Source organism: Callospermophilus lateralis, unplaced genomic scaffold (assembly GCF_048772815.1).
Source record: "Callospermophilus lateralis isolate mCalLat2 unplaced genomic scaffold, mCalLat2.hap1 Scaffold_341, whole genome shotgun sequence".
Taxonomy (NCBI): Eukaryota; Metazoa; Chordata; class Mammalia; order Rodentia; family Sciuridae; genus Callospermophilus; species Callospermophilus lateralis.
The window spans coordinates 592,216-736,394 of record NW_027513930.1 but is presented as its reverse complement, the minus strand read 5'-3'; the positions used below and the strand labels follow the sequence as shown (position 1 = coordinate 736,394).

Sequence of the window (144,179 nt, the reverse complement as noted above, 5' to 3'; positions counted from 1 at the left end):
TGTAGCCTGTGCCATCTAGATTTGTTTAACTACACTCTGTGACATTTACATAATGACAAGTCACCTCTATATACATTTCTCAGAGCATATCCTTGTCATTAAGTGATGCATGATTATATGCACATGAGGGGAGAGAGGTTTGCATTCTTACTTACTCTATAATCTTCTGCTTGTGTGCTGCTTTAAACTATTAAAGTTTACCTTCAGAGTAAGATCAAATCAATTAAATATTAAAAAATCTACCTAATAAATATTAATCTTTACAATAAAAGACCTAATGATAAGAAATTTATATTATTATTGTTTTTGTGACTTTGGATTTGGCTGCACATTTCAGAGGGCTATAAGATCCCAGGTGACTCTCATCAAGGAAAATCACCTATGAGAACACTGAAATCATAGTAGAAATACAATAAATAACTTGCTAAGTCATTTCCATTTGATTGGAAGTTTTCATTTAATGTAAGTGATAGTTAAATTTCATCATACTCATTCTATCAATACCTCTTAATTATTGCAAAGGTAAACTATGATTCCCAAGGTCTTTGTTTTTGTCACTCTTCTTATTTGATCCCTAATGATATAGTTGTATATTGTTCTTTCTTGTGTTTCCTGAATTCAAACTCATTTCTCCAAAGTTTCTGTAGATGATGAATATCAAATTTGTACCATTGATATGGTAAGTCCTTTATTTCTCAATAAAATAAAAGCATCAATGATATGGTAGAGAAATTCCAGAGAGCCAAAAGAAAAATTAAAACTAAAAGATAAAGAAAAATTTATACCCTATAGTAAAATTAGCTAAATTTTCACTGCATAAACATTTTTTTTACAATTTAGCAGAATAACATTCTATTCAACACTTCCAACATTTTTCAGAAGTCAATTCTTTCATTGTCTGTGGAAAAGAAAAAGATGAATTCTGGCAAGAAGCTCTTACATGCAGCCAGAATCTCATCTTCTAACCTTTAGAGTCTTATCAGGGTTCTTATACCATATGTACAATTTTATATGACTGATTATAGGTGCACTTATTCCTAGGCATTTTTTGTTTCTTTTGTTGCATTCTGAATAAAATTTTCATGATTACATAGTAACATTGTAAATGATGTAGAATTTGAGAAGTATCTTCCAAGACTTAAAAATTTAAATTAATTTTCTATAAAAGAGTGACACTAATGTATATTATAAACTATATTGCAATAATATAGACCAAAAAATCATAACATGAACAAAATCTGAATTCATATTTATGTTCATTTTGGTATTGCTAAGAGCAACAGAAAGGACTATCTAAATTCAATCATGTGAAAAATAACATTAGACGTGAATGGATGAGACTCACCAATTTAAACTTAGAAATTGGGACTGATGGCACAATTCATGTGTGCATAATGTGCTGGGTACTGGGTTACAACCTTAGCAACACCAAAAAAGATGATGTTAAGGAGAAAATTATGCTGAAAATAAAGAAGAATTTTAAAATTATGGATCATTCTTCCACCTATAAATACACTTAACAAAAAACTAATGTGATAAGTGTCTTCTTTTAAAGTAAAAAAATGAGTAGACTGACTAAGAAACATTGCACAATTTAGAAAATATCTACCTTTAATCAGTACAAAATGCTAGATTACACTGGGCATTAGATCTATGTTGAGCAAAGTACCACATTTGGGACCAAATTTCCAAAGGCCAGAATAACCCTCAGTAAAGAAAAATGTGGGAGAAGTGCTCCACATGTATCTAAGGCACAGAAAATGTCTGATTTTCTAGGTATGATGAATATATTCCCAACAGTTTCATGAGCTGGGATAAATGAAAAGAAGTAGCCAAATTTCAAAGGTGCCAGTTCATCTGAAGACATTATCAGCATATTTTCTCAACAGTTCTTGCTGGCAGTGTTGTATTGTGGGTGTAGTAGTGTAAAATAAAGTGAATCACCAATACCCTGATTGAGATTTTAGACCGTCCAGAGCCCTGTCCCAACTCTGCTGACCACAGTAATAACTCCACAACTACCGAATGCTTCTAAAATAAATTTGTTTGTGCATTGAGTTTTTCAACTTTAACAATTTTTTTTCAAGTTATTATGTTCTGAAGTTTCCAATTTTAGATGCAAAGGTAACTGAGCATGTGCAAATATCTGTAAATTGCAAACAAATAAATTTGCATTCTTTTTCTAGGATTTTATGGACTATAGTTTCTAACAGTCATTCACAATAGAAGTCAGAAAATAAAATCCTTATTTATTCCCAAGATATCATTACACAACACTCTTACACTGGCTACTTTGCATAAACTTGTCTCAGGGATTTAATGCATAAATCAAGTAAATTTCCTGCAGCCTGTACAGTGATTTTGGAATGGCTATTATAATAATCAAGTAGTCATACATCTAGTGGTAATATTAGGGTTACTAATTACAACAAACTGTGTTTTGCTTCAAAAATGATGATGGAATTCAAAAGTAATGTGTTATAAAAGAAATCTCATGAAAAAGCAAGTAAAGCAACATGGAAATATACATGGGTCCTGATACAGGGAGTGAATGAAAGTAAATCATATGCATATCAATTTGTGAATTGTGGATAAAAAGATACATCCTATGATGTACCATTTCTGAAGAAAGAGGAATATAACAATTTTGAATGAAAATTTACTTCAAAATACACATCATGTTCCATATCAATATACTTTCATAGATGTTAAACTGAGTCACTTACTATAGAAATATTAGGGTTAGTACTCAATATTCTCTGAAGTTCATTTTGAGTATTCAGAAATGAATATCTATGTCAAGAAAATGAATATTTCTGAGAAATATATTGTGAAAAATTGATTATTAATCCACACAGATGGACATGAAAGAATCAAGGTAGTATATGACACATATATTTCATGTTTGCAAATCCAAACTACATATATATATATATTAATACATTAAAATATAATAGTATGTATGCCAATTGAAATTCATAATGGGATATATATCCTTCACATATGTACCCAAAATATTTATTTTCCTCTACATTGTTTCATGTATAATCTTGATGAAGTATAAAGCACACCACAGCTTGAATTGTCAGTTACCTCAGTGTATTGGGGGGCAGTGAGCTCTTCATGAAATTCGTATTTTTCAAAGTGAGAGTACTCTCAAAAATATACCTGTGATAGCAGTAGGATTATATATATGTATATAGAAATATACATTGTGACCCAGGCGACAGAGACAGGGAGTCAGGAAGTTACATATTTGTTAATTTTGAAAATTCATGGAGAAATAAAATGAGAAAAATATGTGACAGGTTTTATAATATGTATCTCTGATGAAGAAAAAGGCAAATCCAAGTACACACTATGCCTCCTATCAAACGATTCTACTTCTATTTTTTAGGATTATTTTTATCAATGTTAGGATAAGGAGTCAGAGTCTAGTAGGTTATGGGTTAGTGTCAGAGATTCAATATTTCAAATGGCAAAACAGAAAATGAGTCTAATATATATGCGAACATGTGGCACATAAAAATCTTCCACTGTCATCCACCACAATGCCTTGACATTACTATCACCCCAAATAAGACACAATGAGAGGAGAAGAGGAAAAAAAATCTGTGAATACATATCTGGAATTGGAAATTCTGAGGAGCTCACAAACTTGGGTGTGGCAGAAGAGATCCCACAAGTAGAGGACAGGATAAACATTCCCCAAACATGGGAGCTTTGATGGCTTAATGACTTCTTGACTATCTGCCTCTGACATTTGTGCACTAAAAATATAGCTTTGTGCTTTAGCTTCCTTTGTAGTGAGACCATCAAAGCTTGGTCTGAGTCTATGTGACAGGAGGACATGGGTTCATATTTTCCAATATGAACAGGAGGAAGCAGAGCAGAATCCTCTCTTTGTAGGTAACTGTGGTTGTTGGGGTATGAATGTCTCCCTGGGTGGATTGTGAAGCCTTTGGCTCACCCTCCAGTTTTAATGGCATTTCTTGCAGCTTCCCTGGAAATTTGGTGTTTGTTTTTGAAATACAAAGAGGTCAACCAGGACACAGTGCTGGAGGGAGCTCTGTCACGTGGGGTGAGTCAGGGTCTGAAGGAAAACACACAAACTGGGCTGCTATCCCATATATCTTTCCCACTTGAGTATAGCAACTTGATTCTGAGCATCACACCAAATCCTCTCCCCACAACAACATGCCTTTATATTTTAGGGTCTGCTGGCTGAACCTTGTCAGTCACATGTCATTTGGAAGCCATTGACAAAACCACAGGGGCCCACCACAGATGTGGGATCACACACCTGGACTCCATTGCTCCACGCATAGTTCCCTGCTGGCTCCTACTCACTGGCATCTCTGTTCTTCACCCTGATCATGAATTCCACTCAGTCAAAAATGGCACTCGCTGGTTCAGTCATGATGAGCAGCAGGACATCTAAACGTTCTCCAGGGATTTCTGCTCATGGGATTCTCAAAAACTTCATGGTATTGGCCTAGCCATATTTGAAGAATAAAGAAGTTGGCTATGTGGGTTTTGATTCATTCAGGAGCCATTAAGTGTTGAGGAATCTGCTTTCAGTAAAAGCTCTGGAGATTGCACACAGGCAAGACTTTTCAAGGAGTGGCAAAAGGTCACAGGAATCCAGGCCCATTGGGGTCTAAAATACGAGGTTCATGTGAGTTTTGGCTGTCAACTATAGCTGAAAAGGCTTTAACAGCAAAATCATGTGAAATCCTGGCTGAGATTTTTAGTGCTGTAGAGAAAGCCACCCTTGGCCTTGATAGACCCAACCTGATCTTTTATTAAAATTGGGAGTCATCTTGCCACAAAGCCATGAAAAGATAATTTCAGCTTTACTATAAATTACTGCAAATTCTGAACCGCTTGGAATGCCTGCCCGTGCCTTGAACTCACCCATGCTTGGCTCTCTGACCAGATAGCAGCCCTCTCTGAAACTTAGTGACACCTCATAAATATTGTCCTTCCCTGGCCAGAAAACGACCCTCTCTGAGGCTCTAATGGTTCTCATAAATTCTGATGTTGGGTCCAGCAAAAAATGTAAACTACCATTAGTGTGATGCTTGTCAGAGTTCTGTTATCTCTAACCCCCCTTTGTGTAACTTTCTGGGCTATAAAGCTAGGCTGTAGGAAAGGTGGGGCTGCTGTCTTGTTCCTGCCATTTTGGGAGGGAGAAGCAGCCCACCCGGTCGAAATAATAAGCTTGCTTTAATTTGATTTTAATTGGAGTCGGTGGTCTTTTCTTGCATCCTGGTCTAACAGCCTAGATCTCAGTTTCCAAAGGCTCCTCTAATGCCTGGCCTTGTAAAATCCCAACTCAATTCATGGCAATAGTTTTCTGAGATTTATTCCAGAACTCAGTCTCTAATGGCATCACACCAGAGTTCAAGCTGAAGTGGACCCAGTCATCTTTTCCAACCAAAACACAAAAGACCACAATTCTAACAAAAACACTCCCACATGGCCCTCATCTTCTTCCATACAGACACTCATCATAACATTCTGGCTGGGGGTTTGCATAGGGGGAGCAGTCTAAGATGGTGTGCAAAGTAAGCTCTCATGCCCATCATATGCCAAATGTCTTGGTGGCCTGGACACCCTTCCTGAGAAATAGGAGAGATAAAATGGGCTTGTAGTTAATACTGCTCTGCTTCTCAAATTAGAGGCCTTCTGCCTGCCAAGGGTAGATTCTTTATGTGTACTGGACTCATGAACAAACCCAAACACCTGTGTGCTAGTTACTGGATGGCTTGAAACAATTCATTTGACCCAGAGGATCCCTGTTCTTACTTCATATGGGTCAGGAGCCTGACCAGATGAAGGCAAGACACTTCATCCAATATTACACTTCTTTTTAACCCTTTTAGATTAGGATGGACACATAGGATTTTTCTTGAGTTTCCTGAGGTGCTGAGAATGTAATTCACAGCCACACACAGGGCCAAGAGTCTGATTCAGACACAGCTTTTACAAAGCACTTTACCTCAAAGACACAGATTAGGCCTCTTCATTTCCATTTGAAAGTGTTTTCTTGAGGATTCCCAAAGGAGTGCCCCAAGGCAAACACCTCCCTGACATTCAGGGGAACAGAACAATAGGGAAGAAAGAAGCCTGGAGAAAAACTTGGCTTTAATTGAACACTGTGGCACTGACAGCTCCTAATCATGCAACTTGGGTTGCCATCTATTCAAGCAGGGATTCTCCAGAGAGATCCTTTCCAGTCATGCTAATTTTTGAGTTTACTGAGATGCTTGGCATTCCCTTCAGCAATCCAGTCCATGGGCATGTCACACAGCTTGAAGGTGGTACACATCTTGGACACAAAACCACGAACCCCTTCAGAGAGTGGCCAAAATTCAGGAAGAATACAGGAACTTAGGATCTTGGTAGGTGTTGCCCATCTGCATGGCAAGCAGAAATCCATTCATAAATTGGCCATGAGAAGTCCTGCAAAGATTCCCACTAGACAGGACACATTCACGGCTGCATTCTTCTCTCTACTCTCTGTAAACACAAACCCAGTGGGATCCACTGACATAGAAAGACTCACTAGTCAACAGTCCATTTCAAAACAACCACAACAACAACAGAAAAACTTTTTTCCTTCATGTTCTCAGAACATGAGACAAAATGACAAATTGAAACACACACCCACTAAGACACACAAACTGCCCCTGTATTTGGTCTGCATCTATCCACTCTGTTCTCTGAGTGGTGGGTAAAAATATGTTCCCCAGCTGTGGCCTGCCCTGTCTTAGCTCTGGTCTCCTTGGCCATCTCTGTGTAGTTGTCAGGAGCCTGCAATGAGCCAACACTTCTTTCTCAGGAAAGGTCCCTGTTCAGACCATTTAAGGCATTTGGCTCTCCACACGTCACTAGGTGCCAAGAAACAATGACTCTGGCCTTGGTACAGACAAACAAGTGAGCCCACTGAGACTGGAACTGCCTCTGGGTGCCTTGTTTCCTGGATCCCAAGTTCAGAGAGTTCCATCACCAAGGAAGTGAGGTGAGGTCACTTCCTTCAGGGAAGTGAATGAAGTCACTGCCTTGGCAACTACTTTGTCCTAATAATTTTTTCCAAGGGTCCCATGAGATGGAGGCTGCCCCACCTTCCTGTGACATTTTCACAAGACATAAAGGTCTATATACCCTAGGAGCCTGGGATCAGCAATCCACACAGTCCTGATTGTGTTCATCTTCCCTGCATTGAGAAGAGAGAGGCTGATTCAGCAACATCCCTTCATCCTGACTGGGTTTTTGGCCATGGAAGATGACTTTAGACCTCACAGGTCCTACCTAGCTGCCTACATTTGCTCCAGGGATCATTTCTGCATCTACCTTTGAGCTTCTCAGCAGCTGTAGGATTCCCTACAGACCTGAATGGCAAGATCAACTCAGGACCTGCTGTTATGTGAAAATTGATTGAGGGAACAGAGTATGGTTAAGGGTCATATCATGTTCGATTTGGGTTAGGAGTCATTCTGCTGGATGAATACGGGTATTGGGCAACTGGGATATTTATAAGAATGTAAGGTGAAATGTAAGTATGAAAATAGAAAACTAGGCAAGATCTGAAGCACACAAGGGTATTGTTCCCTTGATTTGGATACATAGTTTTGAATTATGTTCTGCAGAGATGAATCCTCTAAATCCATATACAATGGCATGAGATCTTGTACCTGGCACTACTGAATGTAAAAGAGAACTTCCAGTGAAATAGAGAGAGTAGGCAGGATTCCAGACTAGGGTAAGGAAAAAGAGTGAGTTTAGGATTTGGACAAAAGGCCCTTTTTGCAATCCAATGAATTTCTATTAAAGTGTAAATGGGAATGTCAGCACACAAGAAGAGTCAGTCACAACAAGGCACTTGGGGAAAAGATATCAATAGGGATGTTAGGAGATCGGGCAAGGTATAAAATGAGTGATAGGATCAGGGATATTTTCAACAGGGGGATGGTTGAATACACTATTCTAGGAAGAAACAAGTGTATACTCACCATAGAATTGAAATTTCAAAACAATAGGCAATGCAGACTCAGATGATTTTAGTAATCTATGCTGTCATTAAAATTAGGCTTTGGTAGAATCATAAGATAAGTGTGAGTTTTGCATTTTGTGTACTGAAGATGATGTGATGAAAAGAATACATGAAGCAGGTGACATGCGTATTTCTTCCACCATTTCAGGGAGCATGTTTTGAAACCCTATCATTTAGAGTTTGGGGATAAAAATAGGTGTATCCTGGGTCTACGTATATAGAGATGATGCATGAATAGACCGTATGGTGAATAAAAAGTAAAATAGTTTACTATTTTAAATTATGGATTGAAATGAGATTTTTCAAAAATACATGAAATCTGGTATTCACATACAAACATTCAATCCAAGTAGTCATACATCTAGTGGTAATATCAGGATTACTAATTACAACAAACTGTGTTTGAGTTTTGCTTCGATAATGATATTAGGATAGTACGTGGCACATCACAAATACTCACAAGTGTTAGCTATTTCTTATTTACATACCAATTCCATGTGGAAGAACATTTCTTCTGATCTTTGCTCTAGATCTGAGAGCAGATGATCTAGCTGGAATAGCACAGTTTACACTGGATTGTGTGTAGTGATTTCTTTCTTATCCTTGTTAGTCTTCAGATTTTATGAATTTACTTGACTTGTTCTTATATTACACTATGAAATTGGATATGTTAATTATTCACTTAGAAATCTTCCTTTTAATGCATTGGCTCAATTTACAACTATCATGGTTTTATCTTTGATGCAAAAACATGCACCCTTTTTCATCTAACCTGGGAGCTATATATGGAATGGTATTATTTTAGTATTTGATCTTCTTTTATGTTTATTATTTCTTCACTCATTGATATAGATTCTCTAGCCATTTGTTTACTAGAGCATGATAACCTCTAGAACTGGAAATTCAGTCATTCATTCAATAAAATATTTCTTCAACAAAGATCTGTTTATTTCTTGTGCATACTACAAAAGGAACAGTTCCCACACCTTTCAGGATGCTTATTGTGTAGTCAGCAAGACAGAGCCAAAAACACATGATTATGATTAGAGATGTGCACCAATGTCATAGGTTGGCAAAAAGAAGGGCTGAGGGAGTTCAATAAATCTAGCCAGATTTAAGACTCACTGAGTATGTAGGAGTTGACCATGCAGCGAGAGAGCACATCATAGACCATTCTGAAACACCTTAAATAGGCACCTTTCTATGTAATCTATGATCTTAATTACAGCCAGCTTCCTTCATCATGGAGCACAATGTTTGACATTCTACCTCCAAAGGCTGAAGGGAGTGATGGCTGCAGGCAGAACCAGAACTGGACCTTTCAAGTAATAAAGCAAGGAGTGTGGGAGATGTATGCATGCTCTATAGGGCAGCCACGTGGGGACAAAAGAACGGAGACCAAAGTGGACCTAACCGTGACACCATGGAGGTGGACCCCTGGGTAGTGAAAAGAAAAATGCATAGAGGAACAAAGACTCTTAAAGTGAATATCCAGGGGTTCTCATACCTATCGTATAACTGGAACTGTGATTAATTCCATGAAATGTGAATGTTCATCCTGTACTTTGTCAGTGTTTGTTTTTTCTATGAATAGTTAGAAGCTTCACCCTTGAACTTTCTGTCCATGCTAAACTATCATTTCTACCTAATGAGCAGATGACATATAATTAGTATATCCCTTTGAAGAAGAGAAATGCATTTACAGTGAAAACATTTTGAACCAAAATTTGAGCTAAGGTTAAGGGTGTGCACTGCTGTATGTGGTGATGTTTTGAATTGGGACCTCTTAAAAAAGAGATGTTAAAAATTTCATAAACTCAGATGTAACCAGGAAAACTGTATCTTTTTTTTCCATTGAAAATGATTTGGAACCTAATCTTTATTTTCTATGTGTAATTTTCCAAGCTTTTTTTTTTTGAGGACAGTACAATGACCATGAATTTCTTTTATAGACATGTTCTTCCCTGACACACTAATAACCTGACTTCTGTGGCACCTTTAAATGTAGCAGTACTTATTTTACCTACTTAAAAAAATTCAACATGAATGCAGTCACAGATTCTGCTAATTATTGAGCTTTTCAAACCTGTTTTCACCATCTTAAATTGAGTCCTTAAGATGTATACAGTAGACCACTGACATTCACAGGCTTATATTTCATGCTTTGGACAATTAGCAGTGACTACCAATGTCTATGACAGATACTCATATGTCAGATACTCTTAAGACTACATTTGAATTGCCTGCTGGGAGTTGAAGCTCAAGAATAAGTCACCTGACTAGTGATCGCAGCTTTGGAGCTCACAAATACCTACACTCATTAACAGAGGTACTCAGTCACATTGCTGAGAAATTGTCACAGTGACTGTATTCTGACACAACTCAGGTACACTGATGATGTAATACAGCGACTCTCGCACCTGAGGGCACATCAGAAATAAGGAAGGGTTTCTAGAATCTCAGATCGCTGACCCCACCCCCATACTTCTGAGAAGGAAACTTGCTTTTCTAGTAAGTCCAAGGTGCTGAGGATGTCCTTGGTCTGGGGACCACACTTTGAGAACCACTCATCTAAAGGATGACCCATCTCATCATTAGCAAGTGATCAAACTCAATCGGAAATTCCAACTAAAATTCAAAATCGTTAATACAAAGTAAGATTTCCAAGGCAAACAACAGAACGTTGCCAATGAGACTTATACGGGATCAAATGTAATTCCTTGAAACAGCTTGAATCAGAATTGGTATTTTGCTGATAAGCTTATCTATGCTGGTTGTTGCTATTTAAAAACACTTCTGCATATTATTAAACAGTGGTTGCACCATGTGAGTTCATTCCCTTTGCACCAATCAGTCCACCAAGAAATTCAACAATCAGATATTAATAAATGTCCAATGCAAGGAGACTTTACAGAACCTTTTTTGATTGGTGCTTTCCCTTGGTTGTCAACAGCAAACCACAGTAGGAACCAAATCTCTCCTCTGCCCAAGACACATTGGTCCTCCTCAGCCCCACCCCACCATATCAGGAGGCAGCTGGGCATATGGCCAGAGAGCATAAGGATCCATTTTGCTTAAAAAAAGGAGTGGGCAAGCTTGTTTATGCACCTTTCAATAATGGCATCTTTCTACTATGCTGTAAATCTAGATGCTGTGAATCCTTGAGGCTCGCAAATCACCCAGCCCAAATGACTTGGGTCAAAGAATCTGCAACAGAAACTCAACCTTTGCAGGAGTGCCCCCAGGTTATTCTCTCTTAGTGCAAGCCAGCAGAAATGATGAAGAGGTAAGGATGCAAGGATTTGCAAAGCAGCCTTGAAGTGTTAAAAGACTCAGCTAGATGAAGATGTCAGTGATGGTTTGTAAGTTGTCTCACATGTAAACAGACGACATCATGATGAACGCACAAGTATCCATCATCACCATATGTTTTTCTATAGTCATTAGCTCTCAAGATGTTTGAAGGCAGCACCAATACAGATAGCCAGGGGGAATATCTTAGATCTTTGACAGATTTTTTTCTCATGTCCCTGTTGGCTAAGTTCTTCATGTGTGAATTCCTCTACCTGAGATTTAATCACTTTTCCTCCTTAGGACCTTAGTGAAACAATTGGTGTACCTTATAAGAAGCTCCCTCCATTGGAAGCGAGTGATCTAAAAGTCCCTATACCCTCACCTTTCCTTGGCCTCTCATGTATTCAACTCATTAAGCACATATACTATACTAGGCATAGGGCTAGGTTCCAGGGCTATGAATGAACACAGTGTCATTCTGGCTATCACAACACAGATGTTCTGAGGGGAAATCCAGGTTCTCAGGAAAGGGTTTAAGAGTGGGTCAGGAATAACACAGGGAGGAGAAAAGTCTGAGAGACAGCCTTCAATTTGGAGCAGTGCATTGCAGAGAGAGGAGGCTGTGTGGCTGGAGCCAAGTGGGCAGGAAGAGGACAGGACCCTGAGCAGCACTGGTGACCTTATTGAAGATTCAGGACAAAAAAAAAGAGATCCAAGGAGTTACAAGTTAGGTGGGGTAGGGACAGGTTCAGTTTTCAAAAAGCTTTCTTTGGTTGGAGAGTGAAGAATGGATTAGAGAGACCTGGCATGGAAATGAGGAACCATTTCCAGATTTCAGGCCAGACATACGGAGACTCTTACTCAAACAATGAGAGTAAATGAGGAAATATGGGGGGAGGAATTGCCAGGCATCCAGAAGGCAATGATTTCAAGATAACCTGGTGGTGACATGAGCACAGGATATTGACATGGAGGGATCTATCAGGGGTATGGAAGGGAGCATCATGTACTCCAAGAGCAGGGAAGGGACAGTCAAGAAGTTGTTTTCAGTTGGAGATGCCCATGGACCAGCCAAGAGCGGGTCTCAGAAGTACGCAGCCTCTCTCTCTCTACATCTGAGGTTCAGAAAAGTTGACTGAACTTCAAACCATGGTAGTCATTGATGTCTGCAGAGGAAAGAGCAGAGCAGCTAGACTTTCAAGTCAAAGGCCTGGGGACAGGACCAAAGAGATAGGAATCCCTGAGGAAAGACTTTTCTGTCCAGCCCTGAAACTTCCTTTTAAAAAATGATTTTCTGGTTCTCATCTATGAGTACCAACACAATAAGCTTAGTTTTATGGTTGTCTTGGGCTATACCTTGAAACCAAGAGAAATAAACAGAATGGATTTCCATTTAGCTCTGACCAGATGACTGAGAGCAGGCTAGATAAGGAGGGTAAACTCAACAGGATCAATAATCAAAACAAACACTAGCTCAATTTTGCTTTGGAGAATATATTTTTTTTTACTCAAATTGCTAAGCATCCCAGTGAATAATTTTTTAGCATATCTGTATAAAAATGGCTCTGATTGTAGCAACAATCAGCATTACAGCAATGTCATAACCTAATCAGTTTGCTCCAAGGATCACATTGGCAGAGCTATAAATTCAATCTATGGAAACAGCAACCTCATGGTAATTCAAAGCCCATAAGCAAAATTCTCAGACTATCAACCCAACACCAGAAATAATCCATTTCATGCTAAGAAATCATTCTACATCTGTATATATATACATACCATCTATATATATATATATATATATATATATATATATATATATATATATATATATATATACTGTATATGTACACAGACCTCATTTTCCCTTGTATGTCCTAGTCTGCGAAGGATCCTACTTTGTCTCAGGGTGAGGACAATCTCATAGCAAAATCATGTTAGGAACAGAGTATGTTAATGTAAATTGCTGAACTGACCACAGCTAAAGAACATATTTCTCCACTATGGAAAATAATTTTCCTTATACCTTAACCTCTGATTGGAAGAACTCATTTTGCTTGGACACACACACACACACACACACACACACACACACACTAGAGATATACTATTCACCACCTATGATAATAAATTATTTGCAGTGCAATATAATTTAATTCTTAATAATTTTCAGAGTCAGTCATTATATATATATATATATATATATATATATATATATATATATATATATGTATATATATATATATGTGTGTGTGTGTGTGTGTGTGTGTGTGTGTATAAAGAAACTCATAAATATAACATATATACATATTATGTAATTATAACAAATATACATTTAGTAGCTAAGTTTTATTAAATATAGAATACATAGTTGCATATTTAAATTGTCAAGTGAAGGTTAATCCAGCTGCTGAGAATCATTTCAGATACCTGAAGCATATGAGGTATGAACCCCAACCAGAGTCCCTCATAATAAAACTGTGGATATTTTTCAGAATCATTGTTATCTTCACAAAAATTTCACAATCTCATAAGATTTCACAGAATTCATGACAATTGTTTAGCCCTGAAGGAACTGAAGATTTGAATTAAGATCCAAAATCAAAATCTGAAAGCCACCTCCAAAAATGCTTTAGTGCCTGGCCTTTGGTATGTGGAACTTAGGTAGCTTGGTCTCCCAATATAGAATCATTTTCCCAGACTGACGGCAACTACTGAGAAATACATCAACGTGTTCAGCAGCAGCCGCAGCAGCTACTTGCAGTAAAATACTTGTCTTTAAAAATGATCTGTTCTCCCAGATCTTCACTTCATTTTCCAACTGTAAATTATTCAGGAAAAGCATCACCCATGCAATTCTAATAAATCCCCACAGACTATTTCTCACTGTATTTATATGAGAATGTAAAAATCACCACCTTCTCTCTCTTTTGAGTACAAATAAAATATAGTAATGCTGCTGAAAACTTGTATTAAAGCACTGGAGCTATGTTTCCAAGAATAATCAAGAAATATTCAAATACAGTCTCTTTGTACATCCGCAAAGCTGATTAACAGCCTAGCTTCCATTTGCAAGCCAATAGGAACGTCTAGTCTATCCACACACATGACAGACCTCAGAGTGTGAGTCTAACCTGTTCCCAGGTAGAAATCCTGCCACTCACTGTGTGCATATTATTTTAATGCACAGCTCTTCCTTGATAACTGCTGGGTCATAAAAGGAGAATTATACTGGAAATTTCATATGAAGTTATGTCATGCTATGAAGGGGGCTTGGATAAGGTTTCCCATCTATCCAGGGGTGAAGGGTGTAACTTAGTGAGAAACCTGGATATTAACACCTCCTGTATCAGGATCCAAGAGCCTTGGCTATGAATGAAAATTTCACTGAGTCTAAAATGTTGTTCGCAGAAGATGCTGGGAGAAAAACACATGCAGACATGCTAACATGGTTGGAATCTTTTATTTTTATGTTTTGATTAGTGAATTATACTTGAAATAATAGTGGGGTTCATTTTGATGTACGGATACATGCACAGAATATCATGTTACAGTTTGGAGATAAGGTGTCCCCGCAAAGCTCACCTGTGAGACAGTGCAAGAAGGTTCAGAGGAGAAATGACTGGGTTGGAAGAGTCTTAACCCAATCAGTGATTTAATCCCCTGATAGGGATTAACTGAGTGGTAACTGAAGTGGTAGGTGTGGCTGGAGGAGGTGGGCATTGGGGTGTGGCTTTGGGTATATTTTGTATCTGGAGGGTAGACTCTTCCTCTTTCTGTCTCCTGATCACCATGTGAGATGCTTCCCTCTGCCACTCTCTCCTGCCATGATGTCCTGACTCACCTGGAGCCCCAAGGAATGGAGCCGGCCTTCTATGGACTGAGATCTCTGAAACTGTGAGCACCCCAGTACACTTTTCCTCCTTTAAAATTGTGCTGGTCAGATCTTCTAGTCACAGCAGCAAAGAAGCCGACTAAAATGTATCATTGGCTCCACTCCTGTCCCCAGAATTTTTCCTTGCCCTCCCCCTCCCTCCCCCTAGTCCCCTTTCTTTACTCAACTGGTCCTCCTATATATTAATTGCTCTTTTTTTTCATTGCTTTTATAGATAGATATAAAGGTGGAATTCACTCTGGAATGTCACATGTATACATATAGTCACATGTATACATATAGAATTTGGTCACTTTAATTCCATTGTCCCTCCCTTTTCCAGTCCCTCCTCCTCGCTCTCTCTTCTCTCTCTCTCTCTCTCTCTCTCTCTCTCTCTCTCTCTCTCTCTCTCTCTCTCTTATTTCTCTCTACCTTCTGCATAAGAGGAAATTCATTCAAACTTTGGTTTTCTAAGTCTGGCTTATTTCACTTAGTATTATGTTGTCCAGTTCCATTCATTTATCAAAAAATGTCATAATTTTAGTCTTCTTTATGGCTTAGTAATACTCCACCAGATTTATATATATATATATATATCTCACATTTATATATATATATATATATATATATATATATATATATATATATATATATATCACATTTTCTTTATCCATTCATCTATTGAAGGTCATCTACATTGGTTCCATAGATTAGCTATTATGAATGGTGCTGCTATGAACATTGATGTGGTTGTGTCTCTATAGCATGCTGATTTTAAATTTTAAATTCTAAATTTAATGTTTAAATCAAACATTAAGGTCCTTTCAACTTGGCTGGAGATTAATGAACTGATTGGCAGCACCTCCTACATGACTCTTAACACGGCCTGGCCTAGCTCTCCCTCTCCCCTTCAGAAGTAGTTCAGGCCTAAAGTCCTCAAGTGCAAGTGGGCATGGTAGGGATCCAGGTGAGGACCAGGGGCACAGGAGGGACCATCAGTGAGTCTGGGTTAGCATGGAGGGTGGCCTGCTAGCAATCTCAGAGTTAAGCACACTGTGGAAGACTCACATTGGAGCCCACCAGGGTGTGCAGGTCATTCATGTGGAGGACAGTCCATCTGAGGGTACCTGAGCTTAAGCAGGGTACATGCAGGACTGTGTGACTACTTCACTCTACTGTCTTCTTCTTCTTTTTTTATTGAGTTTTTACTGTAAATTAATTTATAAATAAAGTGGTGTTAAATAAGCAAAGTGTTAGTGGGTTGAAGGCTTTTTAAAACTCAGAAAAGAAATAAGGGAAACAGTGGAGTAATGAACCAGAAGAATGACTCTAAAGAAACAGTGACAGTATGTACAAAAATGTTCTTTTGGGGACAAACTCATTGTCATCAGTAGATGCAATACTGGGGATCAAACCCTGGCCTTGTGTGTGCTAGGCAAGTACTCCACCACTGAGCTACATCTTCACCCCTGCTTTTATTACCTTGTATATCTGATATTTATTACTAAATTAACCAATAAAAGGTTACAAATTTAGCAGTGAAACATTGAGGGTGTCTCCTCATGGAATATTGGCCAAATAGATTAGTTTCTTTTTGCTGGATCTCTGTACTTATTTTTATTTATTTATTTATTTATTTATTTATTTAGTCATACATGACAGTAGAATGAATTTTGACATATGATACATACATGGAATGTACATACATCGATCATATTGTCTATTCTATTCTGCTGGCCTTCCTATCCTCTCTACTTCTCCCTTCCTCTCCCATCCTTTCTCTCTATCCAATCTAATGTTATACACTTTTTTTCTTTTTCTCATCACAACATCATATATGTATTCTGTATAACAATGAGGTTCCCCTTCCATCTTCTGTGCAGCTCCCCTTCTCCCTCTTTTTCCCTCCCACCTCTCTTCTCTATTTAGTGGTAGTCTTCTGTTTTCTGTTTTCTGACAAATGAGTCCTTAGATTTCTCTCACACCTGGTAGACACTCAGTTTTAAAAGCCCAAGTTTAAGGCCTAACATACCCACCTGGAGATTGGCTCTTCATCACCCTATACAAGGTGAATGCACAAGATAAATCAGACTAACTTACAATGATGGGGGTAGTGGATCCTCCTTAAAACACAGAGGAGTAAATTACCCCCATTTAGTGGAGCTAGGTCAGGAAAAGGAGGAATGGGTGCTACAGCCAACAGGAACCCAGCTATATGGTAAGCTGTGACAAATACATGTTTTGGTCTACAATTACATAGCAACTCAATATACAGACATCATAAGACCAATTCCAAACAAACATACAAAGCTTAAAGACGTTACTTATTGCAACCTTGGGCAAGTATATAGCAAGATTACATATCTTTGTCTAATTTCAAGTCCCAAAACCTAAATAAAATAAAAATAGTCCCCTGAGGATAGTAGCCTCTCTGATAATGGTTCTACTCTCAAACTTATTTATAAGTGCCATCTTAGGAAGCCAAGCATTTTCTTAGGGAGTGGGCTACTACTTTCCTCCTAATGATGAAAATTCATGCATTTTATATGTCAGGTGACTTACATTGTTCTGTCATTTTTTTCTGGATTTAGTTTGGGATGTCTTAATTACTCAGGTGGCCACTGAGCTTTGGCTACCTGTTTCCCATTTCACTGGTAAAAGTTACCTTCAGAAGTCCTCTGAGGCTTCAGATGAGGAAGAATTGTCTGAGGGAGATTTGCTACTGGTCCTAGCAGCAGTCTTCAACATAGGGCTACTTAAATCTTCATTTCTCACTGTGGAAGTTTCTAGACTGACCATGTAGTAGGAATTCATGTTAGAAACCTGTTCATATGTCACCTTGTGGTAACATATTTTAAGGGAAGTATTTTCCTTCTTTGGGCAGTACCAAATTTGGAGGAATTTCCATGTTTTCCCTGGGTCATACTTATTTTGAATTCACCCTTACATGGATAGTACAATATGTTGGAGTCCCAATAATGAGAGGATCTTTGATTTGACTTTCCCAATTTGACTCAGTTTTAGAATTCCCCCTGCCCCGCCCCAATACTTAGCCTCTATATGGAGAAATGTCAAAAAATTATAGTTGGGACAACTGTGATTTGCATATGCCCTCAGGCAAAAGCTGGCTTCCTGTTCAGTCTATTCTGTTTCTTGCGATGACTCTACTATTGGCCTCAGCTTGGTGTTTTCTTGGTGGCCTACATATGCATTTCTTTACTTCTGTTTATTTTTTATTCTTTTCAACAGAAGGGTTGGTTCTAGCTTATCTTCCACATTGCTCAAAACTGAACGCAGAAGGATCCGTTTTACCCTATTTGTTTGTTGAGTTAAAATCTAAAGTTGATAGCAGGCATTGCTAAAATTAATTTAAGGGAAAAGGATTACAGATGATGTGGATCATCCTAAAATTTACCCTTGAAGAAGAAATTTAGGCTTACAGGCGCCTCCCCTTCTTCATGTATATTTCCTATTTATTGAATGAAGATCAATGCTTTTGTTTTCATATTTTTAGGAACTAATGATTTATTGACAGGTCCAGATGGAGACATATATTTCCTGCTAGCTTAGAGACTAAAAGACTCTGAAACTGACAGTTTCTGAGATGTTGCAGTCTCTCTGGATTACAGTTGCAACCCATTTGTGACATGAAGAAAGAAAGTTCTGTGTTTCTTATCACTACTTAATTATGCACAGGAGCAGGCCACGGATGTGACAATGAAGTCACACAGAAGGCAGTTTCGGGGCTGGAATCTCATTTGTAACCATCTCTTGAGTGTACTGATTTTAAATCAGTGCCTCGTTCCACAACAGATCCTCTCCTACTTGTAATTCAGGTGTCACTCGGTCTCAGCAAGACCTGAACCAAAGTTGGTAATGCTTATTATGTTAAAAATTACGGATGCCACTTGGAAAAATTAAACTGTTAATTTAAATATGCCTTATTTAATGTGGTGCTCCAGATTATCACAGATACTTGACAGGTGTAAGAGGGATTGAGTCACTTGTTTTAGAAAATCAGTGAGTGGAAAACAGCTTCCGTTGTAGTCTTTTATGTAATTACCTTGCAACTCACTGAAAAAAAATACATTGGCAGGTAACGTGAGTGACTCCACAGTGTATTTTGACTTTTCCTTGCTTTGTATGAAATATAGTTTCTAAATAATTACATAATCAAATGTTCTTTCAGCCCTGATAAAAGTAAGAAACAAATTTTCTCTTATTTGGTTAAGTCCTGATAAGACCAGAAGGGATTGACATGTGGCAAATGCACAAATGTTTGATGCTGAATTTCACAGAAATACTGAACCTCATTTTAGAGGGTCTAGTGATTGGTTTAAGATGAAACTCACATTAAATAATTACATAAAATTATTTTTAGAGTAATGGCAATGTCCAACACAGTACTGATCATATAACAACACTAAAATTCAATCACCTATGTGGTGAATAAATCAATAAATCACTGGATGAATATACTGTATAATGGATTGATAATTTTCAAATATCTTAAGAAATATCTAATAGCATATAATCCTTAATTCTAATGAGTCATCAAGCATGCTGGTTCCAGTGAAAGCCTTTAGACTGGTGCAATCCATGTGCACAAGACTTAAATGTATTTTTCTCTCCTGGGTAAGGAATTTTGCTTACATGAGATCCTTAAAGTGTCTGAGATGAATGCAGATTAAATATCACTCATCTTCAGCAAGAGTGGATTTATTATTTTGGATCAAGGTATTTCTCTGGACGTGATGGTATTACTAACCAGAACAATAAGAGAAAAGATATTCTGACAGTATCAAGTATGAGTATCTCAAAGCAAAAGAAGTACTAATATACTCAAATGCTGTACTTTATAATATAACAAAACCTCACAAAACTCCCCAAGTACTAAACAGACTTTCTTCTGCCTCCCTTACCAGCTGTTTTTCCTAGTTCCTAGATTTCTCCTCAGAGTTGTACCTCCTATATAGAAGGTGGTCAAATTATGTTGTGTGAATGAGCTAAAATTCAAAGGAACATTGCCTTTTTTTTAAAGTCCAGAAAACATTAAAAAAGTAAAAAAGTAAAATTCGAGAGGTAGACTTCTTGGTTATGGTTCAACAACTTAGTCATCTATCATGATAAACACTTAATAACCTTAGAGAAGAATATATAAATTCAATATCTTCTAAAAATGTCAAGTTATATACATTTTATACTGGAGTTATTGTGTATACTCAGAATTTGGATATATTCTTAAAGACTACATCCAGCAATCTCTGAAGCTATTTTTTAACTGAACTTTTAACAATTTTTTTAACTCTTCCTGGGGTATGGTGAAAAATATGAAGAACCTTGGCGAAACTGCTCTGTATTTGTAACATCAGTGATGTTCCATTTAGGTTAGAAATCAGAACTTGAATAATACCCTTGTTTGCTGTTTTGCATGTTTTCATCCATACAAAGTAAAGCTGAGAGTCACATGCTGTATTTCCTTCATCCATCAAAAATGAAGCATGTGCTCTGATCAGCGTGTTGACGAGCATATGTATAGCAATGGAGTTTTCCCTCAAGCAGGGGACCACAGAGAGATCAGGTCTATGATGTATGTTGCCTTCTCAAAGGTTTAAATACAAATTATTGGACAATTGTAAAAATCAAAATTAAGGGTTAACAATGAAAAATTTTTTGTTAAGTTCCTAATCAAGACGTAGGCATAGTCTGTACTAATTTTGTTTTTATTTCTGTTTTTTGGTACCAAGGATGGGACCCATGGGTGCTTAACCACTGAGCAACATCCTCAGCCCTCTATTGTTGTTATTATTTTTGAGACAGAGTTTTGCTAAATTGCTTAGGCCCTCACTAAGTTCCCGAGGCTGTATTCAAACTCACAATGCTTCTACCTCAGCCTCCTGAGCCACTGGGATTACAGGAGTGTGTCACCATACCCAGCTGTTGAGAGAACATTAATAACCAATGATGCTAATGCTTCTCATTAAAGACATATCGCAATAAAAACTACACCTTGGGGAAATGGTTATCCTGGTAAAACGTTACTGAGAATATACTGTTATAACCATTTTGGAGTGCTATGTAGCAATTCCTATCAAAATAAAGATGTTGGGGCTGGGGATGTGGCTCAGTTGTAAAGCACTTGCCTAGCATGTGTGAGGCCTTGAGTTTGATCCCCAGCACTGCCAAAAAATAAATAAATAAAAATAAAGATGTCTGCCTTTTGACCTTGCAATCTCATTATTCTGGAACATTTGCCTATAGATATGCACAGAAATTAACTAGGACACTTACAAAAGTAATGCTTCTCATAGGGAGGGGAACAAGACAAATTATTAGAGTTATTTGATGTTTAGGATTACAGAGAAGTGATGGTTTTTAAATTTCCTGTGAATTTAAAAAAACTTATATAGCATCTAGGATGGTGTCCAGTAAGATTAGTGTAATTCTTCAAAGGCTCAGAAACTGTTACAGCACCTTATCCACACAACATCAATAAATACATCTGATCAAGCCATTCTAGCTCAAATGTAAGCTCTCAACCTATAAAGAATCACCACACTGTAATGGCGGAGAGCAGACATTGGTGTTCAATGTCAAATATCTGATTACTTATCTAGGATCTAATAGCTCAACCTAATCTCCCCCACCCCCTTTAAAAAAAAAAAGCAGGTATAACAGCACCAAACTCAGATGGATATTTTATGCAATTGTTCTAACATCAGGGATGAGGTGAATGGCCATCCTCATCTGTACATCCCTGCAAAGTAGTGTACTCCAAGTATTATTATTATTATTATTATTATTATTATTATTATTATTATTTTGTCTGGAATAAATTATTGTCTTCATTTTGTCGGGTAGCAACAATGCCCAAGGTAACATTGCCTGTGATAGTCTTATGTTTCACATTATAAAGTAGAATTATTTTATAATATTTTAATACTAATGCTGAAAATTCCTAATTGAAGTATGGAACTAAATACTAGTCATATTGCAGCAGATAGTAATAGCGCTACCAAAGGACAGAGTTGTTAGTAACTACCTATCTATTTTTTTAAAAAAATATACCCACATACACTAGAACATATCACATGCCTACTGTGGTGTAATTCCAGAACTATAATAGGTTATTTAATTAAAAGCTAAAATTTCTTCCTTTCTCCTCAACTAAAAACATGTATTGTACTGGGTGTATTTCTGAGGTATATGCAACCATTGACTAATGGGATTTACATTTTAAAAAAGAAAATGCATAACTTGCTTTGCAAATTGACTTTTATATTCAAACATTTTGGTTTCCATGAAATATAGATGTCAACTAGTCTACATTTTTGTGACTGTATAATCTCAGAAGTGACAGAGGCCCTGTTTTTACTTAGATCAGGAACTGTCCAATTTTTTTTCTTTCTGTGAGGGACAAAAAAATAAATACTTTCAACTTTAAAGCCCTCTGTTGGAACTATTTAGTTCTGCCATTGAAGCACAAATGTAAACAAATGGCCATGGATGTGTGCCAATAAAACTTTATCTACAAAAAGTAAATGGTGGGCCACATTGTGTGAGGGCCACAGTTTTCTGAGTTTTGCTTTATATTACATTTTATCGTCCAAAACTAGAGCTATAGCTTTCAAAGCCACATAGTATTTAAATAAATTTTACAATGTTGTGCAAACTCATGCAAATGGGAGATTTTATGCATGACCTTTAATTTTTAAAGGCACACAATTGTCAAATGGTGAGTTAACCCACTGTTGTAGGGCAAATGAAAGGCATCTTGGATATAACTGATCCCCATAGGCTGAGGTCTATTAGAGAGTATTATTTTATAAAAAGAGAAATGCTACATTAGTTACTCTTCATTAAGTGAAAAAACAAAAGCTGCTTAGGAAATATTAAAAGCACGTGGAGATTGAGTGAAAAGAGAAATAGATGAGCTATGGCAACAAAAAGAACCATTTCAGTGCGTTTTATTGATCATTAACCTTTTGCTTTGGGAGGCATTTGAAAACAACACAGAAGTATGTTATTGGGTTTGGCATGAAATCTCTAATGATGCTTGAGAATACATGCTCCAAATGCCAAAGGTCGCTTGTGGAATCACATATTGGCAGATATAATGTTTTTGACATAGTGTTATATAGAAGTGAAAGGGCAGTAAGCTATTACTTCTACATGTAATGCTGACTTGTGAAACTTTTTTGGTATTTAGTCAAATTAAAACTGAATGTGGTTCAATAGTATGCTGCCCTTCTCTTTGCCAGACACCATCAGATAAAACTTTTGATAAAATATCAATGTCGCAGACAGAAATCTTACCAAGCAAGCTTTCTAAAATGTTAAGATTAGTTTAAATCACTACATTAATGACTGTTCAATACTTTGCCAAAATAAACTGGTATGGATGGTTAGTCGAAAATTGGGGACCTACACACAGGGAATTTCAGAAACCAGCACCTCTGGGTTTTACTCATTCTGTGACTGCAAATGTCTAACCTATCTCTATGGAGTGGGATCTTCAAGCCAGGCACAGTGGCCCACACCTGTAATCTCAGCAGCTCAGGCTGAGGCAGGAGGATCTCCAGTTCAAAGCCAGCCTTACCGTTTAGTGAAGCACTAAGCAACTCAGTGAGACCTTGTCTCTAAATAACGTGCAAACTAAGGTTGGGGATTGTGGCTCAGTAGTCTAGTGCCCCTGAGTTCAATCCCCAGTAACTCCCCTGCCAAAAAAAAAAAAGATTAGGATAAATTTATTGAGCCTTTTTTTCCCCCCAAAACAACAACAAAAAAAAAGTCTGCTAATAAATTAGAAGAACTTGAAAAATCTACAAAATTCAATAGGATCATGCACCTTTTATATATAACCAGAAAGCACTGGTATGCTGAAAAATACTACCAGTCTTAGAAACACTATACAGTTAAAAACTCATCTGGGTTTCCTAAGGTGCTATGATTTTGAAAATAATTTGATACTGCCTTTTTAAGATAAACTCAATTTAAAAAAAATTTAAAATTTAATTTTATCTGAAGAGAATATGCTAATCACTTGTGGTACAAATAATAAGACCAAGGACCCAAGGAAAGAAAAAATTGGGTTATTCTATAGGGAATTTTTTGGAATGATCTAAAATGTGTTGTCCTTTGAGTTTTACTTTGGATGATTAAGCAAAAACAAGAGGAAAACAATTTTAACAGTCACTCTTTATTTCTATCTTCTCATTTCTTCCATCAAATTCTTCAATATAACACTAAACTGAACCCCCATTCTGGAAAGTGACTTCATTCCTGTCCATCACAGTTCCTTCACTTGAGCCCTGCCCAGAACAGGTTCCCCCTGGAACTATCACAAGAAACCCCTGGCAGGTCTCCCCAACTCAATCCATGTGCCGACAGGCAGCCAGGAAAATGTTTTTAAAAAGCCAATTAAGTCAGGCACAGTGGCACACACCTATAATCCCAGCAGCTTGGGAGGTTGTGACTGGAGGATTTCGAGTTCAAAGCTAGCATCAGCAAATTTAGCAAGGCCCTAAGCAACACAGCAAGACCCTGTCTCTACATAAAAACATTTTTTAAAAAGGCTGGGGGTGTATCTCAATGGTTAAATGCCCTGGGTTCAATCCCTGGTGCCAAAAAAAAAATTCTGCATAAAATGTTATATTGCTTCCTATTTTATTGGGCCATAAAACCCAACTTCCTTCTCACAGTCTTTAAGGCCCTAGACACTCTCTGGATTCTCATCTATTTAATCTGGTCTATTTTCCCCATCCAATCTTTATTCTTGCCTCAAAGCCTTTGTGTTGATAAGCCAGCTTCTGTTTAGAGACTCTCTCTCTCTCTCTCTCTCTCTCTCTCTCTCTCTCTCTCTTTTTGGTACTAGGGATTGAACCCAGGAGTGCTTAAATACTAAGCCACATCTCCACCTCTCTTTTATATTTTATTTAGAGACCAAGTCTTGCTAAGTTACTTAGGGCCTACTAAGTTGCTGAAGCTGGCATTGAACTTGCAATCCTCCTACCTCAGCCTCTCAAGTTGCTAGGTATAAGTCCTTCTTTCCTCCTATTGCCCACAAATCCATTTGTTTCCTTCCCTGTCTGGTGTTTTCAATTCATCTTTGGCTCACTGGCCTCCTGCCTCCTATTCCTCACAGAACAGAAGCTCTGTGAGGACATAGCTATAGTTTCCCTGGCTAAGGGCTACATTCCAGCCCCAGCATGAAGAGCCATATAATGGACACAGGAGGCACACTCAAGAGGAATAAGACCATAACATAAATTGCACACACACAAACACTAGATGTTGCATTACGTCCCATGTCCCCATTAAACATTTCTTTTAAATATACTATTTTTAGTGGGAGAGTACATATTGATGGACAAGGTAAGGAAAATATGGCAATCATCCAAGAGGAAAGGAAAAAAAAACAACTATTATTTATGTTGAGAAAGTCTAGGCGAGTTGAAGAACAGAATGATTTTGTTTACACAACTGATTTCCTGTCCCCAAATTCAATAGGAGCCTGATCTGAAGCACCCTGCAGCACAAGGTCAAGTCACTGTGAATCACGACTGTTTATTGAACTCCTGTGTATGCACACTGCACTTGGCTTGTGACCTCAGTCCTGCCGTTCATTCTCATAACAACCTTATTGAGTGGCTGTGATGGTTATAGTCTCATTTTTACATATTAGGGAATCTAGTGTCTTTTATCCCAATAGGCATCAGACACAAGAACACTTCAGCAAATCATCTGGGCTGATGAGAGAAGGCATGGCACATTTCACCCCCACTGTGCCTGATCACTTGTGATTCTGAGTTCAGCATGTGTCTTTCACTGGAGGAAAATAGAAACTCTGCAGTGTTTGGTTAATTAAGAGAATAGACATTTCATGTCTTTTCCCATGATTCATGCATGGATGTCAGTTAGAAGGGAATAGGAATAAGGAGATTACCTCTGATTGAAAGATGGAAGAAAATGATCCGGAACTCCCATTCTCGGATTCATTTTAATAATGCTTTTATTTATTGATTGCCTACCAATTATCAAGCTGCATATAATATGCCAAAAACACAAAGCCCAAAGCAAACAAATGAATTCCCTGCCCTAGAGACACTGGCTGTTATGTGAGTAGACAAGTAAACCAATTATAAACAAGCTCTCGTAACTCCTGTAAGTGACGGTATTTATGGAACTCTTTTCAAGATTCAGACACATACCCAATTTCTAAGAAAATAAAGTAGTTTGAAATAAGCCAGCGTCAGATGCTTTTATAAGCCAGTAGCAAAATGTTAAAGGCACATTTCATTGAAAAAATAAACACTACCCATCTTTGGATATGGATACGTAACAGAAAAGATTTTTTTTTAACTTGGAAATAGGAAAATACATAATACTGTGAAGGAAGAAAATATATCTTATTAAGGGTTCATTATGTAAACCTCTCACGCTTCCCCAATTCATATCATATTCTTATTTATTTTAGACACGAAGCTTTCATATTAATGCCTTTTTTGTCATCTCAAACCTCACCCATGATTGTCTAGAATCAATTTCTAAGTACCACTGACAGATTGTTCTGAAGTTTGCATTCCCAAAACGTTTACCCTTTTCTAGAAAACTATCTAAACTATCTATGATTTTCAATAATTTTTAAGGATGAAATTAGATTCTAGACTAGACAGCTATCCAATGCCCAGTGTATCTACAGAATATATTTGACAGTCATTTGTCTTGCAAGTTAAGTGATATTTTTATACTGACAATTTTTTTTTAAATCACAGCTTTATAGTTACATAATAGTAGTTGGGTTCATCCCAACAAAATCATGCCTGCCTGGAATTTGAATTCAGTTCATGGTTCTCCCTCCTGTCCTCTTCCCCTCCCCTGTTTTCTTTACTCTGTTAACTTCCTTTTCCTCCACTTATTTATATTTGGTTGGCACATTTTACTTATAAACGTGAAGTTTACTTACATATGCACAGAAAATGGTTGTTTAAGAATTCATTCCATGTTGCCTCCCCTTTCCCATTCCTCCACTCTGACTTTCTGCCTCCTACTAGATTACTGATCTTCCCTGTATCTTAATGCTATCCTGTCCTTCCCCCTCCTTTCCTTCATTTTACTCCAGCTTCCCTATATGAGAGAAAACATTCGACCTTTGAGTTTCTGAGTTTGGTTATTTCACCTAGCCAGGTAGTCTCCATTTCCATCCATTTACAAGCAAATGCCACAAATTCATTCTTTATGGTAAATGAGAACTCCATTGTGTATCTCGATCACATTTGCTTAATCCATTCATCTATTGAACATCAACTGGGTTGATTCCATAATTTAGCTATTGTGAGGTGGCTGTATGGCTCTAGTATACTGATTTTAGGGTTTCGTTTCTTTTTAAATACCAACGAATGGGTATCTGTCATATGGTAGTTCCACCCCGATTTTTTGAGGAATTTCCCTACTTCTTTCCTAGTGGTTATACTAGTTTACAGTCTCACCAACAATGTACAATTGTACATTTTCCCCCACATTCTCCCAAGAATGTGCTATTGTTTGCATTCTTGATCATTGCCATTCTGAATGGAGGTGAAATCTTAGTGTAGTTTGATTTGCATTCCCCTGAGGGCTAGAGATGTTGACTTTTTTTTTTCATAAATTTTATTGGCCATTTGTGTTTAATCTTTGAGAAATTTGTATTTAGTTCATTTGCCTATTTATTGACTGGGTTACTTATGTATTTTTTGGTGTTCAGTTTTTTGAGTTCTTTGTATATTCTGGATATTAGTCCCCTGTCAGAGAAGTAGCCGACCCAGATTTTCTCCTGTTCAGCAGGCTCTGTTCACACTCTCAGTCATTCTGTTGAAAGACCCCAGCCCAGCAACCTTAGGCTTAGTTACAAAATTATTAGGGCACGTCACAAACCTGCAGACAATGTGTTTTTCAGATAATCAGTTAAGTGTGACCGATTGAAAAGGGAAAAACAGGATGGTTGGGAAAGAGCGGAAAAACAGATTCCAGGGCATGCCTGAATAAACAGGGGCTAATAAGCAGGAACAGAAAAATCAGAGTGCTCATATGTAACTGTCATGTGGTGTAATTCCAGGAACATAAAATGAAAAATAACTTTACCCTTTAGGTAACCTGTATTCTGGGTTCAAAATAACCAATAAGAAACCTGTTGCTTACCGCGCTCGTGAAACCTGCCCTATTACCCTATAAAAGACCTGTACCCCAAAGCCCGGTGTGCCAGCTCACCAGAGCTCTGGCTGAGGTTTCCCTGAGCACCCACAGGCGTCTGTGTCTGAATAAACCTCATGCATTTGCAGCCAGTGCCTCGTGCGTCTTTCCTGGACAGGGAATCGGTGGGTCTTTCACTGTGCAGAAGGTTTTTAGTTTGATGGCATCCCACTTACTGATTCTTGGTTTTATTTCTTGTGCTCTGGGGGTCTTGTTAAGAAAGTGGTGCCTGCATCTATATGTTGGAGTGTTAACCCTATATTTTCTTCCAGCAGTTGCAAGGTTTTGGGTCTAATTCCTCAACTTTGTTCCATTTTGAGTTGTGTGCAGGGTAAGAGATAGGGATCTAGTCTCATTTTTTTCTACATATAGCTATTCAATTTTTTTCTCAACACCAGTTGATGAATAGGAGGTCTTTTCTCCCACATAGATTTTTGGCACCTTTGTCAAGTATCAGATGGGTGTAGGTTTTGTGTTCTATTCTGTTAAATTGGTCTTCATGTCTGTTTTGGTGACCATACCATGCTGCTTTTTTAATTTTTAATTTGATTGATTGATTCATTCATTCATTCAACCACAGGTCTGTAATATAATTTCAGACCAGGTACTGCTTCTCTGTACTTGTTAGGATTCCTTTGGCTATTCTGGGTCACTTCTGCATGGACTTAAGGATTTTTTATTTTTTATTTTTCCTAGTTTTGTGAAGAATGTCACTTATTTGGAGGGACTGCATGGAATCTGCCTAGTGCTTTTGCTGATGAGGCCTTTTCAAGATGTAAATTCTACCTCCCAAGCCCCAGGGCGTCTTCCCACCTGCGAAGGGCTCAGATTTCTGGGAAGGGCTTGGATTTTCGGGCTGAGGAGGGCTCCCGCGGGCCACCCCGGGGGACCCCCTGGGACCCCTGGGGCCTGCTTTCCTGAGCCCCATCCCCAGAGGCCCCGGGCCCGCCTCAGCCTTGCTACAGGGAGGTGTCGGAGGCGCTGGCCTCTGGTCCCCTGCCCTCTCGCTGCCCGCCCTGGCTCCTCTGCTGGCTCCGGGCCCCTCGCCGGCCCCTGGGCCTCTCTGCTTATTTTTATTTATTTATTATTATTATTTTTAATGTTTTGGTCGTAAAAGGGCCCGATACCTTTACTTATTTATTTTTCTCGGGGCTGAGGTGGACGTGCCGGCGAGCGTTCACTGAGCCCTCACCACGAGCCATGCCCCGGCCCCTCCGTCGGTGTTTTTTTTTGTTTGTTTGTTTTACCATTTAGGACGTTTCTGTCAGGTTCCTTGGCTACTCACCTGGCTGAGGTGCAGTTTTCTCCTCAGCCAGCGGCGGCCGCTGAGGAGCCCTAGCCGGCTTCCTCCCGCTGCTCCAGCATCTTTCTCCCTCGGTGGGGGGTGGGGTGGGGGCTGCGCGCGCATGCGTGCGCTCGTGCGCTGGGGGATTGAAGCCCAGGCTGGGTGCAAGCTGAGTGCAACCTCGCAGCCTGGGCTACCTCCCAGCCCAGCCCTCAGATTATTTTTAATGATCACACAAACCCAGGCAGGAGCATCTCAGCTCCATTTTATATGCCAGGAAAAGAAACGTAAAGTGATTAAATTTATGTGGAAGCATGAAAAACAAAAAACAAAAAACAAAAAAAAAATGTGAAATAGCCAAAGCTGTTTTGAGCACAAAGAAGGAAACAGGAGGTATCATAATACCTGACTTCAAAACATAGTCTAAATATGTAGTGATCCAAACAGCGGGGGACGGGCACAAACGACACAAAGACGGGAAGCAATGGAATAGCGCAGAAGTCAACCACACATCCGCAGAGGGCTGACTTGTGTCAAAGCTGCTGAATAGAAGCATTGGACAAAGATCTTCACGGGAAAGACGGAGTAGCATGCTTGAAGAGCTGGATATGTTTAGCCTGATTTGAACACTACCTAATATATTCACCTGTTACCATTACATACTACCTCATCAATACATTCAATTCATATATATGGCTTTATCTGTTAAAAATATATTTACCAAAAACAGGGTTTTAAAATTACCCACACTTTTGTTGTTAGGGAGCACCAGTCTCTTGGTAGGTTTTAAAAACAAATTATCTTACCTGTGCATTCAAGTCCAAAACACTCTAAAATATTTGTATCACGGGAAAGAAATAAGGAAGAAAGAAATTCGGCAACTTACTCTAAGTGCTCCAGGCAGTTGAGTGACAGTTCCAGAACTTACTTGCTGGCTGGCTGATTCCAAAGCCCAGAATCATTTCTCAGACTCTCTTCTATCATAACTTCAAGAGGGCACTTTATATATAACATACCAAGAGGAGACTGCAGACCTCAAAGCTCTGCATAACTTCCTTCCTACCAACCCTGTTGCTCAGATCTGGAAAATCTTTGCCTGGCAAGTTCCTGTCTGCGGTGTGTCCCAGGCAGCTTCATGGGAGCATGGTAAGTTCCAGTGTCTATGCTTACCCAGGAGACTCCACCACCTTGAGCAACACCTGTAGCCTGTTACCTGCTTTTAAAGAGCACGGGGGTTGCAAACAGGATTCCTTCTGTGGTACCTAATGAATCTCATGGGTGGACATAGGGGGCTGTGCATTAAAAAAATTCTCTTTGACTTCTGCAAAAGGTAAATGTCAGTTGAAAATGAGTGACATATTTTCAGTCACTAGTACATCGGAAAGTAGACTTACCACTCATTCTCCCCTTATCCTTCACTTCAGAAGGTTCAAATCTTGACTCATGCCCATTATTCTCTCCTTGTTGAGATTTACTTTATTACAGTGAATTGAATCTTTCAAAGTATGGAATGAGGCAATTATATTTTTGCACGCCAACCCCATTCTTTATGCGTTTTGTAGCATTTTCCCTTACAGAAGAGGAGAATTGCAAGGAGAGGCTGGCTTTCTTTTGCACAAAAAGGGCCTAGTCAGAGGTGCACAGAGGCAGCTGTTGAATTGCTGAAGGGGGAGGCTAAAGACATTGGCCTTTTCAGCTTCTATGCCTGGGGGGAGCTTCTCTGTCTCTTGTGGGGGTGGTCCCAGCAGTTTGAGGGAGCCTGTCCCAGGTAAGAACACAAGAATAGCAAGCTCTTCTGAAAAGGGGCCTCTGTGAGGTGCTCTACAATGGCTTCAGGCGACTAGATCCTTTTCCTCAATCTCATTCCTCTGTGCCAAGACTGTTAATGCTCCCAGGTCATCAGGCTTTCAGGACTAATGTACAGGACTTCTCTGTGGACTAGACCAGCCCTTCCAGGTTGAGTGGCGCTTGTTTAGCTCAGTTATATGTTGGCTCTATTTACTTAAAAGCAGAGGCACTCTTAAAGCACAAGTAAAGCTTTTAGTTTCCTATTCATCATTTTTCTGGGTCAGTCACATTGCTAATCTTGTCGGTGGCCACATCGTGAGCTATGGCCATCTGGGAGCTGCCTTGAGGGATGAAGGACAACAGCTGGAGAGGCTGAGTTCTGGGCATGCTCCCACCCCTGTGTTAGAAGCTATGGAAACACCACCTCAGTCTTCCCAAACACCAGTACCTTCTTCACTTTTATTACTGAAGGTAGCTCCCCGAGAGGAGCTCCATCATTAGTTCCTAATGATGGAATGGAAGGTGCTTTAAGGGAGATACTGCAATGGTTGGTCTTTAAAGACTCATCCAGAACTTAAGCCTTAATAATAATGACAATGATGTTATTAACTTACTAGAGTATGTTCTTGATTACCCATGAGACAATGATGAATCAGCTTAGGTGAGAGTCCTACAAGACAGGTCTGTCCATTAGTGCCATTTCAGAGATGAAGATTCTTTCCTTGTAGGGATTCACCTGCTTGCTTATGGTCACACACTAATGGAAGGACATGATTAGGATTCTAACTAGACATCTAGAAACAATTGTTATTAACCACTGGGATCGACTGTCTTCACAAATCTGTTAACTTCCTCAGTACAGATGGTCTGTTTGCCACTGTTTCCAATATGGTATATAATAAGTCTTCTTCTCCAATTGATCAACATTTATAATCTCCAGGGTCAGGAAGGGAGACAAGAAAAAAGTGAATAAAATAGGAGAGGGTAAGAAGAAATGGTGAGAAATTTACTGGTTTCATTCCACAAGTAGGTACTGAGCCCATGAAGATGAACTTTGTACAAGGAGAGTACTGTACCTCAGACAGAGACCCTAGTGAGTGCATCTTGGTGTCATCCTCCAATGTCGCCTTGGGTGGAAAGTCCTTTTTGCCTGGATACTTTGGAAATGCCAATGCAGCGATGACATCGCAATGGGGTTTCCATGAGATGCACTCCTTATTAGCTGGCATCTGTCACATTCTATTGTATGATGCCAAAGTACATCTGCTAATTTGCCATCCTTATCATTTCCCTGTTTTTCTTTTGAAATTTCCAAGGTAATACCCAATTATACAGTATCTAGTTCTTTTCCTTTCCCACTTACTAATGATCAAGGCTCTAAGATAATTTCAACAGGCAGAGAGTGGGAGTAAAGAATGAACACTGACGAATAAGAGAAGCATTCTTCTCTTACAAGTTTAATTCTCTTATCAGTGCATTAATTCTGTGCAAGTTCACAAGGTAATTACTTCCTCCATGTAAGCAAGACATGTTAAATTAGGGCACTGGGTTTACATTTGAACAGCAGAAAAACCTAACAGTTTAAATGAGCGATGTTCCAATCTGTTTACATATTTTCTTTCGAAAGAATGGTACAATTTACTAATTGCTAATTTTGTAATTGCTGTTGTGAGTTGATTTACCTCCAATATTTGCTGAAATGTATCCAAATTACAATGAATAATAACAGGGCAATTTTCAGTTTTTAAAAGGGTAAAATACTTTAGAAAAAAAGAACCCAATTAGGATTCATTTTAATAAAAATGCTGGCATTATAAGAGTACAAAATGGCAGGGGGGATTTAAAATTTAAAAAAAAAATTGATACAGTCCTCTCATTTTAACATTTTCTTTATGTTTGTTATACTGTTTGGTTTTCATTGGAAATGGAGAAATTTTTGAAAAACAGCAGAAGCCATCTCCAAAATGTTTTTTAAATGTATAATGAAAACTAAGGATACCCAAGTTTCCTAATTTGAACTGTGATCCATAATAGAAGATAAAGTACACCACAAATTCATCCTGAAGATTCTTACTCAGAGTCTATAGCTTATGGATTTGATTTCAAGAGGGACTAACAGCCTACCCATGTTAAGAGCTTATGGGTTGCACCAAATCTTCCCTGAACCCCATTTTACTATGACCTTCACTTAATCTTCCTCAGCCTGTTTCTTACTCTGTACAATGGGCTATGAGAACCTCCCCAGTGAGATCAGAGGCAGATAACTTAGCACAGGTAAAGGCTTAGCTCTGTGTCTGGCACACACAGTACATTTATGTTACTTAACATTGTCAACCTTGCATCTTAACAAAAAAAAATAATCTGATCCCAGAATCGCTTTACTCCATCCTCTAGAAATTCTTGGAATCACAGCTCTCTTCACGGTGAACAGACATTGAAGGAGAGCTCAAAAGAGAAACCAAGTTCTGCCATCCTTGTTGCTCATTTTCTATTGGTGGGAAGAATGAAGCTGAGCTCTAATGCACAGACTTGCTCATCTCATTCCATTTCCTACCTCCCAGCTCCAGTAAGAGGAATCTTTGAATTCATTGGCTAAAGATCTCATGACCACGTGAGTGTAACATTACCATGGTCCCCATTCTGCATGTAGGGAAAGTGAAGCTCAGAGAAGCAAGGAAACTTGAATAAGGTTGCACAATCAGGACTGGTGAAGTTGTTACCACAATCCAGGAAGCATGACTCAGGCTGAACTTGATTCTGCATGTCCATTAGCCCTGGACAGGACTGCTAGAGATACCCTGTCTGCATATTTTCTAATTATTTCCCCTTCAACAGGTAGACAAATGTACCCATTGCAACTCCCCTTAAATTTAAACACACATACACACACACACACACACACATACCCCTACAGTTTCCTCACTGGATTTTACACAAATTCAATCCTCAAGAAAGAAAATGATTGAATTAGAATTTTAGTTATCATTCTCCTTATATTAACAATAACATTTAGAATGCTTACTAATTAAAAACTAAAATCTTTTTTATAGCACTAATATCAATGTTATAGTACTATAACATTGATACCAAAGAGACAGTCTGTGAACAGTGTCATGAATTGATAACAATTTGAGGAAAAAACTGGTTCATTAAAGAAAAAAAAAGAAATTAGATATCTTAACTATATAAAGTAAATTTTATTCTTTCTTTCTCTTCACCTTACAGCTGAAATAGCTTTAATGTAGAGATCACTGTTACAAATAGCTCATTTTACTGAATCAGTAGGGTATAAAATAATTAAATGATGTCCTGTTAAAAGATGAAAAGTTAATGCTGGTTGAAAATACAAGAAAGGATAGCATCAGTGCAGCTATTACAGTTTGTTATGGTTTAGATACAAGATGTCCCCCGCAAAACTCATATGTGAGACAATTCAAGAATGTTCAGAGGTGAAATGATGAGATTATGAGAGCTGTAACCTTGTCAGTGCATCAATCCACTTGAATGGATTAATTGCGTGGTGACTGTAGATAGGTAGAATACAGCTGGAGGAGATGGGTCATGGGGCATGCCCTTAGGGTTTATGTTTTATCCCTTTTGAATAGAGCTTCCTGCTTGTTCTGAGCTGCTTGCCTCTTCCACTGTCTTCTGCCATGATGTTCTGCCTCACTTCAGTCAACACCTATGGAGTCCACCGACCTTGGACTAAATCTCTGAAACCTTGAGCCAAAATAAACTTTTCCTTCTCTAAGTTGTTCTTACCAGATCTTTAGGTCACAGCAACAAAATGCTTTTCCAGGTAGTTATTCTTCTTTTACCACAATGAATAATGCAGGAGCACTTGAAGGTTATAAATTTTATTAGAATAATAGAAAATAATACATACAGATAACCATAGGATACACACACAGGAATTTAAAGTCAATTTCATCCTTTTCAATATGAAACAATGTCCAAATCTCATGGAGATATACTGCTAGAAATAACATGGAACAAGAGTCATCATCTTGAAAATGAAAAGTATAGGAGCATATTATAGGAATTACTAGATAATAAAAAGGTACAACTCCATTACATGTAGAATAAAATACAAGTATTGGAGAATGTTTCCCCACTTTTTGACTGGAAATAACAAAGGTCATATGAAATCTACTTGTCATTCAAATTTTTTTCTAGATATATACAGTATATACAGACACTACAGAGAAAGTCATACTTTTCTCCTTTGTATATAATGAGTTTATCTTAAATGTAATCTAAATATAAAATTGTATTAGAATTTTGCTAATTCGTTATCTTTCTTGAGAGATGAACTGTTTGTTGGTTTCAAATTCTGATATCTCTGGAAAGACGAACAAGTTACAGCAAAATGTGAAATTGGTAGGAAAGAGGTAAAAAAACTGATTTTGAATGACTAACACTCATCTGCTGATTTTCATATATTCTTTACATATTGCTATGAAGCCGTGTCTCCAACGATGCTTTGAAAACCACATATTGAAAGACTGAGTCATACACATCAAAGCCAGCAACATCGCTGTGGTTCTATTACCAATTTAACTCAGGAACTAAAATGCCTGTCTGACTCACTGCAATAGGCAGTGAGATTTCATTAAAAAAAAAAAAATCTCCGCCATCCAAAAGAGAGAGGGTCCTTTAATGGAATCAGACATTGGAAAGGAAGAATTGTGTGGATTTTGTTTAACATTTGGGTTGACATTCAGGGTGCTACTTATTTTCTCAACTGCATTTTAATAAAGCCTGTAAGTTTATTCTCAGGTGTGAAGAAAACAATTCCTGTTCTAGTTTTGTTTTAAATTTTGAGAAAGGATAAAATGTGCTTATTTCCATTTTCTATCATTGAAGGAAAAAGCATACTGGAATGCAAGTTTAGAAAATGACTTTCAAATGCTCAGGGAAATTCATGCCAGTATTTCGCAAAGGGACATGGCATTTGGGGTGACAAAGCCCTTTCGTGGGTCCTTCTTTATCTTTTAACCATTAATTCATGGGGCAGAGGCAGATCAGATGGTTATTATTACCTCCACATTTTGTAGATGAATAATTGAGAGGTACAGAGAGCAGAGTGATTTCTAGAGTCTCACAGCCATTTAGTAGTGAGTACACTGAACCAGGTCACCCTCCTCTGCTCCAGAGCAGCATTTTCCAAAAACACTCCTGAATCACAAACACCACCCGCTTCCAGCAGGGAAAGTGTTTAAATGTATTTTTCAACCCGTGGGGTTTAAATCATTTAAATCTTTAAAATGATACTTATTAACTCTTCAAACAATGCTTTCATAACTGGAAAAGAGTTTTTGGAATAAATGAAGAGTTTTCCAATGCAAATAAGAAACTCTGTGTGTGTGTGTGTGTGTGTGTGTGTGTGTGTGTGTGTGTGTGTATGTGTGTGTATATCGGGGCAGAGGTTTTTCTCCATAGGCAGTGATTAAACTCATAGCTTAAGAACATTTGTATCAAAAGTTTGCAGTATGTAACATGTAAATTCCTTTGGTTTATCAAGTAAATATTAAGGCATTTCAGATTCCTCTAAAAGGATTTGCTGTTGTTTTATTATACTCTTATTTTACCTATAATGAAGTAGAAAGTTAAAAACACAAAGTTGGAAAAAAAAAACATGCATAATCACTGTGTTTCATGAAAGCACTTATTATGTTAACCAATGAACTTTCCAGTAAATAATAAAAAAGAATAAATATCACCATAGGGCATTTACAAGGAAAAATAGTACCATAGGTATATAACTTGACACGGGGTGAACATTTGAGATGGCTGATGTGGATCCTCTTGCATCCATATCTGTCAAAGATGATAAACAGCTCATTAAGAAGGACTATACCTCTGATAAGTAGATGCTGATCCATAGTGGGGGGGGGCATGGGGAAAATGGTCGAACTGTGATTGGGCCAAGGGGAGGGAGGGGAGGGATGGTGCATGGGGGCAGGAAAGATGGCAGAATGAGATGGACATCATTACCCTAGGTACATGTATTACTGCACATATGGTGAGATGCTACATCCTGTACAACTGGAGAAATGAAAAGTTGTGCTGCGATTGTATACAATGGATCAAATTGCATTCTGCTGTCATATAGACCTCATTAGAATAAATAAAAAAAAATAAAGGAGGACTGTATTAACAGGTAGTCAGAGTGGTAGAGAATGCATGCATATGTCTCCCGAAAATCACACATTGACATCCTAGCTCCAGTGTTGTGACATTAGGAAATGAGCTTTTGACAACTGACACAGAACTAGCTGCATCTTAATATAAGAGTTCCCAGTCTCCAGAACTGTGAAAAGTTAAATTTCTGTAGTTATAAGACACCCTGTCCAGGGTGTATTCTTACAGCATCCTGAAGGACTAAGACGCAGACAAAAGTGATGGGTTTCCTGTCAAAATCAAATCATGGCATGAACCTAACCTGGGACTACAAGTCCTTATTTTATCGGTCAGTGTAACACATAGGTGTTACCAAGGGTATCCATAAAAATACCGACGTGTTTAGGATTTCTTAAATGAATCTAAGCTTTGTTTATCTAGTATTATTTAACTTTAATTGAAATTGAAAAAAATCCAAGTCAGTCATTTTGCCATTAATGATACCTGGTCACAAACAATTTCAGATAACTTGATGGTTTAATGAAAGAAAACGTCATTGGATGAATGTCTGGAAAATCTACTTGTTTCTATTTTATGCAGATGAATTATCATACTTAATACAAGACATCATCTTTTAAAATGCAATCGATGAAAGCTCCATTTTCAGAGACGGCCTTGTGCAGGCACTGGTCTGTGCAAGCTCAGCAAGTCCACAGACATCAGACGAAAAGGCTGCTCTTGACTCAGCAGCCTGAAAATGCCACGGTGGCGTCTGTCCCCGCAAAAGCACAGAAGCTGCTTCTTTGAACAGTGCCCCTCTGTCCACGCTGTTATGCTAACTCTGACACCCTGCACAATGCAAGAAGCAAGGAGCATTCCCTACTGTAAAGCCTCAGCAGATAACAGTTAGCAACCTGATCCTGTTTGGGTCTCCTGAAGCACACACAGATGTACAAATCTCTGCAGTCTGAAATAGTTGTTTACATACTTATTTACAGACAGGTAGCTCCCATTTTCTTATTACTTTTAGTTCAAGTGTGGCAGGTTATGATTTCATAGAAAGAGAGAATTCCTGCAAGGGTTGGTCTCTCCCATTTTCTTCAGTCATTTTCTTTTTCAAGATTAAAGAAACTTGCTTCAGTCTTGGTCACCTGCTACTATATAGACTAAACCACAGTCGATAAATGAAAACAGGGAACAAAGTTATTTACATCACTGAGGATTGTAGAATAGACTATGAAGACAGAGTAGGCTCCGCGTTACTTAAATTGAGGCCTGAAAACTCCAGACACAGGATTTCAAAGTGAAGATACAAGTTCTCTTCCATGGTCACTGATAAAAATATGTATGCTGGGGTTTGTTCCTCTTCACTCTAAAAGTCTACTTTCTTTATTTTTTAAAAAATATTTTTAGTAGTCAATGAACATTTATTCATTCATTCTTTCTATCTATCTATCTATCTATCTATCTATCTATCTATCATCTATCTATCTATCTATCTATCTACAGTGCTGAGAATGGAACCCGGTGCCTCAACACATGTCAGGCAAGTTCTTTTCCACTGAACCACAACCCCAGCCCCCTAAAAGTGTACTTTCAATGGTGAAATAGCTTTCATTAGGATTTTAAGAGGAAAGAGCATGAAATTCCTCTGAAACTTGGAACACATTTCTTTAAAAATGTCATCTTTTTTTGTGTGCCAAGTGTAAAAGTTTCATGACTTTGCCAATGCTGATTTTCCTACTGAAAGAATTGATAAGATCCATATATAGTTTTTAGGAGGCATACAACTGGAATATCAGAGGTCTTAAAAACAGGGCATGGGTTCAGGCTTGCCCATGAGAACTGCTTTGGGAATTCTATTCTAGGCAATCTATAGGTGCAATAAATAAGGGAAATAATTCAAATGAATGGAGTTTTAAACTACTTTTCCATGTCTTTTCTTTCTGTGCTCATATTTTTCACTGTTCTGCACCACTGTAGAGGTTTTCTTCCTGGTTTTACTTGCTCATGTTGCAAAATCACCTTGTGTTCACATGAAGGGCATGCTGGGAGGAAAGGGTGGGTGGAGGGAGGGGCAGTGGCTGATGGACTCCTGGTGGCTAACAACACTGACGCAGGTCAAGGGGAAGCTGAGTCCAACCAACTTACTGGTTATTATTGGAATCCTGATCTGCTCACTGCTGGTGCCATCCCCTCCATCTGTGGTAGCCTTGACTTCAATAATGTAGTCCTCTTGAAAGGGCAGCACAAGTTCAGCTGAAGTTTTGTTTGTGTTCAGCACTTGCACGCTATTTTGACTGCTAGTCCTATAGAATACCTAAAACGCACGAACAAATACACTTCATTCTTACATTACCTTCTTTTACTTTCTTCACATACTCTCGTTGCTCTGAAATTATTTTGTCATTCTGTCCACATCAGAATACAAAAACACATTCCCAGCTCCATGCATAGGTCCTGGATTATGGATTAGCAGACACTAGGATCATTATGCTCTCAAAATCAAGGAGGTGGGGAAGAGCAGCTTTCTCCCCTGGAGGAGCTTGTTAGAAATATAGAAAGCTGATTAACACAATGCACAAACATCGTGTCCACAATTCCCATGTGAGCAGCATTATTTCATGTAAATCTGTATTTAACAATTCAGAGAGTTTGGTAGTATACCCTTTTATGAAAAACTTGATGTTTATGTCAAAATTGGATTACTGAAATAATATCATCAAAATTTTTAAAGATTTGCAAAGTATAAGTGAAAAATGGAAAATACAGTGTTGCAAATGATTCAACTTACTTTATAGCCTGTTACTTCTGATTCATTCTCCATTGCTTTTACTTGTTCCAAATTAAGTAACACTTTAGTGTCTGTAGCATTCCAAACCACATTCCCAGGAGGCTGACTGGGAGCTTGCAATGCAAAAAGGAGAAATTAAAACTGATTTGAGCATGGAGTACTGTTTTACATGAGCAGATACATGCTGAGCACCGAGGCGACTGCAGGGACTCTCTGGTAAGGCATGGTATGTAGATGGAATCAGGAAAAAGAAAAATTAACAGAATAGAAAAACTTCCTTTAAAAGGGGCATTTCAATTAAACTGTGAGAAATTGCATGTTATCATATTCAACACATAATTTATTTTACTTTAATTTTGGGGGGCCAGGGGTTAAACCCAGGGGCGCTTCACCAATGAGCCATATCCCCATCTCTTGATTTTATGTTTTATCTTGAGACAAAGTCTCATTTAGTTGCTTAGAACCTCTCTAAGTTGCTCAGACTTTGAACTTGCAATCCCCCTGCTGCAGCCTCCAAAGCTGCTGGGACTACAGGCTTGTGCCACCACACTTGGCTCAACACATACTTTAAGGATTTAATGCACTTCAAGTCTCCCAGAAGACAAACTGACAATACAGAGACACAAGTTCCTTTATCCACCACTAGAGGGATGCTTGAGGGTGAACCAGGAAAGGCAGGCATTTGGACTTGTTTTGACACACAGAGAGGCTGAGAGAAATTGCCAAAGGAGCAGATTAAAGTCACATGAAATGAAGTGTGGATGATTTTCAAGCCAGTGTTGTAAGATGAGATGGGCAAAATGAGAGGCAATCAAAAATAAGAATTACTTAGATTTATTCTCGTGAAGTAATAGATACACATGTGAAAAATTGCCACAGAGAATCCATATTTTAAAGTCTTTTTTCTGAGTTCAAATCAATTTTTGAGAAAAATAAGGCAAAACACTAAAAATTTAATGAGAATTCCATTAGAGGATTAATGAAACTCTCATAGGTTTATAAACATGGACCCACAGCTTAGCAACCTGGAGAGGAAACTGGTTCTGGGGGACTCGGGTGGACGTGGTCAGAAGCACTCCCTAATATGGATGGATGGGACATTAGGGATTCAGTTCCTTGTCAATTGCAAAACAGCAAACATATTACTCATTTTTCAACAGCATCACAACTTCCCAAAACATGCTGAAATATCTTATTCTTGTGGATTTAAGCACAGAATGTGATTTGGTTAACTGAATTTGTAATGGGAAAGTGATATAAACAATTACCTCTCCAGAGGAATTTCTGAACATCATTGACTCACGCCAGGATGGAAATACAGCTGGACTTACAGATGGAAAAAGCTCTCATGTGCAGTTATGTGGCTAATAACACGATTCAAGACTGTGATCCTGGTGGGTTCTTTGGTTGATTGTGTCCTCTTTAACACTGTTCTGTTGCCTTTAAATTTTTGTGATGTGATACTAACAGATCAGCTCAGATTGTCTACACTGCAATGCTGTGATAAGACATCTGTAAGAATGTATATGGGCAATTGCTTAGGACTGAAATACTAGAGATTTGGTTGCCCAGTCCAGATGCTATGAACCCACACTCGTTAGAACACTTTCCCAGCGCCTGTGATTCCCTGTGGCTGACAGCGCCATAAAAGGACAGCTTGATTTGATGGAGCTCAGAAAACATCCTTCATTCAGCATGGTTTGGCCTACCAAAATATGGGTGCTTACAAGTTATAGAAAGTTTGAGTAATTTTGAGTTGATACACTGACCCCCAACAGCAGGCTGGCAGAACATAGGACTGAAAATTGGGATTTGTCTTGTGTGAGTCCCAAAATAGATGACTTGAATGAGTTCAGCCTGAAATGAATACTCTTTGAAATGACAAAAAGAAAAAAAATCTGAAAAATGAAAGAGGAAAAACAGAGGGTTTCAAAGCTCTTTTCAAATCATATCAGTGTTTCCTGAGCACCAGAGAGACATGTTCCATTTTGATCATTTTGCTATTTTTGAAAAACGCACTTGTTTAAAAGCATAAACATTTATTTCAGCCACATTCTAAACATTAACATTCACATAATAATGAGCTGGATGTGCTAATTACATTGTTTGATAGTATTTAAAGTAAATTAAACTAATTTTTCACTTAGAATTTTACAATCACATGAATAATCATCTGCCTTATTATGACAGGGAAGAATGACACTATGTGGGAGATTCTGGGCCAGATGAACTTTCTTCCATTTTCAAGGTTCTATTGTTGCTAGTAACAAATGCATAGTAAATGTCCATAATGTGTGAGAAATTCCAGAATATTCTTTTTAAAGGTTCCCTGCATTGTCACAGTGCCTATTTGAAAAACTCAGAGTTAATAAACAAAGATGCATACTCGTCACTCATGTTCATTTACAACAATGAAAAGATTAACACAATAATTTTCACAATCTATCAGCACATGAATGGATAAACAAAAGGGGGCTATATGCATATGCCTTTAAAAAGAATGAAGATCTAGGCATGGTGGCCCATGCCCGTAATCCCAGTGGTTTTAGAGGCTGAGAAAGGAGGACAGAAGATACAAAGTCAATCTCAGCAACTCAACAAGGCTATAAGCAACCTATTGAGAACCAGTCTCAAAAAACAAACAAACAAACAAAAAGTAGGAAGGGTTGGGGATGTTGCTCAGTGGTTAAATGCCCCAGGGTTCAATCCCTGGTACCAAAAAAACAAAAATAAAACAAAAGGAATGACATCATGACATGTTCTATTACATGGATGAACCTGGAAGACATTATGCTAGAGATAAGCCAATCATACAAAGAAATACTGTGTGATTCTGTTTATATGTGATAACATGGAATAGTAAAATTCAGAGATGGAAAGTAGGATGGCAGTTGCCTGGAGCTGGGGAGGGGAATGGGACCTGGTCTCATGGATGGAGAGCTTCAGTTCTGTGCAGTGGAGAAGGTCTTGACCATCTCACATAGCTGCATCAGTGCCCTTAACCTTATTTTAACCCTATTGCAAATGTGCATTAAAAAATGGCCAAGATGGTAAATTCCAACTTATGAATATAATTCAGTACAATTAAAAATTTTAACACAATCCTAAGATAGTTAACTAGGAAGGGGTGTTATGTGGATTCAAAACAGCTCTGTTTAATTCTGGACCCTGATGACCTTATACTTTTCTACCTGGCATTAGGTGGGGCTGTGAGGCTCCTGCTGCCCCCTCTGGGGAGAGGACGCACCACTCTGCTCCTTGGCATCATGGGGACTTCAGGCTTCATTACTGGATATGCTTTCACCAGTGAAATAAGAGCAAATAAGAAACAGGTGGTTTCAATGAGGGAGTTTTAAGAAAAAATGGAAGGGCGTGGCTGGCCTTTCTTCTTTCTGTTTTTTTTTTTTTTTTTTTTTAGTGCTGGGAACTGAACTGGCCTTTCTTCTTTCTGCCATGAGACCAGCACATCAGTGAGAGTGGCTGTTCCTAAAGTCTGGGCCATGGAGTAAAGATGGAACAGATCAGGTCTGAATCTCACTCATGATCAACATTTGGTGACTAGTAGGAAAGAGACACTCTTTTAGTTGTAAGCCATTGAGGAGTGGGGACCTGTGGAACTGCACTGAACTGGCCCTATGTGACTGATACGGCCAGTAGGCTATAGAGCTTTGAAGGCGCACTGTGAACTTCAAAGGCACAGAGCAGGTGTGAAGTGGGAATGGGCAGGGGATCTCGACAGCGCATCTCTCCTAGGACTTCTCATTTTACTGTTCTGTGCAGAAACACAACCCAGAATAGGCTGACTCAATTTCAAATGTTTTGGGGCCTAACTTGATGTGTGGTCTGCATTTTGAATATTTTTGGAAATTATTTATCAACAATCATATCCTATAGATTTTTTCCTCTGTCAGTTCAATTTCTATTATTGCAGTATGCTAAGACAGAAAACGTGGCAACAAATGAATTTATTTTGTATAAAGGCAGAATCTCCTAAGATTTGTAGAATAACACTGAGTGGCAGGCTATAAGATTATGTGGATACTTTTAAATGTTACATAACAAAATAGTTTTATCTTGGAGGGTTTTTCTTAGGCCCTCTGGGTTGACTGTCACTCCTCAATATCAGCCCTATCAATTTACTTATTCTGTAAACTCAGCATGCAAAAAGTGGCCACTATGATATTTCTAAGACCGAATAAAGTGAGGAATATAAGACATTCCTACAATAGGAAAATGACTAAATAATTTGTGGGGTGTTATCACAAAAGAATAAGATATAGTACTATGATACAGAGGTAACTAAATACACAGCATAACCTTCAAGAGATGTTTTATGTAAGAGAAATAATCCATGGAACACAAGTCTGGGAGGAAAAGACAAATTATTTTAATAATCTTATTTCTGCACCACAGGATAGTATTGTGGGTGATTTTATTTTCTCCCCCTCCCCACCGCAAATTTTCTATAGTAAATATGTTTTCCTCCATATAATAAAAAATAGAGGTTGTTCATCTGAAGAACATTGTTGTGTGGAGTTTTCAGGGATAATGTCTCCATACTGGTGACTGTACCTGGCATTTCCTTTAAAAATATGGGATTTCAAGAACATATGCTTGCAGAGATTAATTATACAAAACTCAGTATGTTTCTCAGCTCCTTCTCTTGGACACCTGATGGTAATAAGATGACTTTCATGAAAGGGAATGCTGTCAGCAGTAGCTGAAAAATACACTCGGCACGGACTTCCCTTGAGATGATCATCAACATTAGTAAGCAAGCTGCCCAAAAATGTGGCACTGGGCAGAAATCAAGTAATCAAAAGCTACTTTCTGTCCAACAGGGAGAAAGATTCATTTCAGAATCACTTAAAGTATTATAAATGGACTTAAATCTTTGGATCACAGGAAATGGACACCATGTTTTGAATCAGAAACATCTACTTTATGACTCATCCAAAACTCATAAACTAAGATGCCCACTCTCCCCAGAGTGTTCGGATGATAGAAAACAGTTCCTAACATTCTGGTAGGAATATTGCTACCCTGAAGAGGGAACTAAACTAAACCGATTCCACCAGGAAGAGAAACAGACCTGGAGAGAGTCACTGTTGAACAGATACTCATTGGGCAGCAGCTCTGATTACTTGGGAGAACTCAGGAGTTAAATAATGATCAAACCTGACAATGTCTATGCCTCAAAGAGATGAGACTCCAGCAAGGAGTGGGGGCAGCAATCAGATGACCACATGCAAGATGTGGTATGCACGTGGCTCTAAGTGGTGCCCCAGAACATAGCAGGATAAGGGGATATCAGGAGACGCAGGGCTGCTAATTAAATATGGACTCAGGGGGAACTGAGGACATACTGCAGGGAGGGCCTAAGAGAGGTAGGAGTGTCTCCTGGCCATCTGGACAGCAAAGGTCAAGGCCCCACAGGAAAAGTGAAATGGCAAGTCAGCTCAGGAGAAAATGAGCAGGAACAGGAAGTGGGGATAGATTGTAGAAGACCTTTTTGGGTATTTTAAGGATTTATATAAAGAGTGGCAATCTTTGTAATGTTTTGAATAACCAATAAAAAAAAATAAATGAGTGGATGGAAAGGGACTGGAGAGGTCTGAGCAACAGTGTGACACCTTTAGGATCACTCTGACCCAGGGCAGAACATCTCTGGTAGATTCTCAGCAAATTTAAAGTCAGATACTGCATCCATTGTAGGGTATGAGAGAAAGAGCGTTAATGACGACTGGGATCCGCTGGCCCAAGGGACTGAAATAATGGGAGTTGCTTTTGCTGAAATTGTAGAAGATACAGGTTTGTAATGGCTGGGAGTGCAATCGAGAGCTCAATTTAAGAAATGTTTAATTTGAGTTCTTATTAGATAATTCTTGAGGATGTCGAGGGCCTGGATCCATCCACATTGACAACCACAGTTACCTCTTGAATTTTCGGTTATGCAAAGCAAAATATTGGTCCTACAGATTCTTTCTTGTGAATTCTGGATGTAAAACTCTGACAAAGTCTCCTTTTAGAAAGTAATGACATTTCTCCATTTTGAAGCCATCTGCCACTATTCCTCATCAGCCTCACTGACGATGATGTTGTCAAGAGCTCACTCTCTGGGTTGCATGTGACAGAAACACAACTTAGATTACTTCAAGAGGCTAATCAATGTTAACTTAAAAATGCTTTTAAAAAGCCCAAGTATTTGGATATCAAAAAAATTAAGTGTTTAATGGAAGCTACAGTAGTATCCTTGAGAATCCTTGTGTTATTTTACGTTAATCAGAAATATCACCTATGCTCTGTGCTGATATAAGCCTTGCATATAGAATTCCAGGATTCTGAGTAGGTGATAATCGCGCTTTGGAAGCAAGGTGGTAAAAGGCTGCAGTGTGTGTTCCGAATTTGCAATGTGCTGACAAGAAGAAGCTCATCCGATTAATGGTAGTACTTCCAGGTTGACCTAGGTTTTGAGGATTCATCCACTCAGCCAGCCTTTCCACAGATAATGAGTGCTAGGTTTGGACTGGTGAGTGAGTTTGGAAGGACTCTTTCCCTTCAAGGGTGACATATCAAAGGGGGAGAAAGAGAGCACGTAAAAAACAAATGCCATCTTAGTTCTTTATGAACCAGGGATACAGATCATTTTCTTCCTAGTAATATTCACAAGCGCATTACTATAATTCTTAAACAGGATTCAGAGCTGGACCCTGTCAAAGGTTAGGTTGATTAGTAGGAATAGTTTTAAAAGAGTCAGTTTTACTTCTACTTTGGCACATGTTTGAACAATTGTTAACATAAAATTTAAAAATTAAATGTACCATTTAATATGCCCAGGGGTTTTAATGATCTTTTATGGATTTCCCACACATTGTAGCAAACTTTTCCTTAATAACATCTGCAGGTCACCATGTAGAGTGTAGGCAAATTGAAGCACCAGGAGGGCATAATTTTGAAGAGATTTTATTCAGTTGTTGAAATTCCTATCAGAGGACTGATCTATCAGCACAGAAACCCTGTCTATCTGTGATTACCTTACCCAGCTCCTAAGCACAGAGCAAACTCAAAATAGATACTAGCACCACATGAGTCATGAATATTTTAATTATATGGTTAGAGGAGTGCTTAAGAGCATTTCTGGGTCTGTATGGCTGTCCTGCCACGTTCTCTGCTTTTTCTGTAAAGTCATCTAGCTCTATGTGCCACAGCCCTTTCATCTCTAGAGTGAGGATCCTCACCACTTCCAGGCCATGCAGTCGCTGTGAAAATTAAGAATCAATACAGGAAAAGTACTTGGAACTGTGACTGGAAATTGCTCACTAAGTATTAGTCATTCATAGTATAATTATCATTATCACTGTTATGGACAAATTTGTACTTTAAATTGGTTATTTATATGGTATATCTAAATTATAAAAGGTTTTTTCCTTCTTCTTGCAATTTTACTTCATTCATTGTATGTTATTGTTACATTCTCACTAACTTATAATCGGCCTCTTCCTTTGTGAACTGTCTTCCCAATTCACTGTTTTTCACCAATTCCATCATGACATTAAACCATCTTGTGCGACCATATTTCCCAATGAGTAATCACATCGATTATCAAGTCTGAAGAAAGAGCTCAACAAAGCTGTCTGCATACATCTTCACAATCAGAATTTCAATATATAAATAATGGTGTATTTATATGTTTTACTAATTCAGAACTGTTACTGGGAAAGACAAACATATTTAGTAAAAAGTTGTAAATACAGAACGTTTTCAGTGTACGTATTTCCAAGCCAATGTTCTCCTTTTTTCTAAGAGCAGCCACATGATATGCATGATATTGGTTAGTCTTCCCTCATGATCAGGCAAGGATAATGTTCAACTGCCATAGGAGCTGCTGCTTGTGAAGGTACTAAAATGTTTTGTTGCTAAACTTTTGCTCTGTGATATTTATTATGCTGGTAAGCTACCAGCCATGCTCTTTCCCGCCTTATACATAATGCAAAGATAAATGTGCAAACTTCCCTGATAAAATTGATGCTTATCAATTAACATCTAAAGCAGTAGGATTATGTTTATATATATTTTAAACTATCAATAACAATGCTGGCCCATTATATCCAACTTCATGTAATTAAAGTTGTTAGACATTTTAGCCAGTAAATGTATGCTTTCAAATAAATTTGGAAATAACATATGAATGCAGGAGTGGACTAATGAAATTGGTGACAAAACATAATCACTGCCTCACTCCTTTGTAAAATCAGTTAAGCAGATAAATTTACTAGAGTAAATTTTGAAAATTAAATTAAGGAAACGGTTTTCTGCAAGCAGAAATATTAATGTGCTAAAATCCCCTAATTTCTTCCCTCCCCTTTCTTATCACCTGTAGAATGAAAATAAGAAGGAACTGAACATGGATGGCTTGGCTCATGAATGCTCTCAGTCATTTTTGGCTATAAAAGAATAAACAGCACAACTCAGATGGGTGTGCTGTGATAGAGCAGCAATGAGACACCACGATCAGCTGGGCATCATGAGAACATTTCAACTGAAATTTCCGTGGGACACTCCAAAATGTAAACTGATGATTTCTCATAGGCTACTTAAATCATAACTGCTCCTTACTGCAGGTGAGTTTTACCTGTGAACACACAGTCAACAGAAACTCAGCTTTGAAGGTGACACAGCTATCTCTGCTTCAGTTTTCAAAGTATCAATATCTACGTGTGCACCAGAATCTCCTGAGCATTACCTGTTAAAGTATATTGCCATCTTTTGAATAATGTGAGAAAGAAAATTAAAGAGCGAAAAAAATACCACTTCCAAGTCGTTGCTATTAAACTTATTTCTGCTTATCAATAACACCCAAGATTTGGGGGAACTAAAATTTAATGGAAATGAACCCATTGAAATGCATCCCATTTAAAAAGAACAGTGCACCATAAGATTTTTCAAAAGGTGCTTATTCATTTTCATATGGAGCCTCCATTTAAATATTTAGGGCTATCATGAAGACTAGACTATGTGGGGCTTGAGTAAGGGTTTGGACCAGGTTTATATCACTCAGTGGGATTAATGACCTGACTAGTCCACTGAAAATGTTGAAGGATGCCATGATTTTTAATACAGACTATTTTCCTAGATATTCAAAAGGTGGGAAAATACATACGGGTTTTCTTGGTGGTCGCGTTAACTGTGGCACTGAAGGGGCCGGTGCCTGCACTGTTGTATGCCCGGACAGCCGCGTAATAGGCAAGGTTGCTCTTCAGTCCCCGGAGCCTGGCTGAGGTCTCGTTTCCGGCCACTCTCACCTTGCTTGAGGACTCCTGCTCTTCCCCACTGACGCAGTACCGCACCTGGTGAGGAAGATGCACCAGATGAGAAGGCTGGACCCAGCACCACCTTCCTCATTCTGTGGTTTTCATTAAAATGAGGACTGCGATTTACTTTCTTCTTTATTTGACAAATACTTCCAGAGGATCTACTGTGTGCCAGGTGCTGCATTAGGCTCTGTGGCACAGCAGTGTACACACAGGAAAGGAACCCTAGGAGGAGAATGAGGACAAACATGTACACAGACAGAGCAGATAAATTTAGAGTGTTGAGCATGATCAGACTACGATATCACAGTGGGAGAAGGAAGGGGAAATCTGCCTGCCTTCTCAACTCTTAACCAACTGAGCCCAAGGTCAAGGCCAGAACACTGGCAGAAAGGCATGAACTCTATGGACAGCTGAGGTTCCTTCCTGGAAGAAAGTGAACTGTCAGAGGAAAACATTATTAGATTGAATGTCCTGCAGTGCCAGCCACTGTCAGGTGACTAACAGTGCACACAGAGCTGCACCAGAGGGAGTAAAAGCAGTTAAAAGGGCTTATTTTCAATAGGAATGGGCATTAAAATATTTTTCATATATTTCATTATCCTGGGCCACGCAAAGTGACCTTAGACATACCAGGACATATAAAGAACTCAAAATACTTAACACCAACCAACCAACCAATCAATAAATGGGCTAAGGACCTGAATAGACACTTCTCAGAAGAAGATATACATTCAATCAACAAATATAGGAAAAAATGTTCAACATGTCTTGTAATTAGAGAAATGCAAATCAAAACTACTCTAAGATTTCATCTTACTCCAGTCAGAATGGCAGCTATTAAGAATACAGAAAACAATAGTGTTGGCAAGGATGTGGGGGAAAAAACACACTCATACATTGCTGGTGGGACTACAAGTTGGTGCAACCCATCTGGAAAGCAGTATGGAGATTCCTTAGAAAATGTGGAATGAAACCACCATTTGACCCAACTATCCCACTCCTTGGTTTATACCCAAAGGACTTAAAAACAGCATACTATAGGGACACAGCCATATCAATGTTTATAGCAGCACAATTCATAATAGCTAAATTGTGAAACCAAACCAGATTCCCTTCAATATATGAATGAATAAAGAAACTGTGGTATATATATCCAATGGAATATTACACAACATTAACAGAGAATAAAATTGTGGCATTTGCAGGTAACTGGATGGAGTTGGAGAATATCATGCTAAGTGAGGTAAGCCAATCCCCAAAAGCTAAGGGTAAATGTTCTAATAAGTGGATTCTGATCCATAACAGGGAGGGAGAGGCATGGGAAAAATGGAGGAACTTTGGTCCTGCAAAGGGGAGAGAGAGTAGGGATGGTGCATGGGGGCAGGAAAGATGGTGGAATGAGATGGACATCATTACCCTAGGTACATGTACGACTGCACATATGATGTGATGCTACATGGTGTACAACCAGAGAAATGAAAAGTTGTGCTGCAATTGTGAACAATGAATCAAAATGCCTTTTGCTGTCATTTATACCTGATTAAAATAAATTAATTAATTAAGAGAAAGATATACAAACATATGGTGAAAAAATATGAATATAAGAGAATATTTGCTGAAGGGAGGAAAAAGGTAGAGAATAAAATAAAAATACATTCTTAAGTACTTACAATTCACATTATAAAGTATTTTACTATAAAATTTTGTGTGCTTTCTTTTTTTGAACATACAGATTGTCTATAAGTAAACAAAGTAAATACAAAAATTTATGCAAATAAATGATTTAGGAAAGTTTACATATTCTTTGTGTAGATAAGACCTGGTATTACTATCTGCTGATCTAAAGCAGGGGCCACATAGTAAACACAACAGCAGATCTACTAGGTTCTCACAAGGGCTTAAGCATATTTTTTACTTTTATAAATATAGACAATCTCTGTTCGCTCATTCTTTCTTCTTCTCCTTCTCCTCCTCCTCCTCCTCCTCCCCCTCCTCCTCCTCCTCCTCCTCCTCCTCCTTCTTCTTCTTCTTCTTCTTCTTCTTCTTCTTCTTCTTCTTTTTGGTGTTGGGAATTGAACTCAGGGACACTCAACCAGTGAGCCACATCCCAAGCCCTATTTTGTATTTTATTTAGAGACCGGGTCTCACTAAGTTGCCACGTGCCTTGTGGTCCCTAAGTCTGGCTCTGAACTGGCGATCCTCCTGCCTCAGCCTCCCGAGCTGCTGGGACTACAGGTGTGCCCACCACACCCAGCTCTACTCTCTTCATTGCAGTATATGGCCACCTTGTTCTGGCCTTTATGTTTTACTGTTGAAGGCAAAATATAAAAATAGGAAATAATTATTATAACTTATACAACTAAAAAGCAATTTGAGCTCAATGAAACTGGCAATAATTGCTTCTGAGTGCACAGAATGTTGGAAACGGTAAAGGCTTGTGACCACAAGAAACAAAAACAAAAACTTAAAGACTAAGTACATAGCTCAGTGGCCAAAAAGGAAAAAAAGAAGAAAGAAAAAGGAAAGGAAAGAAGGCTTACGGGACTGGGAAGCTGGACATAGGACAGAGCAGATTTTTAATAATGGAGCTACTCAGCTTTGCCTGATTGGAGGAGGATAGACTTTCTATTTAATTAATTAATTAATTAATTTTAAAAAAGCAGAGTTCTAATTTTCATGTAAAATGTCCTAAATTTAGGGTTGACTCAAAACCAATACTGTGTTGATAAAACAAAATGTGCTTATGGGCCACAGCTGATTACAAGTGTCAATCCTCTGTACAAAACACACTACAACTTATTCTCTCTTAAAACACCACTGGGTGAGTGTTAAGGCCCTAAATGATAAGTGAAAGCAAATTATATATTGTGCTAGATCAAATTCTCCCTATGTATGTGCACATGGAAGGATATGTACCCTTATATTCACACAAAATGCTGATCTATGGATGCCTTTATGTGAATTTCTCTCAGAGAAGGGTTATTAGTTTTAATAAGAATCTCAAAGGGAGGATGTGAGCCCAAACAAGTAGCATTGAAAAGGATACATGGTTTCTTTTCTAATGCCATAGCCAAATAGCCTGTTAATGGATACTAAAAGCTTTTATATATGGTAGACTCACCAAGAGAAAACACTGTGTGTTGTTAGGTCTAGATGAGCCGTAAATGATAAGAAGATTTCCCTGCTCCTAAGAGCATTGTCTAGTTATTAACTAAGAATGATACAGATCAATAATTATAATAAAATGTACCAGACACAAAACCTGAAGCTTGGGATACAGCATAGACGGGGGTAGCATATAAATATGACTGTAAGACGGCAGCAGGGAGGATTCAGGTGGTAAAATCAGGACCGCCCAAGCTTCCCTCCCCTGTCAAGTTCCAGTGTCAGGGTTGTTCCTTTTCTGACATATCAAACTGGTTGAACACAAGTTGCCTAAGAAAATGTTCTTAGGAGGCTGATTTAAAGAAGACATAAAAATAATTTATAATTGGTAATGTGGAATCTCTTTTTGTAAATCCGTTTATAGAAAGTACTTGAAAGTTCTTGATAGCGGCCTGTTTTAAAGTACTTTAACCAATCTCCACGCATCAGAAGGAGAGCTTTATTTTTAGATCTTAGTTGCTGAGAGGTATTAGAAACATTTAGACACAGAGAAAAATTGTGACAAAGTTGAACATGATACTAGTTAGTGAAGACTGATTATATAATCTTTTTAAACAGCTTTCCTTAAAGAGCTGAATAAATATTCATGTAACTAAAACATAAGGAAACAGAGACGTGCCACTAATATTGCCAATTTTCTGAAAGAATTCCATTATGTTCCAAGAAATTTTGTTCAAAAATGCTTCTATAGTGCTAGATCATTTTTTTAATAAGGTGGAATAGTTAAGAAAGAAATAAGAAAGACAAATATCCCATTTTCCTCTCAGTTGTGTTCTGGATTTAAATAATAAAAGTACTCCAACTGAGAGAAGAGAATATTTCTATGCTAGTTTGGATTTTTATGGGCACAATCACAATACAGGAATGGGAAAGGAAAGATGTCTATGTTGGAGGAACAAACTTTGAAAATGTAATTGTGCAGAAAAGGGTGAATATAAAGTTGACAGAATATGAAGGTGGCATCTACAAAGGATGATCAGAGAGACACACATTACCAAGACACACCCTGTTAATAAAACACAAGACACACCCTGTTAATAAAAAAGCCAGTGTAGATACGACTAGAGGCAGGGCAGCTAAATACACTGATGAGTAATGGATTATAAAATAACTATACCTAAAATGTCCAAGTCTGTTTGACAAGAGATTGAATCTATTATGTAAGAATAGGAGATAAAGAAAAGAGATCAGCCCAATTTGAAAAACAATAAGTAGGACTTGTAGACCTGCAAAAATGCAATGATTAAAAAATTAAGGAAATCAGTAATAAGAGTAAAGCTATAGACTGATAGTGGAAGGGTGAATTAATGAGCCCAGGACATAGCCTGAACAAAGAAATGAAAATTACCAAAGCAAAGCTGTGGCATTGAGAACAGAATGCAAAGTTTCAAACAGAGTTCCCAAAGGAGAGATAAAGGAAAAGGCAACGCTCAGAGGAAAAAATGGCTGAGATCTTTCCAGAGCTGAAGATATGAGCATTTTCATGGTGCAAACTCTGAATTTAGTGAGGGAACAATAAAAGGCACAGGAGAGGTTGGTTAAGACTGCCTTAGGTTCTCAACCATGCTTCATCCCTAAGAATCTAAGGGATCCAGTCTGCTCCTCTGAGCCATTCCTGAGCCCCTGAGTTGGGGTTTACAGGTGAGGCTGGGGCCTTGGAAGGAAGGACCTCATTTCCTGACAGAGTAGACAGCAATAATGCAGGTCGTGATGGGCAGGGGCCTCTAGGTTCTGGTCATTACTGCTGACAGCAGACATGTACACACAGCTGTCCCCCTGATCCATGGGTTTTCCCTCTGTGGTCTCAGCTGCCCTCTTTCAAAAACAGGCAATAAGGGTAACAACATACACAAAGATACTTTGAGAGACTACTTTCATAAAATCTTTACTATGGTATATTGTTATAATTGTTCTATTTTATTATTAATTATTGCCATTAATCTCTTTATTGTGCCAAATTTACAAGTTGAACTTTACTGTTTGTGGTTTCAGGCAACCACTGGAGTTCCTGGACCATGTCTCCTATGGATGAGTGGTGGCTAGGGATAGAACCCTCCATATTGTGGAATTACTAAATGACTTAAACGGCTTCACTCTTAACAGTTTAAAAATGTTTCCTTCCTCTGACCATGGAGATCTACCAAACTCAGTATTCAAGTTCTCAAATTTTCTGCATCTATAAACACTGGTAATTCAATTTTCTGATGAGATAATATGGTATTTTTTTCCTTCAGAAAAATAAAACCAGTTCACAAGTCAATATATTTTTATCTGGATGAATAAACAGAAACAAACTTGAAGAATGTCAAAACTAAAAATATAATTTCAGTTTCTGTGAGTAATTTGGTTATTCCCAAAACTAATGTTCCTGCTCCAAGTACTCCTTAATATCACTGCATCAGATCTTTCATTTAATTTAAACATATAATGAAATATAGCTTATAAAACTAATGTATTTAAAAGTAGAACCTTTTTTTAGGCTTGAAGGAAACAGGTGTTAAGTTGGAAAAGCTCTTTTAATAGACTAAAATAATTTTATGTGTATTTACAGATTTCTAGAGAGATGAACACTTTAACTTAGCTATTAGATTGGGCACATTTAAATCAGCAGAAGCCAGAGGGGGAAATGCATTTGAATGTCTTTTAGGGAGATAAGTCCAGGTCTGTCCTCCTCTGCTTTCAGCCCGGGGAGAGGTATTTTGTACGTCCTTGCCCTCTGACTTCTCTTTGGGTTTAATCAGCAGGACTCAGGAGAGACTGGGATGTTTTCTCCCCACCATTTATAGTGCTGTGCCAGGGTTTAGTAGGGACCTTCTAACAAAGAACATAGCAGCACATGGGCAGTGAGGGTCATTCCCAGAATCCCCCACACAGAGTGAAGCCTGCTACACACTGGACCCTCTCCTCTCTGCTTGTCTCCATGGTATTGGAAACCACTCCTGCTGTATCACCGAGCCTCTGTCCCTCCCAAAGTCTGCCTTTTATTCACCTAAACACATTTTACTTTTTTGATATTGATGTAAGAATATCTCAACTGTCTGTACCCAATTTTCCTATGTACATTCAACTCATGCCACAGTGAATTGAATTCACTGCAAGACAGCAGGAGATGAGACCCCGGGCACATAGCTTTTCTTCAAGTGGAATTTTCATATCCTCAAAAGAAAAAAAAAAAGGTACTCAAATATTTAACATCTTTTTCTATTCTGATTAAAAATCAGGCCCTGTGCACATTCCATACAGTTGTGGGAACAGGAGGCTGGAGGAAGGCATCTAGAAAGTTTGGTTTGGCATTCTGATATATTACATTTCTTAAGTTCCTCTGCCACACATAAAAAATAATCCTATGCGGTTCCCCCCAAATATGCAGCTCTTATTATTTTGCAAATGTTGACTTGTTTCATTTGCTTATTAAATTTGTTCTTCCCAAGGTTTATTCTTTCTTAATGTTTACTTTTATTAACATGTAGTAATGGTACATATTTAGGGAGTACAGCGTAATACTCTAATGCCTGCGTGTACCTCACATAGGTCAATCAGAGTAATTATCTTTTCCATCTTGTTATCATTTCTTTTTGTTTGGAACCTTGGAGTTCTTCATAGAAACAGTGAAGAGATTATTGTGAACTAGAGTTTATTTTTTCTAAGCACAAAAGGACTTTAAAGCCATGGTATATTCCAGGCAGGAACTCTAGCGCTCTCTCCTCTTGGTGCCCACTTTCCATGAACTTAATGGCTCTGGATCCTCTTTTGTGGGTCTGCCTCTCTTATTCCTATCCAGAAGGGCACCAGGAAAGATCTGAGCCTGAATTTAAAGGCACAGCAGATGAAATAAATTGGAGTCTAGGGAAATGAGCTCAACTACTGGTTGGTCAAATCAGAAAGAAAATTAGTCTAGATGCTAATGATGATGTGTGCTCAGCATGTTGCGAGGCACACGATCAACTCACGCCAAGATGAGAGAAAGGTAGGAGATATTAACGATTTTAAAGCCAAACTGGGGAAACTGCAACCCACAAAGTTAGCCACAGGACTGATAATTAAATACTCTGCTAAGTCATTTATGTTTCTAGGTTAATTTTTAAATCATTACTGAAACGAACAAAAGACATATTTTTAACTTGGTGGAATTACATAAATTATTTGAGATTTTTTTCTAATTAGTACATCTTTCTCTTAGCTTGTCTTTCTCTTCATATATTCTACCAAGCACTTGGGGAAGAAATTTTTAATCCTTGTTTTTCCTTTCAATACAGTATACATGTTACATTTGAGTATTTTGTCTGCTACTCTCTATACAAATAGATAAGATATGATGCATTTTTTTAAAAAAAGCATTTATTTTTTAGTTGTAGTTGGACTTAATAACTTTATTTCACTTATATATTTTTATGTGGTGCTGAGGGTCGAACCCAGGGTCTCCCATGTGCAAGGCGAGCACTCTACTGCTGAGCCACAATCCCAGCCCCAAGATGCAATGCATTCTAACCCATAATTGATACCAAGAAAAGTTCCATATCCTTCTCATCTTTTGCCTCTGACCCTACTGGCAACAGGCATGAGAGTCACTCGGGGAGTGTATTTTCCTTGTGAAAAGTAGAAAGTATTCTTCTACTCTTTGCTGCTTTTCAGTTTTCTTTTCTTTCAATGAAATCTCACCCTGAAGCCCAATATATAAACAGAAAAAAAGCAGAAGCTGCAAGTCTCTCAGGGTGGTTTTAACAATGGCTGCTTTATCTCTTGCAATTCTCAAATGATGCTATGAGTTATGGACGACTGTTACTCTATTCTAACTGAGCCTTGGAGAGCTTTAATTACTTGCTTAAGAACATGCAGCAGTGAGATAGCAAAGCCCAAACTGCATTTTTTCCATCAACACATAGTTTGTGCATGTCACCCATGTGCCCGATATTGTTCTGTGAACTTGGGAGATATCATCAAACAAACACACAGAGTTCCTGTCCCTTGTGGAGCTTATGCAGTAACCTACTAGTTTTGAATGCAGAACTGTCTAATTCCAAAATGGTAGAGCCTTAACTAGAAAATATGAGTTTCCACTAGCATTCTTTGATGTCCTTCAGTCAAATACTCTTTCCTGACATGGCTAAGAGATACCATTCCATTTTCATATAGAATATTTTTACCTGGATGAGTCCTTGTCAGTTTAAATTGATATGGAAAAAAAATTAGCATCTCCTTGTCCTCATGCTCTCCATTAACTACCATCAACTTTCAAGACCCCTACAATGCTTATAAGCCCACAGTTCTCTTCTATGTAACCTCTCCTTCATTTGTCTCCAGTATTTCACAAGGTACAACCAGATTGGGGATATGATTCTGCCATTATGGCTCATACAGGGCAATTATCCATAGTGGGACTGTGTCTCAGTCCAACTCCTTCACTGAGGAGAGTCACATGTGTTCATTTCTTTAAATTCCCTTTTCTCTTTCACATGAGAGATCACATTGGACCCTTGACTTTCTAGGTCTGGCTGATTTCACTTCGCACGATATTCTCCAGTTCCATCCATCTACCACAAAATGCTATAATTTCATTCTTCTTTAAGGCCGAGTACTCCATTGAATATGTATTCCACATTTTCCTTATCCATTCATTTGCTGATGGACACCTGGGCTGCTGCCATTCTTGTCTGTTATGAATCAAACTGCTATAAACATTAATGTGGCTGTATCACTACAGTATACTGATTTTAGTTCTTTTGGATAAATACCAAGGAGTGGGATATCTGGGTCACATGATGGATCTATTCCTAGTTTATTGAGAAATCTCCATACTGCTTTCCAAATTGGTTAGTAGTAATTTGCAGTGCTACTGATGATATATGAGTGTACCTTTTCCCCACATCCTTGCCAGCATTTATTATTTGTATTCTTGATGATTGCCACTCTAACTGGAGTGAGATGAAATCTCAATGTAGTTTTGATTTTCATTTCTCTGCTTCTTAAGATGTTGAACATTCTTAATATTTTTCATATTGTTAGCCATTTGCATTTCTTCTGAGAAATGTCTATTTAGTCAATTTTCCCATTTATTGATTGGGTCATTCCTTTTTTTTCTGGTGTTAAGTTTATTGAGTTATTTATATATTCTTGTTATTAATCCCATGTTAGAGAAGTAGCTGGCAAAGACTTTCTCCCACCTCTCCATGTTTTTAGTTACTTCCTTTGCCATACAGAAGTCTATGTCTCATCCTGCACAAAAATCCACTCAAAGTGGAATAAAGACTTAGGAATAAGACCAGGAACATTGCAACTTCTAGAAGAAAACACACCGTCAACACTCTACAATATGTGTACAGGCATTCATTTTGTTAATAAGATTCCCAAAGCTCAAGAAACAAAGCCAAGAACCAACAACTGGGAGCTCAATTTCAATTACAAATTCAGGTATTGCCCCTGAATGGCCTGTATGCAGAGCCTCACTGCTCCAGTGCTGTCTCTGTTTCATTTGATAATATTTATTCAGGCCAATGCTATGTGGTTATAGGGAACAGAAACTCTCTTGAAGCTGCTCAGATAGAAAGGGGGTTCAGTGTCAAGAAGGACAAAGCACTATGAAAAAGGATGTAAGAAGTCCACTTGAGAATTGGGCAGTTGTCAAAGAGCTCTTCTATTTTACTCTTGTAAGGTTGTAGGGACCTTGTTTCTCTCCTTGTGAGGGTGAAGTGGGGAGATATCTGCTCTATCTCATCTTTGCAGACATACTTTTTCCTACATGCCAATGGCCTAAGAAGTGTGAACTTGGCTACAAATATGACATATGACCACATGACCCTCATTAACTATAACCTCTGTATTCCTTACTTAAATATCTCACACAAGAATCTGACTGGGTCAGCTCACTGTGCAGACCAGTTGACTTTGGTCACATGGTCACTGGGATACAACCACTGGAGACTGTATTGGGGAGTGGAGGGGTACGTGGCTGTGTCATGCTAATATGGCTATGTTAGTCTGCCACTGAATCAGCAATTACACATGAGGGCAGTTTCCTAAGAAGCCAGCAGTGGGTGGTTGGGATGAAGTCACAACCATGACCTCGATAACAGCATTGCTAGATAAATCTTAAAATGTGTTTATCTCACCACTTCCTAATTCCACTGTTCCCTATGAAATATGGGGTACAGTTCACGTAGTTCCTCTTACATTCAAAGTCATCTGTGACCTGCTCTCCTATGCCTCGGTGGGCATCACCTTCAGTGTAACCTTGGTTTTGTACACAGCCTCTACTCCTTTACTCCTCCAAAATGCTGTGCTCAATCTGGAATGTTCTCAGTACCTCTACATTCATTTCCTTTCCCTCCAAAGTCCTGGTTAAACCTTCCTACCATCTGGAAGTCTGTAAATCTGGGTCATCCTTCTTCCTCAAACACTTCTTGCTCAGGTGAACTATTCCTACTTCATTATATTAGGTCTTATGATGCCCTCTCTTTTGGATATTTCATCTTATTTCACCATACATCAAGGTCTCTGGAAACACAAATTATACTACGGGCAGCTGAATTCTCTAGAATTCAGGAGAGAATCTCACAACCAAGGACATAAGACCATAGCTGGAGGAAGGTGACTTTCTACTGACATAGCCATCCAATGATAGGACCACAGCCTTTCAATCTCACCCTCAGTTTTCAGTCAATCCATCATAAGATCTGGCTGACAGTGCCCATGACTGCCTTTCATATTCACTGTTTTGTTTCTTTTCCACCCCAACTAAGGTGGTACTCATGCCCCTGGCAGGGTTAAATTAGGTATGTACTAATAATCAGATGGCACAATGTGTGGGTAAGAAAAGAGCAACCCAGAACAGAATTCATATAAGTTGTCATTGTTCAGAAGAAGTTTTAGTGAAAGAAGCAAAGTAGCGTGGTAACATACAAACACAAGTTAGTTTACCTCATAGCCAAGCAAATATCCATTGCTCAACTTCCAAGGAATGGTGTTCCACAAAACTTCAATTTCTGAAGAAGACAGGCTATGGGCAGAGACTTCAGTTGGGGCCATTGTAGACTCTGTTTAGGAATAGAAATTGAAAACCAATGATCATTTCTGCAGTTGAATAAAACAATCCTTTGACATCCTTATTTTTGAGAAAGCATTTTAACATAAGTGAAACTTTTATAGTCATCCCATAAAAATATTTGAAAACAAGCACCATGTCTTGAAAACACAGACATTGATCTATTGCTGAGGACGAGGTGGCCACAGTGCCACAGGGGTTTTCCTTGCTCAGCGCCCACAGCAACCTGTGCCTTCCTCTCTTGCACCTCTTTCTCAGTATTTTCTTCTTCCCTCTGTTCTCTCTACCCCTTTTTCCCCTCTCTTTCACCCCACACCAGCTGCTTGGGAACTCCTATACTACTTTCTTATTTGGGTCAAACAAAGTCAAAGTCAAGTTCAAGTAAAGTTCATTTACTCAGCAAGCACTGAGTGCCTAATTTCACACAAGGGGCGGTGTGACTTTGGATACTGACTCTTTTGAAGGAGTAGGTAGACATGCCCATGTGATCTCCAGTAAGAACACCCCCTTATAATGAACATTCTTGGGGATTCATGGGAATCTCATAAGGCTCAATGATAAAGTCTTCCTCTGATTCACTGAAATGTCTGAGTGTATTTCCAACAAGCCCTCATTTTTTTCTTAGGCAACTAAATATCTTTCTTATGTGTGAACAGACAGCCCTTTGACCAACTCCTCAGAGTGATAAGGATGATTCAGGAGAAGGGAGGTGAGGGGCACAGGAATATGCCAAAGGCTAAGTCTGTTCCCTACTTCCCACAGCCAGTTCTCAGGCCCTAGATGCTGAGGGCAGACAGTGTCTGATGTCCTCCTGCTGGCTAATTTCCATCACTTCCCAGACTCACAACCTGCCCTTGTAATTCCTGGAAACTCTTGGAAATGGGGTCTGGTTATGAATGCAAGACTCTTTCTTTTGCAAAGATGCCTATAATACCTGTTTTTATCCTTTTCAGAACTCAATGGGAAATGAGAAGACAAGAATAAGGGTGGCCGTCCTCCGTCCTCAGAAATATGGAGTCTATTTTTAGGAATGATAACTGTGGACCTTTTTTTTTCAATTTACTGCCAGTTCTGAGGTTAGGAGAGACACTGGGATATACTGCACGAGCTCAGAATGCTTAAGGCCAATGGCCCTGGGTTAAAATCCTGGCTCTTAATACAGGAGTTTTGGCAGATTTATTCATCTCTTTCATCAGGCTTTCATTTTGTAATTTGTAGATGGGAGACTTTTCATTTGAAAATTCTAATTAGGTAACTCCTGGCAGATGGCAACAATGCAATACAGATTGGCCCCTAACATCTTTGTTAGGTGGAACCACATGAGGTGGCCAATATTCAGTTGCTGTCATCTATAAAATAGTGATTTGCTATCATTTTCTAGAGTGATCTTGAGATGTCTCAGAATGTGGAGCAGATTTAAAAGGATAGAATGACTCAATGGTTTTCTAGTGAAGTGTGTGTGTACACAGCAGAATGATGCAATGAGGCCAGAGTGACAGGTACTCATATCCCTCAAAGGTTCACATTGTACATCTCTTGGATGGCATCTTGGCCCTCGCTTTCTGTCTTGCTAGTGACCGTTTCTCAGTTGCAGAAACCACAACAGAACTTTGAACTAGGGTAGCTTCCAGGGACTATTTTATTCTTCAACCAAGAAGAACAGGGTTGCAACCAATTGTTAGATTCTCTGTCTCTCGAGTCTTACACTTCAAGTCAGTTATGGTTGATCTTTATGACCTGCCCTGGGGACATAACCACAAGTTTGATTACTGTTGACTTGAGGAAAAAAAATACCCCTAAAGCCACAGAGAATTTTCTAGTCAGGTTTGAGCACAACTAGCTTATCGATATACAAACTTGTTTCCCGCACCTTCTTCTGCAGAGAACACTGTTGTCACTGGGCTAAATGGGCCTTCACCTCTGTTATTATAGACACCCACTTTGACTTCATAGGGTGAAAATGGCATGATGCTTTCGTTCCTGAAGACGTATCTTGGGGTGTCAGGGGATGTCACCACTGTCTGGATCCAGTTGGTAACCCCAAGAGGGCGGAAAGCAACCACATACCCAAAACCTTCACCATTCTGCAGCTCTTCAGGGACTGGCTGTAAAGAAAAGGCACATTCTGTCACTCTTAAAGACAAGGGCATAGCAAAGTGATGAGTCCTCATCCTTAGTGTTTCCTATTAATTTGTCAAATAATAACCTTCACCGTATCAAGTCGGAGATTTTAAAAAGAAGAGGAACAACAGGGGCACATTTAATTCAGCTGATTTTTAAGAGACATATAATACTCTTACCAGGCACCGAGGTACTGAGCTAGACTTCTCAGTGATTATTTGACATATGAGTGTCTTTAAGTTCATGTCTGGGTTTCTAATAACCCATACTCTGAGTCTAACATACTAGATATTTTAAGTCAAATAAAAATTATCAAATCCCTAGTGTTGGTTTTATGGAAAGAAATCATACCTTGATACAGTGATTAAGTACAAAGGAGCAAAAAAAAAAAAAAAAAAAAAAAGAAAAGAAAAAGAAAAGAAAAGAAAAAGAAAGTAAATACAGCTTACTGAACTCAAGGATGCATGGACTCATGCCAAAAATTCTATTGGCATTTATCACAAGCTCAGGATGCTTTATTTGTTTGTTAACATATTCAATTAATATAAATAAATTTAGTGCTAGCCCCCCCTATTTCATACATGTTAATTACATTTTCCCCCTAACTTGAAAAAAGCAAAGGATAACAGGAAAGAAATATAGACTCAAGCACCTGTGGGGATGTGTGACATCATCAGCAGGACATTCCAGGAATGCAAGGAGAGCAGTGAGGGAACCTCAAGAGTCAGCAGCCAGGAGTTGACTCTCACCCTCTGTTTAGCAGCCAGGTGTCCATGTGCAAATTACTATCTTTGTGCCTCAGTGTTTTAATATATAAACGTTCCAAGAATGAAATAAGAAAACTTTTGCAAAATGACAGGAACAGTGATTAGCACTGAAATATTTGCTACCGGTGCTACCAGCAGTGGCAACAGCGGTACCATTATCAGCAGCAATAGCAACGCCAGCATCAGAACCCACATCACAAGCACCACTGATAGTACCACCAGTACCACCAACACAGGCACCACAATTCCCAGCACCAGTGTCACCAGCACTGGAGACATGAGAACCAGTAGCACCTGTTCCATCAATAGTACCACCACCAAAACAATGACCTACACCACCAGTACCAACACCTCCAGCAGCGGCACCTGTGCCACCAGCTGTATCACCAGCACCATGAAAATGAGCACACACACCATCAGCACCATCAGCACCAACACCAGAATAACTACATCTGCACACCAGTGACACCATGAATACCTGTGTTCCCAGCACCACTACTAGCACCTGTGCCACAAAACCCACCACCAAAAAAACCAGTAACAAATTGCACCACTACTACAACCACTACCACCACCAGCCCCCACATCACCAGTCCATCCCCAGCACCACTGTCACCAACCCGACGACTCTCAGCAGCATTAGCAGCACCGCCTCCATAAGCACCAACAAAAGCACCAGGCCCACCAGCAGCAGCAGCAGGGTAGGAGCCAGCAGCAGCCAAAGCTATCTCATTCATAGCAGGACAACCAGCATCAGCATCACCATAGCACCAGCACCAGAAGCAACACCACCTGTGCCACCTCCAACACAGGTGTTATTGGTAGATCCAGTACCAGCACTAGAACCAGTACCAGAACCACCAGCACCCCCAGCAACTGCACAGACTCAATGTGCAGTACCCAGTTCATTCCCCCAGCAACATCTCCATTAGCATCACCAGCACCACCGCTATGACCGCCACCAGCCCTAGTGCCATCAGTACTATTACAAGAGCACCGTGAGCACCAGCACCACCAGGACCATTCCTCCAGCACTACTAGTGCCACCAGCTCAAGGACCAGCACTACCATGGCAACAACATCACGTTCAGTACCACCAATAGCGCTGACACCATTACTAGTATCAGCAGCACCAGAATCTGCACCACCGGTATCAGTACACTGTTCGAATCAGGAACATCACTATAAGCACCATCACCAGCGTCACCAGCATCACCAGCATCGCCAACATCGCCAGCACCATCACCAATATTACTACTAGGACTAGCACCAGTACCATTACCACCAGAACCACCAGTGCTACCAGCACTAGCGTCAACTATAGCATCCTTAGAAGGAGCACCATCAGTACCAGCCCTGCAGCATCACTAACAGCATGGACACCACCCAGGAGGCCATAAGGATCATGAAAATAGGAGCACTCTCATGAGGGAAGTGCTGCCTGGACACTTACATCCCAGGTGATCAGCAGTTCAGACCGGCTTCCGCCTCCTCCACTGACTTCAGAGGGAGGCACTTCTGGAACTGCGTGGGTCAGAGAGAAAGAGATGAAACCCTCTTTGCATGTAGCAATATTTATCCAAAAGAAGACTCATTGTTGCTTTTAAAATACATGAAGGAGCTTCATCATTGACACATTACACACACACACACACACACACACATTCACAGATGCCTTAGGTAACGACCTAATGTACACACACACACACACACACACACACGTGCGTGTATATATCCCATATGTATACATTCACAGATGCCTTAGGTAACAATGTAATGTATATTGCATGAAATTATGAAATATTTGGGGTGAGATCATCAGATGATTTTATTTTACCTGAAATTATAAAACATTTAAAACCTCTCAAGAGGTAATAAAAATGAAACTTATTTGTGACTGGTGTGAAGGCTAATAAAATATGGAAAATGGATTCACCAGGGACGCTGGGAAACCACTCCAGCAGGAACCCTGAACTGTGGCTATTCCAAGCAGAGACATGAGTTTCAGAACAACAGTGGCTTTATGGAGGAAGGATGCAGACTGGGACCCTCCCATCCTGGTAGGAGGTATTTATAAACCTCAGGCAGGCATCGACTTTCACACTTCTGCTGAGAACTTTCCTATAGTAAACTCAACGACACAGCTAGCATATAAATTCTTTGAAGGTGGGTCTTTGTCATGCCCATAGCTGTATCTGCAAAGTCTGCAAAGTGCTGAGCACACAGTAGACACTCCTGAATACGTGCGGTGTGAACAAATGAGCAGGCTGTAGGCAGGCACCGGCCCCCATGTCTCCTAGTACCTGCCACATGTACCACGTGCACTGTGCCAATCAAACGGCGTCACTAAAATGTGGAGACATATCCTTGGACTTTATCTTGACTTAGTTAGCTCCTAAAGTGACATGCTTGCTGTTTCAAATATTCTATTAGTTAATATTAATTAATATGCAGATTATGAAAAGGAAAGTTTACGTCCCCTCAGCTGTCTCAATAATGTGATGCTGGATATGCATTCCACTTCTAAGTCTTAAAATTAGGATAATTTTAGGATCATAAATCCATTTATATTAATAGTTACCTTACATGGAAATTAATAACAATAATTCTTACTTAATTGAACAGTTGAGAAGCCAAAATATAATACCCATCAATTGTTTGAGCTCGTGTGTGTTCACTGAGCTCGGTGACAGAATGAGATTTCCTAGCAGCAAAAATTCCAAATGCCATTGTTTTGCCAATTTGTCAATGTTTGTTTTAAATGAAAACAGCTCTTCCCTACTAACAGGGTAACAATGTCAGATAGTAATTATAACCTTAAATGACAAAAATGTATTCACTCAACATGCACTAATGATGGTCTAGGAGGGATTGAACTCCTGGAAATGTCATACAACATCAGAGTCACTTACATGGGTTGACTAAAGCCATATGGCAGATTTCATTAGAAAAGTCAGATAATTGTGACACTGCATTATGCATATGGAGTCCCCACTGGGCCTGGAGACCAGGGCCAAGGGAACTGGAGATGCACACCCAGGGACATCTTTTCACCCATTACTCAGAAAACAGAAACACTAACCTGCCTCTTCAGTTCTTACTTTTTCTGAGGGTAAACTGGGTTCTCCACCTCCGATTTTGTTACTGGCTACAACCCGAAATTCGTATTCCACCCAGGGGTTTAACTCCACTACGGTAGCTGTGTGTGTTTTCCCATCGATGACCTCAGGCACTACAAAGGAACAGTTCAGAGTTGTCAGAGTCTGTGGTGCCCAGCAAGGCCTTGAAATCCTTTCCTAAGCAGGGACAGTGGCTGCCTCTCCCCTTACCTGTTGTAACAGTTTGCCAGCCCACAGAGAAAGGTGTCCTTGCTTGGATAGAGTAGGAGATAACCGGACTGTGGTTGTCTGTGCCTTCTTTCCAAGACAGCTGGTCTGTGGTGTCTGTGATTTCTTCTACCTTCACATATCCTGGTGGTCCAGGTGAACCTAAAGAAGGTGAGTGTGCATACCACTGTCACCCACTTCCACCAAAGTGAAGAGTATGTCCCGTGACCACTTCAGTACCTCCATGAGGTCCCCGTTTAGAAAGTGCTTAGTGACAAAGGCCAGGTACCTAGTAATAATATCCCCTGACACATATTTCCATTGTTAGATCTTAAATTTGGATAGAAGGCCATAATCCCCCATGCTCCCCTGTGACTGTATGTAGGATTCCTGTTCCTTCCAAATGCAGTGCCCCTGGCTTTGGATACACTGACTTTCCCTTAAACCCAGTGGTTTACCTCTGTAGTTCTCAGCTTGTTATCTAGTTATGTTTTAATTCATGATTCACTCTGGTCATTTTCCATCCCAATAGCAACAGTACTCTGGACAGTAGCTTAGGTTGGCAAATTTTCTCAGGAATCCTGAATAAATAATCCTGATTCTTTTAGGACATACACACACTTGCACGCACACACACACCATATTCTCTCTCGCGCACGCACACACACACACACACACACCCCATATTCTCTCTCCTATTTAATCCATATACTGATTGATGATTGATGGCATGCTCAAGAACATATCAGCTTGGCAGCCATCCCCGTCACAGTCAGAGCTATTTGAAGGGCAGAGTCAAGAATCTTGTTTCTCTGAATTGACACTCATCTGAATTGTCGTATTTGCTGGCAAGAGGAGGACTCAAATCAACACTATAATTTGCATGTTCACATTCCCTCTCATCACGGCTCTCCCTCCAGTAAGGAATGATCAGCTAAGATGTGAAGGTAGGAAATCCAGGAGGCGTTCCTTTTACCTCTCACTATGAGCTCGGCGGCAGAGGAGACACTGTCCACTCCCGTGTGCACCATGCAGACGTACTTCCCGCTGTGCGTCAGCTGGATGTTTCTGATCATTAGATCACCTGAGGAACTCTGTTGGGAAAACCGGTGATGGACACACCGTTATTTTTAAAACACAAAGAATTTTGGAGACTATGGCCCAGAAACACATGGCGACGGAATCTGTATTTAGAGTAAAAACTAAAGTGGGACTAGACAGAGGATGCAAGAAGGGAATGAACGGAAATAACACCAAGTTAAAAACCATACATGACTGCAGATAAATATTTCTGCAGACAAATAAATGACTAGCTTTCCCCAGGGGCATTTATGGTTTCAAAAATAAACGAGGGCAGAGATTATAGTCTCAGAGTCTATTTACTTCCACCAGGGTGACACTTATTTTATATCCACCGCTCAGCATCAGCTCAACTGTTTTCTCTGGTTCCAACCCCACTGCAATTATCTGCCTGAGAAGAAGCAGAAACCATTTAGGTATCTAGTGGGAAATAAATGCAGCGCGACACAGGGATTACCACAGTTGAACACTGTTCTAAACACATTGGAGCTCAAAAAAGACTAATGCCATTTAATTCCTCAGCTGCAAAACTTTAGGAACAGTCAGAATGAACCCCCTCAATAAGAAGAAATGGAAACATTTTAAACCTTAAAAATATCAGCTATCCATAAAGACATTTGTGGGTGTCCCTCAGCACCAATTAATGGAGCAAATATATTTCTAAATGCTCAACTTTAAACGGTCTTCATTTAAAGAGAATATAAAATCATGTTCATAAAATGACTAACTGCAGGTCGGTTTCATGCATTAGTAAAAATATAGATTGAAATAAAATAATTTGGAAAAGCAAAGCCCTTTGAAAAAGATTAGCAGTTGATGCCTGACCTGGTACAGGACACAGCAGCATTTATCTTGTTAATTAAAAGCGTAGCTTTCCTCTTGGGTTTTCCTAGAATATGTTGAAAGGGGATCTGTTATCCTATTTTTAGGTAATTTCCTAAAACTACCTACAGGGTACTTCCTTCCATATTGCTCCCTGTCCTGAGGATTCTTAATAGGCCACAGATTCTCTGTTGGTTGGATCATATGGCTTTGGATGGAACTTCTTGAGCACTGGGAGAGACCAGATGTGTGCTGATTGATGGCCACAATTAAAAGATAATCCTGAAACTGTGAAGTTTGCAGATTTTACTTTCCACACTCTGAACTTTCTTCTTTTCCTCCCTCCCTCTTTCTCCTCAGGGTTATTTAGAAATTTATTCCCAGGATGAAACCCTCAGTGCTTGCTGACCATTGCAGGTTTTCTGAGTTCCATATAGTCACAGGAGGGTGATTATCATTTCTATAGAAATCTTAATTTTCAGCAAAAATCTGTTGATGTTAAATGCCACCAAGACATTGGGGATGAGGCTGTTATTCTCCCTACCTTTATTTCTTACTTTGAAAACAGTTGGGTAAAAGAGAATTATAACAGGGCTCTCCTGAGTTTTTAGATATCTGCATGTACCATTTCAGCACACTGCTGGTCTTGTCTCTTGAAGGAGTAATGGAGAGTTTGGTATCAGGATGTGGCTTCTATTGACTTCAGGTATTGATAGTGGGAGAGACAGAAATGCTCAGCCAGGTCACAGAAATCAAACTGTCTTCCTAAAGAAATGTAGGTTTATGTTCAGAGGACACACCATTTCTAAGTATACGAGTGTACCACAGTGAACCTCACCATCATGTATGCCACAAGAAATTAATTTTTAAAAATAAGATAAAATAACTATGGGTAAATGACAGAAAGATCAATAGAGAGAAGGGGCTGGGGAGAAGGAAGGGGAAGGAGAGATACTGGTGCCTCAATTAGAACAAAATATATTCCATGCTTGTATAATTATGTCAAAATGGATTCTACTGTAATGTATAACAAAAAGGAACCAATAATAAAATTAAATTAAATATAAAAAAATGTTGGAAAAAGAAGCAATAAACTAAGTTATGTAGAAAATGGGAGCCACCAATTTTTTTTAAGCACCAAAATGTTGTTAAAGTAGATAAATATGTAAATGGAAAGTAGAATTTAATTTTTGCCAGTTCAGTAACATGTATTTATATTGTACTTTTCTGGCCCTTTCTATCTCCAACTCATCTATTGTCTTAATGCATCGCTTCATAGAAGCAAGATTCACCTTAACAGAGGTTTACCCAATCCTGCTTAAGCCTTCAAGGGCTAAGACCTGCCTGACACATGACCTTTGTTCTCCAGGATGTAAACCCAACCCAGGGTAATAAGGAATGTACATGTGAGGCAGATTCCATCTGCAAACCTGGGAAGTTCAACTCAGGTCAAAGGACATCACATGGCACACCATGTGTGGAGAGCTGTAAAGCAACAGAGATGAATGTTTTCAGGTTCTGCTGACAGTGTGGAACCTGCTGCTAGGAGGAGTGTGAATGGGTGCAACCCCTCTGGAGAACTGACCAGAAGTCTCCACTAAGGCACAAAATAAGCATCATCTATCACCCATTATTTCACCCCTAGGAATGGACTTATCCTGCAGAAATGTGTGTGTGCATCGACCACAAGATATACACAGCTGAAAACCAGAGGACTCAATGTCTGTCTCAGTAAAACTCATGAATAAATAAGTGGTATAATCATTTACGGAAATACTATTGGGACATTAAAATGACAAAACTATGTACATAGATCTATGTAGCTGCATCTAAACAACCAGAGAGAAAAGAGGATATTGGTCTCATCTCACCACCCAAGAGAAGGGAGCTGTGGTGACCTGGGAAGGAATAAGTACTCTGGATTGAAGCATCATGGGGGATTCTAAAGTGCAGGTCATGCTCCATGTGTTCCTCCTGTGAAAATCCACTGGGCTACTTGGCAGGCACACATTATCCCATCATTTCTTATCAGGATGCAACTATTTCCAGACATTAAAAAAATTCCCAAAGGAAGATTCACTGATAGCAAACCCAACTCTTTTCCACATCAGGTTGTCACTCTTGGAGAATGTAGTTGTTTATTGGGTAGCTGGGATAAAGTGGGTGGGACAAGACTGCCTGGGAAAATCTAAGTAAAATTTGTCAAAATGTAGTAAACCATTTAGGTCTCCTCTAAATAGGTTTCTCGATATATTTATTAATGAGATAGCATAATAGATACATTTAGAAGCATTTTTCTTTAGAGTATACAGCAATTCAAATAAAGGAGATTATAACACTAATAACTTTCAATAAATTGTTAGGCACACTAATAATTGTTTGAGTGAAAAACAGCTTGGTGTTTCCTCTCTGTTAAATTAGTCTGTAGTATTTTCCTAAGTATTCTTCCCCTCCCCCCCTCCTTGAATAGATTGGACCACATTGGCAAGATGGGGGGCAAGGGGTCAAGTTTTTACTTTTTCTTCATCCTGATTTTCTTTAAAACCTCCCTCTAAAAACCTCCCCCAAGCAATGAAATTCTAAGTTTTCTAGAGAGCAAGCCATTTTTCTAAGCTGCAGGCCACAGGTTTACTCAAAATAGGAGATATGGGCCGTGGACAAGGTCCATTCCAATAATTCATACAGAAACTTTTACAGCAGGAGAAAAATCCCTAAGTGATACAAATTTGAGTTCCTTCTTAAAAGCACTACCTTTTTAAAAATAAGATAATTCATTCAAAAACTATTTATTAAGCAACTACTACACTTCAGTTGCTGGGTATACAATGATGAGGGGAGAAAAAAACAGTCCTTATATTCACTGAGCTGACAGCTGAGAGAGGCAGTCATCAAACAATGACATAAAACAATGTCAAATTACAGTGTAACTTAAGATCAGAGAACACAGAAGAGTCTATGGTTTTCGAGGGTTTCAGTGAATGAACCGACTGGCCCAGGCATGCGATGTAATCAGAAGTCTTGAAAAAAGAGGGTGAAGTGGTCTACATGGGCACATATCTACATGCAAAGCACTTGAGGACACAATCAATTTGTTTGACTCAAGAAGGGTAGGGTAGTGGCACACACCTGTAATCCCAGCGGCCCAGGAGGCAGAGGCAGGAGGATCATAATTTGGAGGCCAGCCTCAGTGATTCAGTGAGAACCTAAGGAACTTAGTGAAACTTTGTCTCAAAATTTAACAAGTGTTTGTGTGTGGAGTGGAGCATTGCAGATGAAATTCTGTGGTTCAGCACCACTGGGTTCAATCCCCATTACCAGGGGGAACAGGGGGGTTGCTAAAAGGGTTTTAGGAATAGGGATGTGAGGAATGTAGTTAATCTACAAACTCTTTATCTGTCCCCCAAAATTAAAAGTTCACTATAGTCAACATCAAATGCATAGTTACATCAAAATGACAGTAAATTTTTTCCTTTTTGGGCTAATTTTATAATTTCTAAGTTTGGCTAGAACCATTTACCCCTTTTTTCATGTTGGAGATTGAACCCAGAGCCTTAAACACACTAAGCACACACTCTACCACTGGGCCACATGCCCAAGCCCTAGAATCACTTTCTCATTGAAGTATTTGTTCACCTAGTCATACACATTTCTTTTAGGAAAAAAAAATACACATTTTTGAAACATGCTACAGGTACAAGAAGCAAACAGATTTATAAGCCAAATCATCTTTGACATGAATGTTAAGGGAAAATGTAGCGTGTGCTGAATTAAACAGAAGAGGATCTTATTAACTTTTCCCCTGTATTTTCTGAGGTGATGACACTAATGAAATTTGGGATGCAATTTAAAAGCCACTCTGCACTGAAAGGCAAGCAGTATGTGATGTGATAACCCATGCCAGGAGAAAGTAAATGAACAGCCGATCATCACTAATTACAGGCGGGCTCGAAGCACACTGTGGTGTCTGCCATGTGCTAAGAACCGAGGTGCAGTGCAAACTTCGGAATCGGGGAGCGTCTTCCATGTTGCCAACAGAGCCTCAACTTTGAGTGAAACAGATTATCACAAATACTAATTCCTTAGTAAGCACTCTCGATATAAATGCTGCCACTGGACTGCCAAGAAGCATAATTTCCCAGTATAAGGGAAAAAATACATTTTGATGGCTATTTGGAAGGCAAGGTTGACTAGGCGGGCCTCCTCCTTTTTATCACTTTATGCAGTCTGTGACTGCAGAGCCACCCAAATTAATCATCGGTCCCTTCACAGGCCTGCTTTCCAAACCCTGACACCGCATGTAAATCACACCCAGGTGCCTTGAAAGCAATCGACCTATAGGATCCTCCTGGAATCTGGTTGGTGCTTTTATTTGTGAAGGTCCCCAAAGGAACTGATGGTGACATCTCTCGCCTCTGCATTTATGATCAAGCAAATTAAACCTTGCCCCCACTCGCCCTGGACAGCCTCCTCAGGGTCACCTTCCTTACACACATACTCTGCTCAGGCAAGGAATAGAAAACGTAGGCAGCCACTGAAAATGGAAACAGGACCAAGCTGGGACATTGTGCTAATTTTTCTTACTAACAGTGGTTACAGTCACTTGGTTGTCTGAACAGGTGATATTTAAGGCAGGTAAATGTCATCTGTTCATATCATAATTTGCTTGACTTTCTTTTTTTTTTCGTGGGGGGAGGTACTGGGGATTGAACTCAGGGGCACTTGACCACTGAGCCACATCCCCAGCTTTATTTTGTATTTTATTTACAGACAGGGTCTTTCTGACTTGCTTAACGCCTGGGATTTTGCTGAGGCTGGCTTTGAACTCACAATCCTTGGGTCTCCAAAGTGCTGGGATTATAGGTGTGCCCCACTGAGCTGGGCTAAGAATTTGCTCAACTTTCTTTGGGAGGGGATGTCCTAGTGTGCCTCACTAGAAGTTGGTGATGTCAAGATGCTTTTACCAGAGACTTCAACTCACTGTTTTCTACACTTTGGTCACTACAATTACATTTACAGCTTTATATGACACATCCTATGAATGGAAGTTCTGTTATTCACTTGATGTTTTCTTAAACTGGTTAGCTTTCTTTAATTAATATGGAAACAGATAGGGAAAATGTATATTTTTGACCTAAATGGGAGTTTGCTCACCAAAATAAGTTAATGGCAGAAATGAACACAGTGAGTAGAAAAAAATATGAATGGACACTGTCCAAGATAATGCATATGGACAGCAGCTGAATGGTGTTAAAGTCCCTGAGCCAGAGACCTTTGCTCTGCTAATTAAAAAAGGAGATTGGCAAGTGTTAGACACTGTTATCAACAAATTCAACACTATAGTTAGCCACTATTCTGAACTTAAACTCATGATTGAAAAAAAATTGAAAATGGATGGTTTCTATGTCCTATTATTTAGAGCTGCATATATGGGACCTAAATTCTATCATTCTCAATGCCGGTTGTGCTATAAATTTACCTGAGGAATCTTTAAAAAGTACCAGAAAAGCCTAGGCCTCATCCCAGGATAATGAAGTCAGAATGAACTGGAGACAGGAGACCCTCTAGGTGACTCTAATAAGCCATTAGTGTGCAAAGCTCATTAAACCTCCTGGAATTTGACGTTCCTAATCTTCATTCCTCTTGGAAACAGAAGGCTTACAATAACCACTCTGATGTCCCCCAACTCTGAAATGCTATAATAAATAAATGAATGAAATAATTATTAGGCTGGGCTGGACATTGCTGGACACAGGCTGACAACAGCACTCCTATACAGAGGGTCCTCCTGGGAGGGAGGCATGAAAACTAGCGTTCATGAAGCAGGCAGAGTGTGTCAGGTTGGGGCCAACTCCCTTGACATTGCCTTGTTTGCTGTGCTCATTGTAATTTAGAAATAGTCACCCAAGTCACTTAACAGTGATAAATTTCTATAAATGCACATGGAAACTTACTATTACTCAACCTGTACCACTCTAGGATTTCTGTTGATGGATGTGATGATTCTGGCATATTCCAAGTCAAGGAGCTTATCCTGGAGAGTAAATTAACTCAGGGATCAAATCTCACTGTTTTGTTTTTCCCTGTAGTGAATGAACAAAGTGCACTGAAAGCAGATCTGTCCCTGTAGAATGGTATGGCTGTGTGGAAGAAAGGGTCCACTGATACAGAGGAATAAAAAGCTCTTTTCTCATGGCCACATAAACAAATTCTGCTGAGTTCCTTAGGTTTACTTCTGGCACCAATTCATTTTGCTATGTAATCATTTACCCCCAAATTTAGTAGCTTAAATAAAAAAAAAAACACTTATTGTGCTCAGGAAACAGCAGAGAGGAGTGGAGCCAGCTCCTTAGTGCTGCATAGCTTCTTGGGGAGATGTACCTGGGGACTGGCAAGCTCATCCACAAGACGGGCAACTTGGGGTTGGTCATTGGCTGGGACTACAGTGGGAATATAAAGAAGTATAGATTTTTCATCTCCAAGTCATATTGAAAAAGATAAAATAGGAAAGACTAGGTTTGATATTAAATGTGACTATCAATAGACTTTTTTTATGATAAAGAACATGTTCTAAAATTTTAAGGTTGGTATAAGAAAAAGGGATTGTAAGGAAAACACTGTGATCTCTTTGGGAGCAACTCTCCTGGGAGAGGGTATAATTTTATACTCTTTGAGCCCTTGGGAGTCCTTTATCTGGTCCATACACAGGCTTCTGACTTAAAAGAAAGGGTGTCTAGTCTAGGGTTTTGCTTTTCTTTCTTTGTTGTTTTTTTTTCTTTTCTTTTTTAACCTATTCTAGGTTCTTGGCACATTCAGTTCAGGCCAGCCCACAAGGGTGACTCTTGGAAAGTACATAGCCACAAGTTACAACTTTCTCTCCCTCAGATCTCCATGTGAGAGATCCCAAAGCTATAGTGGAAGGTATGCAAACCTGTTTCTGTGGTCCCTGTGGGTCATCTGTCCCAAGCAAGATGAGATCATTGAGAACACAGACAATGACAAGAACTGGCGAGGATGAGGGGAAAAGCACACTCAGATTGTTGGCGGGATGGCAAGTTAGTGCCATCGCTTTGCAAAGTAGTATGGAGATTCCTCCAAAGACTAGAAATGGACCACCATGTGGCCCACCTGCCGAGGAATGAAACCACTGTGTGACCCAGCTGCCCCACTCCTTGGTGTTTATCCAAAAGATCTCAAACCAGACACTTCAGTGATACAGCCATTTCAAAGTTCACAGTAGCCGAGTTATTGAATCAGCCAGATTAATGGGTCAAGAAAATATGATATATACACACACACACACACACACACACACACACACACACAATGAAGTTGTATTTAGCCTTGAAGAAGAATGAAATTATGGCATTTCCTGGTAAATGGATTAAAATAGAAACATCATGCTAAGTGAAATAAACCAGATTCAGAAGGTCAAAGCACTGGCTGTACGGCAGGTGTGGAAGGAACATGTGGTGAGGCAGATTGTGTTTTCCAAAATGGTGGCCACAGCCTGCTTTATACAATGAGTTCTCCTTATAGCATGACTTTGACAAACACCTCTCCAACTGCAATAAAGCCATTCCTCCCCTGTTGAAACCCAGAAGACCTTTGTGACTTCCCTGACTAATAAAGAACCCCAGGAACAGTGCCATCGGATTCCTGAGGCTAACTCCCCAAAACACATGCTCTTCTACCTGGTTCCATTAGCACAATGGCTCTGAAACTGAGCCACTAGACTATGAGGAAGCCAAAGTAGAGTGTGCAGGGATTCACTTTAAGAGGAACCAGAGTGCCCAGCCATCAGTCCCACTGAAGTCCCAGCCAACGACCAACCCCAAGTTGCCCGTCTTGTGGATGAGCTTGCCAGTCCCCAGGTACATCTCCCCAAGAAGCTATGCAGCACTAAGGAGCTGGCTCCACTCCTCTCTGCTGTTTCCTGAGCACAATAAGTGTTTTTTTTTATTTAAGCTACTAAATTTGGGGGTAAATGATTACATAGCAAAATGAATTGGTGCCAGAAGTAAACCTAAGGAACTCAGCAGAATTTGTTTATGTGGCCATGAGAAAAGAGCTTTTTATTCCTCTGTATCAGTGGACCCTTTCTTCCACACAGCCATACCATTCTACAGGGACAGATCTGCTTTCAGTGCACTTTGTTCATTCACTACAGGGAAAAACAAAACAGTGAGATTTGATCCCTGAGTTAATTTACTCTCCAGGATAAGCTCCTTGACTTGGAATATGCCAGAATCATCACATCCATCAACAGAAATCCTAGAGTGGTACAGGTTGAGTAATAGTAAGTTTGAATACTTTTCTGTAGGTGTGGAACCAAGAGCAAAATAAAGGGGGAAAAAAGATGAAGGTGGATCTCATAAAAGCAGAGGGAAGATCAGCAGAGTAGAGGAAGGAGATTGAGGGGGAAGAAGGAGGAGGGATAGGAAAGGGAGGAAATGTGGAATGAAACTGACCAAATGATGATGTGTGCATGTACGAATACAGCACAGTGATTTCTACTTCTATGTATATCTATACAGCACCAATTAAGAAACATAAATAAATAAATAGAAGGACCTGTAGAGTGTAGCAAGGGAAATGGGGAGGCAGGAACAGAGGGGCAGAGTAAGCCCTGGGCACTTAAATGGAGCCAATTATATTCCATACATGAATGTTTATGTGGAAATGGTCCCCAATATTATGTGCAACTATAATGCACTAATATAAATATTATGTAAAAAAAGAATCTCCAGAGACTAAAACACTGTAACAGAAGTGGATAAACCTTTTAATGGGCTCATTAAAGGAGAAACCAAGCTGAGCAAAAACCTCTAAATCCGAGGACATGACAATAGGAGTTTAAAATCACAAATGGACTGAAAGGAAACAGAACCATTTCCAAAGACTGTGGCACAATTACCACAGGTGCAGAGTATGTGGGATGGAAACAGCAGAAGGAGAAAAATGTGTGAAGGAACAGAAAAAAAAATACGTGTTTGATATGAGAATTTCCTCAAATAAATTTCAGACACCAAATCGCAGATGCTTTGTAAAGGCCAGCCCCAAGCAGGACAAATGCAAAAACCCAAACACACCAAAGTATAACTGGGCATATCTCATCCCAATGTTAGAAACCACAAATGGAGAAGAGCTCGTTATCTAAAGCACTGAGAGAGAAGCACTGCTCTTCAGAAGGACTCCTGCAGCTAGTGAAATTATTCTTCAGAAATGAAGGAGCAAAGACTCTTGGGACAGAAAAAAAAGGAGACCTGGGCATGGTGGCGCACGCCTGCAATCCCAGTGGCTCAGGAAGCTGAGGCAGGAGGATTGAGAATTCAAAGCCAACCTCAGCAACTCAGTGAGTCACTAAGCGACTCAGTGATATCCTGTCTCTAAATAAAATACAAAATAGGGATGTGGCTCAGTGGTTGAGTGTCCCTGGGTTCAATCCCTGGTACCCCCTACCCCTGAAAAGAAATTGGAGAATAGGGCTTCAGGAGACTGGCCTTGCAACAAAGGCTAGAAGTTCTTGACAGGGAAGGAGAAATGTATATCAGTCAGAATTCTGAATGTACAAAAAGACAGGAAGAGTGCCAGAGAAGGGGTCAGTGGAGGCAATACAAACCCTTATTTTCTTCTTATTATTAATTTATTAACAAATAATACTTTGCACAAACTGACAGAGACCATGTATTAGATTTGGTGTGTCTATGTGTGTGTGTGTGTGGCGCGCACACAGTGGTGCTTATATGTGCTCCTGTGTAAGTAAAATGAATGGCAATGACACAGAAAAAGAAAGGGAAAATACTAGTTTTTTTTTTAATCATAAGGTACTTGTGTTATTAGATTTTATTATGAGGTACCTTTATTATAAGCACTACCTATGAAATGAACTTGAAAATGATCTCAAAGCACTCTGGAAATTGACTTGGATTAGTTATGTCTGTACATTGCAAACTTTAGATCTACCACTTAGAAAAAAGATGCAGCATAATTGATATGTTGTTATGGGTCCTAGTCTGCCTGGGTTTATTTCTGAAGATCTGAAGACTATGAAATTCAAGGTCAGGGTGTCTGGAGAGCGCTTTTTTTTCAGATTCTTTGATGGTGCCTCTCTATATCCTCCAGTGGTAGAAGAAACCAGGGGTGTCTCTTGGGCATTAACCTCATCCCACTCAGGAGGGCTCTGTTCCCGTAATCTCACCACCTCCTCACCTGCCAGACCACCACTGTAGGAGTTAGAGGTTTCAACACAAAAATTTCAGAGGAGAAAACAAATATTTGTCCCTTTAGAACATGTTAAGAAATAAGGAAAGTGGAATCCTAAAGAATGCTCAATTAAGACCATGAAATTCTTATAATGTCTAGAAAACTAAAAAAAAAAAAAAAAAAGAAGAACAACAACTAACAAAATAGTGAGAAGTATGGTAGATATTAATTCAGCTATGTGAGTAAGGACTTTGAACAGCATAGTCTAAATGCATTCATTAGAAGACAGAGATTTTCAGAGTAGCTAAAAGCTGGACCCAACTGTATATTCTCTACTAGGAAATATACCTTCAATATAAAGATACATAGACATTAAAAGGAAATCATGAAATATATGTTGTGTTAATGGTGATGAAAGAATAAAATAGTCACTACAGTAAATTCAGTCAGAGCAGAAGAGAAAGCCCAGGGAATGTTATCAGTGCTGACATGGACAACTACTTAATGATAAAGGGCCCAGAGTGTAAGCAGATACAGTAACCCCCAATGTATGTGTGCCTAACAAAAAAATATGTAGCAAAAACTGAGAGAACATTTGGGCAAAAGAGATAAATATGGACAGGATCCAGCAGGCAGAAGTTCAGAAGGACGTGGTTGAACTACAAAGCAGTACCAATTGAATGGATATAATGGCATCTAGATGCTACCTCACCTATCAACAGCAGATAATACCTTCTACTCCAGTTCAAATGTAATATTCACCAGGAAAGATCATATCTGGGTCTTCAAACATACCCGACTAATGTTAAGAGCATAGAAAACAGACAACATTTGCTTTCAGACTATAATGTAATTAAACTAGAAAGCAATAATGGAAAGATCCCCCAATTCTTGTAGATAAAATTACACACTTCTACTCAACAAATGGGTTAATGTAAAAAAAAAAAACTCAAGAGAAATTATTAAAAAATATTCTGAACTAAATGCAAAAGAAAATAGAACTTATCAAAATTTGTGGGATGTAGTGAGTACATTGCTTTGAGGGAAATTGATAGCACTGACTGCGTATGTCAGAAAAGAAGAAAGATCTACGATCAATAATGTAAGCTTCCACCTTAGAAAACTAGAAAATGAAGAGCAAATTAAATCCAAAGCAAGCAGAATAAAAGAAACAAACATAAGAGCAAAAACCAGTGAAATTGAAAACAGGAAGTCAGTGGAGAAAATCAACAAAACCAAAAGTTGGTTCTTGGAAAAGATCAATAAAATCAATAAGCCTCTAGTCAGCCTAACAATGAAAAAAAAAGAAAAGAGGAAATACACAAATTATTACTATCATGTATGAAAGAGAGGCCATCACTGAAAACATCATGGACATAAAAGGATAATAAAATAATATTACAAACAATTCTTGTCTATCAATTTGATACTTTAGATGAAATAGACCAATTCTTTGAAAAACGTGACCTGCCAAAATTTACCCAGGAATAAACATAAAATCTGAATAGGTCTAAATCTATTTACAAAATCAAATCAATAATTAACAATCTTACCAAACTGAAAACGTCAGGTGCAAATAGGTTCATTGACAAATTTTAACAAACATTTAATTAAGAAAGTGTAGCAATTCTCTACAATCTCTTCCAAAAGATCCAGGAAGAAGACATACTTCCTAACACATTCTAGGAGGTCAGAATTACCCTAATAACAACCAGACACACATATTAAAATAAAACTGCATAACACCAATATTCTTTATGAACTTAGATACAAAATCCCTTAGTATCAGCAAATAGAATTAAACAATGAATTTAAAGATTGTACACCATAACCAAGTGGACTTTGTGTCAAATACACAAGACTGGTTTAACATTTAAAAATCTATTTATGGGTAATCCATCCAGTAGTGAAATGAAGAGGAAAACAACAGATGTAAACAGAAAAAGTGTTTGACAAAAATCTGGCACCTATTCATGATTATAGTCATCAATAAATTAGGGATACAGGAGAATCTCTACACCTTGATAAAGAATATCCACAAACAACCCACAACTTAAAATGCTTTATGACAAAAAAACTCCAAGTTCTGAGACCAGGAACAAAGCAAGACTGGCTCTTTTTCAACATCATATTGAAAGCCCTAACTAATAAAGTAAGAGAAGAAATGGAAATTAAAAAATATACAGACAGAGAAGTAGAAAATGCAAATTTGTTTATGTGATCATCTCTGTATGAGATCTGAAAGAATCAAAAGGAAACCAGAACTAACAAGTAACATAGGAGGTAAGGTTGATATTCAAAGTCCAGTTGTTTTCCCAAATACCAGCAATGTACAAATGGGATTTGAAATGAAAACATACTACCATTTACACCAGCACCCAAAATACTGAAATACTTATGTTAAAATCTAACAAAATATGTGTAAAATCTAGGTGGGAAACTTCAAGTCTGATGGAAGAAACAAAAGAACCTAATAAGCTGAGAGAGATTCTATGTTCATGGATAGGAAGACTTGAAAAATATACACATTTGTGGATAGTTGAAATCCTGGTTCTAAAATTCCTATGTCAAGACAAAAACCCAGAACACCCCACTCAATACTGAAGAGAAACAAAGCTGGAACATGGGAACACCTAAATTCAATACTAATATTAAGGCTACAGAAATCAAGAAAGGATGGTCATGGTGAAAAGGACAGACAAATTGGTGCAACAGATGAGAGAGCCCAGAAATAACCCACAAATTCAGTCAACTGATATTTGTCAAAGGAGCAAATGACAGCCTCTTCACAATATGGTCCTAGAAAAACTGGATGTTCACATGAAAAGAGTGAATCCAGACACAGACTCTGTACTCTGCACAAAAATGAAATCAACAGGAGTTGCACTCTTAAATGTAAAATGAAAATCTTATTATAAAAGTCCTAGACTGTCATACAGGGGAGAAACCTAGATGACCCTGGGTATGGTAAAGGTTTTATAGACACAATACCACAAGGCCAATCCATGAAAGAAGTAACCGACAAGCTAGGCTTCATTAAAATGAAAAAAACTTCTGCTCTCTGCATGATGTCAAAAAATGAGAAGGCAAGTCACAGACTGGGAAAAAGGTCTCACCAAAGACACTTCTAATGAAGGACCTCTATACAAAATGTACAAAGAACCCTGAAAACTCAACAATAAGAAAATGAATAATGCAATTAAAAAGTGGACAAAAGACCTAAACAGACATTCCACTAAATATATGCAAATAGCAAGCAAATATATGAGCATATGTGCAATATCCATTCCTCATTAGGGAATTGTGAATTGAAACATCAGCAAAATATCACTACAATTCAGAAAATTAACACCAAATACAGGAGAAGGCACGCAGTAGCAGGAATCCCCACTCACTGATAATGGGAATGCTAAATGGAACAGCCATTCGGAAGGTATTTTACCTATTCCTTATAAACCTATTCTTATCATAGGATCCAGCATTTGCACTTCTTGGTATTTACCCAAATAAATTGAAAACTTATGTCCTTGCAAGGTAAAGGAAGAGTACAGGGGATGGAGATGGAGAAAACTATGTTATATACATTTATGAATATGGCAAATAAACCCAACTGTTTTGCATCACTACCAAACATTAAAGAACAAAAATAAATCTTTAAAAAACCCCACACATGGATGTTTATAGCTGCTTTATTCAGATTTGCCAAAACTCAGAAGCAATGAAGATATTCTTCAGCAGATGAGTGGATAAATAACTGGGGTACACCTGGAGAATGGGAAATTATTTTGCACTAAGAAGAAATGAGTATTTCAGTATGGCAAGCCATGAAGGACAAGGCATGGAGGAATCTTAAATGCCTGTAATTAAGTGAAGGATGCCAATCTGAAAAGACTAGATAGTACATGATTCCAACTGCATGATGTAGTTGCCAGGGGTTAGAGGGATGAACAGGCAATTTTGTGAGGCAGGAAATGATCAGTACATATTGGAATTGGTGTGTAAATAAAAGATTTCCTGCTGTGCTCCGAAAAGAAAGCTGTCCAATGGATATCTGAAACAGATGAGATGGAAATCTGATCTACGCAAATGTAAAATTCATTACTTGGTCTTTAGGAAAAACAAAAACATACCAAAAAATTTTATCCCCCCCCCCAAAAAAAAAACCCAACAAAATAAATTTCTGTGTAGCTAAGGTTGTTTTAATGCAATAGGTATTTTGCTTTTGTAACTTTTGAAAGTAATTCTCTATTTCTAGATTTTTAAAAATCAGCTACCTATACAATCAGGCAATTTTGTGTGTGTGTATGTGTGTGTGTGTGCGTGCGTGTACATGAGAGTACATATGTGAATCTCTCTCTTTGGGGGGAAAAAGCTATTTTTTTCTTTCTTCTGTCTAAAAGAGCAATCTTGCATTTCATTAGAGGTAGTATTAACTGTAGCATTTGGAGGACTCAGTTATAATGCTAAATACTCCCCTAGTATCCAAATCACTTAAAAGCAACTAGGGAGATTTTTGGTCTCTGAGAAATGAGAAGTTGGCGATAAGGTATTGTTTTTCAATCATCTGTCTAGTAAAACTTTAAAAAGAAAAATCAAGGAAAAACCCCTGTGCAGAAAAGAACACTGGGGAGCCACCACTCATGGGAGCAGGAATTGCAGAAGCTTTTCTGGAGAACAATTCAAAGCAGTCCTACCATCCTAACAATAGGAGCTAACCTGCACTGTTCTTAGAACCTTCTATATACCTCTGAATAAAACAGTATTATCTCCTCAGTTTCACAGATGAGAAATCTGAGCCAACAGAATTGATGATCAATAGCATATATGAGAATGAAATAGCTTCCAAAAGCTGGCTCTCCACTTTGGTCTTTAACAAGGAGTCTATTCGCATGTAACTCTAATCTGGCCCGGCAATTCTCTTCCTGAGTAGACACCTCCAGAACCCCAGAACTATCTACAAGGGTCAATAGCCTTCTTTCAAATACTATTAACTATTTTATCCTCATTTCTTATTCTAAAAATCCTCAGAATAATTTAAATTGAAATAAGATTGGTTCATTTACTTAACCTGAGATCAGATTTAAAACCACAGAGAAATCAGAGAAAAATTGAAATCTGACAATATATACCTGTTTTGTTTAATCTAAGAATCTTGAAATTTTAATGCTTCCTTTCCTGTTTCTCGTTAATCATTTACTTGTATTAAGAAAGTATTGTAGTTTATTTAGGCCTCATCAACTTCTTGTGTAAATGATTAACAGTCATATTATTTCTCTTTTGAGGGAAGTTTTTATCCTCCCTATTATGCTTTCTAATGGGTTGCTGTTGATACATAAATAAATAAACTATTACATTTTGCATAGTTACTTTGTACTGAACATGGTAGATAACTGAATTTTGATTAGTTTTTTAAATGTTATAGTTGATACTATTGGGTATGATACTAATATCATTATGTCCTCTAATAATTGTAATTTTGTTTTCTTATTTCAAAGGCTACCTTTTATTTATATTTACACCTTATTAAATTCATGTAGACATCTCTAAATGACTTTATTCATGACATTGTAAAAATCCCTGTTTTATTGCTGAGTTAAGTAAAAGTATTTCTACTATTTTCCTTTAAAGATAATTTTGAAATAGAGAGAAAAGAATCTTCTTATACCTATTTTAACATGAACTTAAAGCTCAGTAATTGTTATTAATTTTACTGAATATCTGATAAGAAAATCATGAACTATTTTATGAGATATATCAATATAGACATATGTATATTTCCTGGGACAACTAGTAGCTTATGAAGGCCCTGTTCCTTTAATATAATGTTTTTCTGAACTGGTAAAATTTCACTTAGGTTTTCATAATATATTCAGGGAATTTTTTACATTTACTGATTTATTTACTATCTTCCCAGGATATGTTCTCAAGAATATGCTAGCCTTACAAAGTCCATGGAAAAAAAATTAACTTTAACTTTTTTATGTTGTCAAAAAGTACACAATATAAACATTTGTCTGTTTCTTTAAAAGTTAAAAAAAGAATCAGTAAAATTATCTAGCTCTAGTGAATATGTAATTTTAATTTTTAATTTTTTTATTTACATATGACAGCGGAATGCATTACAATTCATATTACACATATAGAGCACAATTGTTCATATCTCTGGCTGTATGCAAAGTATATTCACACCAATTCACATCTTCATAAATGCACTTTGGATAATGATGTCCATCTCATTCCACCATCATTTTTAACCCCATGCCTCCTCCCTTCCCCTCTCATCCCTCTGCCCTATCTAGAGTTCATCTATTCCTCCTCTGCTACCCCTCCCTATCCCACCATGAATCAGTCTCTTTATATCAGAGAGAACATTAAGCATTTATTTTTGGGGGATTAGCTAACTTAGCATTATCTTCTCTAAGTCCATCCATTTACCTGCAAATGCCATGATTTTATTCTCTTTTATTGCTGAGTAATATTCCATAGTGTATATATGCCACATTTTTTTAAATCCATTCGTCTACTGAAGGGCATATAAGTTGGTTCCACAGTTTAGCTATTGTGAATCATGTTGCTATAAACATTGATGTGGCTGTGTCCCTGTAGTATGCTGTTTCTAAATCCTTTGGGTATAGACTGAGGAGAGGGATAACTGGGTCAAATGGTGGTTCCATTACCAGTTTTTATAAATGGGATGGATTCAAACTAAAAAGTTTCTTCTCAGCAAAACAAACAATTTGTGAAGTGAATAGAGAGACTACATCTTGGGAGCAAATCATTACCCCTTGCACATCAGACAGAGCACTAATCTCTAGGGTATATAAAGAACTCAAAAAGCTAAACACCCCGAAATCATTCAATCAATGAATGGGCCAAGGACCCAAACATACAACTCTCAGAAGATGATATACAATCAATCAACAAATATATGAAAAAAAATGCTCATCATCTCTAGCAATTAGAGAAATACAAATCAAAACTACTCTAAGGTTTCATCTCACTCCAGTCAAAATGGCAGCTGTTAAGAACACAAAGAACAGTAAGTGTTAGTGAAGATGTGGGGGGAAATGTACACTTATACACTGCTGGTGGGATTGCAAACTGGTGCAGCTACTCTGGAACGCAATTTGGAGATTATAATTTTAATTTTTAATAAACATTTATATTTTGATAATTTATATTTTCCCAGAAATTCTCCAACTAATTGGATCGTCACATATAAAACTTAAAACAGAAAATCCTCTGATCTAATGTTTCTTTCTTGTCTGTTATATTCTCTTTCTCACACCTAACTTTACTATTTTTCTTTGATTTTCCAAGATGTTATCTTGTGCTTTTTGAGATCATATCAATTCCATCTCCTTTCCATGCATTTGTTTCTTAATTTCTGTTACTCAAATTTTACAAAGGTGTAAAAAAATGAAAATGAATGTACATTGTCGTTTGGAAGGAAAAATTGTTCATCTGTATCTGTTGCTTCAATTAATGGTAGCATCAAATTGTCCTTTTTTAACATTGGGCCAATTGATCTTCTGGTGTTTGAAAGAAAAGCTCTCAAAATGTACACAAGAGTATTGTCTCTCATTATTTCTTCCCTTTGATCTTATCTACTTTAATGGTATATTATTTATGGCATTGTGGTTTCTGATTATTATAACTTCATGGTATGGAAAAATATTTTCAAAATACATTTATTCTCTTTCTGCCCTTTAGGTTTGCCATGCATTATTCTTTGTTTGAAATTAGCATTCATTTCTCTCTTTTGTTGCATTTGCCTGATAAATATTTGCACATCTCTTCATTTACAGTTTTTTCTTAATAGTCTGATTTTTATTGTAACTCTGCTGTTTTTATGGGTCTTAGTATAATACATTACACAGTGCTTGGTTTGTCTCTTGCTTATCTTGTTGTAAATTCAAATTTGTTTTACAGGGTTTCCACTGGGGGTGGATATGGACCATTCATGTTAATAAATACCATAAATGAGAAACATAGTCCTGGGAAAACAACTCAAAGCAGGGACTGAGTCTCTGCATATGTGGTTGAGAAAATGCTGAGATAGGGAAGTGTTTTTACATTTGCTGTTTCTGCCTGGAATTGGGGAACCCTGATCTTCACCTGAGAAGCAGTATGGGAGGTAATGTGCTTTGTGGAAGTGTCTGTAACATGAATAATAACAGCATCTCTGGTAAATCCAATTTTGTGGGCTGATTACTGGGAACATTTTCTTAACGATCTTTCTAGATCAGCTAACACCTTTAACTTGGACAAGATATAAAACTTACAGTATGACTAAGGGATATATTGAAAAACTCAAAGTGACACAAAAGTGCCACAGATGCATATTTAAAATCTATAAGTGATCTTTTACCTGGTTTTGTATAGTAAAGAATGGCTGGTTTTAAAATTTAAGTTCTTGCACACAAACAGTTCAAGCCAAAGTGACCACATTGTATTATCACACACCATTTATCATCTTCAAAGATATTCCTCTCTACAACTGAGAGCTAGGAAATACTTCAAGCATCAAGCTTGCGGGTAGCTGCTATAACTGGAGTGAGACTGTGTTGCTTGTGGAAATCAATCAAATTGAAGTGAGCCAGTTAAGTGAATGGCGGATTGTCACTGCTAAAATTCTTACTACTTCAAGTGACTTCTTTCCACACACATTTTAATTCATCACAGAACCAATCCCACAAGTGTTGGGAAAAGCACACAGCATGGATTCTGACATTCTTCATTGCTAATGCACCTACACAATCCAAGAATTCTCAGAGCATACACAGTGAACTCCTCGTGTGTTTGGGTTTGAATGCTTTTATCCCACAGTGAGCTCCTATCACAAAAAGAATCTTATACCTAGAATTTAGCTGATTAAGCACATCAAAAATATCTTTGAATATCCCTGAATTTAGACTTCAATTGCCAGGTCCCAGGTGTTTAGATACCAGCCAATGATGCTCTTCTATTTCTCTTAAACTTTGGACAATTATTTCCCTTTTCCTACTTGTGGAAAATAAGCTGTATTTAAAGTAGGAAAAGAAAGATGTTACATAGGTGTAAATAACAGAATCTCTTTTTCTCCCCCCACCCCCTGCAGACTGAGTGCATACAATGGCTGGTTAAATATAGGATACCACCAAATCCGTATTGCTTGACCTGAGTCTCTTATTCCACTTTGCAAATGGCAGACCAACTGCACATGTGCTAATATATACATTCTCTGCATAGAGAATGCTATAGGGACATATATAGATATTGACAAACAGGAGAGAAAGTTACATTCCAGAGACCAGTGTGTACCAGATCTCAGAAAGGAGAGAGCAAGGCAAATGCAAACACTAATGTGAAGAGAGATCAGATAATAAGGAACATAGACTCAGGAGATCCACTCACCCACAGGCATCTTTGAGTAGGCAACAGTGCTCTAGAACTCTGGTGCCTCTGAACACGAATCCCACTTCTTGAATCACCCACACCACACCTTTAAAGACACGCTTAGCACACAGTCCCCCTTAAGTGGAAGCCTTTGACTGCTGATTTAATTAAAGGACTTCAGCATGTCCCATGGGCACAGTCTGAAGCACTTCTTTGGACATAGACTTCTCCTTTGTGCCAATTTTCTACAGATACTTGGTTTAATAAGCTTTTCTGAATATGTAATTCTGACCTTGCAGAAACCTGTGACCAGTATTGTCAAACTCCTTTGGCACAAAGCACAAGCCTAACTAATATATCTGGTCTAAATTATTGGAGCTTTATGAATTTATGAATTATTTTCCCTAAAAGATATGTTCTTCCAAAAATGAATAAGTAATGAATACCTAGTATAGTCCCAAAGACAACTGACTGAATTGGTTCAAAGTGGGGGATTTTCTATAACCTAAACCACTCCTCCATTTCAAAAACTTGGCTCTTACTATCCACCTGTCTGGGTAACTTCTTCACTCAACAGCTTCTTTGATCACATTTTACTATTTTGGAAAACAAGGAATATATCTATGAACATACTGGGAAATAAAGGCAAGCAGACTATCTAGGGATTAATGTGCACGCTGCAATGAATACAGAATCAGAGGGAGAGAGCTGTTATATAATTCCCTTCTCATGCAATAGAAAACAGATTTACTTAATTGCTTGTGCTTAAGGGCAATGTCATCTTGCATGGCTTACTGTTTTATACTGATGGGAGAATATTAAGTTACTAATGGCACAAGTCTATAAAAAAATTCATAGGCCATGAACTAGCATGTTAGAGAAGGAACAGAATTGGCAAGCAATGGCACTAATTTATGAAATTCCACGTTTCGGATGCTTGACTCTTCACAGAGATGATTTTATGCTTTCTGCGAAGCCCATCAGTGCCATGTAAATCAGGAGAGTTAAATTACATTATCAACCCCAATGTTCTTAACTACAAGTTCCTCTTCTAGAGAGCAACTATCGAGTTCAGCCTTTGAGCCTCTCTTTGTGGCTGTGGGGTGCATGTTACAGACAAACTGCTTGGGATATTCAGTCTTGCAATACACATTTATTCAGCATTAAATAAGACAGAGAGTGCCATATTGGTTGGAATATTACCAACAGCTTAGAATCCAGCTGATAAATCTAAAGCATAATCATCTACATTATATGGCAAAATTAATTAATATTTCAAACTGAATTTTTTAAAAAAGAATTAGCTATTGATGGACACAATACCTTTATTTTATTTATTTATTTTTATGCAATCCTGAGGATCAAACCCAGGGCCTCACATATGCCAGGCAAGGGCTCCACCACTGAGCCACACCCTTGGCCCCTCAAACTGAATTCTTGATTTAAGAATTAAGTTAGGAGAACAGCTGGGCTAGAGAAGAAGCCTTTTCCACCCTGAGTAAAGGACCCTCAGGGGAGTGACATGTGAACTTTTTACCCCTCCCACACCTTCCATCCAAGAAGGAGAAATTGCAAAAGACTCTATGGAGCAGCAAGTCAGCTGAAAATATTGGCACAAGCCTTTTCCTGTTGTGATTAAAAAAAAACAGTCACAATTTTTAAAAGTGGGAGGCACTTAAACTTATAGTAAAAGAAAGGCTAAGGGACTATACCAATTAAGAATGTTCTCCAAAGCTTTGATTCAGTGAGAACAATTAGAAAACTAATACTTATAAAACCAAATAAAGAAAAAAAAAAAGAAAAAGAAAACAAAAATGGTACTGCAATTGTACATAATTCTAGGTAGATGTCTAATATCTCAGTTTTCCATTTTCTTTTAAAAATTTTCTCTTTTTCATACTGATATCCAGGAATTGCCTTAGCAAAACCCCAAAGTGGATGGCTTAAAGCAACAGATTATGTCGTCTCATGGTCGTGGCAGCCAGAGGTCTGAAATGTGGGTGCTGGTATGGCCCAGATCCCTCCAGAACCTGTAATTCTGATTTCTTCCTTGCCTGTTCTGGCTTCTGGTGCCCCAGGTACTTCTGGGTCTGTGCAGAATAACTACACTTCTGACTCCTCCATGTTCTTATGACCTTCTTTCCCCTGTGTGTCTGCATCTCTCTGTGCCTCTGTCTACAGAGCCTTCTTTTCATAAGGACACCAGTTACTCAGGAAGACCTCAGATTGATTTTACTAAATTATTTTTGCAATAATCTCTTATTTCCAAATAAGGGTCAGATTATGAGGCATTGGGCATTAGGAGTTTAAAACATATGAGAGAGGACACCCTCAAATTCCTAGCATCATCGTTAAAACTGTGTAAGATCCTGATACATTAATATACCTGTATAGGCATATACATATATTTAATAAGGTGTTGCCACATGAATGTATTTGAATTGACCCTGATATGGCTTTCTGCTTCAGGGGATGCCTACACGGTAAATGCATAAGGACAAACCCAGGCTTGACATCTCCATACGGTAGGAAGTTTCCGAGTCAAGGCACTAAGATGGCAGGTTGGCTGGCCCTGCTATCCTAAAGTTACACACATGCAACCAGTCGATGGTCAGCCTTGGAGGCTCACCAACACTGAGCCATTATCCAAGTGTCAATTTTTCCTAGAGATCTGTGACTTTTATTCATTTATTTATTTTTAACATGGAACCCTCACCAATGAGGAGGCACAATGGAATGGAACCCTGAAGAAGACCCACAGATTTGGGCTTGAAGTTCCACCAGTAACCAGATAAGGGACTCTAACAAAGTTTTTGTACTTTTTAAGTCCTCAATTTGTACACCTGTACAATGAAGAGTCTTTTGCTGTTGTCCAGAACAGCTACCAGGAACACTGGGGCGAGGCACTCAGATAAAATACTTATCAAATGTAACTTACCCCCAGTCCATCATAATATGACCTGTTCAAAGTAAACACCTGTGTGAGAGTAATTTCCATGTCCTGGGATACTAACCACAACCTCTCATGAAGAATAGCATTTAGTATAAGTGCGACATGCATCAGTTTTAATTAAAATTACAGGTTAAAGTAAATGTGCTCAATTTCTGGTAATTACACAAACAAAATTAGATCAAAACAGAATTGAGACACCAGATTCACTCATTTAATATGCATTTCTAGAGCATCACCTATGGGCCTGATGGTTTTTTTTAAAGGCCAGGTGTTACAGACTTGAGCAATAGGAAAAAAGATGACAAAAATATCATGACTTACCCCACCGACTTTCTCAAAGTGAAATCCATCTTTCTTAAAATCCGTGAGGGCCCCATTGAAATACCAAGTGAACATAATGTCTAACAGCGGATCGTGTTGTGCCTGGCAGGGCAAAATGACGCTTTCACCCACAGAAACGTCCATGTTAGATGGCGCCAGCGTTATCCTAGTTGGTTCTATTAGGGAGATAATTCATAAGTAAAACTTTAGCATTTCTGTTGTGATGAAAGCAATTTGTACAGGAAAATTCTTCATCCACCCTAGAGTGTGTGAGCTTTTATATGCTTAGGTATACTCACACATCTATGCAATGAAAAGTCTCCATGGTTAAAATAGATGTTTTAATGCAGTCCTATAATACATTTCATGGGATCCACCAAATTTTGTGAAAATAATTAGCATATCTGAGTCAACAGGTTACAAAAGTTTAAGATGAAAGTCACCAGTAAGCAAGAGTTATAATAACACTGAAAAATCCATTTCAACTTAGTTTTATGGTTTTGTGAAATATAGTGGGAGAAACAGAAACTACTGTGTTTTCACCAACTTTCAATGACTAAAAAACACATTAACATCAAAATTCAAATAGACTCAAACCTTTGATGTGTACGTGGATTTGAAAAGCTCAGAATAAGCTTAGAGATGCTTAGAATAAGCGCAATGGGAGGGCACTCTGCTAAAATGTTAACTGATGTCGTTTTTTTCCCTAGTGGAAATGTCTGTGGCACATTCTGCCTGCCCTTACCATGAACCTTCTATCTTTTCTGAATTAAATTTCCTTGCTCCAATTTTCCCAGTGCCATTCCCCTTGATGTTACACCATGTGGCAGAAAATGTCTTCAAAAGTCACTTGCATATGTGGTCTGTACTTGCTTGATTAAATAGCCTCTTTAACCCAGTAGTTGGGCATAGGTCTCCCTGACTAACCTGTTCTCATCAAGGTCCCCTGCTATGAGACCCAATGATAAAGTCTTGGTCTCATTCTTTGAGCCTCTAAGCTCTGTCACACTTGATCACTGGTTCTCCCTCGTACTCTTTCCTCAGCTGGTTTTTGGGACATCATGCTCCTGCAGTATTATTTACTGTCCTGGTCACTCCTTTTCTGTATCTCTCTTTAAGGTCTCACTTCTGCTACTATATTTCTTAATGTACAATGAATGTGTCAAGCTCAGTCCTTTTTAAAATTCTTTTTAAGGTGATCTAAGATGGTGTCTTGGCTTCAAGTCCTCATCTATATGCCAACAACTGTGAAAGGTATCTCTTCATCTTTGATTTACACAAGTCCAAGGTCATCTATCCAACCACCTACTCACTGTCTCCACTTAGGTGTTAGTCACCATTAGTTCCCATAAAGTACATTGTAGGATTAAATTCTTAACTCTTTTGAATTAAGGCAGAGCAGAGTACAATGCTTTGGCTGATGAAATGTATGTAAGAGTTACATGTAGCAGCGACAGGCAGAATTCTGCAGGAACTAATAGGTAATGTGATGTGTCTCCTTCCTGTTCTGTGGTGACGTGCACTGTCCCAGATGGTGGAGACACTGGGGGTCTTTGTTCCTGAATGAGGAAGCAAAGATGACTCACTGAGGACTTGCAGTATGCATGAAAAGTGAAGCCAGGCTATTTTAATCCACTGAGATTTTGGCAAATCTCTGATCTGCTTTACAGGGAATGATCCTAACGATATTCTAAACATCCAAACTATGCTCATGCTCTTCTTTCACCCCAAAGCTTTGAAACCCACAGCCTGAGCAATCTCAGCTGTTCTGCCATTTTTTCCATTTGTTCACCACACACCCTGCAGTCCCTCCTGACTCCTATCTGAGACCTCAAATCCAATTTGTAAACACCTTATCCTTCAGAATATATGCAGAATCTTATCCCATCCCATTAGCTCCTCAGCTGCCAATCTCACTTGGATCGTCATCACTTCCTGTTTGTTAACAGTCATGGGCTCCTGAGACTTTGAAAAACAGCCAGAGTCACCCTTTCACATCATCTTATTTCTCTGCTGAAAACCTTGCAGTAGTTCCACTTTTCAATTCAAGTGAAAACTAAAGTCTTAGCAAGATCTACAATTGGTCCACATAACTGCACCCTAGAAATCTCCTGGTAAGCTCCTTTATCTCCCTGGAGTCTTTGTACCAAAATTTCCATCTCACTTATCTTGATTCATACTCTAACTCATCTTTCTTCATATAGTCTCTTTACTTTCTCAATTGTTTGCAATATACTTCCTTCTAATGATCTCCTTATTTCTTCTTCCTAATTTTCATTTCTCTATCTTGGGCAGAATGTAAGAAGAATGACTACAGATTCTGTTTCAATGTTTCCACTGATCCAGCTCAAACAATGGGTACATAATAAGTGCTCGTTTTTTTTTTTTTTCTGAATGGATAAATGAACAAAATTAACCCAAAACTTAAATCTTATCGATATCAACAGTTATTTGATGAGCTTGAACATCTCCAGAAAAGACCAATTTTAATGAAAAAGAGAGCACACTTAGAAGATCTGACCCAATAGGAGAACATAAAATAAAAAAATTATCAGCATATGCCATTTTCCCATCATCCCAGCACAGTAGTAGCCAAGTACCCCACCATGTCCACTGTGCTGTGCTATAGAAGTATACAGTGTCATGTTCTTGACCATCACTTATTAGAAACACAAGCGCAAACACATTTTTTTCCTTCACAATGTACCACATTTTGTGGAAAACACATGCCCAGTTTCTTTAACCATAATAATAATATATGTCATGAAACGCATCTCTGATAAACCCATCTTGACAAAACACACGCACCTGTGACTACCAAGTGTGTTGTCCCATTGGCTTTCCCAAACTGGTTTTCTGCTGTTCAGGTATAGGTTCCTGAGTCAGCCTTTGTCACATTGTCTATTTTGAGTCCTCCATCTTTTAAAAAAGAAAATCTAAAGGAAAAGTACATTTGATCAATAAATGTGTAATAGTAACTTTTTTTTTCAAAAAATAAATAGCATTTTTTTTTTCAGAATTTATTATCTTATGCTAATACTGTTGAGGTCTGATAAACTAAGCCATGGTCTTTTAGGAATAAAGAAAATGAAAAGAAAACATGCATAGATACACAGAGTTGAATAAGAAAAGATGCTCTACCAAATTGAACTTTGCATGATGTTTTTATGCAGCACTACTAAACAGCATTACTTAACATTGCACCTAATTTGTAAATGCCTTTATCAAATAAGTGTGAAATGTTTTCCAAAAGTATATATTGTTGTAGATTACTCATGGGGTAACCTTGTAAGTTTTCAGAGAATAAAAAGCAGACATGTCATCATTTCCCTTAAATTTGAAAAAAATATATGGAAACAAAGAAACCTGCTTGTCTTTCATTATGAACTAGGAAAGTCACAGTTGACTTAATAAAAATTCAAGTTTTGTAAAAAATAAAAATTGTGTGGTCACCTATGAGCTATTGTAAAGATTCTGAAAACTTTGATTAATATTACTTTTAAGTTTTTGAGCATCCATTTGAAATACTTAAAGCTTTAGCATCTTACTAATTGATCAAGGAAATATTATAAGTGTCTTATATGCAACAGGCACTCGGAAAGTCCCTGGGGTTTTTTACCTATAGATAAAAAGTCTCCATCTTTGTGGAAATAACAGTCTACTAGAATTGCAGACATTAAGCCACTAAGTAAACGTGAAAAGTTCAGAGATTTGAGAAGTATTCTGAAGGAGAGAGAGAGGGTGAAGGAGAATTACTTTATGTGAACTTCCAAGGTAGGGGGATTCAGAAGTACTCTTAGAAGGGGAGTCACTTGCACCAAGAAAGAACAAGATAGGATTATCATCTCTCATCCGTCTGATCCTTGTACCTTTGTTGCCCAAGTTGTCTACTCATGATCATATTCTCTCTCTTTGAATTCCTAAAATCATTATATCTATACTATCTACTGACAACTGAGAAGGGCTTTTATCTTTTGTGATTCATATTCTTAATGCATGAGTGTTGCATTTATGCAAATGGATGGCAAACTTCTTAAAAGCTTTGGAGCCCCAGTGTCAGAATGGTTAATACATGTTTCCACTTTTTGGGCCACCCATAGAAGAGCTAGGTAAGATGCCAAGGATATTAGAATAGAATGGAGGATATCAACTCAGGCTTTAAATATTATCTTATTTGTTGCAAGATTTTTAGATGTGTAACATCTTTATGACTACAGAGTCACAAAAAAAGTCACTGTGAGAAGAGTTTATGTATCAAATAATATAGGTAGCATTGATTTTGTATGGTTTTTTAATAGCCTGGTGATTTACTTTCATTTGCATCCTCCTACCTTTTCTCAAGTAAAGAGGTCCAGGGAAAATTAGCACCAGTACACAGGAGCTGTTCATGATCCTGGATCCTGAGGAGAGCTATCCATGAATGTTTGCTAGTCATGTGTTATTTTTCTTAACTATATCAAGGTAGGTTAAAAACAAGAGTTTGGGATATTTGGCCTACTAAGAAAATCAAGGAACAAGAATATTGTATTTCAAATTAGGGAAATTTCATTAAAAAAATTTAAAAATTCCAAGAATTTTCCTAGGAATCAATAGAAAAGCACATTGTATTTGATGTCCTTCATGAACTGTGACTATTTGTTTAGTATAAAATAAAAGCCCATTTTGTCTCAAAAAGGTAATCAAAGAACTTTACAAAAAATATCTTTATATCTTAGTCTCCCAGAGAGCAAAGACTTTTTTTAATTAGTATGCAATAATAACTGAATTCCCTGCAGAGTAGAAAGATGTATGAAAACTTAAGATATGAAAGTATAGATCAGGAATTTTGAGAACCGTGGGGAGTAAACTTAAGTATAAATCATGCCTCTCTCCCTCCACCTGCCCAATCCTTGCTGAGACTTTCCTCTCTGGTACCTCATTGACTGTAGGAAGAAGACTATATCCTCAATCTGAAAACCTAGAAATCACTTACGTAAAGCAAAGATAAAATTACTAATTGCTATTACTATTAAAGAAAAGGCCAACATAGAGGGAGAGGTAAAGGATAAATTGAGAAACTAATTGAGGAAAAGAGAGTGATGGGATATCCGATCGAGAAACTCCTTGGAAGAAAGAGAAACTGTAATCAAGGACACTGCTCCCAGCACATTCTAGTTGCTGATCCCATCAGTAAAATCTGGGGGCCATGACACACAAAGAGAATATCACTTGATCCAAAACACTACTCTTCAAATGTCACCCATGAAAAGAAAATGAAGATTTGCTGGAGACTTTAACTATGTAAAGAAAGGAAGCTGGACAATGATATCAGAAGGTTAGGAAGACATTTAAATGGCAGAGGCAAACTCATCTGGTTTGAATGACAGGAAGGGGACAGAACTGGAAACTCGATGAATTAGTAAGCTTTCAAACAAAGACAAAAAAAATGCCTCCTGTTGACTGATCAGATGTTGAGCTTTCATTTATAGCTTCTGATCTTGATATCACAAAAGTAAGATAGGTAATTCCAGTTATCTCTTCATGTTATGAATTAGTAAATTTCCACTAAAAATAAGAAATTATTTGGAATATTGGGAGAACAAGAAGTCCTTCACCGTATTAACTCAAGGTAAAATTGGGTAAATCTGTCTTCATGGCCATGTTGACATGAGGCACAACTTCACAGGCCAGGACTAACATCTTAGGAATCACTGGAGGACTTGAAAACAAACATAATGACTCTCAAAGAATGTAAACTCTGTGTGTATCATAAAAATTGAGCTAATTGGTTATTTTCTTCCTAAATTGGTTCTTCCAGTAAGTTATAAAAGGCCCACAGGGCATTTTGCACAACATAAAAATAAACAATATTCAGTAAATGGATGAAGTAATTGTTTCTCAACAGAAAACCTTCAATAAGCCAAGCTTCCCTACAAAGATTTGAAGTGAAAATTTTATACCACTTCACTATAAATGAAATTGCTTTCTAAGCTTTCTGGGAACAGGTTTTTCTGCAAACAGAGCTGAAAATATAGATAACAATGAGAGACTCTAGTCTTGGCACAGAAGGTTAAATAAAGATTTCTGAGATTAACATTCAGAAACATGGTATTCCAGTTTGCTTTGAGTAATGGGCAATTTAAATCACTGTGGCATTTTAACTTCTTGATCAGTTTCATAATATAACTTTATGTGTAATTTTTATTGGCCTTTCCTGTTGTAGCAAGAGGTTAATTATTTCCCTTAACTTTATGCAGTCTGCGGATGGTTTGGGATAAGTCAACGTAATTACTCTAAGCTGCTCTAATGATCCATGCTATAATTCAGTGATGGCATTGAATTTATGACTTTTAAAAAACACTGTTTGCTCAGAAAGTATAATATTGTCTAGGCAACGCTGACCTGTGCTTTAGGATGGCATTTAAGCATCCATAATAACAGTGTGTTCCAGAACATGGAAAGTGTGGGGTGCTCCATATATAAAGCAGGGTGTTGAAGATACTGCTTTCCCTTTGCCTGCATTCTGAATATGATGGCAACTTATTCAACTTGGATTTAACAAACACACTGCCACTCCTCCTTTACTCAGGAAGTGCACCTCAGCAGAGATGAGACCGCATGAAGTCGAACTGATTACTGCTGTACAGAAAATTGACAATGCTATTTTGGGTAGTGCCTTCTGAGCAAGTATTCTAAGGGCTGTTTGCATACAATTAGTTCCAAGAGAAAAGCACTCACCATGCATATGCTAGATAATGACAGTCAAGGAAAGGAACTATGTATTGATGAAACGGAGACAAAATAAACACCAGAGAAAAAGACAGGGTATCTTCTCACCTACAGCTACTCTCAAACCTACAAATTTGGCAGAAGCACTGTTCCCCCTGCAGTTCAAAGATCACCTGCAGACAGTGTTTAGAAAAATAATACTAGACTTTCATTCTTTCTGGTCTTTCATCTTATAAACCCAACAGTGTTTGTTTAGTGATCATTAGTCAGACAATCTACTAGGAAAAGAGAAGCGGAAGGGGAAAGAGTCAACTATTAATGATCATACCTTTGAGGAAGGTAGCAGTGAAATCAGAAGTGGCTCTGTGGTTTTGCCGGACACACATGTTCCATGGAGCAGGCACCTGAAGTCCTAGAGTAGATGGAGATTGGGCTTCACTCTGCAGCTGGGGAAACACTGAATTGAGACCAACAGACATGCCTTCATATTCATAAGGATGGAACTAACAATAAAAGGTCATTTGCTTCACTTCAATTCAGTCTTTCTAAATGTATATTATCAGGTCAAATATATCTGGAGCTAAATGAATTTATTTGAAAGTGACAAAAATTTTCTCTCTAGAGGACTCAAATCTGTAGGGAAAAAAATGACCTTTAAAGAGGATTTCCAGTCTAAATGATTATATTCAACTGTGCACTTAATTCATTCATGAGGCCCAGGCAATAATTCATTTGAAATATTTGCATCTGTAAACAAAAGAATATCCACAAATATCACAAATACTCAAATATTAAATGATAATACAAACAAATAAAAATCCCAAATAAGATAAATGATGGTTTGATGGCTTATATATTGAAAGAAAACTTCAAAGAGTATAATAATTAAGACTCAGAGGGTCCCCACCCTGGGCTCTCTTCTTCTCTGATCCCTGATTCAAATCAATGAAAACCAAAACCATCCACTTTATTGCTTATATTACAGATAAAATGATGCAAACTGCTTCAGTGAGCAACCATGGGCTCCTGACACCTCATCTCAGAATGTGGTAGACTGGACTTCATTGGCACTTGTGAAAAACCAGTGGTGCTACCCTTACAGGTAGGCCCAACTGTGTAATAAACAGAACAGCAGGACATGCACCCCCACCCAACTGGCAGATACCAAATAGAGAATAGGGAGGAGACCCATTATGCTAGGATCTTCCACAGAAATTCAGGAGCCAGACAATTCCCTACGAAGAAGTTGGAGAAAGACCCAGATGATACTCTAATGAGTGTCCTCCTCCTTAGAGAGTAGAAACCCTAGAAAGGAAGTCAATTCCAATAATAACACTGAAGTGCAAAAGACTTATGGTATGTGTATAGGAGGAATTTCATCAACTCAAAGGTTATAGAGGATGCTGAATTATTTTTGTGGACCCAAATTGATTTTTTTTGGGGGGAAGCAACACTGATCTTCCTTTGGGAAGTCTTAGTAGGGCTATAAATCATGGAAGCCTGTCTTATCCTAGCTGAGGGAAGTCTGGTGAGTTACTTTACTAGGCACCAGTTACCTGGAGAATTTGTTAAATTAGCAGTTGTTGGGTCTACTGTCAGATTAGGCTGGAGATGACCCAAGGATTTGCTTTTCTAATAATTCCCCAGTGTATCTGGTGGAGTTGAAGTGGGAACCACACTCTGAGAAGCAGTATTCTGCACTATGGTCATTGGACTATCCATCTTCAAACTATGTGTCAAAGTCAGGCTCTGTAACTTGTCTAATCATTCTGTTTAAAATCCTTCAGTCAATTCTTTGAAAGAGTTCATAAATTTCTAAAGGAAGCATGCTACCAAGAATTGGTATTTTGCACACACTGTTTTTTCCATAAACATTTATTTTCTCAACAAAAATAAATGGTACTGAAACAATCTTCTATGTAGGAAGGACAAGGCTTAATTATAAATTAAGGGCAACCAACAAGCACCTATCTTATTGTTCAGTTCTTGCAAGACAGAACAGTTGTGCCCCAATGCTCCAATTCCAAGGTTATCCTCCTTTATAGATATTCATCAATATTCAAGTCATCATTTGAAAATTCATTCAGCATTACTAACCATTCTAGGGTATAAAACTTGTTTTAGCACTTGAAGATTCTTGAGGTCACTCTCTGTAGAACAAATGCACACATGACAAGAGTTCTGATACAAGTGAGGATGGAGAAGATCTTCTACAATTCTCCAGGCATCAGGTTGGGACCTTTTGCTGGCAATTCAACTCACCCAATGATTCAGAAGTATGTTTGGAATTTTTGTCTTAGATCCTCCAGTGTTAGCCTTTCTAGAAGTGCCTTACAGAGAGACTTCTTTTTCCTATGATGACTGTTGCACATTTGAGAATTTGTTCCTTATAAATCATCTTGCCCCAAAATAGAGTGCTAATGTTGCATAACTCAAATACACAGGTCTAGACTCATACATCTGTCCACCCTATGGAGTTGGTTCCAATCTGTTTTCCCAGAGAAATCTCAAAAATTACAATCTGAACTTTCTGGATCCTCTTCCATGCAGAGAAGCACTAACAGCCTATTCAGTCACAGGTCCTGGGGAGTCACCACAATCTTAGTAAGAGGATAGAAACTTCAATACTAACCTAATTGACTTTTAAGCATTTGACTTTATATCTTCACAGCAGAACTTCCTATGATCTCCAAATTCTTGATGCTGAACATACACTTGAACTTATTAAAAATATGCACATTAAAAAAAAATCACACAAAAGTAGCTAAAAGAAACATGACTCATATACTCTTCCAGAGGCTTGAGTCTTCCCCCCCAGCTGCCTTTTCTCTTGCAGCATTAGTGATTGAACCCAGTAGCTTGCATAAGCTAGGCAAATGCTCTGCCACAAAGATATGTCCCCAGTCCCTAGAATGTTTTTTTAAAACTGATAGTTCTCTCTGGACTGGAAGAAGAAAATTAATTGGTTCAATTTTGTTTTAAGGATGTTTTGCCTTTCTTGGTTCTCATGAGTATCCATTAGATTTGGATTCACATGTATGCATTTCTTGGTCTATTGAGAGTTGTATATCTCCTCATCAAATGGTTTTATTGCATTCTATGGATACTGTTTATTAATAAGCAGTATTTTTCTCCATTCATTTGTTGGCACAAAGTTCTGGGTCCAAATTGTGGACCTCCACTAAGGAGTACAACTGGTGGCACATATTCTATAAATGAACCTCACACATTCATTCTGTAGCACATTTCTAAACCTGTGGTATGAAACATGCTCTGCTATAAGCAATAAATATTCCCTGGTAAGGATTTTTGCTACCCTAATGTAACTCACATTTAAGTCAATTAGAAATCTGGAATATATTTCTCTCCAAATTTTCCTCTCAATGTTTGGTCTGTGTGTACTTTCACAAACGGTCTCAAATGCTTTGGAAAGAGACATGATACAAGTAATAACATAAATAAGAAGACACAGAGTGATTAAAACCAGGGGGAAGTAATAAAGAAATAATAAATATACTGAGGTATAAGAATTTCCAATTATCTAAATTAGAAAAACATAAATTTAAGTCAAACTTGAAAGTACTATGATTTTTCCAACTAAGTCAATTAATAAATACTGTGAAAAATTCAGTGCCTAACCATATCTTCACACTAAAATTAAAGGTATTTATTTGTCTGGCACTTAAATGTAAAAGGTCAGAAAATCAGCTCTTCATTTTTTAGAAACAGAATTTTTTATATATTCTACCTTAATATATAGACTTTTCCCCAGGATTTTAGATTTTGAAAGAGTCATATACTCTCATCTTCCCACAGAAACTGCCCTAGCAATGAAATCTGCATTAGGACAGAATTAGAAAATCCACAAATAAGATCACAAAGTAAAAAACAGTCACAGAGCAAAATGATTTTTTTAAAGTTTTGTAGGCAGTGAAAAGTTGACCTAAGTATACTAACTTGATAGAAATTTCATAACAGATGAAAAATCAGAATATGGAAGCATCAGAATATGGAAGGCAGCAATCATCATGTCCACTCTACCTGATAACTTCCTAGTATAAAAATGCTATGGCAATTGTATCTTATACAACCATCTGAGCATCCATCTATCCATCCATCCACCTACCCACCCATCCACTCATCCATTCATCTACCATCCATCTGTCCACCATCTATCCACCCATGCATCCACACACCCAAACTTTCATCCACCCACCCATCTATCCACTCATCTATTCATTCACCATTTATTCACCCATCATCCATCCATCTATCATCGATCTACATATCCATTCACTTCTTCTGTGAAAGGCTTCCAGAAGGGGAGAAAATACTATAACTGAACTGTCCATATTTTAAATAGGAGATCTCAAGGATAGAAATCTATTTTAAAATCAATTTTACATATTTTGCAGGAACAGTTGAACAAATTAAATTAAAAAAAAATTATAGATATGTTTAATACATGGCACATTGCTCAAGAGAGGATGAAAACCTTCAACAAGTATTGTTGAGTACTTATAAAGCACTACAAATTTTTGAAAACTATGAGTAAGAAATAGATCCTATTCTTTAGAGACTTCTATTCTAATGGCCAACGGGATCCATGTAATTCATGCATAATTAAGTGTAATTATTACATATAAAAATTTACATCTGAGGAACATATTCATCCAGTTCTACCTCCCTAATATATCCTCTTCTTCATTTCTACTATCTAACTCTAAATATTCTCCAGTTACCCTGAGTTGTCTCCTAATCAGATTCATTGCTTTTCTCCTTTTTCTATTCAAACCACTCTCCACACTGCAGACAGAGTTATTTTTAATCAGATTATGTTACTCTTGCTTTCACAGCTTAAATGATTTCACATTCCATTTAAAATAAAATCAAACATTTTTGCCAAGTCTTCAACGACGTTCATCTGTGGGATTTAATGTTTTTTAACTCCCCCCAATCCCATGACACTTCAGTGTCACTGCCCTTCCTCCTGATTAGTTTTCTATTAAAAAATTACTTCATTAATAAGGCCTTTTTCAAATGCACTATATAATCATTCTTTTCATTTCTTTTATGTCTAAAGAAATGATCTCTTTTAGCTTACTTATATTTGGTCTCTTCCTTATGCAAAACCCATGAAGAAGAGGGCATGTCTTTCTAATTCATCCTCTATCCTCAGAGCCCAGAACAATGCAAAGCACATGGTCCGTGTTTCCAACTGCACTTCCCAAACATGGATACCATGATCTCCAACCCATGGAATTTTCTGGTGTGTTAGTCAGCTTTTCATCATTTGACAAATACCTGAGAACAACTTAAAAGGGGGGAAAAGGGGGGAAACGTTTATTTTGGCTCATGATTTTCCAAAGATTTTTGCCTATGGTAGGCAGGCCTCATAGGACAGATGATCATGGCAGTTGGTCATGTTGGAGGAAAGTTGCTTAGCACACTGAAGCCAGGAAGCACAGAGAAAGAGGTGAGAGAAAAGGGACCCGGGACAAGATACAGTTCCCATGGGCATATTCCCAGTGACCTACTTCTTCCAACCGTGCCCCACCTAACTACACTTTCCACCATTTTCCAATAGTGCATGTAGCTATTAATGGATTAAACCATGGATGAAATCAGAATCCTTGTGGTCTAATCACTCAACTCTGAACATCACTGCACTGGGGATAAAGCCTTCACCATGATTCCTTGGGGGTTACCTCATATCCAAGCCATCTTGCTTTTGCTCCTCTAAGAAGTCCACTAGTAGCTGTGTGCAGCAGCCCACACTTATAATCACAGATACTTGGGAGGCTAAACCTGGAGAATCACAATTTCTAGATCAGCCTCGGCAAATTAATGGGACCCAGTCTCAAAACAGAATTTTTAAAAAATGGGTTACTGGTGATATAACTCAGTGAGGTATGCTTGCCTAGCATGCATGAGACCCTGGGTTAAATCTCCAGTACATAAGAAAGTCCATCAGGAGATAAACACATTAGCCTTACAAAAGAGGAAAATCCATTCATTTGCAACAACATGGATGAATCTGCAGGACCTGCTGAAAGAAATAGTCCTGACACAGAAAGACAAATATCGCATGACATTGCTTACATGTAGAATTTTAAAAAGTCAGACTCATAATAGCAGAGAGCAGGACAGTGTTTGCCAGGGGTTGGAGAGTAAGAAAACTGGGGAGATGTTGGTTGAAGAATATAAAGGCTCAGTTATGTAGTATGAATAAATTCTGAAAGTCTAATGTGCAACATGGTGATTACAGCTAATAACTTTCTGCTGTACACTTGAAATCTGGAAAGAGAGTTGATCTTAACTGCTTTCATATGCATTAAAATGGTACTTATGTGGGGTGATGGATATATTAATTAGCTTGATGGCAGCAGTCATTTCCCACTGTGTGTCAAAACATTACCTTGTATTCTTTAAATATACACAACCTTTACTTGTCAAGCATAACTCAAGAAAGTCCAGGGAAGAAATAAAAAAAGGGAGTCCAGCTCCTCTTACTTTGATCTTTGGAACCAATGGAATGCAGAGAAATGGCACTGGGTCTTGGGAGTTTGGATTGTAATTGTTTATCAAAAGGAATCAGCTTGGTCCCCAGGTATTGGGAGCTGGTAGAAGCAGTAGGATGGGGAGCCTTGGGGGAGGTCTTTTGGTAGATGAGGATGGTCTTCAAAGGGAATAGGAGGACCCAGCTTTCCTCCCCTCTTTGCCTTCCTAACTCTAAGGAGAGTGGTTTTGCTTCAAACATGCTGCCATTATAAAGTGCTGCCTCACCAAAGGCCCTAAACAATGGGTGATGATTGACAGAAACTTCTAAAATTGTGGGACACAATGAACCTTTTCTCTTTATAAGTTGATCTCTCAGGCATTTGCTATAGAACAGGAAATCAACTCAGGGGCCTAGATGATTGGGCTTCCATCTTGCTACTGTGAATCCTCACTTTTCATGCCTGTGGATGCTCAAGGAATCATTCTGACTCCTGAAAGGGCATCCCTTTGGGAGGAAACCCCTAATAGCTGTGTATAGAGACCACAATGAGAGGTCTTGGGACAGCAGGAGGAGAGAGAAAGGTCTCTCTGAGAAGCGTATTCTGGTTTCTCTTGCTCTAGCCCCGACTGAGATAGCCTGAGCATGCACCATCCAGCCAATTGCAGTGTTCCTGGACTCGTGACCCATAGAAACCCTGAGAGATGATAAAATGGCTGTTCTATTACACCATTAAGCCTCGGGGTTATTTGTTATGCAGCAATCATTAGTGGGAACAGTAGATGCTAAATGAATATTTGAGGAGTGAATGAAGGTTGACATGAACAAAGATGTATGTCGGAGAAGCTGGGAACACAGGATGGATAAGGCAAGGGTTGTGCCAGAATTCAAGTGCGCTGCATTCTGCAGGAACTGCCAATTCCCTGGTGGGATAACTGATATGACAGACATGAGGGAGTCACAATAGCAAAACAGAAAGAGCAGTTATGGATGCCCACTGTTCTTCAGGAAGAGTGCTATTGGCAGGTAAGACCAAGCCAGACCTTGAGACATGAGTTGGAGTTTCCTAGGTTGAGAAGAAAATAAACTCAAGCCAGAGGAAATTGTAAGAGCATACGTGAAGAATGTAAAGGGAAATCTCCTCTTTTGTTCTTTAAGAGTTATTGAAAAGGCAATGGTGTATGCTCTACCACTTCTATACTGATGGTTCCAAAGAGTCAGTATGCTTAGTTTAAGGGAAAGCTCCTGTTTCTTCCTATTGCAAACTTTTTAGCAGAAAAATATGCAAAAGTGGTATGCAATGATATTTTGGTTTTATACAATTAATTAAAACATAATATATTTGTTTGTTTTAATTAATTGTATACACACACATATAATTATATATGTAATTTTGAGTGAGAGCAGAAATAAGGAAAATGGATTGGGCTGTGGACAAGTGTACACTGGCTTTAGGGTTTGGGTGAGACATGCAGTATGACTAAAGGAATGTGCATGGGAAGATCCTCCAAATAAATAAAACATTTGAGTTGGGCATGGATACCAGTTAATTTACCCAGTTCTTGCAACAAACTGGATTCAAGTGTATTCTGACAGGCAAATAAAACATTTGAGTTGGGCATGGATATCAATTAATTTACCCAGTTCTTGCAACAAACTGGATTGAAGTGTATTCTGACAGGCTCATTCAGATTCATTAATCAGCTTTCCCTCACCGAAATTATAACATTGACAAAGTTCCCAACTTTCATAATCCATCAAAAACAAATCTGGAAGCTCAATTTAAGAAACACTTGGTCATCTGCAAAGTTTAGTTGATACACTTTCAGAGACCATTTGTCGCTGATGTCTTTACCACGATATTTATGTGGAATTCATTTACTGAAGAAAGTTTGAATAATATAAAAGAGATTATTGCACCATAAAGAAAGGTACAAGCTTTCCTTTCCATTCAGGTACTCTGAAGGTGTCTGACACTACGAAAAAAAAATCAAGTCAGGTTAAAAATAGTATCAAAGGCATCAGGTACTTATTTTTGAGTACCTATGTAGAAGCTAGGGACTTTAAAAACACTATTATTATCTTTCCACTGAGTGGAAGAAATGGGGCAGGGGTAGTACTACCTAATTTGTCCAAAGGAACCCATGTGTTTCTCCGCTTGTCGGATACAACCAATTTCATTTGCCCACCTATTGCCAAGAGCATATACTAAGCAACTGGTACCAACAGGCTTACTAACCCTGTAAGTCAAGGATTTTTACATAAGGAAACCAAAACTCAGGGCCTATGTAACTTGTCTAAAACACACAGGTTGATAGGCAACAGACCCAAGATATGACCCATTTGATATATTGCTCCTTGTACCTGTTAAAGTTAAATAAAGAAACCATTGAAACTTAATATTTAACTTCATGTCACACAGATGATTAACACAAAGTATAATGCATACCAGTTAGGTATGACTGATTCATGTAAATAATGATTCAAATGCACTGAAACTTTAGCTACCCTGCAGTTAATGCAGAAGCTGTGTAGGAACATGCTGGGGTGGTGGATGGGCACAGTGGAGAGAACATGATTTCACAGAATGCCTTCTGTGAGTCCCAGCCCACTTCCAAACCCTTAGATAGCAATGACTTCACTTGCACATGCTCCTAGTCTTCTCATGGGGAATGGGAGTTATGAGGCTAATGTGCAGCCCCACAAAAAGCATTGGTGACGTGGAGGTGCAGGTTGGGAAACCAGATCGGGAAGGAGGTTCTTCTCCCCACTCTGAGACTCTTGCACACATTTACCCTGGAATCTCCATTGTCCCTTTAAACTTCCTCCAGCATTCACCTCCTTGGAAGGAGAGGGATGGGTGTCTATGGGGAAAGATCTCAAGTCAGGCTCTCCAGATTTTGTGATCAGGAGAGATGATCTTGGCCACTGACACAACTGGAATACGGGCATAGATAAGAGGCCTCGCTTCTTAACTAAGCAATGCTTTCTGTGTAGATGCTACTTCCCCTTCTCTTTTGCTGTGCTCCCTTTCATGTCACTTCCTGTGAGGGGTCCCTCCTGGAGAAATGCTTTCCCAGGACCCAGGGCTGAGACAGAATCTCTTCTCTGTGCTTCTTACTGGTGGATAAGCAGCTGCTTCATGGACAAGACAGCAGTGTCCAGTGTCCTCTACCTGTCCTAGTTCATTCATGCTGTCCTGAAGGCAGTACTAACAGTACCATCTTCCCTTTGAAAATGTCCCAATTTGTAGAACAAATTATATGGTCACCTTAATCATAAAATCTATCCATCCTGGTCATTGGCTTAGTTTTCCACATTCCACACCCACTGTAGGCTCCTTGAGGGATCCTGGTATTTCTCATTCATCTATACATTACCAGTGGGGTCGGTCCACAGTCCCCAGCACTGCATAATGATATCACAAACTAGTGGACAGATGGAGGACTCTCCCTCCAAGTAGAGGACAGGAACGTCAATGACTAATCAGCTAATGTACAGTATCTTAAAGCAGCAGCATGGTTCATATGAAAGAAAATCCTCCCCTGTGCTTCAAAGTTCAAGAGTTAGAAATGAACTTGGAGGCAAGCATTCAGGAGTACAGGCTTAACAGGGACCTCAGGTGTAGCCAAGTGAAAAAACTGAAGCTCACTGAGCACCCACATGGGCTGGAGAGATGCCCTCTAGATGGGTACACATGGGTGAAGGGGAAGGGGACAGAGTCAGGCTCTTGGATGAAGAGGCCCTGGAAGTCTCCTGGGAAAGCACCAGCAAATTGAAGAGCAGGAAGGAAAAGGGACTCCATTGTGATTAGAGGAGCCAGGGAGCCAGAAAGAAGAGGAAGGATGGATACAGAAACTATCTGGCCAAGATGGTGGTCGAGGGGTGGTACCAGCTGACTACCTGCTGGAGAGTCACAGATCTCCCAGGCACATCGTCACCAAAGCTTTAAGGTCATGACACAGATGCCAAGTGGTTCCAGCTCTGTCACAATTATCCTGTTTCCTGGAAAATGTTTAGATTCTCCATTGGTGAATCATTCAAGGTATCTCGGATGAACAAGTGGCCATCTGGGAGAGCATCTCTTGATCTTCTAAACTGCTAGATGGACTTACTCATGGAAGCAGGATGAAATGAATGTAAAATTTCATGCATGTTAAGCATAATTTATATACAATGTTCAAGTCACTCTTTAGGTACAGTTCTGTGAGTTCTTACAAATACAAGCAGTCACAAACATAAATACCATCACAATCAAGGGTTAGAACAGCTTTCTCTCCCTGGAAGCTTCCCCTGCCCCAGACTCTCCCTCCTCACCCACACCCAGCCTCCACCAAGCAGTAATTACTCTTCTCTGTCACGAAATCTGAGCTTTCTCTGGGACCTTCATATAAATGGAATCAACAGCATAAAATACTAACTGCATTTTAAAGCCAGTTCCCAACTAGACACATGCATCAAGAATTGATTAATGCATTTTGAAAATGCTACCTAGATTATGGCTACTCAAATTTTTGGGAAAAAATCTTTCCTACTTCTTTAAAAAGCACATAAATTTCTATAGTATTAAATGCTGCATAGAATATCTAAAACAATTTTAATGTGTTTAATTAGATGTAATGGGCCATTCTTTGACTTTCATTTGAACTGAGGCTATTGCAATAAAATATTTACTATTATAAGCAATAACATTGAAATGAAAGCCCTCATTTTTAAAAATAATTGGCTAATGTGTTTTAAGTACCAGTGAATGACAGAGACAAGCTAATCATTCTCTAAAATATGCCAACAGGCTATTTCTTCTCCCAAGCCAGGCCTATTCATATTCCCAAGAGTCATTTTCAATTTTCGTTTCCTTAAAGGAGACAAAATATCCAATTTTAATTTGACTCTTTTTTTTATTTGAAACACATGAATTCAAGTGAATAAGTGAATGGAGTTGCATTAAAACAGCAACACCTGGTGAAATATTATCAGATGTTCAGGAGGCCAGACATTTTTGTTTATTCAGAAAGATGCTTCCTGCAGGGAAGAAAAAAATGCAGCAATGTAACTCAATAATGGAAGATGCAAACACAAAGGAAAAAAAATCCAAAAATGATCTTTGCTCAATCCTGAATGCTAGAAATTTCAGATTATTTAATAATCAATTACTAACTGAGCTTGCAAAAAAACAGGTCTCTCTAGTTAAAACCTGAGTGTGCAGTGCTTCAGGGGTACAATGCATACTTTAAGCCACTTAGTGACATCTACCTTCCAACACAACCATGCACTGACTGCCATCTCCATGTTTGTGATGCCTGCAGCCCTAACTCCCAAGTTCCACATTCACTAAGCCCCCACCCTGCACAAAGGTGATGATATGGTAGGTGTGTGTATGGATGGATGGAGACGCACACAGTTCACTTTTCAACATGCAATTTAAAAATCAACCAATCCCAAATGGAGCTCAGCATATTTAGCCCTACTCCCTCATCTCTGGGGAGGTTCCCTGTCACAATGAATGGGTCCACCACAATGTATGATGCCCAAGTCAGAAATCCAGGATTCACCCCCATGCCTAGCTGTCTCTCAAGTCTAATCAGTGAGTAGGTCCTATAGCATTAAGCTCTTCTCAGACTTCTAAAAACTTCTTTCCAATCCCACCTCCATTGGTTAGCTCTGTCTGTTCTGCTCTCGTGTGCAGGCTGGTGGAGGGCTGCTAACTGGGGTTCCACCTACTCCAATATACCCACTGCTGCCCTGGTCCCCGTTCTCCAACATAAATTTGATTTGATAATCCTGCTGCTACCTTTATTTTATTCTGTTGACTTTATCCTGTGCCTGGCCTTTGTGCTTTGCACATGCTATTTCTTTGGCCGGGATAATTCTTCTTCCAAGAACCCCAGGATCTTTCCAGTCTTCTCCAGAATGCTTGTGCAGATCTCCGCCTTGCATATCCAGAACCTTGCAAACTGAATTTTACTGTAACCATCCTGTGCTACCTGGCTGTACATTGAAAAGCTGCAAACAATGGTGTGACTTTCTCTGACAGAAAGTAAATACCTAGTGCCTGGTCCATGAAGTAGGTACTCAAAGAATTTCCAAATGAATGCACAGAAACATAATTCCAAGAGCTCAGGACTCACTGTTTGCACTATATGCCCTGGTGTCTACTCAGAACAGCATTTCCAGGACCTGATGGGCAGGAACACTTGTTGCAACAGAACTCACATCCTGTCCATACTTGAGAGCAATAACCCTTGTTTCTCCAAAGCAATTCAGGAATTGCTAAGTAAGTGACTCACTGACTTAGATCCAATTTCCATGGCTGATTTGTAATTTCAAAGCTGTTGTTGTGCTGATATAAAAACTTTAAAAACAGGTGGATTATAGTCACTCAGGAGTATTATGTGACTTATATAACAATTAATTATATATAGTACATATATAATTACATAATTCATAAAAATATGTCAATATATACTATATGTTATGTATTAAATGAATATATATATATATATATATATATATATATAAATAAAAATCAGTTTCTACAGACACTTTTCCTGTCTTCCAGGACCTGTCATCTGGCAGGGAAGACATGTTAAATAAGTAATTAAAATAAAGGTGTGATGTATTACTGATAAGTAGTATGGATATTAAAGCCAGGATTCTGGTCAATGATTATAACATTCAAAGAAATTGAAAGTAGTCTTCCTCGTTTATGTTGATTAAATATTATAGAGAATGCTTCTAAGAGAATAGTGTCTAGTGTTTTAAGCTCATGTAGAATTTTGATCTCATCTCTGCTGATCACTACCTTTTAGGCAAAAAATTCGAACTTCTTGTATTGCTTTTCCCACATACAAAAAGAATTATGTTGTCTCTTCCTTATTTTTAGCAAATAGGTATAAAGATGAATTTACATCATATATTTTTTTCATTTTTAGATAATGGTGCTACATAGATGGGATTTTATTCCTTTCCTCAAATCTATTTTTATACTAAAATTGAAAATTATTTTTCTAATTCTACTTTTTAAATGCATGTGGCTATTTTTTTAGCTTTTAAGGTGATATGTGGACATTTCTCATAAAAAAGTAATTCATGTCACTTTATAGAGTATTGCAAAAGTCCTTTCTTGTCAATCTCATGACATGGAACAATTGTGAGGTGGGTTTATGCATATAAAGAATTTAAGCAGAGTTTATTGATTATAAATAAAATAGCTTAAATTTTTTTTTAAAAAGACATAATTTTAAAGGTTTTTTCTTATTAGTTCATTACAGTTTTACGTAATATTGGGGTTCATTCTGACACAATCATAAAGCATGGGATTAAGTGGCTCTGATTGGACCCTAATGCTTCCCTTTCCCTACCCTCTCCTCCCTCCCCACCCCGTTCCCCTTCCTTTACAATCCTGGTCATTCTTCTATTTACTTGGAGTTTTTTTTTTTTTTTTTTAATTCGTGCCTTATGGTTAGAAACAAAGGCAGCACTCACTGTGGTATGTTCACTGTGTACCCAGGTTTGATCAGATTCCTTCTGCAGTTCTCCCCCCCTCCCTGTCCTTCCTTCCTTTCCTTCAATCCTTACCTCTGTTCCACTATCTCTCATCTATTTTCAAGGAACTTCCCCCACCAAAAAAAGGACATATTCAAACTTTGTTTTTTTTTAATCTGACTTAGGCTTTGAATGATACTATAGATAGTAGAATGTTTATTTATTCAAAATGCATTTTTCTCTCAATAGACACTCAGTTATATGGATTCCCACTGATTATATATCTCTTATTCATTGAAGAATCCAAGTTTGCCTATCAAAATAATTAACTAATGAGAAAAAAATCAAATGAATTTCAAGTCTTATTATAAATAACTCAAACATTTTACCAAAAATTTTATCTTCCTTTCTATCCTCAAATGCATCCACGAATTCACATGTCCCCCAATGAATTCACTTGTCCCCTGAAAGAGACTAGAAACAGCCTTTATAAGTTGGAGCAGCCCAACGCTGAACCACCACAGCAAATCTAGCATTTGATGAGCTCCCCTGATTTGGCTGGAGCCTCAGTCCAAGTCAAGAGGGAAAGACAGGGGGCTTCCAAGTCAAGGGAAGGCTGCAGCCCACTCTGCTTGCCCCTGAACTTGGAGAAGAGTCAGATCTGAACGTTGTTCTATAATTGCTTCTAGCAGTCTTCTCCCTGAGCATCGAGGCCCTGGCTCGTCAATGCTTTTGCTGTCTAAGAGACAGAAACGAATTCAAACCATAGTTCTGGGAAGGACTGCAGCTCTTTGGACCGTCTCCTTAAACACATTTCTTACTCCTCACTTTACCTTCCTATATGAAAAATCTCCTTATTATGTGCAGCAGAGATGCTAGACATACAGAATGCTAAGTGGAGGGACAGTCGGCCCGAAGGGGCAGAGAACTATCTGTCTTTAGCAGGGACTCTGCTGCAGTGGCAAGCACATCTCCTGGAAAATGTACTCCTAGTTCTTCATTGGGCCATTTCCTTCCAAGGGGGAAAAAAAGAAGCCCAAACTTCCCAGCTTCTCTTGCTATTCAGTATAGCAGGGAACTAATTTACTAATTGATGATCAATAAGGTACAAGGGAAAATGCTATATGGGATTTCAGAGAAGTCTCTTATAATGGAGAAAGTATACCTATTTCTATCATCCTCCTTGTGTTTGCCTGGGATGTAAGTGCGAGGTTGGAGCTCAGGCAGTCTTCTTGGTTCATGAGGTGAGGATGGTGGCAGAGCATGAGGGCTGGTGCATGTGTGTGTACCTGAGTCGAGGCAGACCTGATGTCTACCTTCAGAGAGACCAAGGAACCACTGAACTCCTAAACAACACTCAAGAAACTCCTTTTTCAGCCAGTGTTACTTTCAACACTTTATTTGTAGCATAACCTTATCCTTAATGATCAATGTTTCTACCAATGTCATTATGCTAAAGGTTTATATTATACAACTAGGTGAGGCTCAGAATTATTGTCTATATTTAACAGATGAAAAAAACTAAGGATTGTACATGTCCAAGTCAGAAATTCCAGTTTAGACTCCGGAACTTACAACATCCCTGTACATTGTGGGAGTGAATCTCTCCTTTATGCCTTTAGCTAAACCTCTTAATCTTTTTAAAATCCCCTTTTAAAATTAAGATTAGAACCTCTGCCTACTCTGTATACTACTGTGAGGACAAGTGGCTTTATTGTTGTGTAACCCACAGAGTCCCGGGAAAATAATCGCTCTCTAATTCATGTATGCAATCAAACTACTAAAATGTCCCCACAACATAGTTAGCAATTGTTCAGAAGACTTAGCTTCTAGCACAGTCCAAAGGAACTGGTTTATACTGTCCTATTGAAACCAGTTTACAAAATCAAACTCCAAATCACTAATTAGCTTCCTGTTCCAGCAATCTCTTCTGTGTGGCACACACTGGGCTGGACTGGGTCTACCCACTTGGGTCCCAGTTTTGCCTGGTCCCCCTGTGCTTGCCTTTTAGGACGCTGTTTGCTGTCAAGGAATGGTGGCATTGCACATGCTGTGGGGTACTGACTCAGGAAAATCTCTCTGGGCCCATAATCTACAAGCAGTTCAACTGGATTGCCTGCAAAAGGACTTTGCAATTTTAGAAAAGGGATCTGAGTATGTTGTCCTGAGGTTTTACTGCATGTTTTTTTTTTTCTTCTCATTTTCAAAAGTAATCACTGGGAGTTGCTTCAGCACTTCAGATCACCTATAAGATTCTGGAATCCTGTACAAACAGTGAGGCTGAAAAGGCTCAGTGGTTTCACCCTAGAGTCAAAAAGGCCCAGATGTCAATCAGAGAAGACTAAAGAATCACTTTAGCAAATCACACAATCCCTCTAAGTTCTGGTTTCCTCCATAGCTCCAGAGATGTTTCAAGGAGATAATTTGTTTGCTCAGCTTCCTGTTGCTGGTGTAATGATTTACCCAAAACTCTGGGGCCTACACTCAGGCAAATGTATTCTCAAATGTTCTGGAGGTCAGAAGTCCAGTCTAGTTCTCAGTGGGCCAATATCAAGGCGTTAGCAGAGCCTAGCTCCTTCCCAAGGCTCTAGAACCTTCTGTGCTCCTTGGGACTGTTAGTAGAATTCACTCCCTGGAGGTCATGAAGCCAAGGCCCTGTTCCTGTGCCAGTGGTGCCTACTACAACCTACAATCCAGCCACATGCACGATGATCCTTCTTGTACCTCCCATCTGTCTGGGATCATCACATCTTTGAACATCAAATCTCCTTGGCCATCCTTCTGTCCTCCTCTTCCTCCTTTAAGGACTCAGGTGAGTTTGGACCCATACAACTAACTCAAGTTAATCTTTCTATCTGAAAGCTTAAATTCTACCACTTGCTGTAACATAGCCACGTGGTTTCAACCTATGGATACGGGCCCTTCGGGGTTGTTACTGTGATATTGCAAGCTGGGAGCACAGTATCTGGCAGATAGTAAGTACTTAATAAATAGTAATAACGGCTAGGACATATGCTTATTCTCTGCCAGGGATTGATCTCAGTGCTTTATGAATATTTATGCAGTTTGTCCATATAATCTTCTCAACATGAGGCATAAACTGTCATCATTTCCACTAACAAATGAGGCCCAGAAAGATGGGGTCACTTCACTGAGCTAGTAAAAGGCAGAAGGAAAATGCGAGGCCAGGCCCAGGGGCTCTTGAATTGTGCTTTTAACTCAGGTCATTCTACCTCTTCATTTCAATGCTATTATACAAACCAGTAAGCCTTGGCTGAAAGGAAACACCCGTGTTGTGTATGATTCAGCACAGGGGCCAGCAGCGTGTGTGTGTGTGTGTGTGTGTGTGTGTGTGTATAGATCTCTGCATGGGCTGTTGTGTTTTCATCTGCTCTTTGTTCTGCATGATGCTGCCTTGCTTCTGGGGCTGGCACTCCTTTACCATTCTGGTTGGTTTTCCCCAGAGGACTGGGGAAGAAACCCCTTGCTACAAGACAGGCTTCTATATGGGTAGGGATTCGATGAGGGGTTGTCTGTTTTCAGACTCCACCAACATGCGACTGTCACCATGAGAGTATCAGAGAACAAAACTAGCACTGTGCTGATTCTTGAACACCTCCTGGCCAACTGAGATGCTACGGTACTGAGGCTCATGTGGAAGACCTGCTGTGACCTTATGGAATATGAAAAGGAAGTCGGCGGCCACTTGTGTGGACAAGAGAATACCTTTCTTGCTCTTGCACCACTGTGTCCCCCTTCTTCCAGAAAGACAGCGCCCTGGGGGAGGCCCTGGGTTTACAGTCCAGGCTCACCAGACTGCACTCCTGGGCCTGAACCAACCTCTTCATGGGATTCTTTGAAAAATCCGGAGCAGAGGCTGAAAAGAATGAAAGGAGAGAGAATGAGAGATCATCGATTTAATGAGCACTGGATCATGTTTTTAACTTCCTGTAAATCTGAAAGGTTGACAGTACAGCCGTGTTTAGATTTAAGGTGACAGGCATGATGTTGGCACCAGATTTATTTGATTTATGGTGCACCACTCATGGGGTTTCACTGTTAAAAAAGAAATGTGTGCTATGGTGTTTGGGGCAGGCCCTAAATCTTGAAACAATTACTTTATGTAGGAATTTTTAATGTTGACTGTAAAGGCTTTAAAATAGCTCACTGAACTAAAGGAGATCACTTAGTACAGAAAACTTTTAAAAGCTCATCCCATGAAGACAGGTTAGGACTTACCTCTGCTGACTACCAGAGCACAGCACTTGGATAACCATTTGTGCAGAGGCAGTCTTGTGCACTGTACAAGTGCTGGCAGCCTCTCTGTCCTCCATCCACCAAATGCTAATATCACACAAGGGCCCCATCCCTCCCCCTACTTACAACCACCAATACTATCTGCAGGCATTTCCAAATACACTTTGAAGCAAGACTGTGTTCTGTTGAAAGCCGATGAGCTACCCAATCAGGGCCTTATTGCCCTCTGGCCATAAGGATTGGTCAGTGATAAGCAGATAGATGCATAATGACTCAAATCAGGCTACCTGAGGCCACTGATCGCAGGGCTATGGCTTGAGCTTAAGCTATTAAGAAAGCCATCATTTTTTTCCCCATGGATTGACTATGATAATAAACTCAATTTCTTGGGAAACTTCACATGGAACCTAATACCCATGATGATATTTGCACCCTAGATCAAGTTAGGCTGAAATCTGCAGTCTCCATTTAAATTGCATAGACTGATGAACTCCTTCCTTCCTCCCCCTTTAATTCCCTCCCTCTACCTCCCTTTCTTCTTTCTTTGCCTATTTTATGCTATGCCAAAACAGGATAAAATGTTGATTTTTCCATCATTTGCAATGTAAATGTCCTTTGGGAAAATTGCCCTAAACATGATAAAACATATAATTTCTCCTCTTACATCTGGTGCAACAAGAAGAAAAGAATTCATAATTCAGTTAGTGAAACCTTGGCTAATTAAGGCTTCAGTATGTCCAGTGTTGGACGAGAATAAAGACAAAAGCAACCCCTTTGCAATCAAATGGTATTGATTTCAATTTTGGTATTTGCTTTGATGGCCCATCAGCAGGAAAGGCCCAGATCACTTTTGCGTTAAGAAGCATTCCTTCACCACAAACCTGGAGCTGGACAGAGATGGGTCAGGCCAACACTTTCTTCCTTCTGTGGATTTACTTCAACTTTTGGTTTCTAATTTTGTCCCTCATCACTACTTTTCCTTAGAAATCATTCAAATGCATGCTTTGGTTAGAAACCCTGAATAATCATGTTTGACACTCTAAGTGTTACTAGATGCAGGAATCCAATATGTAAAGCACATACTTCAGTTTCTGGCAAGAAGGAAGGATTCAAGAACAATGAAGAGCAGAGAAAATTGGTCTTACCGACAACCTTGAGTTCAGCACTGGAATAGACGAGGCCATGTTTGTTTTCTGCGATACACTGGAACATGCCAGAATCAGTCACATATAAGTTTGATATTGTAAGGGCACTGTTTTCTATCTGTATTCTCTCCTAGACAATAACAAAAATGTCTTGCGCATGAGCAAAATTTTAGAAGAAAAAATGAGCACTACTCACTACCATTTCAATCAGACAAAACATGTCTACCTTTTCCTCAGTGTATTAAGCGGGCTCACCTGAAATTGAACCTTTTCCTTCTTTGAAAGATGAGAGACACACTGGAAATATGAATAAGCATCATACAGCCCCAAAGTACATTAGTAAAATAAATAGTAAATCCAGAAGTAAAATATGGAAGTCCTTTTATTTTTAACCCATGTTAAAGTTTCATACTTTAAAGGGTGTTCCATTGTATCAACTGAAAAGACTTTCACTACAGTTTTTAAAAACCGTGTGAGTTGGAAAATTATAAATTTATTGTATAAAAAGTGTTCTTGAAAACACACATATTTACCAGGGTTTTTTAAAGAAGTATGGATAATTATGTCTAGAAATGCAAAGGAACATAATTGGCTTAGTAAAAAAAAAAAAAAAAAAAAAAGAGCCAAGATTACATAGCTAGAGAGCGAAGGTGAATCAGAAAATCAGTGCTCAGGTAACAGGGCAACCGAGTAATAGATACAATTATTCTTCAGAGGCCATACAAGTTGAAAAACAGAAAAACTTTCTATATTTGATAAAAGAATACCTTCTCTGGTTTCAATACCAAAAGCATAGTGTATTATTTTATAGACTAAGTTCATGAAACCACAAATCACCCTTAGCCAATGAAAATATGCAAAGTTGCAAATATCTTCTCATTGGCAGACTGGGTACTTGACTGGGTTATTATTCTCCATTCATTCCACTCCTGAGATATAAAGAAAAAGAGTGAAAACCACGAGTCACTTTTGGTAGTGGGAACTAGAGAAAGCATTCAGGTAACACAGAGCAGGCTGAGGGCAGAATGACAGGCAGGCTGTCTTACCTCAAGCACCAGGACATCTCCATTCTTCAACCACCGGTAGGAGGGCTTGGGCTTTCCACTTGCCCGACATTCCCAGTAAAGACTCTCCTCCACAGCCATTTCCACATCTTTTATGAGCTGAACCAAATGAGGCTTTGCTGTAAAGCAAACAGCAAATAAAAAGTAAAAGCCTTATCCAGGTAAATATAAATGAATATTAGGCTCCAGGTAACAGATTAAAGTGACCAGGAAGACAGAATCATATTTAATCCACTAAGTATCTACTGAGTGGACGTATAAAATTTGAAGATGGATGCTGCAATCTCTCATTCCCTAAGCCAAATTCATTAAGCTTCTAATTCAGTTTTCCAAACTCTGCGATCTGTATGATATTCTTCAGGTGTCTATTAATAGAGAGTAATGCAGGTACACAAAGTTGATTTTTTTCAAGTGTATTTCTGAATCATGAGATCACAAGTGATGACAACTTAATAAGTGATTGACGGTAAAATGCTGGTCTTCATTAGGAACTAAATATTAATTTTCATAGGAAAGAAATTTCTATAACTGAGTAAAACAATTTCCATCAAGTTACAAATAACTCATAATTAAATACAAACCAGTGAACGTCTCAGGAACCTCTGAGTGAATTAAAATGAAACAGCAAAAGATGGATAAATTGGTTTCACTTGAATCATATGATATTTTTACCGGAAAGAGAAGAAACTGATGCAACTTTAAATTATGTATGCAAATCAGTTGGATCGAGTAGATTAATCATTTCCATTTATGTTTTACAAGGTATTTGGAAATTCTTTTTACAGATGAAAGCAATGTGCCACTTGCCATGGAAGCCACTCAATATACACAGTGTATTCCGCCAAGTCTCAGCTTGCAATCTAGATCCCAAACTGGGAGGTGAGATGTCTTACTGGTTTCATGTTGCATTATGCATGCAATGTGAACTGTGGAGTCGTATTTGCATTCCCCATATGGAGGAACAGTTTATCTATTTCTATTTAATTGCGACCATGGGAAGATTTGTCTCTCCATTTCTATCTCATAAAATTGCTTTTTTGTAAATGAAATTGAAATGAAACTCAGGCTATTTAGCTTTTACCAAAAATGTACCACCCTAAGTTTTTTCTTGTTTATTTTTTGTTGTTTTGTTTTTGTTTTTTATCTGTTTTATATAAAACTACTTGCCCAATATGAAGTATAGTTCAGTCCAAAATCACTGCTCTCCACTTTATATTACAACACGTTTTCCTTTTTCAGGAATTACCATGCTGAAATGGAATGAGATCTCAAATAAACTCATGGGTAAGATTTTGACGGAGATTTGAGTTGCCAGCAAAAATTTCCAAGCAATGTATATATTAGTATTCTTCTTCTCCAAATGGGAGGATCATTTGCTGGACCAAGCCAACCCTGGGATTATAACTGTCACATTAATCACAGTTTCCTCCTTTATCCATCACATGAGATCCAAATATTTTATCAGACCACGTTTTACATGAAATATTAGAACAGACAGAGAACTACATGGCATTTATTGAATGCACAATCTTAGTCTTCTAAAATGGAAACTTCCGTGAAACTCTATGTATTTAATTTCTGATTTATTTCTTAGGTACATATCATATTATCTATAAAACAGACTAAAGCAAGAGTCTACCTTCTTTATGAAGTACAGCAGATGATATTGGTTTTCTATTGTGAATTGTTTTCTTCTTTTTCTTATTTCTAAAATAACCTCATGTTTTCATTCTCTCTCTGCTCACCTTTCCCATAAACCCCAAGGAAACTTCACCTTTCACTGTGTTCCAGAAGGAGGATCTTACATTGTCTAATTCAGTTTCCGTTACAGTGATTGTTTTATGGGTAAACATGCAGCCAAAGAGATCTGAGGAGCAGGTGGCTAGACACCTCATCCCTCCTGCCCCTGGTCTGCTCCTCACTGTTTGTGGCCATTTTGGATTATAGCAGATGCCAACTCGTGGAAAAAGGAAAAGGACAAATGAGGAAAGAAAAGTAAAAATAAGAGACTGAGCCACAGTCTGATAACAAATTCCTGTTTCCCATCATCTGAGAAATATAGTGCTTTATGATTGAGGCAGGGATTCTGCTACAGAGAGGTAAAGACACTGCTGAAACATGAAGACAGCTGGACTTTGCTGTGCACTCTCTCCACGGTCACTTGTTTTCCTGGGAGGGAGCAAAAAAAGACACTAGCCTACGTAGGAACAAAGGTGAGTTCCTTTGTGGGGGCTTTGAGCTGTACAGCCATGTAAGTTAAGTGCTCATCTTCTCACCACTTCCACCATTTCCACATTGTCCCACCAACTGAGACCTGGACACCCAAGATGCTTCCCTCCATACCCAACTCCTTATGTCAAAGAAGAGACAATCAGAAGACAGAAGGACTTGCGCTACTAGTTCAGGTCTGTGTTTCATCTCTGACAGATCATAAAAGCTCAAGGTAACATAACAAGTATGGATCTTGTCAGAGCTTTTGCTTTCACAGACTTCAGATTTTTGATGGGGACCTGAGAAGTCCTACCATTTCAGTAACTGTCTGTGTACCCCGCTTGTCCCTGTAACATCCCCGTGTGCTAACCAGGTGGACACTGCACACTGCTTCAGTTCTCAGTTTCCAAAACAAATAGACCATAATCCAATTTGCCTTTCACAAAATTGGTGAATGCACACTAGTTTTTACAATGTCTCTAATGATTAAATTGCAAATTTGTATTCAATGAGCTTACATTTATATGTATTTTACAGATGCAATTTGTAAAACCATGTATTTATACTTTCCAAATCATATTTTCATCAAAACCAAGGGGCTTGAATTTTTTTAAAACAAAAGGAAATTGGAAATGAATTTTGAAAAGAAAAAGACAATCTAATTTTCCTCCAAAGAGACTCCAAATAAGGGTAACATTATTATTCTTTCCTTATCCAAATTGAGCAGTACATCAAATAAATGTGATTACAAATTAAAGGCAGCAAATAGAGTACAAATACTTTATTGTACAGGACCAAATAATACTGATAAACTCAACAAGATTCTGAGTTTATTTGGATTCTCTGATACAGTAATTGTAATTCTTCCCAGTAGGCAATTTTTTCTGCTTAGAAAAAGACAAAAAAGAAAGGTATAAAACCTCCTTTCATAGAGAAGAGAGCAGACAGAAAGGAGATCTCTCTCTAATGTATTAAGGGTATAAAAGGTCATTCTTAAAAAAGTATAAAATACTTCATTACCATATGATTTATTTTAAAATGCAAAGGAAATAAATATCCAACCTATTGCATATTTTTATTTCTTTTTAATTCCTTCCTGCCATGACAGATGTCCATCCTCACTGAGAAGAATAAGAAAGAATAAAATGCAGAACAAGTTAAAAAAGGAGATTCTGCTACAATCTCCCCACAATTTGCAAATCCAATTTGCCCAAGCCAGGGATGCTCACCATAGTAGGTGAGACGCCCTCTGGCCACATTCTTTCCTCGTGAATTCTCAGCGATGCATTCATAGGAGCCTGCATCTTCCTGCTGGAAGATAGGGATTTCAAGCACACCATTGAACTTCCTCAATTTGATTTTGCTGGGGAAAGGCATCCCATCACTTCTTCTCCAGTTAATCTGGGGTACAGGGCTAAGAAGAAAACCATCAATTGGTTTGCTATTGTCTGGAAGCCTTTTGGACTTGAAAAAAGAAAGCTTTGGTTAAGATAGATCCAAAGTGGTGGGTTTCAAATGTATAACATTCCAGTTTTCACTTACACACATGAGGCCAAAAGATTTAACCCTTGAAGTTGATATTTTAACAAAAATAAACTGCAGTTTTCTTGACTAAATTCATGATTTACAGGAAAAACAAAAAATAAAGCCTAAAATATATAATACAACAAACGGACATGAGAAAGAACACCATTTTAGTTCATGAAATTAGACAGCCATAGTAATTTTCTCCAAATCATCTTGAAAATTTCAAATTACATTATATATGTATACTATATATGCATATTTTTTCCTGCATTATTTCCTTCCTTCTAAATGTAAGTAAATTTTAGAAGTAAAGGGTAACCTGTCACAATCCACCCCAATCTCTTACAGCAACCCAGTGGTAGAGCACACAGAATGAACATAACAAAATTTACTTTCCAAGGGCAAAACATTCCAATTTCACAGTTGAACCTTTAGCTGCCGGGAGAGTTTCCGGAAACTGAACTTCAATTTTGGGCTCCTATTCACCCATCACACCTGTGAATGCAGAATATTAAGTTGATAGTCCTGCCTTTGAAATTGCCTTGTTTTCTTAAATAAAACTTTATTTTGCTCCATGGGGAACTAACTTTTTGCAGTGATTTAAGTTACTCACTGGTGCTAACCTGGCTCAAACATGCAACATTAATAAGCACTTAAGAACTTGGAATTCTCAGATTCATAAGTATTTACAAGTTGTCCCACTACAGGGAACACCGTACATTTTATACTGTAGAAAATGGGAGGCTTCTGTCACAATGTGGACATTTGTAGTCAAACTGAAATAAACAATGAATGCATTGAGACTTACTGAAACTTCCTTAGGAACCAAAATTATAGTGTAAAATTTACTTCATGATACCCCAGTAGCATAGACACCAACCTTAAACTTATTAAATGGCTCCCTGGAGTCAAGAAATGGTGACTTAATAAACAGGAGAGGTCAAACTCAATTTTAAGGGCCTGGAAGGTGTTTCCATACTGTGTGTTCTGGCATTGTGCCCTATTAGATGTGACTTAGTTAAAATGGGTCCCTAGCTAAGGGGCAGCAAATCTGTTCCCACTGCTGCTTCACAGACTCTTAAAACAGCAGCCATGGAGGTGTTGATGAAGCAGATTTTTAATTTTGTTTTTCAGTGATGCCTTTTAATCTCTAACAAAATACTCAGCACTTTAGGAACCTCCAGCGGGCAAGTCAGAGCAGGTGACTTCCTGGGCTTGATGGGAACAAAACCTGGGTCCCAGCTCTGGGTCCTCAGGCCTGCTTCAGTGCTCCCCTGCTGCCATCTTGAAATTCTTCATGATCTTTAAATGAGGAACCCCTGTTCCATTTGGCAGTGGTCTATGAAAGCTATGGAGGAGGTCCTGAGTAAGGATTATGTAAAGGACCTAGGGTTTATGTAATTAATTCTGTCACCTACTCATCAATAATCTTTGCCCCTCTGAGTGATAATTTTTCCAGATATATTTCTCACTTTTCCTAGCTCGCTTCTGCCTGTAGTCAGGACCCTATTTGCAGTCAGAGGACACCGAAACATTTCCTACCATCAGAGCGCAGCATCAGGGGTGTGGGGGAGCCCAGCACTCTGGCATGTGTCACCATATTTGTCACTACGCAGGTGTAATTCCCCACATCAGATGGCTCCACCTTGGCAATGTAGAGGTGCCCTGTCTCTTGAGAGACAAATCTCTGACTATCTGACTATCTTCTTCAACAAATGATGAATATTCATTGAAGATCCAAGCATAGGATAGTTCTAACAAAAGTTGGGGAGAGAGAAATAAATTCCATGATTAAAGTCAGTTTCTCCCAGTAGACCTGAAATATACAAAATCACCTTCGCTTCAAAGGCATGCTGGGTGGTTTTGCTGTGGTTCTAGAAGAGAAAGAGATGAAATGATTCTGCATTCCTTCTCTGCTATGATGGAAACAGTTGATCAGCACCCTCTGGGAGCCATGATATTGCTCTCAGCACCACTTATACTCCACAGGCCTCCTAACAGCCTCTGGCCTGGGTCTTCCTCCCTTTTAGCCTGTACTTTTGTACTGTGCATTCTATGCTATTTCAAAATTACCAACAGAATCAAGGCAATTCTGACATCAATCTTTGCACAACTTTCTATCTTCTTAGGAATAATGCATAATTGCTTAAACTCAGTAGGAGTCCCTTCAGGGCCAAGTCCCTGCTCAAAGTCTCTCAAAGCCTCTCTTTTTGTTTCCTTCACTTTCAGCATTGTTATTGTTTGGATGTGCAGTGCCCTCCCAAAGCTCCTAACTTAATGCAGAAATATTCAGAGGTAAAGTGACTAGATTGTCCGAGCTGCAATCTTAACCATCCATCTTACTTTTGATGGACTGACTGGGTGGTCACTAGGCAGGTAGGGCAGGGCTAGAGGAGGTGAGTCCCTGGGGGTATGTTGTGGAAGAGTATATCTTCTTGCAGTAGCTTCCCCCTGCCTTCTCTCAGCTTCCTGGCTACCATGAAAAGAGCAGTACCTCTCCACCAAGTTCTGCCAATCTCAGGATCAGAGCAGCCTCTAGAACTTTGAGTCAAAATTAACTTTTTCTCCTCTAAGTTGTTCTTGTCAGATATTTTGATCACAGTGACAGACACCTGATTAACAAACACCAAACCGCATTCTGCTGACTTCCACAGAGTCTGCAAAAATTTCTCTCCAACATCAGGAATCAACTCCTCAAGGAAGATTTCCTTAAAGGTCCTTATCTCGGTTGGGCCCCTACATAGGGCAACCCAAGGCATCTTTCAGGGAATGCATTTATCACCAGAGAAGTCATGATCTATTTACTTATCTGTCTTCCTATCATGTGATAAACAAGTAATGCTAATTTTACTCCCACTGTTCCTCTTTCTCCTCAAATTAGGAGTGGAAGTCAGTCATCAGGCTTCATTTCCAAGTTCTTGAAGCATCCAAAGGCATTTAATAAGTCCTTGATCAACACTTGTTAATTAAGAATGAATTCATGCTACTGACTATGCAAGTAAAGTCTGCTATGAGTGTGTCCATGAACTTCAGGGCCTATGGAAAACAACTTTATGCAGAAGAGCGCTTGTTCTCTGCAATAACAGGGGCTAAATAATACCATGCTGCTTGGTTCTAGATGGCTGAGATGGTTCAGATGCCAGTGGGTATTGAAGCACAGTGGCTGTGGGTGGCTCCTGGACTCCTACTTCTCTGCTCAATTTTTTTTTTTTTTACAGTTGTATTGACCTTACCGTACTGGTTAAATAATGTAATGTTTTCCTGAAAGAACTTTTGGAAAATAGGTACAAATAAAAATAACTACTAGGTAACAAGTTCAAAGGCATTTAATGTATCATTTTGATGGTTAAAGATCTTTGAATGTGGTAGGGTTAGGTACAGGAAACCATCATACAGATCAGACTGGGCCAATGTGTGTGATTTGGAGGAGAACTAGAATAGGTCGAAGCAGAGTGACAGGTGACAGTCTTGCATGACTAAAGAACAAACATGGAAGGACAAGAGAACTCTCAGCAAAAAAAAAGGAATAAAAGCACTTCAGATACAGCCTAGGGCATGTGTAAGGCCAAAATGGAGAAAGCTTGCCAAGAACTTGGAAATGAAGCCTGATGACTGACTTCCACTCCCAAGGCAAACACAAATGCTCAGTGTCTCCCAAGATCAGCCAATGAACCGCGAAAGGAACGCTCAGAAATCTAGTTTTAAGGTTGAACTGATTTTTCAGTCATGTTAGTAGAGCATGTTTCATGAAGGTCTAATGAGTCAGGCGCTAGGTTGTGAAATATGAAGCTGTCTACTGAGTTGTATGAAAATAAAATGTGTTGCGAGTCTCCACCCAGCAGTTACTCTCATGCCTAAAATGATTCCTATTTAACCACCATTACAACAGTACTGAATGAACTATAAAGACAAATAATGCTGATAGAGTAGGCTGAATTCATTCTGTAACTGTTAAAACTAGCAGCTATTGTTATCTATAGCCCTCTGGGGTCTTTCTGCTGCTCTCAGTATCCAGACCTATGTAACATCCCCAATGCCCACAGACTTACCACGCTTGAAGGGAGGCAAGGGACTTTGCTCTTCTTTCCAAAGTGTTCTATATGTGAAATCAATATGGCTGCCCTCTCTCTTTCCTGAGGCAGCCAGAAACTTCTACAGCTCCCCAACATGCAACACTTTTACTGGGCATTTGAATTAAGAAGTCAACTTATTAAACTAATTTATGTTAAAATGAGAACAGATGATGGAGAGAACTCACAATCTGCAGCAAAAAACCTACAGTCTGGTAAATGCATACAAGAGAACATCAGAGAGCAACGAGAATACAGGGACAATAGCTTTGTGCAACAAATAACCCAAATGTAATTTTAACTGAAAATATTCAACATAAAACAATATATGTAAGACTATATTTATAGGCTTTCTTTTAATTCTAAAATTAATATTGGTAACATTTAAATGTTGTTAAAGTGTTCTATTATTCTAGAGATTATGATGATTTTTGTCTATATGACATAGGAATGGTTGTTAGGAAAAATAAAATGAAGAAATCACATTAAAATCATTTTGAGTTGTTCCCTAAGTGTGCATGAATACATAAATATGGAAAAAATCCAGGAAATGACTCTGGCAGACAGAGATGTTCCACTCAGGTGTCATTTTAGGAGAACCCACCACATAGAACACAGTTGACCCCAGCCTTTGCCTGCAGTCCTGTGGGGGTTGGCTACACCCCCCAGGGTAGCGCAGAGCTTTCTCCAACTGGCAGCTGTGGCTTGAGCACCCCCATCACCATGGCCATGGTGTTATCAGAGCTGGGCAGCACTCTTTCTTCCTGTAAGGTTTTCCTCCTCTTTCTTTGTACACAGATATGGGAACCCAGTATCTGTGAACTCAGCCTGTTTCTGTGCTGTCCCCCTCACCCTTCACAGGTACTTCTCCAGTATCTTATTTTTTTTTCTTAAAGTCTGATCCTTTAACTGCATTATGACTTCTGCTTTTAGGGAACTGAGGAGATAAAGGTTGCTGAAAATGAGTCACAGACTCTTCTGTATTTGGAATGTCCCTCCCTTTTAATCTGCAGGAAAAGTCCATCTGCAATGACTTTCTTTCCTAGGGATCACCTCCTCTCTTCACTTTCACCAAATTGATCCCCTGTGCGCACCCTAGGCTCTCCAAATATGCACAGCCTGAGCTGACTGACAGATAGACCCTGCCCTCCCGACAAGGGAGGGTCATGGGCATCCCAGTCCACAGTAGCATCCACTGACCCTGTCCGGATGCCCCACCACAGGAAGAAAAAAACAATTCTCCATTTATGGGGCCCTCACCTCTGTGGTGAGGTCCCAAACCTCCCACATAACTTGAAAGAGCTGCTGAATAAGAGCTGTCTTCCTCTGTAACAGCCTCAGAAAACCAAGGCAGTAAACATCCTCAGCTGGGATGATGAAAAACTAACGTGATTTTCAGGAAAGATCAGGAGAAGAAACAGCAGAAACAGGAAGAGGAGAGGAGCACTGGGGCTAGAAGTGGTCATGCTGAAATTCGAATCTGAGATGGAGGCAGGAAAGCAGAAGTAAATGTCCTTGGAGTGCTGGGAACAATGAGGTAAACGTTTGAGAGAGAGTTTGGGCCTAATGCTGGTGTGGCAAACACAGTATCTGCCCCAGAAGTCCACATCCTATCCCTGAAACCTGGGAACCTGTAACCTGGCACGGCAAGAGGGACATTGCAAATGGAATTAAAATAAGGAGGTTGAGATGGGAAGATTGTCTTGGACTTCATGGGAACGTCAAATGTGATACTAAGGGTCCTTAAAGAGAAAGGCAGGGTGTTTAAGGCCAAAGAAGAAAGGATGTACAGAAAGAAGTAGGCGAGGGAGTCAGAGAGGCATCTCAAATGTTGTGACCTGTGATTGAAGACAATGGGAAAAGCCACGAGTGAAAAACTGAAAGTGGCCTATGGAAGCCAGAAAAGATCAGGATCTGAATCTCCAAAAGGAGAGACACCTCGATGTCAGTGGCCACTCACCCCTGTTGGACCTCTGTAATCCAAAACTGTAACACAATAAATGTGAGTTTTTATAAGTGACTAAGTTTACAGTAATTGGTTACAGTAATGACAGGAAACTAACATAAATGAGACCAGCTAATAACAATTGGGAATTTATAATGTGCAACATACCACGCTAAATGCTCTAGATAAAAGTTACAAAGGAAAACAAATGAGCAGAGACAAAAAACTGGAGGAAGCCTGTATTGGGAAAGCCAACGCAGAAGCAGGCAAGATCAATGTAATGCAGGGAGGGAGTATCGGAGTATTCAAAAAGAGGCAGAGGCAGATAGATGTCAAACTACAGCAGCTCAAACCAAATGAATTAGTGATTATTTTTTTACAGAACTTCAGACCCTTAAAGACTCATGGAAGAGAATCAAATCTGCATTTAATATGGTTTTGTGTCATGAGAGGTCTGCAGAAATTTGTAGCACCTACCTTTGTTTATAGACTTTCTCTTTGAGATGGAATGAAACATAACTTTTATGTCTTAGATCTGCACTAACTTTTCATTTATTGCCTGCATGACAATGTTAAAATATATAGGGCCTCACTCTAAAAGCAGTTGAGAACTGTGTGATATATTGCATTCTGAATAAAGTAAAAAGTATCTGTTATAATACTATCAGAGTTTACTTATCATAAAAATCTGCATTTGCAATAAATGTTAATTGTATACTGCAATGGAAAATATATATCACTTCAGCATTCTTTGGAGGTTTTTCAGAATCATTTTATGTACTATGATAAATAAAAAGCTGTAATAAAAATGGTAATTTTATATACTCAAATGAGCTAGACATTGCAGAACCTTTCACAACCTCTTGAGTAAATCATAAGCACATTATGCCAAAACAACATGGCCAGTGGGCTCTCTATTAACAATGCTATGTGAATATTAGTAATCTGAAATATTTTTTATTAGCTAAGAGGATTTACCGATCAAAGTCATAAATTAGGAGAATGAAGTACTGACAATCTATTTTGTAAAAGTAATATGTGATGAATGATTTCAGTTCTCTGGCCACACTCCTACCCAGGTCACTCAAATATAAAACCAGTCAGTTTAACATGAAATATGTCACTCTAGTGTTTACCTGCAGAAATATTAATACACATGCTGCTGGCACTTAAGCGTTTATTTCTAGTTCCATTATAAAATTCCATTATGAGGGAGATTTAATCCTTTGCCCAGGCATTTTCTAGAAGAAATTCTGTCAAAAAAAATTGCAGTTTGGCAAAATTGTAAAAGTCACTTGGGTCATCTTCTGTGGTGCCAACTGGGAAGTCTAACCTACTTTAAAACAAGACACATTTAAAGGTGTGTGCAAGTCTGCCTGATGTCAGTCAAGATTCTTGTCACTCACATAGCTGGGAAGAGAATTCTGCTCCAGTGCTTACAGATGACACTTCCTGGGCAGAAGGTCTGTTGCAGTACATATTCAACAAGCTAAAACACCATGATGGAAAATGGGAGATGACTGAAGGTTTGAAGGACAAATGGCCAGTGGTCAGGATGACGTCTATACTGAAGGGTGAAATGTAGCTGGCCTGCTAACATGCCAGGGGGTCCTTTCAAAACCTGTTTCATAAATGGTTACTTTGGGGGCAAGATGACCATAGAGAATGGGTTGCTAGTTCAGACTATATACATCTACCAAATCCATTCTGATCTGGACTGCCTCTAAGTCGGACTTGTGTCCAATAAAGAGAACCATGAAAGGAACCGGATTTCCTTTCTTCCTTCTTCCTCATGGCAGGTGTGCACTGGAATGGCCAGGGGTCAAGACTAGACTCTTGCTCCTTTGTAAACAAAGCATTTTGAAGCAAACTCACATGCGTTCAATCACTCTGGTCTGCCTGTGGCTCCTTGCATGCTGTGACTGCAGAATTGAGCAGCTGCGGCACGGAAGACATGGTGGGTAAAGCTTTCAATATTTATCTGACCTTTCAAGAACGTTTTCTGACCTTACTCCAGGTCAGTGTTATCTAAAGACCAAGTTAGAGCCTGGCAATGTCCTTGCTGTCCTCTGTTACCATACCAGCTCTTTTTGTTGGCGATCATGTTGTCCTGACTCCCTCAGGGAGCTCCTGCAGGTCCCCTGACATGGGAGTACTCCACAAATCCAGTCTCTGTCTCTTTTTTTAGTGACAGCCTTACTGAGCACACGTGGGCCATTTCACAAGGTCACAGACCCATCCAGTAGAGGACGCAGTATTCTGACACACTCTGTCACCACCATTTTTAGTCCCACCCTTGTCTTTTAGGATTGTAGTGTTTTCTGTGGGTGCCAGCCTCATCCATCCTCCTCTGACTCTCCAAGGTACCACCATCCCTTGTCTTTCTTTTAAATGCTTTCTGCAGGAGGCTTTGCTCTTAACAAGTGACCCATCGCTTTCCTGGTCCCATAAGAATCTAGCAGCATCTTTGGGATGATCAAGTGAAGCTCTTTCCTCCATATTTGTTAGTGTGGAATCACAGAGAGCACATCTAAAACCATTTTATGTATTTGTGTGCATATATGAATTCTTTTTCTCATAAAGGATTTATTTATTTTAAAATAACTTTCCTTTTCTAATCACCAGGGTAGGATTGAGCCTGCCCTTCCCTCTTTCTCCAAGGAGATCTCAAGATGCGGTGTTGGAAGTTTGGGCCATACTCAGTGACTCTCAAAGCATGATGTTCAACAACGGCTTGGAATAAATGAGGAAGACAAGCAAAACCACTGCAAGGCATTTAGTTCCTTCCACAAGCTGCCAAAGAAATATAGCAATTGCCAAAGAAGAGACTTTAATTGTTCATAGGGAAAAATGAGAGCTGACCAAATCGACACAGAGTTACTGTGATGCTTTATGAAGACCTGGCAATTCCCTCAGGTCACAGACCCAACAATTACCGCAATCCCCAGGCTATACATAGATGGACTTGGTGTAGAGGGAGGGGACTTCAGAAGAGAACCCCAAATGATAATAGTGGCATTTAACATAGAATACACTGTATTTTTTCCTATGCTTCCTCACCTTTGTTATAAAAATGCACCTTTTCCAAAGAATTCAGATTCAGTGAAAAATGGGTTAAATCAATCTGAGAGGAGCTCCAAACCAACACAATGCAGGAGACTAGAAGTTTTGTTGCCAATAGCTGCCTGAACACTCAAATGAAGCATTCTGCGGTGGCACATGGTGCACCTGGCATGCGCCATCTGACATGCATGTTGGTATGCACATCTCACATATTCACTAGAGCGCTGTATGGCTGGCACCTATACTTTCTTCTGTACTTATAGTAAACAATGGATGACTTTTTATAACTTCAGTGACAGTAAATAACATTTTCTTTTTAAGTAGAGTCCAGGAGAAAGTAAAGAATCTTACAGCTCATGGGAGTGCTAATTGGAGCCAATTGTAATTTGATTGACCTGCCTTGCTATTAAAATGATATGCAAAATTTACACTGCCCTTGCAAAATGGAAATTTTCTTCAGAACAAGCTAACGAGAGGAAGCCCACCCTTTAATGAATCCAGAGGTGGTACTTTTGGGCTATAATTCCCACATCAACCCTCACAAGCTAATTCTGGAGAGGGGCTATAGAGGGCTGCAAATGATACAAAAGAACCCTGTAGATGGGGAAAATGTGCAATAAAATAACTGAAGTAATTAAGGACTAGGGAATAAAGGAACAGCATCACAATAACTGTCCATTCCTCATTAGGTCTCATTTTCTTTTATGAAAATTTAAACTCTTTTTAAGAAATGTCATGGGGCTCAACTGTACTCTTGCTGTGTGGCTGATTTTTTAAAGGCAGAATAAAATGTTCATTTTCAGCAGTAAACAGAAATGAGGTCATTAGCAGAAGATGAAGTCACCTTGCCACATTGTTTTCTTACCAGGAATAATAAATGATCCCTTAGGACGTTGGGGAAATTTATGCTTTATTCCTGTCTTGCTTACACCCATGTATACACCCACATGGAGCACTGGCCCTCACTATCAGTTGCACATCAAACATTTCATCAAAGCATATTTAGCACCATTTTAAAAGGAAGCTCCATCTTTTCTGATCTAAATTTTCCAAATGACTAGATAAATCAAAGGTGATGGTTTCATTGTCAATTACACTATGGAAACGGTGCAAAAGTACCTGACTTTTATGAAATAGTGGCTATTTAATATTTGATTAGAAAAGGGCAAGCAATTAAGCCTGAATCTGAAATAAACATGGGAATGAGGAGGAAAAGTGATGCCCAAATAAATCAATAATCAAAAGTAATTCCTGTGTGTCCTCCTACTTAGGAGGGCTCTGTCAATGCTAATTTCTTTGGACTCAAAGGATAGGCTGGAGATTTCACACAGCATTGAGTTCAAGTCAGATACAGAAGGCACTTAACAGGCTCTGAGGAAAGTGGTAGAAAACAGAGTTGGAAAATCAGCATTTGTGCTACCTCAAGGTCTCTGCTTCTTATGCAAAGTAATAAATATGTACTCTTACACACTCGTTGGTTCGTTGCCCCAACAGTTTCTAGGCCTCCACTGTCTCTGCTATGCAGAGATATAAGGAAAGATCTATATCTATCTCACCATTGCACTGTAGAAATTCCTTGCAAAGTCTGGGAAACAATGACAGCAGCACTTTCTGCAGTTTTAATAATTCAGCCCTAAGAAAAGGCTGCTTGTGTTAAACAGGATATGTGTGCATGTGTGTGACCACTCAATTTCAAATTTCTCAGAAATGTCTTATTTGTATTGTGTTTGAACCTTATGGGAACTTTTCAGCTCTTTAATTTTAGTTGACAATAACTATATATTTTTAAATGAGATATGACATGATTTTCCATAGAGGTATATAATATGAAATGGTTAAATCAAGCCGAATATGGTATCTATTAGATCACTATCATACTTATCATAATTTATAAGTATCATAGTTATCATTAGTAAAAGTACCATATACTAAGTATTTCATTGTGAGAACACTTAAAATCTACTCTTTGGGCAACTCTGAATTATAAAATACCTTATTTTTAACAATGCAATAGATCTCAAAATCATAATCCTCTGTCTAATGGAATGAAACTTCTCTCCCTTCGACCAACCTGCCCATTCCCCTGTTTCACACGTGGTAACCCACCATTCTACTCTCTGCTCCTATAATTTCTATTTTTTAGATTCTACATATTACTGAGATCATGCAGTCTTTGTCTATCTGTGCATGGCTTATTTCACTTAGCATAAGGTCCTCCAGTTCCGAACATTCAGTTGCAAATGACAGAATTCACTTCTTCTTAAAGATGAAATGTCATTCCTTTGTGTATACATACCACATTTTCTGGTCCCTCTACCAGTTGAAGGGTGGATTCCACATCCTGGTCCTTGTGAAAGATAGACATGGGAAGGTGCCTCTGTCTCCAGAAATGATTTCATTCTCATCTTTGATTGCAACCATTTACTACACTGACCAACCAGCATATTGATCAAATCCTCATACTGCTATTACTTTACATTAGATGCCTTTTTATTAATCTCTCCCTCTTTATCATACACCATAATCAATGTAAAGAATAGTTTCTGGACAAGGAAAGATTCATGACTAAAGGAATGAACCTTTGTAGCATACTCACAACTTCTATTTTCTTTTGGGGAAAAAAGAAAAATGAAAGAAATTAATTCAATTAGTAAATACAAATGTTGCTATAGTTCAGGGACAACTGTAAATAGAACCATCATACTTAATTAAATATTTGGATTGGTTTAAAAGAGTATTCTCCTTTCTAACCACTAAGAGCTACTTTCTAACAATTGAGAGTAACCCAGTCTCTCTTCGACTATTTGCATTGATCAGGAACAAGGAACAGTTAGATGAAACTTAGCTAGAATAATATGTTGCTTTTATTCTATCCACACCTTTTACTTATGAGCCTCTTGAAAATGATGGCTGTTTATATCACATGAGATTCTTTAATGTTTTTCTGATCTAAAATTGTTTTCAACTAGTAGTTGTCTACTCTTGAAGTTAAAAGGACTTTCCTTATCTCTTATTTATCAAAATTCCCCCTTATAGTTTACTAATATGCCATTTTCAGTAACAGACTAATATCCTGTGTTAGCCAATAAAGGCATATAAGTAAGAATGGGTGGGATTTGGAGGTCTGCTGTGACCAGGAAACATTGTAACTACATGGTTCTGTATAAGGCCACATTGTGACCATGGGATTCTCTAATGCTGGGTCCCTGCATTGCACAAATCTCAGGTGACTTTTTCTGGCTAATGGATTAGTGACCTTTCTACTCAATTCTCAAGGAGAAAACTATTCTGACTCATGCTCTAATGCAAAAAAAAAAAAAGAAAGAAAGAAAGAAGAAGAAGAAAAAGAAAAAGAAAATATAATGCTTCAACTTCAGTGTGATTTGCAAACTGCAGAGCAAGTGTCCATTGAGGTAGGTAGAGTTAAAAAAAAAGAAAGGAAGAAATAAAAAGAAAAGAATTCAACTTAAAATAGGCAGCTAAGCTCATTTTGTCCCAGGCAAAAAGGTTTCAAAATTCATGCCATAACTCTCAATTGTTAAAAAGGGAATAGCCTTTTAAAGTGACCCAAATATTTAATATAATCTAAGTATTGTGGTTCTATTTACAGTTGACCTTAAATTAAAGTAGTTTATATTTAGTAATTCAATTAATTCCTGTCATTTGCATCCCCCCCAAAAAAGAAACAACTTAAAATAGAATGTAAAAACACCTGTGCTTTTCTTTAAAAAAAATTTTGTCGACTCCAAATATATTTACCTGAAACAATACCAAGAAAGAAAGAAAAAAAAAAAAGAACAAAGAAAAGAAAATCAATGTAACCACCTGCTCCTTCTTTCAGACATTTCTCTATAAGGCAATTCTAATAAAGGAAACAGGCCCATTTGTGAAAAGAAAAACCATCATGCAAGTAATTTTCAACCAACAAGATGCAAAGTTTTTCTATCAAGAAAAAAAAAAGTAGACCTGCAGTTGAAGAGCAAAGGGCTCCACCTTGATCAAAGTAAAGAATTAGTTACCTAGGAATTCTGAACAGTTTGACATAAATGTTCACTGTTCCTCTTCCCCATGAGGAATAGTAAACTTCATTTCATCAACTACTAATTCAATAGTGCACCTTCAATATATTTTCCCTAATGAAACTGTATTTCTCTTTTCCATAAATTCATAAGAAATAAGTTGTTCTGCTGATTTCCCTTGTTTCCTTTCATTGTTTTCTTTAATATGATGTCAGGTGACATAAATATCTCTGTTTTTTTTTTTTTGTTTGTGTGTTTGTTTTTGCCAATTACAGTCAGGCAGTCGCTGGTCTACAGCATGTGACAGCATTGCCTCTATTTTAGTTGCACTGTCACACTCAAATCCTCTGCTACAGAGTTTTCCCATCTTCTACAGATCCTGTTGTTTAGGACCCTGAGAATTTTAACTGCCACACTGGTTTTGTATTGTATTTTATTTCAACAACATATCTTCTGGGCAATTTATGAGCAAGTTAATTTCTTTCACCTCTTTATTTTATTAATTCAATTAGCTGACCCTCATCTGGCAGGCAATGAACTTCATAACTTCACCTTGAGTGTGTTAAATATTTAGACTACAATGTTTCTCATCTAGTGACCTCATAGCTATGTATCATTCCTAATGCTCATTGACACATGTCGTGTTGGGCTTTGCTAACAATAATAAATGTATTGCTTCTCTTCAGAGAAATATTTTCAAACTTAAATTAATGAAACTGTTATTGCACCAATTTGTTCTTCAGAGGAAATATGCACAAAGGTAATGGGAATAGTCTCAGCAACAAGGATTTGGTCATCAACCCGAGGTGGCCAGATGACCATGAATGGAGGCAGGGAGAAAGAACAGGAGATGTCCCTCCAAGTCTCCTTTGGGATCCTGTAAGACATAAAAGGAAGTGCTCCACAACTTAACCAGGAAAACCAGCAAAGATAATGCCAGGTAAGAGAAATCCAGAGGGTACAAATATTGTGAGAAAGAGAGAGAGGATTGGAAGAGCTAGTCCTGGGGGCCAACATGCATGGTGTGCATTCACTGGGAACTGTGGAACTGCCAAAAGACTGGAAATCCAGTGTATGGAGGATCCATATACAAGCTGTAGCTGATGGAAAGATGGAACACTCATATGTCCTGTAATATACACTGAGCACTTGCTATTTAAAATGTGTGAATTGTACTACAAATAGCAAAACCATGCCATCAGTTAAAAGGTACTAAATCCAGCATATCTTTTGTAAACCATATATGTTCTCTCTGAAAAAATACAAAACATCCATGACTAGGGGTTTAGCTCAGTGGGAAAACATGCTTAATATGTCAGAGTCATTCCACTGTATGAGTTACTCAGCTTGATCCCCAGTCAATCAATAGCAACAATAAAAAAAATTAAAAAGAAAAATAACTAGCACTGAGTACCAATTGTGATCCAGATGATAAAATTCTTAATTTATACATATTAACTTCTTATTACTCACATTACTCACCAAAGTGCGTGTATTATCACCCCACTTCACAAATGAGGTAACTAATATAATGGTGGATGGCCATGCAACATAGTAGAGGATTTAAACCTAGGAAGCCTGGGTCAGACCATGAACCCCGCCCAGAGCTGATTTCTCCACATAGTCACACATTCATGTGAACAATAATAAAATTTTGACACTTCAAATGAATTCATTAATTCAGAAAGGTTGGTGACAACTGGTGTTTAAGATCTTCTATATCTACTCCTTCAAAGAGTCAATCTCCTTTATTATTTTTTATTTATTGGTTCTTTTTAGTTATACATGCCAGCGGAATCCACTTTGATATAATTCTACAAGCATGGAACCTTTCTTATTCTAGTTAGAGTCCCTTTCTTATGGATGTACATGATGGTGGGATTCCCTGTGTTGTTTTCATGCATGTACATGGGAAAACTATGTCGGAGTCATTCTACTGCCTTTCCTTTGCCTATTTCCTTCCCCCTTCCTTCCCTCCATTCCCCATTGTCTGATCCATGGCACTTCTATTCTTCCCCCTGCTTATTTTGGGCTAAATGTTTAAATGTATTACTTTAAATGTATTACTTCTTATAAAATATTCTAGAGTCATGGTAAAAGTACAGCTATTGGTCATATAAAAACTAAAATTTAAAACAATCATAAAAATCATGACTAGAATCCAACTTTGGTTCTGGGACCTGCTAGGTGGGCAGGTCAGGGCAAGTGTCTCTTCCACTTTATGCTCCAGTTTCCTTGTTTGCAAAGTCAAGATAATAGTAAAAATACCTGTCAGACTGGCTTATTGTATGGATTAAATAATACATTATGATTGTCCCTCAAGATGTTCAGGGACTGTTTCCAGGATCCCTGCAGATACCAAAATGAGCAAATGCTGAAGACCCTTATATAAAAGGGTGTGGCATTTGCATATGACCTTTGCATACTCTATTCTATCGCTTAAATGAAATCATCTATATTTATGATATCTAATATAATGTAAATGTCTTCTAAATAATTGCAATAATATATGGGTACTCCATGCCTAAGATGGGGTTATGTCACTATAAAAAAATCAACAACTAGAAATATCATAGGTCAAAATTCTGATAACCTCCTGGACATTAGCAACAGGGTACAGGGTCAAGTCTTGGTAGTTTACTCTCGTGATTGAGTTGCTGACTGAGAGCTGCACCTGGCTGCCACTGCCCAGCACTGAGAGAGGATTGTACTACATAGGTGCATTCACTCATCCAAGTTAATAGCAAAATTCAAAATTCGAAGGACAGTTTCTTCGGAGGGCATATGGCTCAAAAAACTGTATGTGAATCTATCCATCAGTGCATCAGAGACCATCTGCATTGTTTAGGGGATAATAACAAAAACACCTGCAATGTTCAGTACAGACATTTTTTTAGGAATGTATCTGATCCATGGTCAGTTGACTCTTCCAGAAGTAGAACTCTGGGGTGCAGAGGGCTGCCTTTCCCTGCAGTGTCCATTCAGACACACTTAAGAAAAATGGTGTTAAACAGATGTTCCAGGGTTATGGCTTTGCTTGCTTGTCTGTCCTGTTTAACTTCCTCAACCAGAATCCTAAGAGGAAGTCAAGAATTGCACCTGCAGATGTCGTGGGAGAAGCAGGGAGGCAGGGCGGAATAACACACAAGGGCAGTAACCAATCCTCCCAATCCCACCAGAGCAGATCCTGCAGGCAAGAGGGCAGGCAACCACCAGGGACTTCAGGATGCTGGCATCAAGGTGGCTTTCTGTGCTCTGTTGGCAGTGAGATGCTCCACAGTGATGAGGTGTGGAAACTCCTGACTCTCAAGACCAAGCAGGGCGAGGCATGGGGTGTTGTTTTCTAACAGTATTTTGGTTTCACTCAGATAAACACTATTGGATGCATAAAAACGATTATATGTAAAATAGCTGAAGGTGGCTATTGTCAGAATAGACTTTCATCAAAACAACTAACCAAACAGATGTGCACAACTAACCAAACAGATGTGCACAGATAGGTCAAAATAAAAGAATTGTGCAAGGGGGGAAAAACAGAAATAAAATTTTTCTTCTCAGGAGAACAGAAGCCAATATTTTTTTCTGGAAAAAAAAATCTTCTCTACCCTGAATAGAAAGTGAAAAGGGCTGAACTTTGATATTGAGAGATATTAAAAATGCAGGGATGACAAAACACAGCATCCTTTCTGCTAAATTAGAGTGACAGTGTGGCGTGAGTAGCACAGGCAGGGTTCACAGTACAGGTGGCAGAGCGGGAGCAGGGAGTGGGTCTGCCTCTCTGCATGGTGGCGGACCCAGCAGGCATCAGGATTCTATTTTGAACTCGCTTTTGGAAAGATTTCAAATGGGAGCTATCATTTCTAAATGTCAGTTGACTGTCTCTAATCTTAAATCGTGGAAGCACTTCGTCACACCCCTGAGAGGACAGGGGGCACTGGCTTTGCCTCTGAAATCAGAACAGCTGCTCATTAAATGCTCATCCCTGAGCTCTTTGTTTTTTGGTAGGATTCAGATATTCAGTGAGAATGAGAAAAAGGTTCCAGTTCAACTTAACTTCTGAACCTTGAAGATGACACATGGCACGAGGAAGGATAAGAGACTTAATTTGTATTTAACATTCTGGCATCATACATATAAAATGGGACCCTGATAATTAGAAATGTCCTTTGCTTTACTTTTGTTTGATGAACTCTCAGCCTGGGGTTAATGGGAGATGTGGAAAGGTGGGTGTTGGGTCCCTGGGAGTCCCATGGCTAACGGCAGAGGCTGGATGGTCTAATGAGGCCTCTCTGTGGAACCCCAGAGCCCATAGCAGTGCCAGGAGGACTTCTGAAAAAGTCACTCAGACAAAATCACCTGACTCCTTCTCAAAAGGTGGGTGCCTAACAGGCAGTGAAAAGAATTCAAAGTTAACCCTGATACATTTCAAAGGGACATTAATTTAAATAAGTGTCCTCATTGTAAATGCTGAGAATCTAATATGTTAGATGCTTTGGGGGTTCATAAAACATCCTCAAATATTAATTAAAAAATTCTTATGATACCAATTGAGAGGCTGTCAAATCATTTATTTTAGAATCCAACTATTTTAAAATATGAGTCTAAAACTAGCTATAAAGCAAATTACAGCATATGAATACTCAAAGACTTTTATGACTGCTCAATATGAAAAAACACCCTAAGATATAGATAAAATAGTTCTGGGAAATGAGTAATGTTTTTATTCTTATTAAAAAGAAGAAGAAGAAGAAGAAGAAGAAGAAGAAGAAGAAGAAGAAGAAGAAGAAGAAGAAGAAGAAGAAGAAGAAGAAAAGAAAACCCTCACTAGCAGTTAAAACATAAAATGAACTCTGGCAATTACATTTATTTTTAATAAGGTTTCTGGATAGATGAGATTCCAAGGGTCAGCTAAGAAAGAGTCCTTGAACACACAATCTGTCCTTTCTTTGTCTGGAGAGCATCCCACAAAATTGCCATCAGGTACTTAGACAAGCGAAAATTGACTGGCCCTTTACAATCTCAGCGAAGAAAGTGCTGGTGGTCCACATGGTGGGTTGTCCTGGATACAGTCAGAGAACTCAGATTTGATAAGGGCTCAGCCAGCCAGCTCACTGGACTTTCCTTTTTTTTTTTATCTCTACGTTAGTTACCACATTTTACTTTAATTATTGAAGCGGATTCCTGCTGTTTTGTGTATTAGAGATCAATATGTGTACTCTTGGCATTTGTCCGACAAGACTGATTAATTTTTCAGTTTGGATGCACACTGTCAACATGCAGCTTTAACTGACTTTGTGTGAAAATTACTGATGGGAGAAATGGAGGCTAATATTTTAAATAAAATTTTAATTTTTAGAAACGACTCACTTATCTCTCAAATACTATAGATTTCGGTAGACATTTATACACAGCTTTATGAGACTGCTTCTGCATTTGTCAAAAGACTAAATCAAATTAAATCTCACTGATAGCGTCAGTAAATTTAACAAGTTGGATTAATTTTGAAAGCTATTTTAACACAGGGATCAATAACCAGGAGGTTTTTCTGCTTCCATGAAAGAAATCAGGTGTTCCTGCTTTCTCCTGGCTAGGTCATGCTCGATTCTTATAAAGACCTAATAAAAATTATTTTATATAAACTAACATGATAAATAAAAATAACTTGCAAAGGGATGTGATTTTTGTGCTTTACATGCTTGCTTTTACATATACTGGGAAGACTATTCAATAGTAGTAAAAATGACAACAATTATAGTTGAAGTAGGTACAGCGACAGTTCACAGTTCATCTGCTACATTATTAAGGTTCCTTCCCAGCCTTCTATGACACAGGGTACGATATCTCTACTTTGTGTCAACTCCATACTACAGACAGGAGCCTATAAAGAGTAAGTAAGACCTCACTAATTCAAGTAGGGGAAGAAAAGTCTGCACCCAGTCAGATTCCTAAGTCCTGCTCTTCACAGCTACACAGTTCTGTTCCTACTGACCCAGTCTTGCTGTTGTGTTTCCTTTTCTTGCTTAAACCCAAGATCTTTTCCATATGCCAAAGAAAAACAGTCTGAATATTCTGATACCAAACCCAATGCATTGAAAGCAAGCTTCCTTATTCTCTCTGAAATAAATAATGAGCTCCTGAAAGACATAATTAAGATTCCTGGGAACATGCACAATAATCATTTGCGGGAGTCAACACTAAACCTTTGCCTTTTTTTAGATGTCCTATTTTTAAATTGATCCCCTACTCACATGCCTCCTTCACCTCTCATTGTAGTTAAAAGTTACAGGGAATTACATGCAATGATCTTCAAAAAGTACTGTGTGAACTATAGAGAACAAAAATGGCATTTATTAGTCAAGTAATCTCATTAAGGAGCCTGACTCCAACAGTTGACTCCCAGCTCTGATAGACCCGGATTCCCAAGACCTGCAGCACTTGACCTGGGTTGGAACTGGGGCACAGAATGTGAGCTTTTGTTAAAGGGTTTGACTATATGTACAGAAGAGGAATGTTAAACAATTCTAACGGCATGCCATTTTATACATCATCTCTGCTGAGAGTCTGCTTTTTTTTTGAAGAAAAGCCTATTTCATGACAGAATAATTGGCTGCAATTCCACAGTTCTCTATGTCAATGTTCCTCCATCTATACACCCCAGAAAGCTTTGAGCTGTACTGGGGGAAAAAAAATCAAGAAATAGACATAAACCATTTGGAAGCTCCACAACACAGTCTCAAAGATAGGCATCGGAGAGCAAGCAGAAAAGCAGAAAGAATCAGGGACAGAAAGCACTCCTTCCCTGGAGAAGTGTGCCTTGTCATCTTGCTGGCAAAACAGCCACAGCCTGCCAGGCAAATGGGGCCGGCCCCACATCCTCCCTAGCTGACAGTATCCACCCACCATAAGTTTTTCAAATACCTGCTTTACACTCAGCTTTCTCAACACAAAATCCACCATTGTAAGGGTGGCAATGGAACTGCAAGAAAAGTCAGATTCAGCAGTGCTCAGACAAATGGGCATATGGAACCGGGCAAGCAGGATTATGATATGAAGGTTAATTTAGGTGAAAAGGTACAATTAATAAGGCATTATGTAACTCCTAAAGTCTTTTCTTTTACATTTATTAGTTTCTCTTCCACTACTCTATTCATCAAGGTGTAAAAGGAACTCATTTCTGGCTATGAATTACCAGAGAGGTGTTTCACCAGAGGAATTAAATGCCTAACAGCCCGTAATGTGAATAAAGGCGTTTTAATAATTTTGAATTTGGCAGCACAGTAAAACCTTATGATCACCTTGAGATTTATAGGAAAGTTAGCCACCTTGCTCAATGGGAATAAGCTCCACCTGAATACCTGTGCTTTGCCTATATGGTTCCTTCCTAAAATGCCAATTTTTCAGATTAAAGAAGATAAGTGATACTATGGACATACAATGGCTGACCATGTGGACACTGTAAATACTTGCTTATCATGTGAGGAGATAGCAACAAGAATTACTCAGGAGCGTGGGCTTTGCTCTGGCTCTGGTTTATCAGCTCTGTGACCTGGAGCTGGGTAGTAATACTGAGCTGGTTCCCCAACTGTAAAATGGAGAGAATCATGGGGCCCCTGTGACCATTAAATATGTAATCCATGCAAAGGGCATTACTGTAGCAGGTACTAAATGCTCAATAAATGCCAAGTATCATTATTATAATTATTCTTTCATACTTTCATATTTTTTTCTAGTTTGGGAATTGATTTTTTTTTCTTTTTTCCCACATGTTCATTGGTGCATCATAGTTTTACATAAAGATGCCATTTGCCATTAACGTATTCGTACAAGCACATGATGTGACAATATGCATTGGCCAATATCACTCTCTAGTACTTCCCCCCTCCCTCCCCACCTTCTACCCCTGGTCCCTTTCCTCTGTTGATCTCCCTTTGATTTACATGAATTGAGACACTGTCGTCTCAATTCTACCAGAATTGATACGTGACTTTACTCTTGTGCAGAGAAAGGCTCTTTGATGAAAAGGAATGGGAAAAGGAAAGAAGGAAGAATCAGGAGGAAGTGGAAATGAAGGCTGCAGAGGGGGTTGGAAAACTCAAAGGAAAGATGGGAGAGCATGTAAACCAGACTCGAGGAAGGTCAAGTGCTGAATGTCAAGTGCTTCTGCGAAGACAAAGGGGCACACTTAGGCAAAGAGGGGTCCTGATAATTGGAGGTGGCAGGATGAGGGCAGGCTCAGGTCCCCTCACACTTCCTC

At 38.6% G+C, this 144,179-nt stretch overlaps 1 pseudogene; it reads right to left on the bottom strand.

Moving 5' to 3' along the window:
* Window positions 1–37,246: 37,246 nt before the first annotated feature.
* Window positions 37,247–124,604, bottom strand: LOC143640580 (contactin-3-like; annotated as a pseudogene).
* Window positions 124,605–144,179: the final 19,575 nt, after the last annotated feature.